Source organism: Mauremys reevesii, linkage group 7, assembly GCF_016161935.1.
Source record: "Mauremys reevesii isolate NIE-2019 linkage group 7, ASM1616193v1, whole genome shotgun sequence".
Lineage (NCBI taxonomy): Eukaryota > Metazoa > Chordata > Testudines > Geoemydidae > Mauremys > Mauremys reevesii.
In genome coordinates, this window is record NC_052629.1 from 38393000 (window position 1) to 38537178 (window position 144179).

The 144179-nt window shown below is 41.2% G+C and overlaps 2 long non-coding RNA genes across 3 annotated transcripts; one reads left to right on the forward strand and one right to left on the reverse strand.

The window, feature by feature from the left end:
- The first annotated feature begins 4660 nt into the window (after nt 1-4660).
- LOC120369391 lies at nt 4661-68992 on the forward strand. Of its 2 annotated transcripts, none has more exons than XR_005583138.1 (3): nt 4661-4876; nt 49123-49183; nt 68901-68992. It is a non-coding gene; the product is annotated as an uncharacterized LOC120369391 (long non-coding RNA). The 2 variants fall into 2 exon arrangements; XR_005583139.1 differs by lacking the exon at nt 68901-68992 and adding an exon at nt 63423-63579.
- Nucleotides 14831-16669, reverse strand: LOC120369389. The gene is made up of 3 exons (XR_005583130.1): nt 16454-16669; nt 15975-16122; nt 14831-15503 (listed from the first exon to the last, which is right to left on the reverse strand). It is a non-coding gene; the product is annotated as an uncharacterized LOC120369389 (long non-coding RNA).
- Nucleotides 68993-144179: the final 75187 nt, after the last annotated feature.

The following is a 144179-nucleotide window of genomic DNA, read 5'->3' on the forward strand; positions in this document are numbered from 1 at the left end:
GCACCTCAATACCTGGTGTGAAACACAGGAAGTCCATTATTTTATCTGAGTCAGAATAAAAATCTCTTCACTTTGTCAAGGCTAAAAAACTTGTTAAAATTTATAGAAGGTTCTTTGATTTAAAAAATATGATAGTATCCAAAAGTCAGTACTGAGTGTCCTTCCACAGTCAGCAGCAATTCAGCCTTTGGGACAAATAATGGAACACTGAAGTCAGAAAGCCTGAATAAGGATTGCAGGATTTGTCATAAGAACATAACATAAGAACGGCCGTACCGGGTCAGACCAAAGGTCCATCTAGCCCAGTATCTGTCTACTAATAGTGGCCAATGCCAGGTGTGCCCCAGAGGGAGTGAACCTAACAGGCAGCGATCAAGTGATCTCTCTCCTGCCATCCATCTCCATCCTCTGACGAACAGAGGCTAGGGACACCATTCTTACCCATCCTGGCTAATAGCCATTTATGGACTTAACCACCATGAATTTATCCAGTCCCCTTTTAAACATTGTTATAGTCCTAGCCTTCACAACCTCCTCAGGTAAGGAGTTCCACAAGTTGACTGTGCGCTGCGTGAAGAAGAACTTCCTTTTATTTGTTTTAAACCTGCTGCCTATTAATTTCATTTGGTGACCCCTAGTTCTTGTATTATGGGAATAAGTAAATAACTTTTCTTTATCCACTTTCTCAACATCGCTCATGATTTTATATACCTCTATCATATCCCCCCTTAGTCTTCTCTTTTCCAAGCTGAAGAGTCCTAGCCTCTTTAATCCTTCCTCGTATGGGACCCTCTCTAAACCCCTAATCATTTTAGTTGCCCTTTTCTGAACCTTTTCTAGTGCTAGAATATCTTTTTTGAGGTGAGGAGACCACATCTGTACACAGTATTCAAGATGTGGGCGTACCATGGATTTATATAAGGGCAATAATATATTCTCAGTCTTATTCTCTATCCCCTTTTTAATGATTCCTAACATCCTGTTTGCTTTTTTGACCGCCTCTGCACACTGCGTGGACATTTTCAGAGAACTATCCACGATGACTCCAAGATCTTTTTCCTGACTTGTTGTAGCTAAATTAGCCCCCATCATGTTGTATGTATAGTTGGGGTTATTTTTTTCCAATGTGCATTACTTTACATTTATTCACATTAAATTTCCTTTGCCATTTTGTTGCCCAATCACTTAGTTTTGTGAGATCTTTTTGAAGTTCTTCACAATCTGCTTTGGTCTTAACTATCTTGAGCAGTTTAGTATCATCTGCAAACTTTGCCACCTCACTGTTTACCCCTTTCTCCAGATCATTTATGAATAAATTGAATAGGATTGGTCCGAGGACTGACCCTTGGGGAACACCACTAGTTACCCCTCTCCATTCTGAGAATTTACCATTAATTCCTACCCCTTGTTCCCTGTCCTTTAACCAGTTCTCAATCCATGAAAGGACCTTCCCTTTTATCCCATGACAGCTTAATTTATGTAAGAGCCTTTGGTGAGGGACCTTGTCAAAGGCTTTCTGGAAATCTAAGTACACTATGTCCACCGGATCCCCCTTGTCCACATGTTTGTTGACCCCTTCAAAGAACTCTAATAGATTAGTAAGACACGATTTCCCTTTACAGAAACCATGTTGACTATTGCTCAACAGTTTATGTTTTTCTATGTGTCTGACAATTTTATTCTTAACTATTGTTTCAACTAATTTGCCTGGTACCGACGTTAGACTTACCAGTCTGTAATTGCCGGGATCACCTCTAGAGCCCTTTTTAAATATTGGCGTTACATTAGCTAACTTCCAGTCATTGGGTACCGAAGCCGATTTAAAGGACAGGTTACAAACCTTAGTTAATAGTTCCGCAACTTCACATTTGAGTTCTTTCAGAACTCTTGGGTGAATGCCATCTGGTCCTGGTGACTTGTTAATGTTGAGTTTATCAATTAATTCCAAAACCTCCTCTAGTGACACTCCTCAGATTTGTCACCTACAAAAGCCAGCTCAGGTTTGGGAATCTCCCTAACATCCTCAGCCGTGAAGACTGAAGCAAAGAATCCATTTAGTTTCTCCACAATGACTTTATCGTCTTTAAGCACTCCTTTTGTATTTTGATCGTCAAGGGGCCCCACTGGTTGTTTAGCAGGCTTCCTGCTTCTGATGTACTTAAAAAACATTTTGTTATTACCTTTGGAGTTTTTGGCTAGCCGTTCTTCAAACTCCTCTTTGGCTTTTCTTATTACACTCTTGCACTTAAGTTGGCAGTGTTTGTGCTCCTTTCTATTTGCCTCACTAGGATTTGACTTCCACTTTTTAAAGGAAGTCTTTATCTCTCACTGCTTCTTTTACATGGTTGTTAAGCCACGGTGGCTCTTTTTTAGTTCTTTTACTGTTTTTCTTAATTTGGGGTATACATTGAAGTTGGGCCTCTATTATGGTGTCTTTAAAAAAGGGCCCAAGCAACTTGCAGGGATTTCACTTTAGTCACTGTACCTTTTAACTTTTGTCTAACTAACCCCCATACAGAGTCAGCAAAGTTGACTTTTAGACTATTCATGGCAGTCGTTAGAACCCATTAATTTTAATCAGTGGGAATTTTGCCCTTGTGAGGACTAGAGGATTGACTTCACCGTCTTTGTACAATATTAACCTCCTTCCCTTTTCTCTACCCTCCCCACCACTTTCTTCTACTACATTTAATTAGGACCTCCTGACCTGGCTTTTTTTTTTTCTTACTCCCATTCAGTTCTTCTTTTAGTCTGCTTTCAAACTAGAGCGAGAGGGTCTGTCACTGCAATAGCAAACATTAATAAATTCTTCTCAAACGACTAGGTTGTCCCTATCCACTGCTCAACCACTCATGAGTGTAACCACTCCCCTATTCAGCCAAGTACAGGCTGCTCAGATCATGGAAAGAGCAGGGGCTGCTCACCTGATATTGGTCCAGTAGGAGGAGGATGCTACAAGATAGGCCCCAATGCTTTACAACATGCAAAATACAGCAAGGTTTCTTACATCAGGTTATTCACTCATTTAAGAATGGATGCTTGAAATGTCTCTAGTGTAGTCTAGGCTACATTAAGAATATTTATTCATCCTGTTTTCTATAGCACTTTATAAGTACAGGAATTTTGTCAACAAAAATATGCACAATGATATCAGATGTAACCTCTGACTAGCACATTACATGCTATGTTATGGAATGTTTAGATCCTGTAAATTAATGCACCAGTCTTTTTGCTGCCACAGCAGAGTTTTGATAAAGCACCCCCAATCACATGCCTGACAGGCTCTTTAGTTCTGCTGAATTCTGAAAGTTTTCAGGAGTTGAGAAATTACTGAACCTACTATGAGTATTTTATGTTTATCAACTGACTGCCTTCAGGAAAATGAACTTGCCATTCTGTCAGAAATGGTCTACATTGGAGGTGTGATTAAACTTTAACCATTGGTGTAGAAATGACATTCATTTTTCCAGTTCATTGCCTCCTAGGCCTAAGGTTTATTCACAGGGTATAAATTGTGCAATGCCTTAGTAACTAAATTGAGGGAGTACCCGCTATTTTAAATAAAAAAGTTATTTGGATTAATTTGGATTTGAAAACTCCACTTTTGCATGAAAATAAGTATTAAGATGAGTTCTTGTCTCAACTAAAGCCTTACGGGGAAAAGTACATTGCTGGTGGTGAGTAAATGAATTGAGTGACAATACATATTCCTACAAGGCAAAAAAATTCAGTAGAGGGCAAGTCTACATAGATACTAGAACGGCAGCAACTTTACAAATATTAGCTGTAATAACACCAGGCCAAATCAGGATGTCTTTCAGTGTTTACTTTCTGACTTACACTACATCTCCCAGCATGACAGGGCCTTCAGAATTTGGTGTTGCTAGTTTGATAGCTAACAAACATGCATAAAAATTGGAGAAGCAATTAATCAATGAGGGACTACACATCTGTGTATTAAGATTGTGCAATAAGCAATATCCTTGTGGTATATGAACAGTATTGGTGATAATTAGTTGCTATGATCCTTCTTTAGTCAACATGTATAGCATTCATTCTTGTTTACACAATACTTTGGAGCTGTCAAGTGCTATAGATGAAGATGAGCTCTAAATTTCAGATTCAGATCCAAACTTGCTCAAATTTGTGTGTTCATATTTGAGATTTTTTTTTATTGCCCTGGAGACAATTAGTTCATAAATGGACACAAATCTGACATCAGGAATCATAACATTCATTTTATCATTTATTTGTGATCTAGTGTCATGTTTAACACAGTCATTTCATATGTAATCAATGTGTGATGAAAAGATTTAAATTGTAGTATTATAGGAGCATAAGACTGAAAGTATTTCCGAGTGACTAGCATGTATTAGGTATATAAGTAAGGCAAGGCTGTAATGCAAGGCCTACAGACTAAATCCTGTAAGATTTCAGCCTAGACACACTAGGCATCAGGCTTAAGGAGTCTTGACATGAGTGGGTGACTCAGGAATGACCCTATCCCTGTAAGGTTACAAGATTACCATGAAGGACATGGCAATAGGTGATGTTCTGGGAAAAGTCACAAAGCTCACTGTAGCATAACTGAAAGTTCTGCTCTGGTTACCATGGGCACGTTTATGTAAATGTTAGTGAGATGTTAAGCAGAAGGGGAACTATGAAAAGCAAGGCACCATAGAATTTATGGGGTGGAAAAGTGCAGATAAGGCAAAAGAGGTTGGGCCTCTCAAACATAAGGTGTTAAATGTGGTCAGAACAACAAAACAAAAGGGAAGTGCCTGATATGGACCTCATTTGGAAGACCCCAGCAGGAACCACCCATTTTTCGATGACCACATGTTGAGAGATCCACTAGACTAACATCTTTGGATATGTGAGTATGAATACAGCAGTAGCTATTGCATAGGCTGTCAGGTTTCATATACTGATGTGAGACTGTAACTTTAATGATCTGCTTAGTAGAACTCATAATACAAACACAGCTACAAGTAACTGTATTTGTTCTTCATGTGCACCTAAGCGTCTCCCAATCTAAGAGAATCGTAAAGAATATTTTTCATCCTATTGATCTGAAAACTGTAACACCCCAGGATCTGGTCTCACTCCCCAGGGACACTATAGTTTAACACAGAACTAATCAAGTCAATTTAAAGAGGCTACAACTCACTATAAAGATAGCAGCAATTTGACAGATCAAGATGCAAATCCAAATTTCTCCAAAGTATGGAGGGGTTGATTCATAAACATAGAATCATAGGATTAGAAGAGATCTTGAGAGGTCTTCTAGTCCTGTCCCCTGCACTCACAGGAGGAATAAGTATTATCTAGACCATGCCTGACAGGTGTTGTCTAACCTGCTCTTAAAAATCTCCAATGATAGAGGTTCCACAATCTCCTTAAGCAATTTATTCCAGTTCTTAACCACCCTGACAGTAAGGACATATTTCCTCATGTCCAACCTAAACTGTCCTTGCTGCAATTTAAGCCCATTGCTTCTTATCCTTTCCTCAGAGGTTAAGGAGAACAAATTTTCTCTCTCCTCCTTGTAACAACCTTTTATGTACATGAAAACGTGTTATGTCTCCTGTCAGTCTCCTCTTCTCCAGACTAACAAACCCAATTATTTTAGTCTTCTCTCATAGATCATGTTTTCTAGACCTTTAATCATTTTTGTTGCTCTCCTCTGGCCTTTCTCCAGTTTGTCCACATCTTTCCTGAAATGTAGCAACCAGAACTGGACACAATACTCCAGTTGAGGCCTAATCAGCACGGAGTAGAGAGAAACAATTACTTCTCATGTCTTGCTTACAACACTTCTGCTAATGCATCCCAGAATGGTGTTTGCTTTTTTCGCAACACTGTTGACCCATATTTAGCTTGTGATCCACTATGACCACCAGATCTCTTTCTGCAGTACTTCTTCCTAGACAGTCATTTCCCATTTTGTTTGTGTGCAACTGATTATTCCTTCTTAAGTGGAGTACTTTGCATTTGTCCTTATTGAATTTCATCCCATTTACTTCAGACCATTTCTTCAGTTTGTCCAGATCATTCTGAATTATAATCCTATCCTCCAAAGCACGTGCAACACCTCTCAGCTTGGTATCATCCATTAAGATTTAGATTCATTACCAAACATGTGATGGCTCTCCTATACTGAATGGTATAACTGCCACACTTATGTAATAGTGGGAGATTTATATGGTGGTCTCAGTTATCGGTTCTGATACTAGATTAATCTAAATCACTACCAGAGCTAGGAGTTACCCTGAGACTAAGACTTTGCTTACTTTTACCCTTCCTGTTCCCTTTGCTCAGGAATTGATTACATTTTGATACTATAGAACTCTTTTAGGAATGATATCAATAAATACTAGACATTTAGCACTTTTAGATCATTCCCTAATAAATATGGTGCTTTAAACTGGTAAGAATTTCCTACTATTGGAAATTAGCATAGCTAATGGTACCTAAATACTTTCTATTCTCCAATTTGAGATTAATTTTTCTTTGAATTAAGTTACATTGCAGAACAAAACCCCAGATGAGATTATTGAAAGACATTTGTTAGTGGATGACTGTTTACTCTATTAGGCATAGAAAGAAATCTGAGGAAAGAGAAAAGTCATTATTTCCCAGAAATTCCCCCAAAGCCTTCTGGGACCTCCGCCTCCTGCTCTAGATGTATGCCGGAAGCTGAGCTTAGAGGAACAGACACAGATGTAAAAGTGAGAAAATGAGATGCCCAGAGAAGAATACCAGTCCTGGGCACTTTGAGCAAGAGCATTGCCCTGCCCGGTCTTTGTTTGATGCCCCATCTTGAGCAAGAAATGGGCCATCTCACAGCAGACAATCATGAATTTGTAAGGGATGATGTCAGTGTACAGACCACTTATGTAACAATCCAACTATACCTGCTTTTATTTGGCTTCTTTAGAACTACAGAACTGCACAATTAGGGCTGGGAGAGAGTACAGGGAGCTCCTTACTCCCCAGTACAGCTGCATTACACACAGTGTTGTGCTCCCGAAGCACAAGTGAGGCTCATCTTCTGCTCCTTGCAGAACTATATGGTCAGCAATCCAAACACACACACAACTCTCCACTCCAGGGAGTCCTGGCTTCAGAAAAACACTGGTGGAAGCTGATACCACACTTTGTCAGGAATAGCATGTACCACTTTTGAACATTAATCCTCTCTCCACTACTGTTCAGATACTACAGCCCTGACACTCACAGCCAAGCACATACACAAACAGCACTCTATTGGCTCTTTGAACCATAATTTAGCCCAATATGTAGTTGCATCTTTTTGGTCTTAAGTAGTAAATAATAAAAATATTCCCACTCAATCGTCTCTATGCTGCAAACTACAGTTATATGGATGCATTTCTAGCACTACCCTCCAGTTATAATGGTGTCCACTGTTAAATAACAAAGAAATGAGATGTTAAAAGGTTGGAGTTATGACTCTGTCACACACTGTATTGCAATTCTTGAAGATACTGTAGCATAACTCATTTCCCATCACAATAGCTAATCTTTCATAAGGCTGATATCTGAACACTAATGTTTGTTATAAAAAAAGTACCAAGCCATCTATGTGTTACATAATCTCTACCTTGGGATGAAAGCAATGTGATTGTTTTCATTAACCTTTCATTCTTATAAAAGGGCAAAATCAATAACAAATTTATTCAGGCAAGTGAAAGGCAATTTCAAGCAATTTCACATGAGATTTCATTTCCATGGCTTTTTTCCTCCCACAAATTCTAATAAAAAATAATATGATCTGTCCAAACATAAGACAAATGTAAAAACTTAGATAGTGTCAGCTTTTCAAAGACACCACAAGAAACCTTCTTTTTACAGCTGGATAACTGGCTTACTAAAACTACTGCTTTCTTTGAATCATAAGCAAGTTTGCAAGGCAGTGGTTTATTGACAACCTCTGAAGCTCTGAGTGTGTCAAGTCCAGGATGATGATCACTGAGGGCTAGTCTACACTTACCAGCCGGGTCGACGCGGTGAGTTCGACTTCTCGGAGTTCGAACTATCGCGTCTAATCTGGACGCGATAGTTCGAACTCCGGAAGCGCCACGGTCGACTCCGGTACTCCACCACTGCAAATGGCGGTGGCGGAGTCGACCTTGGAGCCGTGGACTTCGATTCCGCGGCGTCTGGACGGGTGAGTAGTTCGAACTAGGGTACTTCGAATTCAGCTACGCTATTCACATAGCTGAATTTGCGTACCCTAGTTCGACCCCGCTTCTTAGTGTGGACCAGCCCTGAGTTAAATACATCTAATAGAGGGCAGCTCATCACATGGAAGAAGTGAACCAAGCCCCTTTTAGATAAAGCAGATAAAATATATATTTATTTTGTATGACAAATTAGGCTTCTTTTCCATGCACTCTGCCCTTTAATGCTATGAACATAAACTATTTTTCCAAGGATTTTGATACACTTTTCAAACATTACTGCTGCTGTCACATATTCCATGGCACTTTGAAGCCAACGCGTTAAGACATTTTCCAAAATGTCTATCAAAACCACTGATAAAGCCTCAAAGTAATTCTGCAGCTCTGTTCTTCATAGGGGAAAAAACATTGCCCAAAAGCATAATACTAACAACCATTTAATTTCATCTAGAACTTTATTTCACTTCTTTTGAAGAGTCTTCTACATTTGTAACTATTTTCTTTGTGTTCCTAACAGAGGAGAGGTGGGTTCTTGTTTGTTTATTTTAGTTAAACAATAGTACTCTATAAAAATGTCTTTGGAACTAAAGATCGTTAACTATTTCTGCGTGTCTAAATTCTATAAGCACATGCTTATTTTCTGTCAATTTAAGTTATTATACCATGATCATCACCATGGTAGCTGAGTGCTTGGGTTTATTAATTATGATTAGTAATACAAACTTTTAGCATAATTGTCATTTTGGTATAACTTTGGGATCTCATTCTATGCTAATATTAAATGTACATCATTAGGGTTTGGAAATCAGGCTTAGACGAGTTCAAATCTCAACACAGAATTTATCCACACTATCTAAATTTCTTGAATCTGCAAACTGAAAGTTCTATTCAGCTCTGTTGGAAGTCAATGACAAAACTGCAATTGACTTCATTGGAAGTAGAATTGGATCTTTAGGATGGGGATCTTGAGAGCAAAGGGTTTCTTGTGTGAATTCTGACATTTTCAATTCCATTCCCTGATCTATAAATTCTACGATAACTATCTTTTTGAGTGTTTTGGCACTTCAGTGTCTAGTCGTGGCCAAAAATTAGACATGAGAAATCCTTTATCCAAATATTTCAGAACATGAAAAGAGATCCATTGTCTATTTTTGGAACCAAACTCCAAACATCAAGAATCCATCCAATCTTTCTATCTAGATAGTTAGTCCCCATCACCATAATATGTAAACACCTGCCAAGAATTAAAAAGAAATCAACAAATCACTTCCTCATCTTTCCCATCTTAGCAGAGTAAATAACTTCATAAGATTAACTAGTATATTTTTGCTACCACGAGAAGAGGAGGTCCAGAGCAGGAACATTTGACCTAGGCTGAGGGATGCAGAAGAGTGATACTGGCTCCCTACAAGTCTTCAGCAGTCCCTGTGGGCATCTACAATTCAGGCTGCAAGACTGAGGGGACAGCTATTCTCTGTGGTCTCATCCCCCTTGAAGCCTTTGAGGAAACCACAGAGAATAGCTTCTCCCTCAGTCTTATTGCAACCTGAACTGTAGATGCAGCAGTAATGTTACAGAAACTGGAACTAAAAATATTTAAAAAAAAAACAACTCATCATTGCTTGGATTGTTTTCCATAAAAGGAAATGAAATCATACAAAAATAAAGATGAAAAAATAATACAGGGAACAAAAAATAGCTAAGTAGGCAGATGGACCTAGGACCATTAAATGCCTCCTTCCATCTGAAAATGTGACTGTGTTATTATGTTACCATGTTATTGTGCTACTATATAATTCACCTTCACCTAAAAAAAGAAAAGGCGTGTGTCAAGGGAATGTACTGTGAAATAGCGAGGTCTGTCTCTAGTCCTACAGAATAGAGTAAGAAGGGGGTGGGGGGAGAAGTAACAGCATAAACAAAGATTTAAACGGACAAAAGAAAGATGCTCTTGTATGCCCTACCAGGTGATCCTCTGCTCAGGTTGAGAGATATGACTGTTCATGGTCATAGTAGTAACCTGACTGTCAAGCAAGTGACATGTTTCTCCTGTACTGGGATCAGGTGGGTTAGAACAAAGTGTGAAACCCCCAGATTACAGACTGCTTTATGGCCAATCTAGATGTTTGGTTTTATACTCTATACATACAGAGTTCCTTTGCTTGTACTCCAATTTTAAAACATTAATAAGTAAGTTATTGTTTAAATATGGACAGCAACTAGACCATTTTATCAACTAAACATAGGCCTGGCTTCTTTTCTGAAGACAATCAGAATTAATCAATTATGCCTCTTTTTGCATTTAAGATTAGAAATGAATTTTGTTCTTTTTAGTTTGGGGGGAAATTAAACTCTTTCAATCTCATTGTCAAACGGAGGCTTATGGCAGTTTCTAGGGTAAGGAAACTTTTATGGGCTTGCCTACACTTAAAAGGTTGCAGCAGCATAGCTGCACCAATGAAGTTGCACCGCTATGGCACTTCAGTGAAGATACTACCTATGCCAATGGAAGGGCTCCTCCCATTGGCATACGTAATCTACCTCCCTGAGAGGCAGTAGCTACATCAACAGAGAAGCCCTCCCACTGACATAGTGCTGTCTAAACCGAGAGTTAGGATGATATAACTGTCTCTCAGGGCATGGATTTTCCACACCCCATACTGACATAAGTAGCTAGTGTAGACCAAACCTATGTTTCAGTTAAATGGGGGCTGATTTTCACCTCCACCAGAGCATCACTGGGTGCAGGGCATCAGGAAGCCTTATGTTTCCCTAATATCTAGCTCTGATGCAGTGCTCCTGTCTGTGCTGAATTGTCCCAGTGATAAAAACTCTTCAACGGACCCTATACCTACAGAGGATTGGCATAGTGGAGCTCCATTTAGCAAAGCCCCCTCCCCACTCCCAAAACACTTGCTCCTGTCCCCAACAGAATCCTACACTGATGGGGAGGAGGACCAGAAGCAAAGACCCAGCCGTGGTACAGTTATGTCCAACAGAGAGTTCATTTATCCCAAGGGAAAATCTTCCCTGGTCAGTTCTGGCCGGAGTATGGCCCTTTAACACCACGTGAGTGGCACAAAGGGGTTGTGATGAACCAGAGAATCTGCCCATCAATTTCTGAAGCTATGAGTTTGTAATGAAAACTGACAAATCTAGAGCAGTTGTAGGAATTAATTATGGCTAATTAATTTTGTACTAAAGTGTTGCTTGAAAAATTAATGTATGTATTTAAAAGAATAATTATAGGAGAAAGGGTAATTTTGTTCTGCTGTAGAAAGACAGACTCAGAGTCAAAGAAAAGTAGCTTGCATTGTGTGGGAACTGTTTGAAGAGAGAAATTCTTCAAGCTCTAATGTCAAAGTGCTATTGATTGGTGCCCCATTGAAATTCATTTGAGCAAGCAATGGGGTGTCAATCATTGGTTTTCTGATACCTCAGAATCTCACCTTTGTCCACACTGCATACTAAACCAAAATGTTTTATTTGAAACATGAAAGGGTGCAATGCACTGTTGGACAGTTGTATTTGAAATAATATTCATATATATTATACACATACACTTTTATTGTTGCTTTAAGGAGATACAAGTAACAGAGGCTATATTTAACTTGCACCCACTCCATCCTACATTTTTTGCATGTCCAAAACTTCCATTGATACATAGAGGATATTTTCCCTGTCTCTTCATGATTTTGTGTGTTCAGATCATGTGTTCAAACTACATGTACACACTGACATGCACAAAATACATGTACAGATGCATTTATAATTTGCACCTAATTCATATGGATACTTGTTGCAATAGCACATGCACATGGGGCATGTGTGCACTAAAATGGCCAGTTCTACATCAACTTTTGATGTTTCCCTATGTGACACAATCCTTGCCACAAATAATGAGACCATCTTCTGGTACAAAAGGGGGAAAAAATGGGGGAGGAAGGAAAGAGGCCACACTTCTCCATAAAAGCCCTCGTTTTTTTCAGCATACTTATTCAAAACAAGTTACATAAGAGAGAATAAGTAAACAAAAGCACAAACATTTGGCAAAATTCTTCTGGGACCAGTGTAGTCTTCTCCATAGCACAGTGATCATCTTTCTCTCCATTACTATAACATCTGAGCACCTCACAATCTTTCTGACATATATACTCAGAACATTGCTGTAAGCTAGTGAAGTACTATTATCCCATTTTACATATGAAGAACAGAGGCACAAGAAGTCTATGGCAGAACTAAGAATTGAATTCAGGTCTTCCAAACCCCAGATTAACACCCTAACCACTGGACTATGCTTTATCTCAAAAAATTTTGAGAACTGAGTGCAGTTGTCTTGTCTTCTTCCCTTAAGTGCCTGAAGGAATTCCTTTGGGTCCTAGCTTCTTAATCCCCAAATAATTGTTGCCTCCCTTCATTATGGAAACTAGGACATGGGGAAATCCTAATGAAGATAGCCATGTTTGGGTTCAGAAGGTTCTATCCTGCCCACCACACTAGAACATGTTGCTGAACAGCTGTGAATGCCTTAAATATGCCATTGAGGTAAACAAAACATGACAGATATTCTAGTCAACTAGAAAGAACACATTTGCAGTGCCAGCAGCTTTATTAATCAGCAAAACCACAGGCTACAGCAAACCAGACCTGCACTGCACCCAGTTCACATAAAAAGGGAGAAAGTCGGAGATCACCTTTCACCCAGAGCAACTGATACTTCACAATGGCACTGTATTTCTGAAATGAGCAAACAATTAAACTGACAGATGCCATTGTGTGACTTGGTGCTGCTTTTAACATTGACATCTTCACTATGGCTTCCAGCCAATAAACCAAAGCTAATTCAAGTATGCTCAGGGATTTAAAAGGTACACAGCAAGACTGACGGGAACCATTCATTTTCAATGCAGAACTGAAAATAGATGCCATCTAATGTTCTCCAGTCTGTTGTGGGGAAGGGTCCTCTTGGGTTCTTTTCTAAATATCCAAAAGCCAAAAAGTAAGCTTTCTAATTTCACTTGTCAGTGTCTGCCTGATTTCATTTTCAGTGACTTTCTGGCCTTGGGGTGTCCACTAAAGTGGTAAATTGACTGGGAAATTGATTTTCCACGGAGCTATGCCTGAGGTGGCCCACAATTAACTTATCATTATTAGCTATGGTACTAAACAATGTTTTCTTTTGAATAATCCCAGGTCTAAATCAGATACTTTGAATCCAGATTGGCTTCTCATACCAAACGAGCTAACCTGATACACTATTTACTTAATGTTGTGATAGGTGGTAATATACCAATGTTAAGACCCTACTTTGATTTGGTTTTCTTATGTGGATCCATTATATAGGTCACCTAGTGATCAGGGCCGGCTCCAGGCACCAGCCAACCAAGCACGTGCTTGGGGCGGCACCTTCTAAGGGGTGGCCAATCTTGGGGTGGTGGGGCAGCGCTCCGGGTATTTTTGTTTTGTTTTGGCAGGGCGGCACTCAGGTTGTTGGTATTTTGTTTGGTTGGGTTTTGATTCAACGTGGCAGCACTCAGGGGTTTTGGTTTTTGTTTCGGTGGGGTGGCGCTTGGGGGGGTTGTTTCGGCAGGGCGGCGCTCGGGGGGGGTTGTTTTTGTTCCAGTGTGGCGGCACTTGGGGGAGGGTAGTTTGTTTTTTTTTGCTTGGGGCTGGCCCTGCTAGTGATTGTTTAATGTGTCAATTCTCATCACTCATTGCCTGACTGCACAGCGCCCATACAAGGAGTTTAGCTGTCTATGCATTTTACACATTCAGTCAAACAGGGACTTGCAGAGCACCTGTTTTTCCCACACACACACACACACCCCATCATAAAATATTACACGTTCAGTTTGTCTCCATCTGTAAGACATGTTACTGAATTATTAATATTCTTATAACTATTGGGAGGGTTGTTTGTTTTAGAAAAGAATAAGGCTGATTAAAAATCAAACCTTAGAACTTTTTTAAATCAAGTCTTGACATCTCTCTCTATAATGATACAATGTGAAAAAACTTGCTTAGGAAGACCCCAGCTTTTTTCCCTGCTATTGACTGATGATTCTACACTGCCATATGATTCTCTAATATTTTAGACTTTCCCTCTGGTAATGGCAAAAGCCACTGAAATGTATTAGAAGTACCATACATACAATGAACGTTTTCAAAAATAAAACTTTTACTATTTCCCCATTTTCTTGGATTCAAGGAGTAAGAGAGCTACTCTTATAACATGTAGGTTCAAATGCTGGATACTCATGCATGACCCCTCTTGAGTAAGTGGTAGTTGCATATGTGCATTCAATGCCACAAATTGGCCCTTAATTTAAGACCTCTGTTCTGATTACTTGGAACAGGAGGGAGATGGGTTATAAATCAAATCCAGCAGTAAAACTGAAATTCAAACTACAACACTGATGATTGAGAATAGATCATACCCAGGGCTGGCTCCAGACCCCAGCGCGCCAAGCGCGCGCTTGGGGCGGCATTTTGCCGGGAGGGCGGCAGGCGGCTCCGGCGGACCTCCTGCAGGCATGACTGCGGAGGGTCCGCTGGTCCCACAGCTCCGGTGGACCTCCCGCAGAAATGCCTGCGGAGGGTCTGCTGGTCCTGCGGCTCTGGTGGAGCATCCACAGGCATGCCTGCGGGAGGTCCACCAGAGCCGCGGGACCGGCGACCGCCAGAGCGCGCCCCGCAGTGTGCCGCCCTGCTTGGGGCGGCGGAATTCCTAGAGCCGCCCCTGATCATACCAAGCAGGATGGTCTACCAAAATGACTGCAAGAGAAGGGGGACTCATGAGTTCTAATTTCAGCTCAGCCCAGAATAGCTGCATGGCCCTTCTTGACACTTGAAAATTTGACTCTCTTGTTGAGACATCTGGGCATCTCAGATTAGGCACCCAAAAATGGAGGCATTTATCATCAGCATGCATTTCTACTAGGATTGTGTTGTAAATTCACACTAATTGGTAGGGGTTTAGTTTAAAAGAAGGCATATTTTCTCCAAAGCAGGATGCAGACTAGAGTTTGACAGTTGAAGTGATTCTATGAGTTTCTCCTCACAAAGAGCTCTTCTCCAGTGTGTTTCTCATCTGACTCATCCTAATCAAAATTGAGCCTGCTTGACTCTTCTCGCCTGGATTCTCCTGAGTTTGAACTTTCCTACTCTTGTTGCTGAAGATGAACAAAGAACATCCCAGCCTGGTAGACTCTTCACTGGATTCACTCTTGTTGCTCTGTGTCACAAAATGTTGTACCAATTAATTTCAGGAAGCCTCTACAGCAGCTTTATTCTTCATCCCTGCTGAATCCAATGAAATATTTAGTTGAAAGGAAAGATTCATCACCCCTTTGTGAATGATTCTGACTTCTAGTACTTAGTGGTGCATGACTTCAGAAGTGATACTGACATTATACAGCACATCCTGAGCTCTATCCTGCAAAGTGCTCAGCCCTGCCACAGAGTGCTGAATGCCCTCAACTCCCACTGATTGGGAGGGGGGAAATAACTTTGCTGCCTTCTGATCTGCAAGTCTGACCTTTCCCAAGTCAGATATTTCCATTTCAGGAAAACACCTCCTAGTTCTTTGAGTCCAACCCTTACTTTGAAAAGATCTTCACTGAAAGACAGATCTTTCACTGGAAGAAAAAAATAAAAGAAACAGTTTGAAGAGTCTGGTATGTGTAATGGAGCACACTCTGTCTCTGTTCTGATGTCCCAGAAGCCTCACAGACTCCAGTAAGTGGCAACTTAGGACATGTCTACACTTACCTCCAGAGTGATCGATCCAGCGAGGGTCTATTTATCCCATCTAGGGAAGACGCGATAAATCGACTGCTGAGCGCTCTCCCGTCAATGCCAGTACTCCACCAGAGCGAGAAGCATAGGCAGAGTCGACGGTTGAGCGTCAGCAGTCAACCTACCGTAGTGAAGACACCGCAGTAAGTAGATCTAAGTACATCAACTTCAGCTACGTTATTCACATAGCTGAAGTTGCATAACTTGGATCGACTCCCCACTCCCTCCCGTGTAGACCAGGCCTCAGTGTGCGTTTATTTACATTCCCATCACCCACGCAATACAGTCTCATGCAATAAATATTTAGTGTTTCTTGCCCTTTAGCCCTTTCCCACCAGGCCAGAGAAGAACGGGCTCCCTTCCTTAGGATCTCAGTACATACTGGGCTCTCAGCTAGCCCAGGTCCTCCCCGCTCACTTCCTTCCTGTGTGTTTTGTTTTTGTTTTTAATACCTGTCAACTGATGGCGCATTGGTTCGATCAGCCCTCTAAGCCTGCCCAGCATATTGGCTGCACGTCCCCACTCAGCCTTCTCCAGCAGAACTGATTGGTTGCATAAGTGATAAGAGTGTGGGATCACCTGTTAGCTTCCAGCACTCTCACAGGATGTCACTGCATGCAAACAACCATCACCTTATAGGTCTCAACTACACAAATGCAATAGATCAGGATTTCTGCCTCACTTTTATAATGATGTCATAATACAGCAGATATCTAGAGATTCCATGCAGAAGATGCTGTTGGCCCTTTAAATGTATCAGTAAAGCCAAATTTGGGAACATGCAGTGTGGACCAATATCATGGCCATGAGAGATAAAGATCTTTACATTAGTGTACACTAAATTACTATCATTACCTGAAAGAAATATTCTGTGCATCTTTAATATTCCATTTTTCTGCTATTGTACTGTTATGCACTCAAAGTACACTCAGAATATCAGATTTCAAGACAGCAAAGAGGGCGTTAACCCTTAATTGAGATTTTAAAAATCAACATCCCCTTTCAGTCAGTCCATTTTTATTTTACTTTAGCCAAAGCCACTCACTGTGTAATGACACTGAAGTGTGTAACTCATCAGAAGTATTCGTTCTAGAGTTCTCTTCACCACAGCATTGACTATAGAGGATTAAAAGTGACTCCATTGAAATAAAGCAATTCTGTGACAAGTCGTCACTTTTCTTTCCTATTTGTTATATTTCATGTTGTTTGGTGACTGTCATTAAATGCACAGTGGCAGGGATCACTGTATCCACAGTCCATGCACTGCCAGTAATGAATTAGGGCATGGTCTTGCAAACCCTGACTAAAGAGCATTACTTATATAAGTAAAAGCTTGTAAGAGCAAGCCTGTGTAAATCTGGATTGCATTCTGTTTTCTTGTTCTGTATATAATGTTAGCTTTTCATGCTTCAAAACCTGTTACATGTTCTATATTTCTGAAAATTTTAGTTAGTGCCATGGAGCTGCATAGCACTTTACAGACAGACACACAGATCCTGGGCCCAAGTGGTCCCATGTCAAACATTGAGAATTTCTATGGCTTACTGGGGCTCTTCAACTGTGGATGTTTGCACTGATCCTGAGGTCTAAGGACTGCCCCTCCCTTCTACCATTGCAGGCAGACAATCCTTTTAATTCTCTGTGTGTGGAGTTGAAGCTTCCTACTGCACTGAAACAAAATTATTTTCAGTACGATATTCACTGTCTTTGATGTATCAGGAGATTCTAAAAGCACAGGTATCTAACAGAGATTAACCTGAACCTAAGCACTGAATCATAACGCTCCCACACTTTGTGAAAGTTTGAGTCTGGAGCTGAATTGTGTGGCTAACCCCTGGCTCAGAATCAAAACCCTGGATCTGAACATCTCTGCCCTTTTGGAAAAAGATGATCTGAAACAGAACTCTGCAAATCAGGCACATCTGTAGTATCTAGAGATTTCATGTTCCCCCCTCCAACAGTAATATTTTTCTACTGTCTGTTATTAAGCACTTATTTTGAGGTTTAAAATTTTTACATGGATGGCATTCTTGCCAACACCACTGATGTTTGTCAGAACTTTAGCTGAAGTAATGCACTGAAATCTCCTGAAGCTGTGGGCCGTAAATCTCATGAGAATACGGTACTGGCCATTATTTCACTTATATAACATCCTAGATGTGCATGGCACAAACATAGAAAGGCAAAGTCCCTCACCCAAAGAATTTATCATCTAATTTAGAAAGGCACAGCACAGTGATTAAGGATCAGCTATAAGAATGGGAACAAATGGTATTTAAGCCCTTTGACCTAACTTTTCAAAAGCAACTAGCAATTTTGGAAACCCAAGGTGACACTTTAGAAGGCCCTGATTGTCAGAAAGCACTGGGCATCTCCCCTCTGAAATTCAGGCCTCTCAATCTCTGGTTGGTGCCCAAAAATAGACACACAATAGCATTAGTCACTTTTGAAAGCTTACAGCTCTCACACTTCACTTCTGGTCCAGTATGAAATCAGGAAGATGTAAAAAGAATGAAAAGTAACTTTTTTAAAAAAAAAATGCAGACCTTTTTGAAACTCAGAGAATTTAGTTCTAGACTGGTTCACATATTGGCAAAAGTTATGGTTGCTTTTTATTTCATCTATGATGGTTAGCCCCTCATTCCTTATAAAGCAAGAATTTTCAACAGCCCAGAACCTCATCTTTGAAGTTCCTGTAAAAATACTACCCCCAATGTAGACTTTTCAGCTGAATCTGAAATATATTCTCTATTGCTGCCAGATGGGTTCATGTACATATTTTTGGTTATTAGGTCATAGAATATTAAAAATAAAACCAGACAGATCATCAGCAAGGGTAATTTAGTATAGTTCCATTGAAGCCAATAGAGCTATACTGATTTACAGAAGTTGAGGATCTGGTCCAATAAATTCTAGAAGTTCCATTTGCAGGAGCAAAGCATCACCATGTTACTGGTCAGGATCCTACATAATTCTATGCTGATCTTGATTTCAAATCAAACTGACTTCATCTATCGTACAGTGCTAATTGGTAGTTTGAAAATGTAATAACCATTTTCAGATAAAGCAGATACTATTTGCAGAATACTTTCACAGCAAAAATTGTGTGCATTTTTAGTACATGCATTTAGCCTCGATGTGCAGCAGCCACAGTGACGTGCAAAGATTTTAGGATCTATGTTGTCAATCATCAGAAAAATTAAAGTGTTCCCAAGTAGGTTTTAAGACAGAAATTAGGATGATTTGAGAGAAGACTTTACAGTCAATTCTGTTAAAAATCCCTGGATAAAAGTATCACCAAGTAGACCTTGACACAATATATTATAACAGCTCAGAAGACTAGCTTTTTCCTATATGATTTATAAAACTTGACTTCAAAGCAGTGTGTTTCTAGTGCCTTGCCTGTCCTAAAAGAACCAATTACATATTTGATATTATCTAATGCACTCGATTAAGAATTTATCGTCTTACTGTGAAGATGGAAGATTAACATAGTAGTCATCCAAAATATTCTGAGTGACAATGTATGCAGTTAAATCTGTGAAGTAATCTCTAAATACAGAGTTAATTCCAGTTGTGCTAGAGGTTATTTGTTCTACCTCATTTCTGATCTGATACTCTGTCTCAGCTGTCCTGGTGTGCCAGAAACAAGGTTTTTTAGATTTATTGCTTTACTTGTAGGCTTTGGGATTTGTTTTTATTATACCATATATTTTCTTTATTAAATAAAGGGTAGTTTCGTCCTTTGGCTGCAGAATGAGAGAATTCTTATATTGGTTAATTTAGATATCAGATTCACAACTCTGGAATGAAGATTTTTATTACTGATTGATTACCATGAAATAATTTGCCTTCCTTTACAGCTTTTGTGAGTATGTCAATAACACGTCTACCTGATTTTCAGTGTTTCTGAGCTCACATACACATCCATAATACAGCAACTGGAAGTCCTTGACCCTGAACTCTGTATCCTCCCACACCTCCTGTGTCGTTAAATAGGCCTGATCACCTCAGCAACATGGCCTGTGCCTACTGTAAAGTTGGTTGTAGTACAATAGCACCATCGGGTTGAGTCCATTGACCCATGCCTTGCACAAATACATTGTGGCATAGGGACTGTGACTTTGAGTTTACAATCTATGCCCCACCCATGCTTGCAACTGAATCTGTGCAGATAGATACAGCATTCATGCAAAGCCCTTATGAAGAATGGCTAGTCCATACTGTGCTTTCAGCAACTTACACCAGTCAAGAGTGTATACTGCTTCATTTCAGAGTAGCAGCAGTGTGTCGTTCAGCACCAAGGAATCATCCCCCATCTCACAGGACAACTGTTACAATCACTGCCCCTCCTAACAAACCCTGCCTAGGGCCTGATTTGGCCCCTTATATTTTGAATGACATGGAGTAAGAAAATGCCAATCCATTATAAGAGTTAATGTTATTTCATTATTAGGGCTGTGTTGTTATACTTTTCATTATAGAAAATGACTTACTGAAGAGACACAAACATTTACAGATGATTATTATGATGCAATGTTGAATGAGATTTTAAGTCCACAAGTTTTTGAAAGTCAGAATAAAGGGTCATATAATTATTATAGCCCGTTGTTAATACATATTATATCAGATGTTTACTATGCAGCATGTTCACACAGCACTGAACAATGTGTGATGTGAGTTACAAATAAAATGTATTGGAAAGTAACTATATTTCATTCCACTCTTTCAGTAATAGAGAAAAGTGAATTTTCCTTTGCTATTTGTGCATATTGCATCTGTCTACAAATGCATCTACAGTATGTAGTATTTTGCCTTTCTGCATCTGTGATGTGTGACTATGTGAGGAAAGATCCTTATAATACATGCACATATTGGGAGAGGGTTATGGTTACTGTAGGAAACTTTACTCTGAATTTGGACCAATTAAGTTAAGAGAAACAAAATTAGATTTATATCTAGGCAGTTATTTCTTGAGAGTTAAGTTTCCAAAGAGGTTCTCTGCCTGGCCTCAGTCTGTGTCTGTGCCTAAGACACACAAGTGTACAGTTCTTAAGAACTACCACTTGAGTTCCCAAAATGAGGTTTGCACTTATCTGCTTTCTGTGATTGGCACACAAGTGATAGGGTGCAAAACTGCACACAAGACCAGAGTCTGGAAATGTATTATCATAATGAATACATGCTCTTAATATAATGCATCAATATTTAATGTTATAAGAGAGAGAATTCATATTAATGGAACAAAAGATGTCAGCTGGAATCTTATTTCATTAGATAGATGACAGCAAAATAAGTTAAACATTCTGGAATCTGACCATCTTGTTACTAACATTACCATCCAGTGATCCATGGGCATCAGGTGAAGATTCCCCTGGGGGAGGCTAGCTCCCTGTCCCACCTCTTCCACCCACGTCCCTGCCCACATTCCTCCCCTGCTCTACCCCAGGCCCAACCCCCTCCCTGGTACATCCCTCCCCCACCGCTCCCCCGCAGCCCCCACAGGAGTGTGAGGAGGGATGCAGCAAGTGGTCTGGTGAGGCAGGGGAAGTGGAGGAGGAGAGAGATGTGGCAAGCAGCGGGGGTCTCGCAGGGGGAGGAGGCTGGAGGAGAGGAAGGATGCGATGAGTGGCAGGCGAGGGGGTGAGGAGGGACATGGTGAGTGATGGGGACCTCCAGAGACAGGGGGTGGGGTGGAGAAGAGGAGGGACTCACCAGGCAGCAGTAGGGGGCCTCAGAGAAGGGGTGGAGCAGGGAGGGGAAGAAGCAGAGTGCAGGTGGGGCCACCACGGCCTAGGCATCCTAAGCCTCCTCTGGCCTATTTCTGGATTCCAAAGTCCAATTGTTCATCACTTACAACTGGCTTATAATACAGCACTTTTTTATTTAGATCCATTTATACAGAAATCCTAGCATTCTGATATATGCTGATAAATTATGGTCTTGATCTACAACTGAAACACTGCATGTTTGTCATACCATGGAAGCTGTTGTCAAAGTTTAGTATGTTTCTGCCAATTTTAACTGAAAGAATAACAGATGAAAGTGCAAAACCATAAGCCCTTAGTGTAGCTGATAAAACCACCTTCACCAAATAAACACTCCCCCAGAGGAGTAGATCACATCATGGAATGGGCCACCCAAATACCCTGAAAGAATGGAAATAAAATTCCCTGTGACTGCACAACCTAGTTGTCACCTACCACCCCATACTGGAACCACACGGAGTATCATTAAACAATTAAAATCCATGCTTAACAGGGACCACATCCTGAACAATCTTTCCTGCTCTTCTGGCCTTCAAACAAACCCGCCAGATTCTTCAAGCTCCCCACAAGCCAGGACACACCAACTCAAAGCAGTACCAAATCAACCGATGCAAGACCCGTAGACATATCTCCACTGATACAATGATCAACACTCTTTCAACAACACATCTTTCTAAAGCCATGGGTCCTACAAATGCCTATCACAACACGTTGTGTATCTCATCCATTGCACTAAAACACCTCAACAACTATGCCAGGGATTGGCAACATTTCAGAAGTGGTGTGCCGAGTCTTCATTTATTTAATCTAATTTAAGGTTTCGCATGCCAGTAATAAATTTTAATGTTTTTAGAAGCTCTCTTTCTAAAAGTCTATAATATATAACTAAACTATTGTTGTATGTAAAGTAAATAAGGTTTTTAAAATGTTTAAGAAGCTTCATTTAAAATTAAATTAAAATGCGGAGTCCCCCAGACCGGTGGCCAGGACCCAGGCAGTGTGAGTGCCACTGAAAATCAGCTTGTGTGCCGCCTTCAGCACATGTGCCATAGGTTGCCTACCCCTGAACTATGCAGTTGAAACCAGATAAGGTTCTCAAATGACCTTACACGGAAAAATGACAGACACCATATCAGTTGTGGGTGAACACTTTTCACAAAACAATCACTCCATATCTGACTTCTCAGTCCTGATTCTCAAAGGAGACCTGTACAACGCCTTCAAGAGAGGAAATGGGAGCTTAATTTCATAACTGCTAGACACTAAAAATCATGGACTGAATAGACACTTTTCAAAGTAGCAGCTGTGTTAGTCTGTATCCGCAAAAAGAACAGGAGTACTTGTGGCACCTTAGAGACCAACAAATTTATTTGAACATAAGCTTTTGTGGGCTACAGCCCACTTCATCGGACGCATGCTTATGCTCAAATAAATTTGTTAGTCTCTAAGGTGCCACAAGTACTCCTGTTCTTTCTGAACAGACACTGGATTTATGGCTAATTACAATAATCTGTAACCCAGTAACACCACTCCTCCGCCCCAGCTGCTTCTCCCCTCCCTATAACTGGAGGGGTGTTAATGGGCCACTTTACCTGGAATGGTCCCTTGAAATGTGTTAACTACTTATGCTAAACAATCTGTTCCATCTTGTATTTAGCTGTGACACTGAGTACCTTTCCCAGACCTGAAGAGCTCTGTGTAAGTTCAAAAACTTGTTTCTTACCTCACCACCTTGACTCTCTAAAATATTACTAATTAACATTCAATGACAAATCTGTAGCTTAACTTGTCAATGCTTTTAGAGATGTTTCTACTTCTCCTTCAACCCAAGGCATAAATTCTATCATCTGACCTCCTTATGGAGGATTTGTGGCATTTGGACAATAAATCAATAATTTATTGTGAAATGCTGGCTGGCTGCAAAGATCCTCTGAAATTGAACATTCAGGAATTGGGTTTGCTAGAAACATGCTCTTCATTTCCTTCTTTGGGATAAATGATATCTGACATTCAGTATCTTTCCCAGTTTAAACCAGAGTTCACAAACTCAGATTAATCAATTTCTCATTGATCAGAGAGCAGATGAATTTTTAATAATTGAGGGGTTTTTAAAAAAAACGGAGGGAGAATGTCCTTGTATTTAAGGCATTGCATTCGGACTTAGGAGATCTGGATTAATTTCCCAGCTGCTACCAAAGGTTTCCTGTGTGACCTTGAACAAATCATTTACTTTTGCTGAGCTTCAAATCCACATCTGTAAAATGGGATTCTCACCCTTTGTCCTGTCTGATTAGATTATAAACCGTTTGGGAAAGAGTCTCTTACTGAGTGTATGTGCAGGTCCTAGCTCAGTGGGGTCTGAGGTCAGTTAGTCCCTCTAGATACTATTGTCATACAAATACTAAGTAGGTCAAATCTTGCTTCGCATTCATCTCTTCACTTTAGCAGAGTTGAGGGGTGGCACCAAGGCAGTATTTGGCCCACTCTTCATAATGTACACAGAGGGGAAAAGTCACATTCAAAGCATGGGGCCATAACATATATATATAGTCTTGTCTGTATCTTGACACTAGCAGCTATAGCCTGTACTTTTTACAGAGCCCGGGTTCTCATTGACTTGAAAGGCAACTCTGAACTCCTTAGGATCAAATCCATATTGTAAATTTTTGGTATTTGCAACAGTAAATATTGCAAATAGATACTAACAGAAATATTTCTCAGGCATCTCTGTAATTCCCCAAAACAAAGAGAACCATCATTTATTCTTAAATTCCTTCTGCCAACTGTTTTTGACACCCAAACCAACTTTGACCTACCTGTTCATTGAAATAAGGTGCAATCACTTTTTCTTTCAGATGAAGGCAAAATGTCATTTACCATCTGATCGCTGTGAGGTGTCCCACATGAGATCAGTGATAATCTAGTTCCTGGATGGCCAGAAGTTCATAAGACAAAAAAAAAACAAAAAAAAAACCACTACCACAATTGGCAAACTGACACGTTTATTGATCTCCTCAGAAAATCAAAACACTGGATGAGCATGGAGATTTGGCTACTCTCTCAGTGCTAGAGGTGGTTTCTCTTGGGTAAGTTGGAAGTGTACTGGAGGTGATTAGTCCGAGGAATTAGCATTGAAGCAGATTGTGCTGCAGCTGAGTAAATAGAAGGCTGCTAGTAACTAAGCACCTGTCATAAGCACAAGAAACAGGATATTAAAAGCTGAACCATGGGTAATAATGCCACTGGGTCTCATTAAACAGGTTCAGGGTTGGGTTTACTTGTTTGTTTTTCCTGAGAGAACTTCTGTCTGAAAAGCAAATTCCATCTTTTGCATGCCATGAGTAAGTGTCTCTTTGGTCATTTAAATTAAAGAAAATCTTTACAATTATATTTTTTAATATAGAGAACTAGTGTCAACATCCTAATAGCACTTGATGTTGTGGGAGTTTACTTTCCTGGAATTTGGTTAACACAAGAACATTTTTCCAGGGCTTTGACTTTTAGGTACTGCCCATATTTTCTCACCTGAGATTCTATAGCTCATCTGTGGTCTTGGAAAATTAAACACTTTAATATATGACCAATTTCAATTGAGTGAGAGAGGGGTCTTGTGATTAAGGCCTTGGACTACAATTCAGAAGAGCTGAGGTCAGTTCCCTGCTTGAGCATAGCCTTTGTGTGTCAGCTTGGGCAAGTTGTTTTGGGGCATCTTCTGAATATTACCTTATTCTGTAAGTGGTCCCACTGAAGTTAATGGGACCACTTGTGGAGTAAGGTGCTGCTCCTTAATCTTTGTTCCAGTTCCCTATTTGTAAAAATTATCATTATAGTTCCTTTCTCCCACACTTATCTGCTCAGCTATTTAGATTGCAAGCTCTTCAGGACAGGGAAACTCACTATGTGTATGTACAGCACCTAGCACAATGGGGTCCTGGTCTCAGTGGGAGTCTCTAGGCACTACAAAGAACCACCTCATAAGCATGCGTCTAGTCAAAACACAATCATCTCCCTTACTTGTGTGCAACTTTTAGCTTTCAGGATACTAATAGAAAAACCCGAAGATGGGAGCAGTTGTTTTCTCATGTGTTTGTCTCTGAAACATTTTCCTACAATCTGATCCATCTCTTCATCACCCTTCTGCTTCTGCTCATCATCCTGTTCCTTCCCTAATCCTCTTGACCCCCACCCCTTCCATCTCAGACTTCCATCTATTTATTAACGTTATTACAGTTAGAGTGCCATACTCATCTCACTCATCTCTCTTGGCTGGAGCAGTCAGTCTGGAGATGTACATGATGAAATGTCTAACAAAACACATTATATAAAATTCTTTTAACTGCAGTTGTTTCACTTTGAATTTTTTTCTGATGTTGGTCCTCAAAGATATGAGAATTTCAAATGTATAGCAAGCATCAAAGACATCTGCAAATACTAGCTCAGTTACCACACCAGTGGTTGAGGTGTAAGAGAGATAGTAGTGAGTTCTGTGCACCGATCAGGTAACTAGAATTAAGGAATACATGTCAGATTCCTCCAACCCACTCACCCCTGGTATATACCCAGGCAAAAACCAGGGCCCAAATTCCCTAGCAGTGTAAGTGGGAGAAAGTGAACAAGAGCATACACAACCTGAACAGAATAGAGTCAATTTCAATGAATTTCTCCCATTTAAACTAGCAGAGAATTTGATCTTATTTTTACCTTTTACTTTGTTTGCCCCAGACTTCAGGAACTCATCAGCTCTTTCATGCCTCTTTTCAGTACAAGGGATGCTTGTATGTTTAAGTATAGGAGGTTCTACATGTAAATGTTACAAACTTATTTGTGGAGGCCACCAGGAAATCTGTTCCTAAAAACACATGTCTTATGTGCAGAATCTGAAAGCAACATTAATATAGTTATGTTCCACCAGTAAGTAGGACCCTTTTGTACTTGATGGAGGTGAATTATTGCTATCCCAGCCTGGGAGTGAAAAAGAATGGAACCAGAAAAGGTAAATGTGTAATGAACCATACAACAAGCAGCATGCTTGATCCCAGGGGATGCAACAGAGATATCATACTGAATGGAAAAACAGGCCTAGCCTGTGTAGTGCATATAATAAGAGAAGATTGTGCACTGTCATTTGTTATTAGAATTTGCACTTTGGTGGAAGAATAGGATCTCCAGCTGCTGCTAGTTGATCCCCCTAGAGCAGTGACCAGAACAACATTTTTCCATCTGCATTTGGTCAGAAAGAATGACTTCCTCCCACCCCCCAAATGTGACTCACATCTTTGAGAACACATGTCTGCAAAGTGCTCTCTATAGAGTTACACCTTAAATCTACTTTTTAAATGATATCAGTACAAAGGGTAGCGGCCCGTTTATTAAATGGATCTGATCCAGGACCCATTGAAGTAAGTGGGAGCCTTTCCTTTGATTTCAGTAGGCTTTCAATCAGGCCCCACAAATTTGACACCAGTGCTCCCTCTTTTGCGGAGTCTGGCTGTGGGTTTTAGGGTTGAGTTTAACGTGTTACTATTAAGCTATAAAGCTTCCAATGGCTTGGATCTGCCTCTTTGAGAAACAGCTTCCCTCCCCCGAGCTGCAGTCAGTGGATCTAACAGCATTCCCTCAAATTGCTTGGCAGGGCCTTTTCCATGAGCAGTTAACACCTCCCCATCAGAAGTAGCCCAGATTTTTGATCTTCACGGCATGATGCTTTGCCCAGAGTTTGGGTGCAGGGAGCAGAGCCCTGAGGCTGGGGTTGGTAAATGGGGATGTATTGTTGGAGTGGGGAACATTTTTCTCCCTAGAGTATGGTTCAGAAAAATCACTATTTGAACCTGTAATGGACACAAAGGCACTTTTCTATGTAACACCAACAGACTCCGCTTGTTGGGATAGAACCAGGGACCCCTGGAGCTTAGTGCATGAGCCTCTACCACATAAGCTAAAAGCCAACTGACCGTTAGCTAAGGCTGTAGAGCAGACTCATTTTTTCCTCTCTCTTTAAGTGATCTCACTGCCACTAGATGGGACAGAACACCACACCCAGAAGGTGTGTGGGTTACATCTACATGTTTTATAAGTCCAAATAACTAATCACATGTGACTAACAGCAGGATGGCATGCAAGTAAAAATTGCTTTTTAAAATGAGTGAAAAACATTTAATCCAATTAGAGACCAATTCTGCCAATTGGATGCTAACTACATGTTAATTCCCATGCATTAATGAGTGATTTTAGAAGCTCTGCATTTTTACCCAGTTATAAATGCCTATAAACAAACGTAGCATTTTAATGCGTGCATAACTTATTGATGCAGATTACACACCACTTCCAAAATGATGCATACATTTTCAATAGCAATTATCCCCTGCCCCCAATGAATTAAGATATTTAGTTATACTGTTCTGTATAAGCACTTAAAATTCATTTGGGGCCCCCCCAAACCTTCAACTCCCACTGATTTCAGAGTGTCACCTGAGAGAATCAAGCTTTTATTTACATATGAAAAATAACACAACTTAGTATGATACAAGGAGGGGTGTGTTTTCCTCTATGTATAAGTGATATGTATATAAAAAGATACCCTCAAAGTATTTACACATTTAATGCTGCTGGTCTAATATGCTTATGAAGATTATGTCTTTTCCTACCATTTGTGGGTAAAATAACTAGCACAAAATGCACCAGGCAGCAAGCCAGATGTTTGGAAGAAGAAGCCAAGACAAAAATCTGGTGTCATTCTTTGAGCTAAAAAACAGCTGAGCTACTAGAATTGAGTATATGCAAATGGGAAGCTACAAAGTGATACATGAGATAATTTTGATTGCCAAGAAATAATCCCCATATCTTCTCACTGGATCAGTCTCTCTTAGCTCATTCTCATTCATAGACTAGGCACTTAGTTCCAGCTTTTAATGGAATGCCCATTTCTAGAAGCAGGTGGTTTATATGGGATCTAGTGGACCTCTTAAGTATGTTTTCTTAGTAAAACCTAGACATGAAAACATACCAGCTAAGATTTCCTTGTAATCGCTCATTAAATACTGAAGAACTGGCACATTATAGGTCTGCCAGCTGGTAATATAGCTCACTGGCTCCCACATCCATACACATGGTGCATACCACTGCCCACACAGGTTTGGGCTCATAGCCCCTACACCAGGACAGAGGGAATCCTGGGGCCAAAACTGAGTGAGTGGCATTGTGGCCCCTATGCATGGGACCACACCACCACTCAAGTTTGGCCCTATAGCTCCTCTGTCACGACAGAGGGGACGATAGGTCCAACTTTGAGTGGGCACATTGGGCAGTGGAAGGTCAGCAGTGCTCCACCTCACTGCTGTCATGGTTTGGTTCCTATACCAGGGCTGCCCCACCCAGGCAGCCTGCCCAGCTTTTCCCTGCTTCCAGCAGCCTGTATCCCACCTCTGAGACAGGAAGCAATACTGCATCTGGGCAGGGTAGGCTGGAAAGTGAGAGGTGAGGTGCTGGGGCTGGCAGCGGCAATGGCTCCACAGGAATTGGTGGTGTGTACCATGAGAAAAATTTCTGAAGTCAACTCTGCTACACTCCATATCATTGGCTAAAAGACTGATTTATTGAACTGAAGCACAGAGTTAGTGAGCATTTTCTGTCATCTTTGAGGCAAGCAATTTTCAAATAAGTGAAAAAAATAGTGAAAGATGAACCACAAAAAGTTTAGAGTTTAGGTCCTGTCAGACTTTTATTCAAACTCTTCTTAAGTCTCCATCAAGCTCTTTGATCATATCTGCTGTCCACTGCCATAACTAGGCTTCCCTTACCTGGCTGGAGAACATAAAGCAAACACAATGGCCTGCAATATGATTCTCCTCCAGTGCCCGTCTAAGCCCAGTCAGAAAGCTGATTTTCTTTCTATTTCTGGGCCTCACCAGAGTGGCCATTCATGAAGTCTGAATCCAGACCACATCTGAGCACTCAATCATCATTCTGTTTTAGGTACACTTCTATTCTTCCTGTCAGAGCCAAAATGCTCAGCTGTATTATTCTGCTTTCCCTTTCTCTGTAAGGATTCATTTGCTGTCCATGGGAAATCTGTGTCTGTTGGAGGGGGAAGAATATCAGAGGCAAGATCCACCACACCGATCTGAAAAATTTTGCCCAATAACACAAATGGGGGGAAGAAAGGGGGAAAGAATCTGGAATTTTTGGAATCATGAAGGAAGACAAATATTTGGAAGTATCTGGTCTTCCTTTGGGATATATGGTTCAAAAATCATTTTTCCCTTCCTCCTCTCCTAGTTTACTCTCTTTAGTAAGTGTACATAATGTGACAAAGTTCCTCCTCTACCTTGGTGGGTCCTGCACTTATTGGCAGATGTGCTCGCCTCTCAGATTCACCCTGTGGGTCGGGAAACAGCCCAGAGACCTTCCCCTCTGGTAGAAGCCACAGTCCAGGTCAATTCCTCCTGTGTTTGATCAGGAGTTGGGAGGTTTGGGGGGAACCCGGGCCCACCCTCTATTCTGGGTTCCAGCCCAGGGCCCTGTGGACAGCAGCTGTCTAGAGTGCCTCCTGGTACAGTTGTGTGACAGCTACAACTCCCTGGGCTGCTTCCCCATGGCCTCCTCCCAACACCTTCTTTGTCCTCACCATCGGACCTTCCTCCTGACGTCTGATAACGCTTGTACTTCTCAGTCCTCCAGCAGTATGCCTACTCACTCTCAGCTTCTTGCATGCCTCTTGCTCCCAGTTCCTCACACACACTTCCTCTCCTCTAGCTCCCTCTGGCCTGACTGGAGTGAGCCCTTTTATAGCATCAAAGGAGCCTTAATTAGAGTCAGGTGCTTAACAGCCTCACCTGACTCTTAGCAGGTTAAGTGGAGTCAGGTGTTCTCATTAGCCTGGAGCAGCCTCTGCTCTGGTCACTCAGGGAACAGAAAACTGCTTATCCAGTAGCCAGTATATCTCCCTTCGACTACTCTGCTGTTCCCAGAGTTCCTCTGGGCGGCGTCCACTGGCTCCCTTGACGCCTTCGAGGAGCAGTGGGCGTTGTCCGGGGTTCTCTGCTCGGTGTCCCCATCTGGTTCCCTTCGTTTAGCCCTATGACCTCACTCCCGCTCCTGTTTTTTTCATTGGTTGTCCCACGTAATTAGTTAGTGTCCCGGCCCTGTGGATCCTCCCCTTAGGCTGGGGGGAGGTCCTTTAGCAGTGGGCGGGCTTTGCCCGCCCACTTCCTGGATACTAATAGGACTACTCTGCTGTTCCCTACTGGCCTGGGTCTATCACAATAGATATGACTTATTTGTAATATCCAGTATCACAATAACTTTAGTAATTTCAATTGTATATTTGTTAAGTTACATTAGATGCATTTTTTGTTGTTGCCCTGAGCAGATGCCTAATGGCCAAATTGGATCGTTTCCCTTATAACTTGGAGGGATCAAATTCATCTACATTTGTATTTTAAATTGCAGCATTTCACACTAAAGCTGTGAAAAACAAGACACTTAACTTTATATTTGATATGCGCATGTAGTATAAAGTGTTGTCATCATTTTAACCATAGTGTAATCTGTGACAGTGAAAGTTAAAGATTGCAGAGATCAGAATTCAAGGGTGTCATATCAGTTGTACACCTCTGGAAATCAATTGCCAGGAACCAGACACCAGCATAAGTAGCAGCCCTCTATATCTTAAATACCTAATCTATTACAGCAAGTTTAAAAAGTGATAGTAAAGGATTGAAATTCAGAGCTGTCACTTTTTTCCATGCACTCATGGTGGAAAGGATAGTGCTGGAACAATTCAGGCTGAGTTGGCACCACGTCTATAAACCCAGAGCAACATCGTTTAATATCTTTACTAAAGCACATACTCTATAGCAGGGGTTCTCAAACTTCACTGCACTGCAACCCCCTTCTGAGAACAAAAATTATTACACGACCCCAGGACGGGGGGACTGAAACTTGAACCTGCTGAGCCCCGCTGCCCCAGGTGGGGGGTTGGGGTTCAAAGCCCAAGCCCAAGAGCTTCAGCCCAAGACAAGGAGCCTGTAATCTGCTCCCTGGCTGCTACCAGCAATTGCTCTGTCTATGGTGCTACAACCTCTTTTACCTGCTAGAAACCCTGTCCTTACTCCTGGAGCCCCAGGCCATGATTGCCTGACTCTGGCCCCATAGCTCCTTTTATATGAGCCCTGCTGAACCCAGATTGGTTGCTCCCTGCAACCTCTCTCTTATTGGTTGCAGCCTGCACAACTGCTCTAGGCCACTCGGAGACTCACCTCCACTGCGCCTTCCTGGGATTAACCTCTTCCATGCTGGTGTGAGGTAGACACCCCATCACAAGTCCTAAAAAGCAAATTATACTAATACCTTTCAGTGCTCCTACTGCCATAGGTCAAGCTTGGGAAGGAAACAAATGGTGTCTGCATAAACCCAAATTCTTATAATTGTGGATTACCTGAACATCCTGCTTGATTTGGTTTGTAGTTTTTAAATGAACTATTTATCCCACATTAATTTGTGTTGATTTCAACAAATAAGATCTTGTATAAACACTGCAGGCATTGAAAATGTTTTTCTTCATTCACCACTGTTACGGTATTTACTCATTCAGGTTCATTTATTTGAAAGACAAAAATTAAAAATAGGCAAAAAAGCTATTTTGGGCCGAAATATTGTGTGTGTTCTGTTTGCTGCCAAGAAAGGAACTTAGGCCTCAGTCTGTGAATAGCTATTCATAGGAGCTATTTTCCTCATTGTAATATCTAAGGAAAGATTCTCTGGTGGAGAAGTGTTGGCAGGGTTTGGCTGTTATTGAATAAGCAACAATGATGGCATTTTTAACTCCTGGAGTACTTGGGGTAACTGTCTTGTTGATGTCACACAGGGGTTTTGCAAAACACTTCCAGCTGCAATAAAAAGTTATGAAGTCTGTAGAAAAGTACACTGCTCTCTGCGTATGGAGAAAATTCTTGCTACTTGTTTCAGAAAAGCCCATGAACTTACTAGATATTGCTTCATAGATCATAAACAAATCTGATGTTTCCTTCAACAAAAGAGCCCATCTATAGGAAATTTAATATTTGTAATGCTTATTATGATAATTCCTAGGAACCAACGAAGAATGGGGCCCCACTATGCCAGACACTGTATGCACAATAGTAGATAGTAAGTTTTTCAGGGCAGGGCCTATCTAAATCAGTGGTCCCCAACCTTTTCGTCTGGCGGGAGCCAGACGAAGGACTGTGGCGGTGGTGGAGCATCCGCTGAAATGCCGCAGAATTTCAGCGGCATTTCGACAGCGACGCCTCTCGATGACGTCACTTGTCGGCGGCAAGCAGCGTCATCGAGAGGCATCACCGCCGAAATGCCGCAGAAATTCAACGGCATTTCGGTGGATGCTCCACCGCCGGCCAGGACACGGGTGCATTTAGATGCCCCTGCAGGCGCCATGGCACCCACGGGCACCGCGTTGGGGACCCCTAATCTAAATGGACAAGTCAGATGCAGGATAGGGGAAAGGAATATAACACACAAGCAGAAAGAACTATTCAAAGGAATGAAGTTAAAGGGGCTCTTTAGAAACTATAAACCTATAGATTTTAAATAAAAATGTTAATCTGTCAATAGCTGCTTTTGAGCAATCCTGCAGAATTCTATAACAAATATAATTCTGAAGCAAATTCTATAGGCGGGTCTAAAAATCAACAAAGGTTAGCATTTTCCATTACAATCAATAGGACTTTTCCACGGGGCAATATTTCCAAGGATCCAGTATTATGGTGTGGCCACTTTGCAGAGCAGCCCTAAAGCCAGTGCAGAAAGGCACAGGAGGTGCATTTAAGTAGAGCGTGATTCTCAGGGAGCACAAAGTACAGGCCTAGCCTATTCTGATACATTCATGTCTGAAGGGTGATTAGAGTAAGAGGGGTGCAGATGGTGCTCCCTTCCAGCCAACTGATTCCTGGCTACTGGTTCTTTACCATGAGGCTAGTGATGGCTGGAGAGTAACTTAAAGCTCTAACTTATGCTAGGCAACTGCTCTAATGTAGGCTAAGCAACTGGTCCAGTGCCCAGGACTAGAAAAGTTCAAACCTGAGCTTTATGTCACTTTTGCATGCCCTCTCTTGAATGGCCATAGATTGGCTATAATCCACTATCTTTAGCTTTATAATATTCATTTTTTTTGCAAATGCAATGGTTATTTTATAAACTTTATTTTCAACTGAGATAAATAAATTGTAATTGAATATATTGTTGATTAAAGATGTATCACTAGTTTAAACAGGAAATATTTTGTTCATTTGAACCCTATGGCAAGCATTCATTTTGAGCCTAATTGTAATCACAGCCGATTGATCTCTGAATACATTAATTATGGGGATATAGTGAACATCATTTACTTAAGACAGTTATCCATTCTATGAAAAAGAAGTGATCTTTGCAATAGCACCCATTAATATGAAGATTAACAATTCTGGTAGAGAGATTTTGTGATTACTTGGGGATTTCTAAGGTGTACTGATTGACTGAAAAAGTGAACTGCAATTTACTCCTTGAATGGCTCAACTGAAACTGTCTTCACTATAAAATATTACCATCTGTTCATCTGTATTAAAATTCTTATGTATGCTTGGTCTCAATCACTGAGCCTATTGCAAATTTTGTATTATAAAAATGGAACAATTCAGCTTATACAATTAGTCTTAAACTATTATGTGAACTCTTAAATCCTGTGGCAATTCCCAGAATAAATATAACTTTAAAATCTCTTCACTTGTCTTCAGAAATGATTGACTCAACTACTCACTACAATCTCTCAAGTAAACAGTGAGCAGGGGCGGCTCTAGAGCCCAGTGGGGCAAGCACCCGCCTGGGGCGGCCCTTTCCCAGGGGGGCGGCAGGCTGGGCCGGTGGACCTGCCGCAGTCATGCCTGCGGGAGGTCCACCGGAGCCCCGGGACTACCGGACCTGCCGCAGTCATGCCCGTGGCAGGTCCGCTGCTCCCGCGGCTCGGGGGCGCCTCCCGGGCATGATTGCTTGGGGCGGCCAAATTTGTAGAGCCGCCCCTGACAGTGAGAGAACCAACAACAATCAGTTGCTTAATGGAAATAGTCTTCTAATAAAGGCAAAGCAGGATTGTATTCAAGTGCCTTTCGGGATACGTTGCAGTGAAAGTTAAAACAAGAAATTGCTGAATAAGGCAGATCTCTTGTACAAGTTAATAAATGAGTTGTGATATCTCTTGATACTGTTTTCCTGTAGGGAAAGGAAAGATGGAGAAGCTCCATTTGAGTAATGGCGGAATTATAGTAAAGCAATTAGTTAACCCACTTCTGCCTATCTTTATTTTTCTAGTCGATTCAGCTGAACAACATATACTATCAGTTTTGTCCAATGACACTTTGATCAGTTAATATGAACCAAAGCCCCAAAATGAAAGATCATACAAATCATAAAGTAAGACAAGAAACTTCATGATCACTAACTGGGAGTTTTGTAGAGCTGATTAAGAAAAATGTTCTGATGGAACATTTTTCCATCAGAAATGCTCTTGTCAAAATCAAAATACTTTTGCAGAAGTTTGATTCTGAAGGTTTTTTAGAAACAAATCAAAATGAACTTGCTTTCACATTCACAAGGAAACATTTCGATTTTGTTTCAAACTGGGTTTTCATTTAAAATTTTGTTAAAAGTCAAAATCAGAACAAAACATTCCAATTTCTCTAAAATGAGGTTGTTAATTTTGTTTTATAGGAAACTTCTCCATTTTGATTCAGAACAAAAACAGTTTAAAAAATTTCCCATCAAATGGAAACTCCAAGTTTTGACCACTGCTAGAGTTTTACTCAAGTAAAGATCTTATAATTTGATTCAGGCACACAACATTCAGTCATAGTAGCCTCACTATGTTCTCCACCTTCTTAATAGATCCCACTCCTTATTCTCAGGCATAACTTTCCCTGCAGTCAATGGGAGATTTGCCTGGGTAAGGACTGCAGAAACAGGCCCATACAGAGCACTGTCTGTTAGCGAGCTGTGCCACAAAGGGGGCAGCCTATGTCAGCCGTTTCAGTCACTTAAGGTGGGATTAAAAGCACTCAGCCCTGATCCTAACTATGTTCCCATTAAAGTCAATAGTAAAATTCCCATTGACCTCAATGATAATTTGGCCAATGCTGAGCATTTTTGAAAATCCTACCTTTCAAATACAGTTCTATTCTGAAAGATTATGAAAAAATGTAGACTTCAATAGATCAGTCCCCTTAACCCCCTTTAGTGACAAAAACAAGGTATTACTTTTTACTGCCACTATAATATTAGTCAACACAGACACAGGAGACAAAGCTGCATTCTATTCTCATACCTGCATTGCATTCTATTCTGGTTCTTTCATCATCAGAACTGCCAACCTATTTGGAATTCACTCCAGCAGTACATGTTCTGCCTCCATGTACACCAGTGCAATGCCACTGAAGAGAATTGCAAAGTTGTAAGTAAGGGCAGAATTTGGCCTGCTCTGATGACACAAACCAGCAAGAACAGAGTTTGATTTACAGATAACAAAATTTGCTGAGCAGGCACTTAGGAACAAATTCTTCTTGTAAAGTGAGCAAAATGTGACTGAGAAGTAACTGTGGCACAACAAATATGAAACCCCACAGTGCTGGTTTTCAGTCACTTTTCTTAGTAAATCTACATTCCAATTGCTTGTAAAACATTGTTTTAAATATCACCTAAAGGGGAAACCTAATATCTAACATTAGTATCTGCAGCCAAATCTACCTTCAAAATACTACAAGAGGATAGAACTAATGCCAAATTTCTCCTTTGAGCACACTACCCTTTAATTTCATAGTAGGGGCTGAGATGAGGGAATGCTCCAATAGACTTGCTTTTGGCTTCTTTCCCCATTTCTGTGGTGTCATTTAGAATTCGTTCCAGCGGAAAGGAAGCTTAAAATTAAGACAGCCTCATCTCTTCTGGAAATTAATAATTCCTTTTACAAGTCGTGACAGTGTGGATGGAACACATCTGATACTGCTGGGAGCCACCTTGTTCCCATCAGCATCCAAATGTTTCAATAAAACCAACTCTTCCAAGATAAACCACCTTAGACATCAACCATCAGCACTGACCTAAACCCTGCTCCCATTGAAGCCGGCTGTAAAATTCCCATTGATTTAAATGAGATCAGAGTTAGGGTAATGCTGAGCACTTTTAAAAATCCCACCCTCTCTCTTTATGCACTTTATAAACACAATATTAGCACAACAGGAACACTCTCCGCTAGACCTTTTTCTAGTCTCTCCATATGTACAATTGTACTTTTGCCTTCACTTTTACTGTTAACATCTATTACAAATGTGAATGTGCACTGTAGTCAAAAATTAGCATGCAAGATAGTATTTGTACTGCATTACCTACTACTCCACTGAGTTTTAAAGATGCAGACATTTACACTTGCACACACACATAGACTGTTTAAAAGCACTTTGCAAGTGCTAACATGGACATGTTTTCATCATGAAAGTGCATATCCACAGGCTGTGACTGTGAATGATTATAACTCACTTTTTAAAATTCCTTGATGCATAGAAAAAGCAGCAATGGATATACACCTCTAACCCAATATAACGCTGTCCTCGGGAGCCGAAAAATCTTACTGTGTTATAGGTGAAACTGTGTTATATGGAACTTGCTGTGATCCGCCAGACTGCGTAGCTCCCGCCCGGAGCACTGCTTTACCGCATTATATCCAAATTCGTGTTATATCGGGTTGCGTTATATCAGGGTAGAGGTGTATATGTTTGTAGTACTTTTATGCTTTGTTTGGCTGTAATCAGAAAAATGTAAAACACTACATGAACGTTTGGCCCAGAAAGAAAATCAATTTAGACACAACAGCAGTTTGTGCCGCTGAAAAGTTGCAATTCATTGAAATGAAATGTAACAGCAGTAATTGTGAGAGCTAACAGGCAAATGGTGCATGAATCAATAATGATGTGGCTTGTACACCATTTGTCTCTTTGCATGATCCACAGGAAATACAATTGCATAGTTATATTACTCAGTCTGTCAAGAGTGAAGAATAACTGGATTTTATTAGCATATGTACATACACTGGCTTATCTGGCATGGTGTATATACACTAAGTTGTCATGTGACTAAGTTTTCATGTAGCAACTGAGCACTAGAAATTCTGTAGTATCAATATGTTAAAGCATACAATTAAACTTTTCATGCACTGTACATTCACACCCTGCCTTGCCACGCAAAGTCCCCAGGTAGACATGCCCTATTATCATTAAGTATATTGCCATTAGAAGCTGGTACTTCTAGAAATAAAGTCAGAAATTTTTCTAAACACAGGCCCTTAACAGGTCTGTGAAAGGCTGCTGAGCAGAGGGTTGTTGATTCAGCCCTCTGTCACGCCAGCTCCCATTTAGGGGAATAAATTAAAGCTGGCTGGAGATAAACTGGCCCTAACTGGGGAAGCATTGACAGCTGCCACCTAATTAGCCTGGGGCTGTATAAGATCTTCAGAGAAAGGAAGCCAATGGAAGAGTAAAAAGAAAGGGAAAAGGCAGGGAGTGGAAGCAGGGAGGTAGCACTCTCCTCTCCCTGTGTGCAGATGGTGAAGGGCCAACTGTATATGGTGAAATGGTGGTGGGAACAAGCCTATGAATAAACTGCACCAGTGGTTACTAACCCAAGGGTCTCAGAGTGACTTTATGGACCTAGCAGAGGCAGGAGCCAAGGGGGCCCTGCCACACTCTGCTACAAAGTCTAAATTCCATATTTAGATGCTCAAACTAGACTGTGGGTGCAGAAACTATCATTTTCAAACCTAAATTCTAATATGAAATTTTAAGTTACTGACAGGCATAGTCTATCCAACATGTAGTCAATTGAGTGATTCCTGTATTAAGCGTGTGTGGATGTCCTATTTGAAAACCAGGCCAACAGTGTTTACTGATTGTGTTGCACCACTTCTAAGATTACAAGCTTAGCCCATTTAAGAAGGGGATAGTACTACTAATTTGGTGACAATATCCAAGATGGCAGCACTTACTTTATTTTTGTTTTCAAGGGGGCTATAAGCATTTCCCTTCGCCACCAAACACAGCATTTCTCTAGCACATGCTGGTGACCTCTTCTTTGGCCCTGTGACCTCTTCTTTGACCCTGTCTCTGTTTACATATTCCATGGCCCAGCCCACCAGCCAGGTCACGCTTGAGTCCTCTTCCAGGGTAATTATACAAACAAATGATCCTTCTGCCCCTCTTGCACTATGCTGAAATTTTGCTGCTCTACACCCATACTCCTGGGACCTGAAGAGTTCCTTCTGTACTCCTTCAGTTCAGCACGGCCTCCTCGATTTGCAAATCCTGTACTCTGATCATCAGAATGTTACTACAGTTCAAACCCTATGCTGTGCTATGGTACCTACTATTTTCTCTCTGTCTCATCAACCAAGAGAACTGAGTAAAAAATAAAAGTTAGAAAAATTTATCTCAGAGTTTCTTTGTCATAGAATAAAAATATTCCCAAAGAAGTTGGTTGTGCCACTCACCAATAAATGTCTCCTGCAGGCATAAACAGTTGGGCTACAAGGCTCTATCTTTATGAAATGTGGAGAAGTTTATTGCCTCATACATCCTCTTCTACCATGGGATTATCACTTAAATAGTTGACCTATTTGAAAATGATACTGCAATTTGTTATGGCTACAGGTGGTTACTTTTCTCAACAGGATGGATTGGAGTTACATGATATGAAAGTGGGATAAGAGTAAAATCTTTTGCTATGACATTAACTTGGTTTTATTACTAGCCCTGGAGGAAATATAGAAAATGAAAGATACAAATAAACAGTTACAACAGTAACAAATGTTAATGGATGGATGAAGATTTGAACAATTTAAAATCAAAAAGCAGAAAATTCATTTTTTAGGCAAACAACTCATTTGCATTTTTTTAGAATATGTCCCTATTTGACTCTAATCATTACTTTTAAGAGAGGAATTGAACTGCCTTTCTATTTCATATGTTGTAAATCAAAATTGACTCAAGATTCTGATATCTCAACCCTGAATCTGGTTTGAGGGGAAGATTCAGGGATTTTAATCTGAATTGATTTGCCAATAGTCAAATCCCTGAGAGTCATTTTCTGTCACACGGATACACTGCAAGTTAATATTTACAGTAAAAAGTCCAATTTCAATCAGAACTTGTCTATTGCTGATAAGATTGAGATATTAATATTCCAAACTCCTTTAGGGTAAGAACTTACTCTTATGAAGACAGAGCTACTGTGTATTTGCAGCAAAAGAGGTTTTCTTCATTGATAGCCAATGGTAGTGAAGTCTGGGAGGATGGAATGTAGGAAGAACTGAAATATGCTAACTCAGAAAAAAATCATGCCCCCAACTGTTATACAATATAATTCATTCAAAAATTGATTTCACAAACTAACCAGCAGTAACTACCTTTGTCCCCACCTCATCCACAGAAGGCCTTTTATATGAGCTCCATTGCAGAACGAGGGGCCCAAGTTTGCTTTCACTCCAATGTTAATTAGGAGAAGATCTACTCAAAACAGTGCATTTTCACAGGTCTCAAGCTGATATTAGATTGGAATCAATCAGTCCACAGCCTAGTAAATGTTCTCTGGAGCTTTCCATCTCCTCCCCTCGTCCCCAAAATATACATATATCTTAAAATAAATACACAGCCATAAGAACTAGTATCCCAGCATACTTTTCTCATGAAGACAGATACCCTAAACCTGAGAATGTCTATGAAGAAGAATTGTACCAAATGTAAAAGAGAAGATCTGTGCAGAAATGTCTGTCTATCTTGTGGGCATATTCATCCAATTTCCAATACATTTTAAAAATATTATTTTCTTAGGCATGTTTTATCAAAATGAAAATAAACATTTCCTCTTTCCTGACTACAGAATGTTATATAAGCTCATTCTGTAGTCAGGAGAAAGGAAATGTTTATTTTCATTTTGGTCACTGTTGGGATTTTGTGGTTCCCAATGAGTCAGATGCTGGGCAGAAATCAAGGGACTTTGATGCGATGCGATTTGATTCAATTCAATGCGATTTGATTCAATTCGATGTGATTTGATTCATTTCAACAAGGCTTTATTCAATATGTACAAACTGAGAGCCCCTGGTACAAAAATCAGGCACAGTCCCTCCAGCAAGGAGCCCCTCCCCTTGCTATTTTATAGCACATGGCACTTACATAACAAGTTACATAACAAGAACCTCTAACCAATAAGAGTTAACCTTTCCGTATATGGATTTGTTTATCACATGGTCATAGTTCTCCATTCCACATGCTGAGCTCAATCCCCTCCCCCTGGCCTTCTCTAGAATGGTTCTAGGGTGGTGAGCCACTGCATGCTTCCCTATACATAAGCACCCTGCAAACCGCATTCCATCCAAAATGAACACAAGCATACCCTTCAGCTCCCCAATTTGGTTTTGGGGCTAAGAACAATTCTTAGACCCCCACTAACACCACTTCATTGTATTTATTAGGAGCAATAATTGACTATCAACACTTAATGAACTACAATTTTCACACACACACTCTCACTCTGAGCATCGCACAAATCTTGTGTCCCCTTATGTGGATAAAGTAGGGCCTAAAGCCAGGGCCGCCCAGAGGATTCTGGGGGCCCGGGGTCTTCGGCGGCGGGAGGCCCTTCCGTTCTGGGACCCGCCGACGAAGTGCCCCGAAGACCCGCGGCGGGGGCCCCCCTCCGCCGAATTACCGCCGAAGCGGGACCCGCCGCCGAAGCGCAGCCCGGTCTTCGGTGGTAATTCTGCGGCGGGAGGGGCCCCGCCGCGGGTCTTCGGGGCACTTCGGCGGCGGGTCCCGGAAGGGAAGGGCCCCCCGCCGCCAAATTACCGCCGAAGACCGGGCTGCGCTTCGGCGGCGGGTCCGTCTTCGGCGGTAATTCGCCAGTGGGGGGTCCTTCCGCCCCAGAGCGGAAGGACCCCTCACCGGTGAAGACCGGGAGCGAAGAAGCTCCTGCACCCGGCCCCACAAGAGTTTTCCGGGGCCCCCGGAGTGAGTGAGGGACCCCGCTCCAGGGGCCCCGAAAAACTCTCATGGGGGCCCCTGTGGGGCTCGGGGCCTGGGGCAAATTGCCCCTCTTGCCCCCCCTCCCCCCTCTGGGCGGCCCTGCCTAAAGCAGCTTCAAAGTTTTTGACCTGCTGCCCAAAGGGCCAAAGCAGCACTGATACCATACAATGGAACATTCACTCTCTTGGATTCATCAAAGATGACCTGTGTGTTGAGTTCTTGTGGCTCCTGGTGGAAGGTAGAATGTGCATGGACCTTGAAATATGTGCACAAAAAATGCTTATAGGAAGGGGGTACAATAGAACCATCTACTCAACCGGAGACACATTCCCTCAGGCTTTGCTTCCAGGATCAAGACACTTTTTTAAATGGAAACTGAAGTTGAGAAATAAGTACCCACTCAGAAGAAAAAAAGAAAAGAAAAATACTAACGTTTAATCTCAATAGGAAGAAAAGTAAAAGGGTATTGATAATATCACTGCTAAATTGGCAGAATACTACTTGATAAATAAAACAATATATTTGTATTGTACTATGTTTTGCTATAGGCAGTACAATGATGATACTTGTTACATTTGCAATTCACACTCAGTACTGTTAGTTAACTGTAGCATAATGCATTGGCAGATAACCATTGCAAGGCTATAGTTCAATCATAGCTGCTTCTTGCGACATAGTAAACTGCAAGAACAAAGCTTGCTCGATTTATTCATGTTATCAGAACCCTCACTATGAAACTGCAGCCACAGATCTGGCTACTGGCCATACGTTTTCATTTATAATGTGTAGTACACTTAAAAAATTAAATTAAAACAAGATTAATTTGTGTATGTGTGTGTATAAAATAGAAAAAAATATGTATCTTATGCATGGGTTTGTAATGTGCAGTGGTAAATAATATCTTCTTGGCACTTAAAGCTGCTAAAAAGCACAGGATCCCTCACAAAGCTTAACGTTCATGTCACACAAGAACACACTATCTGGCAGCTGTCACTCTACTCATCTGTGACTGATCCTGTATGTTCAAAAGATGCAGAGCAGTAATGTATGTGCAATCTAGTCAGCATTTTAAAGAGAAAATAATGGTAACATTACCTCCATGACAGACGGTTGAAGAGGATCTTTCCTAGATTCAGCATTGGATTTGTGACTAAGATCACGGCTGAAAGAGAAAAATTATTTCAGAGGGACTCTTAGCATCTACATCCTAGTACTGCCACTTTTACATATATAACATGTTCTTTGAGTAGTATCTTGGGTGTAGAAGGATTTACTCCATCCTCAAGAGACACTGGGCCTGCATCAGCCTGTAGCAGTAACCATGGATTCCCTCAAGAGCTCTGAAGACGAATGGGGATAGGAGGTGACACAGATAGGGATCAAAGTTTGCTTTTGTCCCCACATGCCAATGAATCTGCTTACTCAAATGACCACATTCTGGCAACTCCATCAATGCACCACCACAAGCAGAAGTGGGCAAATAGCCTTTCAAAAAACAGTTGGTCAAATTAATCTGAAATTCTCCAGAATTTCTGATTAATCAATAAAGATTCCATTTCAGAGCTCTTCCACAGCAGGGATTCAAACCTCGGTCTCTCACAGCCTAGGGGCATGTCCTAACCACCAAACTAAATGTTATAAGATGGAGAGGTTTGGAGGGGGGGGGCAGTCCTGTTGCTACTTTCACACAATGGCCAGAAGAGGTAGAGTTGGCAATGCTGAAATCAGTCATCTCAAGAGCCTGGTTACCTAAACTGAGAAAAATCCAGTCAATTTCCAGTGATGGTAGTTGAACCAGTATTAGGGTGGGCATTAGGCACTCACATACAACTGTGGCTTCTAGAGGAGAATTTAATAGAAGAGTATGTAGCAAAAAAATGCTATGTAAAATCAACAGAACCAAAGTTTGAGAAACTATAAAGTGAGGAGACTCAAATAAAATGTTTGTCTGAGGTTTTCCTATATCCATGGTCATTCTTTGAATATTTCAGCACCTTGCAAGGAAGGATTTTGCTTCATACACACGGCTCTGTCACTAAGATATGCAATAATCAGCAGGCAGATACCTTCACCCACGCTGACTTATATGTGAGGTGTTTTCCCTGCTAACCTCTAATTCAAATCAACTCATTGTTGAAGTTACAGTAATTTTGCTCATGCACTGAATACCACCAGCTGCATTGCTTTGCCACTTATATTCATTTTTCTGATCGGTATACACCACCTGTTTGTCATCACTGATTTTGGCCCAGAGCCTTCCATGAGAATTATATCCCCCGGATTGGATTTGGACCATTTTGAGGAAGGAAAGGGCCTATCAATTAACAGAAGCCTGGTGTAAATAGTTACATGGGCTGAAAAACTAATCAATAGATGGGCTCATTCATTACTGTTATAAAGATTGGTGGTAATTACAATGTGGTAACCACCACAATCAAATGTGATACCTGATGTAGCAAGACAAGTAATAATTCTCTAGTGTCAAAATCCTAATATTACATTTTGGATTCAAGCATATTGCACTGCAGACAGGGCATGGGCAATAGTACTGTGTACTGTTCTCAGTCTGAGAAATTTTGCATCAAAACATGAGATTTCCAAATGCTTTTGCCAAGATGTGTAAGGGATATGAAAAGCTTGAAAAGGCTTCTAACAGAATAAGATGAAGATTTAGTTTTTGTAGTTATAATCAAATGGTGACTTTCAAACAACACAGAAAGCTTATTTTGTCTGTGAGGGGTATTAGATCAAGCTGACTATCAACTATGTATTGTGCACTGGACCACCATAGGAAATAAATTAAGGATTATCTTTAGCTATCTGTGGAGGTAAAAGGTGAGGAAGTGTGTGTTAACTGTTTACATCCCTGTAGATAATTAATAGTAAAAATGTGCCTTTTAACACCAACAGATAATTTGCCATGAGTATTGTGGAAAGCATAAAGCATGAACAGAGAGGTAGCTACTTGGAAAAACACAGCCTGATCGTGTGTATTAGTTTTCTCTCTTCATCATATTTATTTCTGCTTTTGTTCACTAAGCAGTGAATTTGTATTCTAAATAGAAATGTATGGGCAACACAGTGTCGGGTACTACTGCAAGCAACAAGACTTTTTTATTCTTTTTTTTTCTGATTTTAATTTTTTTAAGCAGCATAGAACAGGAAAAGTAGTTTGTGTGGGAGTTATGAATGGGCCTGAGCTACCATATCCAGATTTCAAATTCCTTTAAAACTCTGGCATATTAAAATCCAAAATTTAGGTTCAACCCATCAGACAGAAGGGTCAGCTGTTATACTCACAGCTGGTTCCAGAGTCAGATTCCAAAACCAACTATCCCAAAGTCAGGGATGTTCAAATCTAGTGTCTGGCTTGGGCTCAACTCTACCCACAGTATCTTTGTAGCATACCCATAAATGCCTCCAATTTTCTGTACTATTTGGCAATATTTCAATTCAATAAAATGCCACATTCTAAAACATTTGTTATTTATTTCAAATGTTTTTAATCTAATATACATGTATTGTTTGTTTCTTTCTAATATCTTAGGTTTTTTTAAACTATCCTGGATTTTGATCTTTTTATAAAGATTTTAATGAGCTTTGTCTCCACTGTCATGCATGGCGTGCGCTCGGGGAGATCACTTTTATTAGTGTATTATAAACAAAATACAGATGGAGCTTCACTGAAAGATATCCAAAGCAGGCAGGCAGCAAATTGCAGTTATTTAGCAATAATTGTCTTATGTTGTTGTTGTTGGTTTTGTTACTTAAAGTAAACAGGAACAAACCAAGCAGACACAATGTAAACAGGCAAACTGCAAAAGAAGGATGTAGATCACTATTTTTATTCTCATTTTCGCTTCTTATGTCAAAAAAGTATTAGAGATTAGCACAAAAAGGGCTTGGATTTATTTTGACTACCACCTATAAAGTGCAGTTATCATCAGAAATCATTTACTTTCAAGAGATGTTCTTATGATTAATTCCAGGACACATCTGTTTATTTTCATAATTTTTAACTTCTGTTAGCCCTACAAACCAATGCAGCTATGGGAGTGTAGAGGTGCTGGCCAGGGCTCGACCCTCTCCAGGGCAGCAGGGAGCCACACCGGCTCACTGCCCGCAGCTGAGGTTTGGGGAACTAGTCCGGCCGCAGGAGTCTTCCCTGGCGGCCCTTGTGGAGGCAGAAATAAGTACAGTTATGCCGAGGCCCTAGGTCAGGGCGGGGCAACAATGACTCAGACCCTCAGGCTGGGGTTGAGCAATAACACTATTGCAGTAGCAATATATACAGTAGTAAACCCCAGCCCTAGGTCAGTGAAGGGCAATAATAAGTCAGGAGCTCAGGCCCTCAGGCAGGGACTGAGCGGTAACAGTATAAACAGTGGTAAGCCCAGGCCCTAGGTCAGGGCAGGCAACAATGACTCAGGCCCGCAGGCAGGGCTGAGCAGTACCAGTACAAAGCGCAGTGAGCCCAGGCCCTAGGTCAGGGCAGGGCAATAATGAGTCAGGAGCTCAGGCCCTCAGGCAGGGCTGAGCAACAACAGTAGGCCCAAGCCTCCAAAGGCCTGGGAGAGGGGGAGACTGACACCCACCAGTTGGGTGGCAGGGGGGACGCAGGCCCTCGCGTCCCAGCTCAGGGCCCTAGCAGCAGCAGATCCTGGCCGCAACACACTGACATGGGCTCTGGCAGTGCTGCAGCCAGACTAGGTGTTTTCTTGTTGCCTTCTTCTCAGCTGCCCCCAGGCTACTTCCTGACTCCCCCTCTTGTGGTACCTGACTCACGGTGGTGTCCTCCAGGGTGTCCAGCACCATGGGTTCCTCGGGGTAGCGGTCAAGCGGCAGGCCCGGCAGCTCCTCCAGGTAGTGAGTGCAGGGCAGGCCCGGCAGCTCCTCCGGGTAGCGGGCGCAGGGCAAGTCAGGCCAGTCCCAGCAGGCACCTTCTACTGAGCTCTGAGGACGAGCCTTTATACTTCTGGATCGCCGCCTGACCCTCTGAGGGGCGGGCTCAGAGCTCCCTAGCTCCGCCCACCCCAGCATCCAGATGGGCTCGTCCCTGTCCAGGGAGGCGGGGAGCCACACTGCCTCACTAGAATGAGCTAGAGTCTATTCCGGCTCATGTATCATCAATACAATTATTAACTAACACCCAACTGCAGCATTTCTTACTAGTAATGATGCACAAGAAGAAAACACAGATTGGGATCTAGTATCAGAGGGGTAGCCGTGTTAGTCTGGTTCTGTAGAAGCAGCAAAGAATCCTGTGGCACCTTATAGACTAACAGATGTTTTGCAGCATGAGCTTTCGTGGGTGAATACCCACTTCTTCGGATGCAAGCAGTGGAAATTTCCAGGGGCAGGTGTGTATATATAAGCCAGCAAGAAGCAGGCTAGAGATAACGAGGTTAGATCAATCAGGGAGGATTGCATCCGAAGAAGTGGGTATTCACCCACGAAAGCTCATGCTGCAAAACATCTGTTAGTCTATAAGGTGCCACAGGATTCTTTGCTGCTTCTAGATTGGGATCTGAAAGTCAGATTCAGTTTGTAGAACACCCATAAAGGAGATAACCTAGATTAGCTAAAGAGGCCACTTGGTATCATTCTTGCTACAGAGAATACAGCTGCAAAAGCATTTTTGGCAGTAACTAAGCATGTCTTTAAAGATATAACTTCACAAACATCCATACAGATGGAACTCTGCTACATATGGTATGGGTTGAGTTAAACCTCTTTGAAACTGGAATGTGTCACCACTGCCCTTGTAAGAAACCATTATGTTTCTTTATGGAAGCAGGTAGTTGAAACAACAGCAGCCTCACTGTCCAAAACAAAGGCACATGCGGGTGGGGGGATTTCTCTGGCTACTGTTTGTGTGTCTAGAGATACAGCAGAAAGACCAAAGAAGCTGAGAGAGAAGAAGGCAACAAGGAAACACCAGACAGCCATTGACGCACTAGTGCAGTGGCCTGGAGAAAAGCCTAGAGAGCATGCTTCTAAGGCCAAGTGCTGGCTGACAGGGGCTTGCAGCTCTGAACAAAGAAACTACTTCCTGTTTGATTCTTCCTGTGTTCAGAGAAACAGGACTTTGTACATTCTTTGTAAATGAACAGGATTTTATTAAAGATACCTGATTGCACTGCCAATTTCTCCTTCTAATGGAAACTCCCTAACCACTGGAATCAAAAGAGATAACAAGATATATTTTGCAGCAATATACATTGACGGACAAAACAGAGAGAGCATAGAGTATCAATTGATGTAAACAGGACTGATTTATTAAGGTGCTACATGCAATGTTATGTTATTGCACAACCTTCTATTACATCTCAAAGATACAGATTACAGTTTCATTGTGAGACTGAGTCTGACATATGTGAAATGTTCTCTCAGGTACAGTTATTCAGATTAATCAAAACATCTTTTGTAAACAGCAGCACTGTAAGTCATATTTTCAGAACTGCCAATATTGATAACCTTACCAGCAAATAGATCTCTGTGCAGGTCAGCTTTAGATATTATCTGCAGGAAAAGATATCGGTTTTGTACCTGTACCCCTCTCAGGAACGCCCAGGAAGCTTGATAACAGCAAAGGCAAGGTTTATTCCACTTTTTCCTCCTCCCCTGGTGCACCATGGGAATTGTAGTTCCTGGACTCAAGCTACAGGCACCACCTAGGAACAAAAACTTACAAACACAAACTGTGGTAGATAGCTGCACCTGCTTAGATACAACAATCAGCATAGAAAAGTGGCCAGAAAAATTATATAAAAATACCTGATCAAGCAACAAATCACCAAGAGAATTTAAAAATGCTAGATATGAGAGTCTTTCCATATCCATCCTTACTATATTGAGTTCCCTAAACGGAGTTCAGACTGTTGGGCACAACATACAGTTTGTGCCCCTTCCCTCCTGACTCCCTGTGAAAGGCTGAAGATGATATATAATTAAAGACAGACACTGAAACTGTCCTTTGGTTTGGAATACACACAGGATAAATGTCTCTGAAATCCACAGGCATCATCCTTTCAAGAAACCTGATACTGAAATTGAAATCCAACTGATTAAAATAATTTAGACGCATAGCAAATAACAAAAGCTGGCTTAACATGACTATTATTTTGACAAACTGCCTACCAGCCTGGACAATCATTGCATACAATGTGGAACATAAATTAATATCAATTAAATAACTGACTGAAATTCATCCGCTCAGTTGACTTTTAAAGCTGTTGCTGACAATCTCTGACCTCTTTCTTTAAGGAACGTGGATTTTTTTTTCCTTCAACAAATGGAGTGCAGAGGAGGATGTTGAGAGTAAAAGGTATGGTGACATTCGTCTTTGCTATGACAATCCTCCACTGCTACATGGTCAGTTAAAGGACTCTGGCAGTGGCACAAGTTAGAGTTACGGGAAGAGTTGAACTCTCTTCAGCATTCAGGCTGGTCCTGAGTATTAGGGAACTGAACTGTATCAGTCCTTCACCCCCTGCACAGAACTAGAATCGAGCCCACTATATTGTAATTTCCTGAGTGTGGTGTAGGATATTTCCCAAAGAGAAAACAGGACACTGCCAGCCACTTGCCCGAGGGACGCCCCCTCCCAATGCTGTTGCCCATCACCGGAACTCTGCAGGGCCCACGGCCCCCAGCATGCTGGAATGCTGCCTCCCACACCCAACCCTGCCTCCTCCCTTACAAAGGGTTGACATTTCAGCTCACGGTCCCGCTCTCCCCGCACATTCCTCTGAACCCCAATTTTTTGACAAAAGTGGGCATTTGTTCTGTTTGCTCTTGCAAACTGATCAAGTTGACAAGAAGGTATGGCGACGTAATGGGACAAATGCCTCCTTTTGAAAAAAAAGTTGTAACACCCAGGACAGGACTTAAAAAGGGACTGTCCGAGCCAAAACTGGAGGTATGGTCATCTTAGTGTGGTGGAACATGTAGATCTTCAGTGCATTAAAGCTTTGAGCTTGAAGATTCAAATTCTGGTTAGATCATAGCAGAAATAAGTTTGTTGACCCCCTCTTAGAGCCAAGTAGAATTCTATCTACATCACAAAAACTCTGCATTATTCAGAGATATTTCCAGGCTCAGACTGAGGCAATTCTGAGGATGTAGACAGAAGCGAAAGAGAAAACTTGCCCAGTCAATTATATTATACCTGCTGCTTCCTCACTTTCAGAGAGTGCCAAGATAAAAGATTAATATAATTTTATGCAGCAAATTGAAAATGCACATAAAGAAAATAAAAATCCAAATACTGGTTCTTCCACTAAGTGAAATATTTTGTAATATCAGTTAGATCAACAATAGAAAATATTAAATTGCTATTGCTGCATCCAGTGCCATTAATGGTTCCTCATACTTTCAAACCGTAATCAATGCAAATAAGCAAGACAGGGGGAAAACTCAGGCTTTTCAATAAAAATATAAACTGCTCAACTTCAGAACCAAAAGCAATGCACAATATAACCAACCGGAGTCCAGTTATGTAAGCAGAAAGAATTTATGGCAAACACCTCTCCTAAATCCTTTTCCATAGCTCATGCTTCTTCAAACAGCTGTGTGCATGTAAATTAAGGATAAAAATAAAAGTTTGTTTCCAATTTTCATTGCATCTTCCCAATTCATTTCCTGGCAGCTCTGACAAGACTTTTCTTTTCCATCAATACAGTAATCTGAGTAATTCCATTTTTTCCATTTACTTTACAGAATAAATAAAGCCTTTGCATTATATATTTTAGGTAGATTATGTAGATATATTATGAGTGGGCATAGGACGATTCATTCAAATAAAATAAAAGCAAACTTTCATGCAACAACTGAACAGACTTTTTTATAAAGCTTTTGTGAAATCATTGTAACTTGAATTTAGTACTCGTCAAACATGTTGGACCGACACATCAGGTACGCAACAGCAGCAGCTGCTTGCTCTTCCCTGCACTATCCCACCAATAGAGAACCACTACTGAAGGTGAGAAATTAGCTCAGCTTCCTTGCCCTTTCAGTGCTTGGCTTGAGATGACCAAACAGAATACCAATTAATACTAATTATGGATTGATTTTTGTGAGCTAGATCCCTGGCAACAATAAACTAGCTAAAACCGCAAACTCTTTTTCACATAGGCTACCAAACAGCCACCAGTGTGTTGAAAAAGTTAAGAAAACCGTATTGATGGATCAAAGGGTACCATACATGTGCTTCCTGGGGCTGATCACTGAACAGAGCCGCCTAACCATGGGATAATGAAAATAATGGCTTACATTATTCATTTAGGCTGTGCAGAAAGTAATTATACTGAAGACAAAAGTATAAGGATCTACTTCAGTAGAAGGAGCCCTCTTGGAGCTCTAACATCAACTCCACCAAGATTTAACAACAGAACACAACTTGGACAACCAAAGATTGATGGTTGAATAAATTGCAGCCAATAGAATATTTCTGAAGAAAGTGAAAAAATACAGTGCATAAAAAATGTAAATTGGCAATTGCTGGAAGGAGCACAGAGTGGAGGTCAACAAGAATATTGATTGTTGGTAGGTGGAAGAATAAAACTATGAATTCTTATCATCTGATTTAATTCCAGACAGTTACATTGCATATAATAATTCAATCTACTGCTGTAGTTTAAATGAATCATGCACTAAAAAAACTGGCTTACTCTAATAAATTGGAACATGAATAGATTTTTTTTTTAATCAGGTAACCTTCAACAACCTTGAAATGTTTTGTATGGTCTGTATGTATTTCACTACTGGCACATCCTGTACTCCCACAGCAGTGTCTGTATATCTAGACTTGAAACCTATGAAACCTCCATTACTTCTCATATCAGTGTTTTCACAGACACAGACTTCCCTGTAAACAGTAACATTTTAATGTATCAGATGCCAGATGCTTCAAAAATATCAAAGCTAATTTTTTCCAGTACTTTTTCATGTGTCTGTGTGGTATTATCTAAGGTAACTGATCATTTCAAATTTAATAAAACATGAATTTATATTCACCCTTAGAACTACACATTTCTATTTTTTCCAATTTCATCAGATTTCAAGGTGAATAAAAAATAGCAGCAGTTATCCACACATGGCATTTTATTAATGGCTTCTCCAAGGATAACACATTGGTTTCTTCAGTACAGAAAGTCAGCAATAAACCTCTGTTGCTGTTATGTCTTCAAATGCTGTTTTATGCCAGTTAGATCAGGTCCTTATCTTACAAAAACACAGGCAATCAGGCCAAACAGAGTTGAATTAAACAACTTAAAATGCTTAATATTCTTTGTCAAACAGCTTCTAATGACCTATGGGCTTTAGAGAAACTCATTTAGTGTTATTGGCATATTAATTTTGAAGAGGCAGTAAAAATTCTGAGAGACTTGTCTGTAGGAATCATTTCAAAAGCTTGTTCCAGATTAAGCTCAAAAGGGATTTTTTTAACAAACAACTTTACTGTTTAATAACAACGAAAGAATGATATTCAGACCTGCCATTGTCTGCTTACTTTGTGTTCACTTGATTTCTCTATGGTATACAATACCATTTTTTAAAAAAGAATTGTAGCAAATTATAGGAAGTCACACACATTGTGCCTAAGCCTGCTCTCATCCCAGACTTTCATAAATTACTCTATACTTATACTAGGGTAAATGGAAATAGAATTTACCCTATATCTTTCAAATGGATTGAATCCAATTGTATCTGGGTGGAGATGTATATTGCATGATACTTTGTTACTTTTCTTTAGAACAGAGGAATACACCCTTTACAACAAACAAGGTTAGGACTGTGATGATAATGCACATGACTCCCTTTCCATGTAATCAAAGATATTATCAGCCCAAGTACAATTGAACAGGTTTTGTGACAATCAAAAAGAACAGGTATATTGCCCTCCTTCTAGCTATAGTACCTGCTGGGTAAACATTCATTAAAATGCACAGCAAATACTTCCTCCCTCTCTCCTCCTGAAGGATCTGAGAACACTTGGTATCAGTATTCACACCAAATTAGGGATGCTCTAATGAGACCATTTTTATGCAGATTTTGTTAACTCTAGGGGACATTTAAAATTCTATTGTGTTCTCAGTATTTTCATGTAACTCCATTACTTATTCACTGCTGTTGAATTTTCTGAATTAATGAACAGATTCCCACCAAAATGTAAATTACAACTTAATCCAAAAATGAACCCAGCAGAAAACAGGCCAGTGATATTAGAGAAAGAGAGGCTTGTGGTCAAATAGTTTGAAATGATAAAACACCTAGTCTTGATAATATTTCATAAGAAATGCTAAAGAGTGGAAGCCTGGATTTAATTCACTGGCTTCATAGATTTGTCTTAAAAGTTTAAGAAATTGATCACATTTCAGAATCTGGGTAAAAGGGCTGCATCATCCATTTTTTCAAAAAAAGGAAAGTGATTAGCTTTTACTCAAATTATAGGGGAATTTGCACTACTGTCAGTCCCAAGGAGGATTTTTACAATCATACTACCAATGGAGATACTGGCCAACCCAAAAAGATACAACCATTGTGGTTTCCATACAGGTCAATCTAAAAACCATGCTATATACATTCTGCTGAATGTTAATGAAAAATGACTAGAGCACTTGTTTATAGGCTTTGCAGCCACTTGTGTGAGGGTCAGTGGTCATATTACAGACTGCTTTTCAGTGGAATCAGGAGTATGCCAGGGATGCATTCGCTCACCTGTGTTATTTAATGTTCTAGCAGAAAGAACAGGAGTACTTGTGGCACCTTAGAGACTAACACATTTATTTCAGCATGAGCTTTCGTGAGCTACAGCTAGCTCATCTCAATTGATTAGAGTCTTCCTGTTGGTATGCATACTTACACCTTTTCATGTTCTCTGTCTGTATAAATATCTCCTGTCTGAGTGTTCCATTCTATGCATCCGAAGAAGTGAGCTGTAGCTCATGAAAGCTCATGCTGAAATAAATTTGTTAGTCTCTAAGGTGCCACAAGTACTCCTGTTCTTTTTGCAGATACAGACTAACACGGCTGCTACTCTTAAACCTGTTCTAGTAGACTATCTGATGACACAGCTGACTGTAGGAGGTTTGAAATTTAAAGATTCATCTTTAGAGAATCTCGAGTATTGTGAATGATATTGCCTTACCTGGAGAGACTACTGACCAACTACAGCTAATGCTGGAAGAGATGTAGAAAACTGAAGAATCTATGGGACTTAAAATCGATGTTCATGAAACCAAAGCTATGCATGCCTCCTATAAAATGGAAATGAGGACCTGCCAAGTCTGCACATAGATGGCAATGACATTGAATGGAGAAATAGTTTTATCTATCTGGGTAGCCGTTTGACAGCAAGAGTTTCTATATCCGACGTCGCACATTGGATTAGTCTTGCATCATTGACATTTTGGCATCTTCAAAGGCCTCTGTTTGGGCACTGGGATGTCTGAATGACAATTGAATACAGTAGTGATGACAACTCTTATGTGGAGCAGAAATAAGATCATTAGAATCAGCTGGGATGGGGAAAATAAACAGTTTCCAATGTCACAAGTTAAGGCATATTCTTAATATCTGTTGGGGGGGTTGGTCATAAATAAGATTCTTAGAGGGTCTGACACACTGTAGTCTTGCACCAGTTGAGAACAAGAGTACCACATGGTGGGATCATGTCCAACATGCAAAAGAAGGTATACTTTTCCAGAAGGTTTATAGAGCTGAAGTAGAAGGAAGCAGACCACAAGGCCAACCACAAATGAGTTTGGAAGATGCAATTTTGCAGGATTTAAGAAGCCTAAATCCTCCCATACTGACTCTTCATACTGAAGGATGAAGACTTGTAAGGGACCATAAAGATGGAAGTCCATTCTATGCACAACCACAGGGAACTGATGGCAGGATCCCCTGGGAGAATAACATGAGGGGGAAAGGAGTCCAGGAGAGCTGTCTGTAATTTAAAGAATCGTTATTGAGGTTGCAGGAACAAACCATCACAATGTGTAGAAGAAATAGTAAATATGTCAGGCGACCAGCTTGGCTTAACAGTGAAATCCTTGCTGTTCTTAAACACACAAAAAAAAGCTTACAAGAAGTGGAAGATTGGACAAATGACCAGGGAGGAGTATAAAAATATTGCTCAGGCATGCAGGAATGAAATCAGGAAGGCCAAATCACATTTGGAGTTGCAGCTAGCAAGGGATGTTAAGAGTAACAAGAAGAATTCTACAGGTATGTTAGCAACAAGAAGAAGGTCAAGCAAAGTGTGGGCCCCTTACTGAATGTGGGAGGCAACCTAGTGACAGAGGATTTGGAAAAAGCTAATGTACTCAATGCTTTTTTTGCCTCTGTCTTCATGACAAGGTCAGTTCCCAGACTACTGCACTGGGCAGCACAGTATGGGGAGGAGGTGACCAGCCCTCTGTGGAGAAAGAAGAGGTTCAGGACTATTTAGAAAAGCTGGACGAGCACAAGTCCATGGGGCTGGATGCTCTGCATCTGAGGGTGCTAAAGGAGTTTGTGGATGTGATTGCAGAGCCATTGGCCATTATCTTTGAAAATTCATGGTGATAAGGGGAGGTCCCAGATGACTGAAAAAAAGGCTAATGTAGGGAAGAAGGAGTATCTGAGGAACTACAGGCCAGTCAGCCTCACCTCGGTCCCTGGAAAAATCATGGAGCAGGTCCTCAAGGAATCAATTTTGAAGCACTTAGAGGAGAGGAAAGTGATCAGGAACAGTCAGCATGGATTCACCAAGGGCAAGTCATGCCTGACTAACCTAATTGCCTTCTATGAGGAGATAACTGGCTCTGTGGATGAGGGGAATGCAGTGGACATGTTATTCCTTGACTTTAGCAAAGCTTTTGATACTGTCTCCCACAGTATTCTTGCCAGCAAGTTAAAGCAGTATGGGCTGTATGAATGGACTATAAGATGGATAGAAAGCTGGCTAGATCACCTGGATCAATGGGTAGTGATCAATGGCACCATGTCTAGCTGGCAGCCAGTATCAAACAGAATGCCCCAAGGTCGGTTCTAGGATGGTTTTCAAGATGACACTAAACTGAGAGGAGTGGTAAATACGCTGGAAGGTAGGAACAGGATACAGAGGCAAATTAGAGGATTGGGCCAAAAGAACTCTGATGAGGTTCAACAAGGACAAGTGCAAAGTCCTGCACTTAGGCCGGAAGAATCCCATGCACTGCTACAGACCAGGGACCAAGTGGCTAGGCAGAAGTTCTGCAGAAAAGGATCTACGGGTTACAGTGGATGAGAAGCTGGATATGAGTCAACGGTGTGCCCTTGTTACCAAGAAGGCTAATGGCATTTTGGGCTGTATAAGTAGGAGCATTGCCAGCAAATCGAGGGACATGATCATTCACCTCTATTCAACATTGGTGAGGCCTCATCTAGAGCACTGTGTCCAGTTTTGGGCCCAAAACTACAAGAAGGATGTAGAAAAATTGCAAAGAGTCCAGCGGAGGGCAACAAAAATTATTAGGGGACTGGAGCACATGACTTATGAGGAAAGGCTAAGGGAACTGGGATTATTTAGTCTGCAGAAGAGAAGAATGAGGGGGGATATGATAGCTGCTTTCAACTACCTGAAAGAGGGTTCCAAAGAGATCTAGACTGTTCTCAGTGGGAGCAGATGACAGAACAAGGAGTAATGGTTGCAGTGGGGGAGGTTTAGGTTGGATATTAGGAATAACTTTTTCACTAGGAGGGTGGTGAAGTACTGGAATGGGTTACCTAGGGAGATAGTGGAATCTCCTTCCTTAGAGGTTTTTAAGGTCAAGCTTGACAAAGCCCTGGCTGGGATGATTTAGTTGGAGATTGGTCCTGCTTTGAGCAGGGGGTTGGACTAGATGACCTCTTGCGATCCCTTCCAACCCTGATAGTCTATGATTCTATACATCATAGCCATGTGAATCTGCTGTTGCTACTGCAGTTCTTTGATGGTTCTGAAACAGTATTTCTGATATTTTTATTTGTATGATTCGTAAGGCTTCAGGGCATTTTTATTTGTACAATTTAACTAAGGTATGTTCCCCAGTCTGCTAATCCAAATATTTACTGCTGATTTATTAATCTCTGACACTGGTACATTCAAAGCATCCTACCTTTGGTCAAGATCATACTTTTCTGAACAGTTATAGGCTGTAATTTGTTATTATGTTCTGGGCCCAGACCAGGGACCAAGTGGCTAGGCAGAAGTTCTGCAGAAAAGGATCTACGGGTTACAGTGGATGAGAAGCTGGATATGAGTCCAGGGAGCTGGACTTGCTCCCACCAAAGTCAATGGGAGCAGACCAACCCTTGTTTGTGGATTTTATTAACTTTCCAAGTTAATTATGAAGGGAACTATGGCCCAGATCCTCAAATGTATTTAGGTGCATATACCCCAGATTTAGGCACCTAAATCCCATTTTAAACTCCATAATTAAAAAATTACTGGAGCAAGAGGAATGGACTCCAGGGTTGCCTACCTCCTAGGTGGGTGCCATAACCAGCAGCCTATAGTCTTTCTCACTATTTCTTGCTCTAGTCCAGTGACTATTTATACACAGTGGAACAGCTTCAACAGCAGAGACTGAGGGAGCCCCACATCAGAATATCTGATAGCTCAGTGGCTAGAGCATTCTCCGGAGAGGTGGGAGAATTCTGTTCAAAACCTTTCTCCCGTCAGGCAGAGGAGGGAATTAAATCTGGGTCTCCCACATCCCAGGTGAGTGCTCTAACCACTGAGATAAATGTTATAATGTGGACTCTATCACTACCACCTCCTCCCAACATGGGCAGCAGGTAGGGGAGGCTGGGGGAGGCTGTGCCTCCCCAAACAGCCAGGCATGGCCCTACCCACACGCCACCCCCAAGGCCCCAATTCAGTGGTGCCGCTGGGCTCTGGGCTTGGGCCACGCCACCCGCCTCCCCGAGGCTGCGGGGGGGCTGCAGCAACACCATACACTCTCCCCTCCCAGCGCTCTGGGCCACCGTGTGCTCTCCCTCCTGGCGTTCTGGGGCTGGGGGGGGCTGCAAGCACTAGCTAGCCTGGGGTGGGGGCTGGCAGCTGTAGTATGGGGCTCTGGGTTCTGGGTGTGTGGAAGGGGCAGGGCCTTGAGTGGAAGGGGCAGGGCTGGGGCTAACCTCCCCCAGCCAGCGGTTCACATGCTGCCCATGCCTCCCAATTACGTTGTCAATGTGAGAGTTTACATTGATTTCAAAGGCCTTTGGAACAGGCCTCTGTACAATAAGATTTCTTTTGTGGAAGAATGTAGTAAACTAGAAAATAAACTGCCATAGCTACAACATAAGTTTAAAGATACTTATTGGTATAATTATAAAAGATAATAAATTGCTCTCCTGGAAATAAAATAAGATTATGGCTTGGAATTTTAAGGCTTAGAATTTTCTATGGTTAACTGAAAATTCTGTAACTTATTCTCATAATTTTGTCTTCATTCATGCTGAAATGTATGAACTATGATTATTTCTGAAGTACTCAAAATTTGATTCAGAATTCTGCTCACATCTTATAATCTACTACTGAAACTGAAGTTGTACTGAAGACAATGGCATCTGCTTGACAAGAAGTCAAGAATAATTCCTGACAGGTGAAGATTTCTTGGTAGTCTATGACCAATTGAAAGTTCTGAAGGGTTTCAGGGAAATTAAGGACCCTTAACCCAAATTATAACTAACAAACATTTCCTAGTGTAACTGGAGATCAATACTGTTATTATTAATCAATGTACAAACAGAAGGGGAAAAAACCAACTATTTTTTCATGTACTGAAAAGGGGCAAAAGGTGAATTGCTTACATATAGTTATGTTGTATATAGTAAAAATATTTTCCAGCTGTTAAAGACCACTATGCTAATAATTAACAGAGGAATCATTCTCAGCACTAAATAGGATTATTATGCATGATTAATTTAATCCTATATTTCAATGATTGATAAATGTATTATAAAAAGTAACATTAGTTTAATTAAAGACGGGTCATAGCTATGAAAACAGGAAATGCATCCATTCTGTATCAAGGGCAATAGACATTGGTAACACTGATTCTCACAGGGCAAAACAAAAGATGTATTAATTTTTAATAGGTATCTGAGTACTTAAATACCAAAGATGCTGGCCGTTTATTAGCACTTATGCTGTGTATTGCACAGAAAGTACTTAAAATGAGACCCAGAAGATCATTGTAGATTGTTTTCATTCTACTCAGCCTGTGTTGATCACACATGTTGAAGACACGATAGTGGCAGAATTTCAGTGTCAAAACTGCCATATTCACATCATTGCAAAGATCCAGAGATCTGTCTCAGACACTTTACTATAGTCAAGAGATCACTGAACTGGAAAAGGGGCTCACAATCTAAACGAAGGAAAAACATTCACGTTACAGCAAAGGTCATGCCTGCTGAAGAGGTGAAATGTATTTACTGCTTCAATGAGCTGAGTAAAATTTACTGGAGTTGACTGAGTACATGGTTTCTGAAAAATGTATGTTTGAACAAACTGTTTACCCTTGCACATTGCCTCTTCTATTTTCTCTGACTATAAAATTCAAAGATACAAAGTTCAGCAGAACCAAACAATTTTAGAATTCTGACTTTATGAAACTAAGATACCATTTTCTAGGGCCAGAGCTTATGTCAGAATCTACAACACTATCTGCACTGATATAGAGTTGGTGCAATTTGTGTCTGCACTTCCACTTCTAATTGTCTATTTTCAGAATATAAAAACATTAACTATAAAATTTCTCTGGCTCCAGCTTTCCCAGGCTAACAGATCCACCAAGTTTCCCATGGTAACATTTGTGTAATTAAAGATAGATCATAACTAAGGAAACCAAAAATTTACCCATTCCTAAAAGGCCAGTGAGGACTGGGAACTGTGCATATTGACTTCTGCATGATATCGCTTGAAGTTTCTAGATTTATTTAAACCCCAAAATGCCGAGCAAATGCTATGGTGTACAATTCCCTAATGCACATGAATCCCTGCAAATTAAAATGCTGAGATTCCCACAACATTAGTAAATAGAGGGTTTAAATAAAGAGAATCATGAAGGAGACTCAGAGATCCATAAAACACATGAAGGACACATGCAGGAAATTCACTATGGGTCACACACGACATGTAAAATCACAGCCCAGTAATTACTAATGCTCTTAGAAGCAAATCCCACACCCTTGTATTATCATGCCATGAGTAAACATAGGATCACATAGTAGGTTATGCAGGGATAGAAGGGGACAGAATCCTCCTCTTTACACCATAGAGCAGCAAAGTCATATGTCTGCAGTTGCTACTGCAGCGTCAAGCTGAAAGTAGCATCTGCAGCCAATGCACTCACTTCCCCCATTACTCAGGGTGTTGGCTGATTGATTCACATAGGCTATGCCTTCACTGAAAATAAGGAGGTGTTTTTACCTCTATAAACATAGTGGAGACAAGGCACTTCAGTTTTACGGTGAGATAAAACAGGCGCGGTCAACCATAAGAGGGGGTATAGTGCTGACCACCTACTTACCTCATGGTTCAGCGAAGACACAGCCTGTGCCAGTGCAGACCTAGTTATAGTCAAGGGATTGCTCACATGGAAAATGGAAGGGAGACAACAAGACTACAGAGTAATTAAGAAATCATAAGGATAGCAAAAAAGTACAATGAATAGGGAACAAGAAGAGTTTTTATAAATACATCAAAGGAAAAAAGAAGCAGTAAGAAAAAGTATGTTGGGTAGTAAATGAGAGGAATGAAATCAATCATGACTTTAAAATGACTAAGATACTGAGTTCCTTTTACAAATCCATCTCCACATCTCCAGAAAACAGACTATAGAGAAGAAGCTTGAACAATAAGGAAGAAGCAGTCTGTAAAATTAATTTTAATAAAAAGAAAGGAAGGGAATACTTGTAAAATTGGCACATATACAAATCAGCCAATTCAACTGTATCAATGACAAGGACAAATGAAAAGGAACCAAAGAAGGGAAGAAAATCAAATGTAGTACCAAAGGCTCATGGCATTTACAAGTCTTACTCTCATCCTTAGTAAAAATGGAACAAATATGAAAGAGAAAAAAAAGTCAGCCATCTGGAGCGTAATGAACAATGAGCAATAAGCTGCATGACTTCATAAAGAATAAATCTTACCAGACAAATTTTATATTTAATAGAAGAACAAAGCTAATGGCTGAAGCAAATGCAGTGGAAATCTTACATTTGAATTTTGGCTACATTGGGTACATCATTTCATGATATCATGTTTGAAAAGTGACTGTGTTCTGTGCAAATTGTCTAAAAGCTGGATAAAAGTCCAGAAATAATGGCTTACAATACATGTGATTACAGACTGTAGTGGGGCGGACTGCCCCACTCCCTGTGAGAGTGGGCTGCAGCAGGCCAGGGCACCTGCACAGACAGGGAGCCAATCAGAAAAGGGCTTATGGGGAGCCAATCAGGGCCAGGCTCAGACGTATATAAAGGCTGCCCAGAGCAGGCCCAGTCAGTCTGTCCCAGGTCTTTGAGAGGGGAAGGTCAGTCTCCAAGGATGGAGACTAGTACCATGGACAGCGCAGTGCTGGCCAGGCTTGGGGAGGCTAGAGAGCTTGAGCCCATAGCTGCCAGGCTGAAGGCCCTGAAGGAAAGGGCCTAGCGGGTGCAAGGGGCCATAGGGGAAGTGGCCCAGGGAAGCAGACAGACAAGGGGAAAGAAGGAGGACAGCGAGGCTGCCGCCAGAGGGTCCCTGGGCCGGGACCCAGAGTAGAGGGCAGGCCTGGGTCCCTGCCTTCACTCCTTGCAGTACACCCAGCCAATGGCCGTAGGGAGCAGCCATTATACTACGCCAGATCCCTGACAAGAGGGATTGGACTCAGAGGGCGGTTGGACATAGTGGCTGGGGTGTGGGACTGCTGATCACCGACCCCCAGAAGGGGATGCAGATGGACTGAGGGGCACTGCCGGAGGGCAGTGGCCTCGAAGAGGACGCCGCCGAGCAGGCAGCAACGCGGGTCCAGAGACAGCAACAGAGAGCAGAATGACGGATGGGACACCACCAGGAGGAGGTGCTCCACTGGACAGAGCTAATTCCTGGAGTCACCAGCAGGAGGCGCCAGGTGGTGAGTCCCACCCCGTTACACAGACACACACACACATTCCATTAACATACAGTTTACCCCCTCCCAGATAATTAATGATCTGGGAGAGGGGTAAACTGTATGTTAATGGAATTTGTAGATGATACTAAATTGGGAGCAGAGATGATCACTAAGACAAAAGAGAGCCAGAAATGGATCTGGAGAGATTAAGTACATGGGCAGAAAATAAAATGAAAAAAATTAGTTAATACACCTTTGAGTGGAGGAATGGAATAAACTGGTCTGTATCATCAATACCGTTCGTGAAACCTTGGCCCCACTGAAATCAATGCAAATTTTGCCATTGACTTCATGGGGCCAGCATTACACTCCGTACAGTTAGTTAGAAAAAGAAATCTGGGAAGCAGTAATATTGAGAGAGTCCTAGCACAAAATAAACTGGCAATGACTGCAATATTACTCTCACATACAAATACAGTTTTGGGCTGCATATAGAAAGATCTCAAAAAGCAGCCGTATAAGAAGTAATAAACTCTCTTACACTCTCTGGTACAGCCAGACCTCGAATATCTCATGAATCCTAGGCACCATAATATCAGGAGAATAGTGATAATGTGCAGAGAGGTCAGAGAACATCAATGAAGGTGATTTGGGGACTGGAATACTTCATGTAAGGAATACTGTAGAGAGCTCACTTTGTATGCTGTTCTAGAAAGCAATGACTAAAAAGGGGACTACTGGGGTCTACAAACCCCACACTGAGCATAGGCAGGACAGACTCCTCTTGATTCTTTCTCTAAGAATTTATGATGTCCTCAGCAGGCAAGCAGCTCAACCACACCCACACAGAGCTGCCAGACGTGGAGGCAGGCACTCACAGCTGCACCCAATCAAGGAAACAAGGCCTATTATAAAGGAGAGAGTGCAGAGGCATGGGAAGCAGAAAGGCAATACCCTTGCTCCAGGTAGCCTCCTTGACCACAGCTAAGAGACTGTGGCATGCTTCTAGACTCAGTAAAAATTCAAAGAAGATCAAAGAACTGCCCTGACCAGCGACAAACCTAGGGGGGTCCCAGCAAGGACAGCAGTGACCCTCCAAAGGACCACACCAGAAACAAGTGACAGGGACATGGTAACAGTTTACAAATATTTAAAGGCCACATACAGTCAAGATGCAGGGAAATTATTTATGGTGATATCATTAGAAGCAATGAGACGAAGTAAATAAAGGATAACTTTATACCAGTCGTGAGAGACTCTTCCTGACAGTGTAATCTATTAGAATGTGGAATAATCTCCCAAGTTTCACCACTTGTGACATTTAAAAATAGACTGGACAAAGCAGCAAAAAATGTACAAAAGGGAAATGTACTGTAGTGGGAGCGAGATGGGTCTAATGATCTACCATGTCTTCTCCATATTTATCTTTTATGATTCTGTTAACATCAGGAAGAAGCACGGTGAGAGGGAATGAATAGAAGAGCCATGTGGTATATGATGGAGCCATGAGCTTTAGGATGGAATCAAACAACCAGGAAGCAGAAAGAATGGCATAAAAGAAGGGGAAAGAGAAGAGAGAGCTAAATAACTGCCAAAAAAAAATCTACCTGAAGGACTATTTTATACTTGATCTCCTTCTATCCTGTACCATAACATTGTCATTTATTATACAACTGAATTATATGGTGCTTGGTGCTTAAAATTTAAGACCTTTTATGTATAAACAACCATGTTTTGAAATATTTGAGTCTCTCTCTAAGAATTTATGATGTCCTCAGCAGTCTGTCTGAATGTCAGTGATAAAAGCTTGGGGACAGAAAGAGGAGTAAACTATCATCAATGCCATGGGGAAATCTACTTTTCTAGTGTGCAGAAGTAAACAATCAGTGCCTCTAATTTATAGTACAATGTCGGAGTTTTGCACTTACAAATAAGTCCTCAAAGAAACAAATACAGGAGGTTTGGTCTGCTGCATTTTTCATAGTTTAAATAAATTTGTCCACTATTTTATGTACATTAGAATAAAATAGTGTATATACCATATAAATTGATTGTCACCATTTCGGTCACTGGAAATTATGAAACTGAATTTTAATGGGAACTGATGCAGCTAGAAGTCCTAAAGGGCATTTCAGTAAGTTGCCATTCTGCAGAACTTAAAGGGGGTGTCCACAAGAGGGAGCCCCTTCTCCTGCACATTTTCAGAGCTTCCACAGCTGTGGGGTCTTAAAGTAGATTGGAGTGGAGCTCTCTTCTGTACTCCTCAAAAAGTACAGCAAACAGATGTTCTTTTGTAGACATCTTAGAAGCACGTTAGAAGTTCCACAGTTGGGGGAGGCACTGGAGTCGTAGAATATAGATACTTCACACCCTACATGCTGTCCCCCCAGTGTGGACTCCTGCAGTGCCCAGGATCAGAACCAAGGACTACTATCAACATAAGAACATAAGAAAGGCTGTACCGGGTCAGACCAACTCTGCAAACTTTACTACACCTTTTCTTGTTTTCTCCAGATTCCAGATGAATGAAAAAGAATATAGGTAGGACTGACCCTGGGACTGACCGGAGTTACCACTCTTATACCTCTCTGATCATTTACCCATAAATCCATTCCCTTTACTCCCTGTCCCTTAACCTTTTCAGTTCTCATGAAAGGAAAGGACCTTTCCTTTATGACACATGATTTTAAATTTATGTAAGAGCTTTGGGAGAGACCTTGTCAAAGGCTTTCTGAAAATCTGCTGTCTACTGGATCTCCCCCCCTTGTCCACATGTTTGTTGACCTCTTCAAAGAATTCTAATAGATTAGTAAGACCCGATTTCCCTTTACAGAAACCATGTTGACTATTGCTCAACAGTTTATGTTTTTCTATGTGTCTGACAATTTTATTCTTTTGTTCAACCTTACAAGTTGTTCCATGGCTGAGTCAACAGTCCTGCTGACCTTGCAAGGAGTGCAAGAGAAATGCAATATATATCATGATGGCTAGTGTGGCCCTTACCTAAAAGAATTTTAAGGTGGTTCCTAACTTGCCTGCCAATGAATTCCTAGCCAGCCTTCCTCAACAAAATTCTGTTGCCCCGAATGACTATGCCTCTAAGCACATTACTAACTCTGAAAGAGCTCTTCCTCAAGTAGTTCACACCGACCTGTGTGCACAAAAGCCCAACCTCAAGTGTCCTTACCACTTTATTAAAATATATTTGACTTTCACTATCTAGCTATGTTCACTCTGCAGTCATGCAGAGCACATCTTTCCTTAGGGGAGCACTTTACAAGCTTACCTAAATTATATACACTGCATGTTCTGTACACTGGCTCATAACCCAGTCAAATCAAGTTCTTCCAAGGCCATGCACTGATATGCAACATATGTCGAAGTGCAACCCAAGTTTAGATCCAGATCTGAGTTTTTTCCAAAGATCAAGGATGGTTCAGATCTGAGCTTCTTACATGGACCCATATCTGTTTTTAACTTTGTATGGGTTACATTAATATATATACTTTGCTCAAATGTCTATAGCTAAACAGTAATTAACATTTTAATACTATGCAGCAGCAAATTATTCCACATTTAGCATACAAACGCAGTTGCAAAACAACATTATTGTTAACATACTGACCCAAATTGGGATATGGCCAGGACAACAAAGTATACTAAGGGTTGCCCAAGTCTTACAAATGGCATGACATGGGTTCACTCTACAAGTGATTGGGAATTTGGTTTTATGTCTCAACCAACAGAAGGCACAATATCCAAGATTAAACCAAGGCATAAATCTTCAGAGCAATAGGAACTGCGTTTAAAAATAAAAAGTTTAAAGCTAAGGTGAAGGGGCTGGGAAACCAGTGCCAAATGAAATACATTTAGGAAATTAGTAATCACTTTACTGTAAATATGGTATGCTTTTTCAGTGCCAGTGAAAACTGCATACACAGATCAAGGGTTGTATATGCATGAAAGAAGGGTCAAATCTGCAATAATAAAAAATCTAAATGTTTTATTTGTATATAAATGTGTAAACAGCAGCATCATTAGTGTTTAGATTCTTGTGTTTTTTCATTTAATGCTGTTTCCAGCAGCTTACCCTGCTGAAGTCTGCAGTACAGAGTATATCCAAACTTCTATGGTAGAAGAAATACAAATAAACCCAGTTCAGCAAGGAATTTAAGCATGGGCTAAACTTCAAGCTTATGAATAGTCCCTTTGCCTTCAGTGGGACTAATGAGCTAGTCATGTGCTTAAAGTTAGGCACATGCTTATGTTTCTTGCTGGATCAGGGCCATACACCAGTTCTGAACATTCCTGGCTTCCAAGAACTATAAGGACAAACAACATTTCACAAGAGGACCTGTGTATTTGAGCCACGGGATAGTCTTGCATAGAAGAGGCCAACATTCACATTCTAACTTCTGTAAGTTGGATATACAGTAAACACACATAAAAATTAAATTCTTCTAGGGTGAACTCATACCATCCATTTCTTGGCCAAAAATATACAGCACCGAGTTGTAGTTGAAGTCTACCTCACTAGCTGCTTGGGAATTATATGCAGATCTATGAGCTGAGGAAGAAGCTCAAGAGTTGGATCCAAGGAGAAAACCAAAGGGTGGTGGACTGACACCCCTACACACACACATAGGTCTACACACACACACACATAGGTGTCAAGCCTCTAAGTCAGCACTATGCCCTTAAGAAATTTGGTGACGTGAGATGAATGTCCAGACATATATATACCTGGAATGACAGATCATCTCCCTCATAAGGCATGAGACACTAGTGGCAGGAGATGTAAATCCACACATAGCTAGAAGTTTTCCAGCCCTGGTCAATGAGATGTGTGTGGCTCACCAGATCAGGCTTTATGCAGATTGCTAACAAACTGGAATATTTGTACTTACTTAATATTTAATTTAATTTAATTCACATTTGAATATGAAAGATTCTGGGGGGAACCATACAATATTTCAGGGCACAAAACTTTTGACCTTTATATTCTGACCCAAATATAAAGTATAGCTCCAGCATTGCAAAAAAGAAAGCATCAGGACCCTGACTGAGCATTTTGTGAAAATCCCATTGCTGCTGCACTTGTACATAATCCAGAAGCCTATTGGTGTATTCTTATCACTGGGACCAAGTTGTTTCTCTCTAATGTGTAGCATTAACAGGAGTAGAAAGCTAATGAAGTACTGGAAAAAGGAAAAAAATACAAAGATGTAGTAGAGATACAAGAATGCAGTGGTGAGGCAAAAAGGTAATACAATATATACACAAAAACAGGAGTCCGGTAGCACCTTGAAGACTAACAAACTTATTTGGGCATAAGCTTTCATGGGTAAAAACCCCACCTCTTCAGATGCATGGAGTGAAAATTACAGATGCAGGCATTATTATACTGACACATGAAGAGAAGGGAGTTACCTTACCACCGGACTCCTCGTTGTTTTTGTGGATACAGACTAACACAGCTACCCCTCTGATACGAATATATATACACACACCAAGGTAAGAGAAATAGGTAAAGGGAGGTAATATAGTAGGAAGAAGAATCTATGAAAAATAAGGAAATTTTAAAAGAAATTATGGAATTTAAGAAAAGATATTGCCATTTAAACCAACAGAATTATAGCTGATACAGAAGGATTGTGGGGGAGGGTTGTACTATTTAGGATGTCACTGACAAGTGAAAAAATCAGAAGTGACTCCAATGAAGTTGATGGTGTAGAGCAAATAAGATGAGAATCAGGCCCATAGTTAATAATATGTATAGTGCTTGCTTTCAGTATCACTCAGCACTATTGACACAATTTGATGAATGTAGCTTCCAGTATGTAGAGATAAAAAAGAAATAAATCCAATTGCTTGAGTTTAAATTTATCTGCTTCTAAAATACTATGAAATGCTATGAGTCACCATGGAAATAGCAGATTGGTAGGCCTCCCTCGCTGCTGGAATTAGAGATAGATTTGATTAAAATAATGAGCATTGTTTCTGGCTGCCACCAAGATTGACAGATTATTTGTTGGGTTGTTAAACTGAAAAAAAAATAGTACAGTGGGGAATACAGTGCTTATAACTAGCTCCTGTATTATAGGTACTGTGAAAGACTAAAGAAAGGCCTTGTTCACTGATGTGTCCCATTATGCTAATTAGAAAACACAATAAAAATTAGATTGCTTGTACTTATACTCCCTCATGTGAGGTATGGGAAGAGGTTGATGTTTCATTTAGAAAAAAAAGATAACTAGTATGTTTAAAAGTAAGGTACAGATTTTTTTTCTCTTTTTTACTTTCCTTTATGCTAAATTGTTACAGAAGTATAAATTAACCATTTATTTAATTAAACTGGGGCTCCCAATTTCTATTCATAGTGTGCCCTCACCCTGTTGCTAGGAATGGGTTCAGATTATTGATTTATTTTATTATGCTTTAAAATATATTATTGACATTTCAGGAGTTTAATCGATTTTTAAAAGAGAGAAATCTGATAGATTGTACATCAGGATAAGAAATGTTCTGAATCTCTGCCGAGCTGTGCATGAAGCAACACTAAATCAGAGTGAGTTTGTTAATCAAGAATCTGAGGCACCAGCACGTAATGATTTGGGTCCCAATCCTGTAATGGCACCACATAGATGCATCCCGGCACTCACATTAAGCTCATGCCAGGCTTTATTTTGCATATATATATTAAAAACTGGCACACATAAATTTATAATACTGGTAATATTTCTAAAGATTTTTGAATAAGAGCATTAATTAACTTTGAACAGAAATTTTTCATGGAAATTTAAAAATTACTTATTTGGTTATATTTAATGTAAACAAAATGCTGAGATAATTCAATGAAGGCTGGCATCCTGCAAAGACTTGAGCATGTGCTTGACACATTCTGAATAGTTCCATTGACTTTTACAGGGTAACCGGTTTGGTGGATAGGGTGAATGCAGTGGACATAATGTACCTGGACTTCAGCAATGCTTTTGATACAGTCCCACATGACATTCTGATAGGTAAGCTGGAGAAATGTGAGCGTGGCAAAACTACCATTAAGTGGATACATAATTGTTTAAACAACCGCAAACAAAGCAGAATGATGTCAGATTGGAGGGAGGTCTCAAGTGGGGTTCCACAGGATCTGTCCTGGGTCCGGCTTGTTTAACATCTTTATTCATGACCTGGACATGGAACTGGAGAGCATATTGATCAAATTTGCAGATGACACAAAGATTGGGGGGGGGTTGCCAACACTTTGGGGGGTAGAGCTAAAATTCAGAGGGATCTAGATAAATTGGAGAACTGGGCTATAGACAACAAAATGAAATTCAACAAAGACAAATGTAATGTGCTACACTAAGGGAAGAACATATGCACAAATACAAAATGAGGGATAACTGGCTTGGCAGCAGCACTGCTGAGCAGAATCTGGGAGTTGTGGTAGATCATAACCTCAACATGAGTCATCAGTGTGAGGTGGTTGCAAAAAAAGCAAATGCAATTTTAGGTTGCATTAACAGAGGGTACATCTAGACTACCCACCATATCGGTGGGTAGCGATCGATTTCTCGGGGATTGATATATCATGTCTCATCTAGACGCGATATATCGATCCCCAAATGCGCTCCCGTCGACTCTGGAACTCCACCAGTGCGAACAGCGGTAGCGGAGTCAACAGGGGGAGCCGCAGACGTCAATCCCGCGCTGTGAGGATGAGAGGTAAATCAATCTAAAATACTTTGACTTCAGCTATGCTAGTCATGTAGCTGAAGTTGCATATCTTAGATCGATTCCCCACCCCCCGCCCCAGTGTAGACCAGCCGAGAGGCACAGCATGCAGGTCATGGGAGGTGAGAGTACTGCTCTACTTGGTGCTGGTTAGGCCTGAGCATTGGTCACCAATGTATAGAAAGAATGTAGAGAAACTGAAAAGGATCCAGAGGTGAGCCACAAAGATGATCAAAGGGATCGAATGCAAGACAGATTAGCAAAGTCTGAAGGAACTGGATATGTTCAGTTTGGAAAAGGGTGGGGGAGGGGGAAAGGACATGATAGCAATCTTCAACTACTTGAAAGGCTGCCATAAAAAAGATGGGAAAAAGTTCTCTCTTGTCACAAAGGGCAGGAAAAGAAGCAATGGGTTCAAACAATAGCATAGCAGATTTAGATTACATCTCAGGAAAAACTTCCTAACTATAAGAACAGTAGGACAATGGAACAAACTGCCTAGGGAGGGTGTGGAAGCTTCTTCATTGGAGGTTTTCAAAAGGAGGCTGGATAGCAATCTGTCTTGGATGGTTTAGACACGACAAATCCTGCATCTTGGAAGGAGGTTAAACTAGATGATCCTTGAGTTCTCTTCTACCCTATGATTCTATGACTTCAATAGGGCTTCTTAATGCACATGCTATATTTATATATAAATATTTACAGGCTTGAGTCCTAGATTTGGTATTAGGCCAATTTTTTCCTTACTATTTGGTTGAGCACAGATTTGAAGGGATGCATACAGAGTAGAAGGAAGTTCTAAGCCCTTATTTCTCCTATCTAAACTAGATTAAAAATATCTCTGAGTCTGTGTGGGGATAGGGGTTGGGAATGGAGGAGAGAGGAGAATTTTTTTATATTGTTTCTGTTTTCATAAAAATATTTCTGGGGCCAGAAACAAACATACCATGTGAGAAGAGGAAGGGGAGTTGTCCTCATAATATTCCAAATTGGTAAAATCTAAAAAATACTAGAAATCTTATGAAAATGTCTATCTTCATGATATTTCTAACCCAGTTTCCTTATTAAATTGGTTGGGGAAAGTTTGGGATAACGCTGAACATTCTCATGGTAAATAAGAGGTTCAGATAAGCTTCCATGAAAGATTTTTTATTAATTTGAAAAGAAATCAGAAATAAAACACAATTTTTCATCTTAGAATGATATTGTGACATTTTTGTCTCAACAGAATAAATTCAGGGTAGAGTATTAAGCCTAACTAAGGTCCCTATCCTGCACATATCTACATGTGTGTAACTTCAGTACCATGTTTAGAGCCCATTGAAATCAACAATAGTAAAGTTAAGCACATGCATAAGTATTTGCAGAACCAGGGCCTAAGTTTCCCCAACTTGCCTGAGCCAGAAAAGTAACATTTGGGGGCTATCCTTGTTCTGCATATGAAAACCCCAGGGATATCAGCTCATGCCGTTAGGTTTTCTAGATATTTAGCTGCCTGTAATAGCTCACCAAGATTCCTAGGGCAGTTGGCAGGCTTTATGCATTCACTACCTTTGCTACCTCAACGTGTGGCATTAATGCTACAAACCAGCTGAGTATTTCCTGAAAGGTAGCCATTTTCATGTAGGCCCTGTTTTTTACTAGGATAATGAAGAATCAGAGGTCAGTGGTTTAAGCGCTGATGCGTTGAATGATTTTTGAGAGCTCTTTTTGTATTCTTATGCAGCTTTGTTTATTAAATCAGTCTGAGCACTAGAACTGGCCTCTTTTACAGTTGGACAGGGGCCTGGATTAGCGTTCATGTCTCGCTCCCTGTCAGTACCCGACCCAGGCCGGGGAAGCTAATGATCCAACCCACAGACCAAAGTAGGTGATGAATCCTGGTCACATGCCACCCTAGTCACGTTGCGCATATGCTAAGAAGTAGGTGACTCTCCTGTACATCTCACAGGTACTGTACTTGTCAAGCTGTTTCCTTTTGCCTTGTGAAAGCAATCTGTGCCTATTATTCAGGAATGGAAGACATCTGTCTTGTTCTGTTTCACTTATAGACTAAGAGGATGGCTTTAGGTTGTTGCTCAAGTTGTGAAGAGCATTTTGATCATTTTACAGCAATTAAAACTGGTAATTGCTCCAGACCTGTTTGTCTCTGCCCTACAATCACCATCCAAGGTCGTCTATCATAGCAAAACTTTCCAAAATATCTTTGCTGCTGCATCTTTATTGTGCTAGGTCAGTTTTCTTTTTTCAATTCATACTGAAGTTCATCTACTCTAATACTTTCTTGGGGTTAAATCTGTTGACCAAATAAATGGAAATGACTTCTTGGCTGGAACACAGAACTGTTTCACCAAATGCTCACATGCTGCAGTCATGGTATTGGGGCAAATATTTTTACCCCCCAATACAGACCTGCCTTGACATTTGCTGTCCTAACACTGGTTGAATTGGAATATTCCATCTCCTATAGAGAATTACCACCTTGTAGCGTTGGTGAAGTAGGCTGATGGTTTCAATCTATTCCACAGAAACCAGATGTCCACAATACAAAAATCAATATCACCACAATTGGCTGCCTGGTTGATAGTGACAGCAGACAAGGCAAGGTCTAATGGCTAAGGAGACAAAATTATCTTCTCATCCCTTCCTTCTCTGGGTTGAAATATTTTGGAAGAATGGTATACGAAATCTGATGTCCTTTCTGTACCTGGTTTGTATATAAATATAATGAATAATACTTAGTTCTTGTATAGCACATTGTACCTTTTAAATCTCAAAGCACTTTGCAAAGGAGGTCAGTATCATTATCCACATTTTATGTATGGGGAAAGTAAGGCATAGCATACATAGGTCGCCAATCTGGCATCTTTTAGGAGCTCTCAAAATTTACTAATTAAAAAAATCAGATGAAAATACTTTACTGAAAAGTTAGCCACATTGTTTAAATATAGGCCATATATTTATGAACACAACTATAGAGAAGCAGCTCATAAAGCATAGCCACATAGACTTAAATACTAGTCTAAAAGTTTCCATAACAAGATAACTTTTAAAATACTGCATTAAAATGCACCTGATCCATTTAAAAAAAAGCACAAGGGCCTTTTTCTTTTTTCTAATTTTTAAAAATTATTATTTATTAGTCAGTTCTCCAGGGCATCACAAAAATCTGGATTTTTTTCCTACAGCAGTCTTGAAAAATTTAATAAGCCCTGAGATCTCTTCAGGCTCATCAAATATTTCCATTCACTTGCCAAGCCTGAGGCAAGAGCTCAGATGCATCCAGGTTTGCCCATCTCTATTGTGTTCCCAAAGGCGCCAATTAAAGGGCACACATTTTTAGACTATCAAACAGTCCTGTACAGTCTGTTTCAGAGTCTCTTTTTCAAAAAGGCATGCACCTTTTTTCCCCTCATGCAATAAAGTGTTTCGAACAACAAGTTAATGCTTGACAAAATAACAGTTTCACGTTATTTCATATGCTAGCCAAAAAGAAAGTGTAATATCTTATGCAACACTAGAAATGAAAATCATACCTCTAAGCAATGGTTAGATAGTGTGACACAAGCCACAAAATTAGACAGGCACAAACATCCTCAATTCATTGAAGGAGGGAAAATACTCATGCAATTACGGGTGTTTGGGTGGGGCTGCTGGTTGGGTATTTAGTTGTTGCTTTTTTGTTTGTTTTTAAAAGTTGTGTATAAGCTGTATTTCAAACATTGGGCCAAATTAATCCTTGTTATAACTCTACTGCAAGCCACAAAATTATACCAGAGAGATATAACCAAGCAGTTTAAGAAAAGTAAAATAAATATCCCCCAGAGTTTGACTTCAGATTAAAATTGCCCCCTACTGAAAAGTGTCAATTGTCATCATCATTGTCCATTATAATGAATGTTTGAACTTGTTCCAAAACCATCACCACTCAATCTTCAATATACAAGGCAGGAATCTGATCTTAGTTACACCAGTGTAGAGGACCCACTCCATAAATGTCAATGCAGTTCGTTAGAGTTATTCCAAATGTACACAAAAGTGTAATGGAGATCATAAACTAGCTTGTTATAATATACAAATGTACACATGGGCTGTGGGTGGAGCCCCCCTTCGGGGAGGCTAGCCCCCAGCTCTTCCCCTTCAGCCCGCGCTGCCCCACGGCTGGAGCAATGAGTCCCCCCTGCCTGGAGGAGCCCCAAGTGTCCAACCCCCTGGGCTGGAGGAGCCCCCTGGGCTGGCCGAAGCTCTTACCCCTTCCCCCCCATACACACCCCTTCCCAGAGGAGCCCCGAGCACCCACACACACACACACGTACCTGTCTGGAGGTGCCCCAGGCCAGCCACAGCCACACCTCCCCTCCCACCCCAAACCCCAAGCTGCCTGGGAAAAGCCTTCCCAAAGACAAACCGGAGCTTTTAATATGCCCCCATACAGGTTCCAGGGCAGCTAATGAGGCGGTATCTGATACTCAGCTTCCTGGGTTCATCAGCAATTTCTCTGAAGTCCAGAGAGATAACTGATGAACCCAGGAAGCTGAATAGCACCTACCACCTTCGCAGCCACCCTGGAACCTGCATGGGGCATAATAAAGCAAAAGCTTCCCCTGCCAAACCCACAACCGGGTGTCTGGTGGCAGTGGCAGCACCAGCAGAGGCCCACCACCAATGTACACACTCAAATCTGCACACAAATAGAGTATATAGTTAGAACAAATGTACCGACTCATGCCTTTCTACCCCACTATCACGTTCATGCGTAAGCAATATTGCTACAGTTATTTTGCTGTAAAGCCAACATAATCTGATCCCTCCACCAATAATGTGAATTATCTTTTTGGTTTGCCTGGCTATGATGCCTGAGGATAGGTATCTTCTCCATTCCCTCCCAAATTATCAGTACTCTTTAGAGCTGATACGTGTTGTCCCTCTTTTATTTAGTCTACTATTCTTAGCCTGACCTGACAGAGGTCTAACCTTCTCCCTAACATGGGAGTTCTGCACTGATTACTTGGCTAACAATTAGCTACAGACCAAGAGGAGGAACATGTTCAATTTCAGTCCCTCCATCCCATCTCTGCAGCAGTACTTGCACCAATTATGTCAGGTAGCATTTTTGTGAAAAATTCTCATTAATTATGGTAAAATTGTCAAAAAGTAATCAGCTGAAAAGGGAATTTCATGAGAACACCTGGTAATGAAAACTTTGCAGAGATTAATGTTGGAAGTTTTGCTTTTGAGGAGAAATGCTTTGCACAGCTCTTTTGCTAATGAGTCAGTCATTAATCACTTGCTTCTCTTTTCTATTCAGAAAAGTTGTACTTGTCTATTAGACATTTTCCTTGTCAAGAACCATGCTCTTCTTTTGTTGCATAACTTCCTGTATATAATTTGGCCAGACTCTTAACATCTACCAGATGAATTGCATTTGAACATATCCTTTACAGAGTTGTCACTTTTCAAGTGGCTTTGTAAAGGCCATTCTTTTCCTCCACTGAGCGTTAGCAATTTATTTCTAATTCCTATCATATTTCTGTTATTTCAATTAATCTTATTTCTCATTTTACCTTTTGTCAGTTTCCTTTAGATTAATTAGTAGCATCTGCTACACATTTTGACCATACCTTAGGGTGACAATGAGAACACTATTAAAATTCTAGTGCGCTATTTAAACTGAAATGATCAAACAAGAAAGAATGAGAATGTAGGTTGATTTCATTATTTCTTAAAATAAGCCATGGTAAGGATTAATAAATTATTAATAATTAAAGAAATTATTTTTTGAAAAAAAGACTATGATGTATGTACCCTCAAGTCATGTTAAGTAATATTTATGACTCCGGTAGTTAGGGACATGTGCATGTAACAGGCCTTGGGACACACAAGCACACCTCAGTGTGCCTCTTATGCCCATCAGTAGTTTAAAACAGGGAGCTCTAGTTACAGGACAATGGATTAGCATGCAGGTGACCAACAGGAAGCCAGATATAAGGCTTCCTGTCTCTTAGGCAGGGACCACAGGAGAAGGCCTAGGGCAGAGAAGCCCTATTATGGGTCTCTGCACAGTAGCCAGCAGGAGGTACCCAGGTGAAAGGATGTGTCATCATAGAATATTAGGTGTGGAAGAGACCTCATCTAGTCCAACCCCCTTCTCAAAGCAGGACCAACACCAACTAAATCATCCCAGCCAGGCTTTTGTTGTACCTTATATTATTTAATAAACTGCCCCAATGAAAGATGTGGAACTGAGGTTGAGCATTGGGCTTTGGTTATACTTCTCTAGGCTGGTTAGTCTGAGCTTAAACAAAATCCTATTCCCTGTTTCAATGCATTTCTCTTGCATGTTGTGGCAAAGATATGTAACTAATACATTTGTAAACAGTAAGTGCTTTGCGGCCTGGTGATGCCTTCTCTCACAGGAGAAGTTAGACCCACTGCAGGCCCATGCAATGCACTGACAAGCTAGGCTAATAGATAAATACTCAAAGGAAATTGAGAGGAATTTAAACAATAAGTACTCTTAGACCAGTGATTCCCAAATGGTGCTCCATGGAGCACTTGCTGGTTGTCTCCAAAAAGCTTTCTGGTCAGTTGATGAACATAAGAAAGACCGTACCGGGTCAGACCAAAGGTCCATCTAGCCCAGTATCTGTCTACCGACAGTGGCCAATGCCAGGTGCCCCTGAGGGAGTGAACCTAACAGGCAATGATCAAGTGATCTCTCTCCTGCCATCCATCTCCATCCTCTGACAAACAGAGGCTAGGGACACCATTCTTACCCATCCTGGCTAATAGCCATTTATGGACTTAGCCACCATGAATTTATCCAGTCCCCTTTTAAACATTGTTATAGTCCTAGCCTTCACAACCTCCTCAGGTAAGGAGTTCCACAAGTTGACTGTGCGCTGCGTGAAGAAGAACTTCCTTTTATTTGTTTTAAACCTGCTGCCTATTAATTTCATTTGGTGACCCCTAGTTCTTGTATTAAAGAATACAAGATGCTAGCTCACCTTATTTACACCTGCTGTATTGCTTTGAAGACAGCTAAAAATGCATTACTTTTCACATAGAAAATTTCTGTAGTTCCCACAGAGATGTTATGGTATGGTGGAGCATCACCCTTCACAAGGAAATTGCTATCAAGATGAAAACCATGTTATGAAGAAGCCTGAGAATCCCTGGTTTAGACACAATTCAATTTAGCAAATCTAGCCTGCTGTTGTTTCTGTCTAAGCATCTATATTGTGTTTGTGATGGCAGCTGAGAAATCTAGGGTTAATCACAACCAACTAACATCTTTCCATGTCCTTATACACAATAATGATGTGTTTCACATCGTGTTAATTAAAACACTTTAACACATTTATTAACATGATGCATTATGTAGACAAGCACAAGTGGAAAGGACATTAATTCCTTTGGCTGAGCCTCTACATGCATTGTTGTACTTTGTTGTTTAGCTGTTGGTTGTGTTTTCACATTGTTTCTTTGCCTATCAAAAATAAATTGAACAAATACTTTTAAAATTACATTCTTAAAGTTATGACAAAAACCTCATGGACCACTGGGGAATGAAGAGTTATTCCCCACCACACCATGATGAAAATCTTCCTTTTTCCTGGGAAGGGTGGGGAATGGAGGCAAAAGTGATAAGATTGCATAATACAAAGTTGTTACTTCATCTGTCTGATTATTCATGCAGAAGTCCCATAGAAACCAACTAAGAAGCTGAGCAAGGACTGTTCAAACGGTTTTTTTTCCCAGAAAGAAAAGCTCATGGAGCAATTTTTCTGCTCAGTATGGTCAAAATCTCACAAACTATAATGGCATTGAGGTCATAAGAGTCACACCAGCATCAACAGGGATCACACAGTAGTTGGTCAGGTCCAAAATACTGTTTCTTCAATTAATTGTGTCTCCGGTCACTTTTTCTCCCTTTCAGTAGATATTATTTAATCCAAACCTCACAAATAGAACACCAAGCTTTAGAAAATGTTATATTATCTTATTGGCCCAGGAGTCAACAAGCAAATAAGTTGGTACAAAGATGTACTGCTCTTTGCAAAAACCACTTATACACACTGCAAAGAGCCCATCTTAATACTGTAGAATAAAGTCAAGTTTATTATCTCAGTAGCTTTTACCTTGAATACCAAAACTGTCCACTGACAAACCTGTATCTTCAAAATAATGTTTTATTGCAGCAGGAGACATTATTACTACACATTATCCCGATCACTGTTATAAATGGTGAATGTCTCATTATTTTTGAAAGTTAACCTTTAGAAGCACATTTTTATGCAGTTTATGAGTGGTCTGAAAATGAAGTCATTGATGATGATGATGGTTTAGAAAATGGGGCAAAAAAAAGTCTGTATTCACTTTAAATGTGAATAATTTGGATAAAGCCATTTTGTGAAGCTGCATAAGAGTAGCCAGTTTAGGATGGCAAAATTAGTGAAATATTGTGTCACACAAAAATATCAAAGTCAGCACATCAATTTAAGAATGAATTACCCTCATTTGACTTCATGTTACCTTATTACAATTAAGAATGATGGAAGCATCAGCAATAAATTGTCTTCAGCATCTAAAACCTCTGTAGTCTAATGTTTTGCCTTCTCTTTAGTGGTGTGCAGCTGACTTTCCATTTCAGTTTACAAAGTTATGAAGTATTTGGATTTAATATAAGAACATAATATAAATTCATATTAGTAACTCTCATCCACGGGATGAGGAGGAGGAGCAGACAGAGGAGAGGAAACCTTTCCCAGGGCCCCAGGAGAAGCAGTGTTCCTAGATGTAGCCACAATAGTTGGGGGGCCCCAGCTATGCAGCCACTTGTAAAATGACAGAGTTGGCCTCTGGGGCCCCTTATCTTCCCTTTCAGCCACCTGAAGAGAGGTAGAGCCAGCAGTCAGTGGCCCACCCTTTTCAACCGTGGAACAGGGACCTACTGCTGGCTTTGACTAACACAGTGGTCTGACTGATCAGGCATCCCAAGGCACTTACCCCATCTTAGGAAGGGCCTTGAAAACCCTGAAGGACTGGATGGTTGTAGCAACAGCTGGGTGTGGGAGGGCAGGCTCCCTCCTGCTCCTCTCTTGTTCTGCTGCAGGTCTTCCCCTTGTGGAGAAAGGGAACAGATGGCCTCACGCAGACAGTGCATGGCAATGTTGCATTGACATCACATTGTTACAGGATAACCTAGCTCAAGGCCCTAGGCATAGGTCTATTGTGCTTATTGATCACACAAGCCTTGCTAGTAAGACTGGAGGTTTGTTCTAAAAAAACAAAAGTAATCCCAGCTATCAACAAGAAATATATTCACCAACAGTAAGCGACTAGAGAAGTGGCAATTGCAAAGTATGTTAATTTCAAGATAACAACATCACAAGTTGCTTGTGAGGTGCTTATGCCTGGAAATTGTTATTTCATTTTCTTTAACAGATGTGCTAATAGCCTTTTTTGCATGGCTCCAGCAGGTATATCCTTTTCTGTTACTAAAGAAGCAACAGCAACTTCATTTGTGATTGTCAGAGCCAGAGAATCATCTCTTTAAACACTCTTTTCAATTTGACTTTTCTGGAGAAATTTTTTTTCTTGTTGCTACTCAACAAAAATGGACCCAACCCAAAATCCTAAATCAAATAATCTTAAACTATGTATTGTGATTCAAACTTTGTGGCAGGATCCTATCCCTATAATGGCCCAAATCATGACCCCAAATCTTAGAGGAAGGTTAGGTTTGCTTTATAGTTCTAACACCCAGGAGTTTGTTTTGTTTTTAAACCACCACAATCTAGTATCCCTGGTAAAGGCAGGTTATGGTAGGCTCAGCAGAAGCCCTTTACATTGTTCACAGTTTCCTAACACTGAATCAGAATTAGAATTTTGATGGCTATGAGCAGTAAATCATGGAGAAAGAGGAATTCTGTATGATTATATTAAGGCATTGAACTGAATTGAAATGGAAGGTCAGCTGAAAACACAAAATATCCAAAATTATAATAGCTTTAGAAAGACAAAAATATTAAGATTACATTGAGTGTAGAAGTTAGAGAATTGTATTTAGAGGCATTTGGTGAGATAATTTACATTAGAACAGAGATTACTAATGTTGATCTGTATGGAGATCAAATGACCTCTTTGTAATTCCTTTCAAAGACCATAAAGAGGGTAATGGTTAAATGCACAGAAGCATGTGGTAACACTAGTGCATTAAAACAGACATTTCCAGCCAGATTATTTTAATTTTTCTGTGACAAGTCACTGGAGAATCAAGCAAGTTATTGAATTGTTATACAAAAAGACAACTGCAGTTCTGATATGTTGTCTGAACTCAGAATATAGCCCTGGCTCTTTGTTTGAGGCTTTAAAGTTTGGTCCCTAAAGACTCTTTGAAAAGCTGAAAATATCAAACACTGCAAAAGTCGCTGATGTAGTATATACGAGCCATATGGCTAACCAATTACCAGTATGCACAGGTAGTCTCTGATCATGAATTTTGAGTTAAAGGTTTCCATGAAAGAATGATGCAGTATATTCTGTCTACAGAAGTTCAGATAATCATGTTCTGAACATGATGTGCATGCACATAAAAGGCAAAACACAAATATTGCAGTGAAATACCTGCTGCAAGCAGAAAAGACAAAATACATCTACTGCCTTAAAGTTAGGTCTTGATAGGGTAATTTATAAAATGGACATTTAAAAAAATTACACCCAACACATGAAGTGTTAAAGTATAGTTTAACTAAAATGTATTTTTTCTTTAGTTATTCATGTCTCTTTACATTTCCAGACATGTTAGTTCAGTGCAATGTCATACACTGTATCTACATAACTGGGCATTGTGCCATTCCTGTTCTGAACACCACCAATTTATCATCATCTTCTGTTGGTTCTCAGAGGCAAACAATCCTAAAGGGCAATAAAAATGGATGTATTCAATATGAAACAATTTTGTGAACATTTCCTTTGGAAAAAAAATTGTCACTTTGAATCCATCTTGAGAAGCAGGAAATAAAACCATTCAAACTATAACCAGGTATTATACAGCAGTATTACCACTATACAGTTCAGGTCTCCATATTTATATGCTCCTAGTATTGATCCCACACTGGTCTGGCTGGCACAGGAGAGGGGATCATAAAAGGTTTGCACACTACTGTGTAGTCTCAGAGGGACATTGCAGGTACAGGACTATAGATGTGCATGCCACCCAGATTATCTCTATTCATCTGCATCCTCACTACTACCTACAGATTCCAAGTCTATGACATAGTGCATAATGGGGAAAGAAAGGTTCACTCATTTGGGAAAGGAGTGAATATGGCCAGGGTGGAGCTCCTTATTGCCATCTAGGACCCCAAACACATGTATAAAGCAAGAGTATTTTAGATCAATACCTGAGGAAGACAGTGTTAAGTAGTATGGGCTAAAGAACCTACTATTTGCTCTAATACATATTTTCCCCCAGATTTTGTACATACATCACCCTACAATTTTGTGCAGCACCTGACCCTGTTTAACTCCCTTTTCCTCCCCACCCCAGGAATCACTGGTCTGAATTCTGGTAACACAATCACTGCAACTTCAGTAACTTCCAAGGGTTTTTCCAATGGGCCATTTATTTGGCAGGGAAAACATGAAGTCATTTTTCTTTTGCCTCAGTGCTGTATAACAAATGTGAGAAGCAACCCCAAATTCATTTTGTACTATAGATAGGTTTTGGTGGAGTATTAAGAAGGAATAATTTGTTTGGTCTTTCCCGAATACCTGAACCTATTAAATAGGCACAATTTTATTTTCATGGAAGTGCATACCTGCTCTTCTCTATTATAGGAAACAGAAGACAACATTAGGCTACCATTTATTTTCACAGGAATTATGATTGATATGAAGTGATGCTTGTGCAGAAAATGAAATCACTGTCCCCTGCTACTGTTACTGATATAACTCAACATTGTGGTTTAATAAAAGTAGTGTCAGAGATATCTCCTTAGCAAGGATGAGAAAATTTCAGCAGCCTCTCAGAAGTGGTGATGTTGGAACATTTTTCTGTCTAACAAATCATTTACAGATACAAACAAACCTCCAACTGCTAAATGCAATAGAGATGATTACACTTTGATTCCCATGCTACAGAAAAGTAAAAACCTGGGATTTTGATTTAAGTCATAATATGAAACATCACTGTCAAATGTAAAATCAAATCCAAAAAGTGTATTTCTTGGTCAGAGTTGTCTAATACAAGCCAGAGAATATTGGCTAGCCTTTATGCAGCCAGTAATGACGCACTTAGAAAAATGTTCTCTTTGCCAGTATAATCCAAAGGTAAATAGATCTGATATCAACCTAATGCTTGACTATTCCTACAGCAAGGGTTTGACTATTATCAATATTTGGTATGAAATTATTGCACTAAAAAGTCAAAAGGATGCAATAAGAATGGCCTCAATATTTTTCTTCCTGGAGGCTGTCCATGCAGCAAGGCAATCAATGGCTGTCACCCATGTATCAGGCACAAGTGGTATCCTGCCACAACAAAGGAGGATTGCTCTCCTGTCATGCAATCCTCTTAAAGTCTTCTGAGCAGGAGTCATTTGCACTGATGCTGGCTAGCTATAGTGCATAGCTTGAAACCTTAAAGGTTCCCCAAACTCTTTTATTAATATATCTTAATTGTATCATTCTGTAATCCAAGTACAGTACAGTTAGAATCCTTAAACTTATAAAATAGATTCAAAGAAATCAGACATCATGATGTAAAGTTAATGAGTGAAGCATGACACCAGATGAGTAGCATATGAAGGGACACAGATGCCCTTTACCTTCATGAATCTAAATTTCAGAAGGCAGAAAAACAAAAGAGTGTTATGGGTTCTAATTTAACTAATACCTGTATCACTCATATCCAAACATTGGTCACAACAGAAGGGGGAAGATGCCCAAACATGCTCAAGAGAATGTGGAGTAAGGAAATCTGAGGGGGCCGGGGGAATGGGTGATAAATGGCTGGTGTGTTAGAATCACTGTCTCAGTTAATAGCACTTGTGCAATGCTTGGAGGCCCCAAATGTTGTAGTTTTTTTTTTTTTTGCAGAAACTCTTATGCTGTGTATGTGCTGCAACAGCTAAAGGTAAGTCAGGTCTTGCAGTCCCAGAATGCTCCCCACTGAGGGTGCTGTAGAAGAGGAGCAGAGATCAGTTCCCAGTGAGTGAGAGTAGTCTGAATGAAGAGTTCTTGAGTTGTAAGGAACTCCTTAGTGTCCACCTCACCAGAAAAATAGCAGAGCTGAAGTTTGAGCACAATACAAATTAAGAGATGATAAAGCAATGTACTGAGTTCAAAAACATTTAAGATTATAAAGGCAATTCCATAGAGCTGGAGAACAATGCTCAGGCTTGACCACATTTCCAACAGCAAGTCTGCATGACTGATGCATCAGAGATTCATAGAGTGGAAGGCCAGAAGGGCTCATTAGATCATCACAGGCCCTTAAATTTCACCCAGTTGCCCTTGTATTGAATCCAATTATTGGTGACTGGCTAAAGCACATCTTCCAGAAAGGCATCCACTCGAATTGAAGACACCAAGGAATCGTGAGTACATCACTTTTCTAGTTAGCTTGTTCCAGTGGTTAATCACCCTCACTGCTAAACATTTGTGACTAATTTCTAATTTGAATTTCTCTGGCTTCACCTTCTAGTCATTGGTTCTTGTTATGTTTCTCTCCTTATAAAGGTTCTTATAGATCGTAATCAAGTCACCTCTCAATTATCTGTCTGATAAACTACACGGATTGAGCTCTTTAAATCATTTTAAAGGTATTTTCTCCAGGCCTTAAATCATTTTTGTGGCTTTTTTCAGTACTCTACCCAATTTTTCCAGCATAGTTTTTAAGATGTGAACATCAGAACTGTATGCAGTACACAAGTATCGATCTCATCGATGCCATATAGAGAGGTAAAATTACCTCATGATTCCTCCTCGCTATTTTCCTGTTATGCATCCAAGAATCCTATTAGACAAAGGACAAAGCAGCATTGAGGGCATGGGTTGGGGGTGTCAGTAATCCCTCACAATCTCCATCTCTGCCCCATCCCCATTACCTCTCCCCTGCTCCCTACATAGCTCATTATCCCTGCCAAATTGCTGCAGGCACCCCCACACTGGCTGCTGCCTACACTTATTTCAGGCAGGGTCAAGACTAGGATGTGGGTGGTCTTGTCTTGTGGTTAGAGCAAGAGTCAGTAGCCAGGAATATGAGCCCAGGGTCAGAGCTGGTGTCAGAGGCCAGATGCAAGAGCCAAGGGTCAGAACTGGAGTCAGAAGTCAGGAATTGGAGCTGACTGTCAGAGCCAGGTTACTTGGAGAGAGCCAAGGCAGGAGCAGGGGTAGTTCCGAGGCAGGAACAGGGCTGAAGCAGGCACAGGAGTTACCACAGCCCGGGGAAGAGGTTTTGAGCAGCGAGCATCTTGCTGCTGCTGGTAGCAACATTAAAAGCATGTTCACTGATCCCCTCAGGCAATTGAGTGGTTTGGCCAATCAGGGCAGCCCAGCAGGGCTCGTTAGACTACCTGGGAGTTAATCTAGCAGGTAAATCTTACCCTGACAGGCAGCAGCTTCATATGATGCTCTCTCTCCTTGGGTGTATATCTTGGCCTACATAAGCAGTGAAGACTGCCACCTTGCAGTTTAAAGTTCTTTTAAAATAAATGTTACAAGTAGGGCTGTCAAGTGATTAAAAAATTAACTGTGATTAAATGAGCAATTTAAAAAATTAATCGTGATTAATTGCACTGTTAAACAATAATAGAATACCATTTACTTAAATATTTTTGGATATTTTCTACATTTTCAAATATATTGATTTCAATTACAACACAGAATACAAAAAGTGTACAGTGCTCACTTTATATTTATTTTTATTACAAGTATTTGCACTGTAAAAAAAACAAAAGAAATAGTATTTTTCAATTCACCTAATACAAGTACTGCAGTGCAGTCTCTATAATGAAAGTTGAATTTACAAATGTGAATTATATACAAAAAAAACTGCATTCAAAAATAAAACAATGTAAAATTCTAGAGCCTGCAAGTCCACTCAGTCCTACTTCTTGTTCAGCCAATCGCTCAGACAAACAAGTTTGTTTATATTTGCAGGATATAATGCTGCCTGCTTCTTGTTTGCAAAGTCACCTAAAAGTGAGAACAGGCATTCCCATGGCACTGTTGTAAATATCTTGCGACACCAGCTACATACCAGATGCACTAAAGATTCACATGTCCCTTCATGCTTCAACCACCATTCCAGGGGACAAGCATCCATGCTGATGACTGGTTCTGCTTGATAACAATCCAAAGCAGTGCAGACCGATGCATGTTCATTTTCATTATCTGAGTCAGATGCCACCAGCAGAAGGTTGATTTTCTTTTTTGGTGGTTCGGGTTCTGTAGTTTTCGCATCTGAGTGTTGCTCTTTTAAGACTTCTGAAAGCATGCTCCACACCTCGTTCCTCTCAGATTTTGAAAGGCACTTCAGATTCTTAAACCTTGGGTCAAGTGCTGTAGCTATCTTTAGAAATCTCACATTGGTACCTTCTTTGTGTTTTGTGAAATCTGCAGTGAAAATGTTTTTAAAATGAACAACACGTGCTGGGTCATCACCCAAGACTACTATAACATGAAATATAGGGCAGAATGCAGGTAAAACAGAGCAGGAGACATACAATTCTCCCCAAGGAGTTCAGTCACAAATTTAATTAACACATTATTTTTTTAACAAGCATCATCAGCATGAAAGCATGTCCTCTGAAATAGCGGCCAAACCATGAAGGGGCATAAGAGTGTTTAGCATATCTGGCACATAAATACCTTGCAAAGCCAGCTACAAAAGTGCCATGCAAATACCTGTTCTCACTTCCTGGTGACATTGTAAATAAGAAAAGGGCAACATTATCTCCTGTGAATGTAAACAAACTTGTTCAGCCAATTGCTAAAACAATTACAAGAGATAGGGCTGAGTGGACTTGTAGGCTCTAAAGTTTTACTTTGTTTTGTTTTTGAGTGCAGTTATGTAACAAAAAAAATCTACATTTGTAAATTGCACTTTCACGACAAAGATTGCACTATGGTATTTGTATGAGGTGAATTGAAAAATACTATTTATTTTATCATTTTTACAGTCCAAATATTTGTACTAAAAATAATATGCACTTTGATTTCAATTACAAGACAATATTATATATATGAAAATGTAGACAAACATCCAAAATAATTAATAAATTTCAATTGGTATTCTATTTTTTAACAGTGCGATTAAAACTGTGATTAATCACGATTAATTTTTTTGAGTTAATCACATGAGTTAATGGAGATTAATCAACAGCCCTAATTACAAGATTTTTCTGCTGACCAGCTGTGTTCATAAGGGTCTTTTGGGTGGGCCCAAGAGCAACACCATAAAACTTGCACAATCCCATCCATTCTGCCTTTTGCTCTGTGCAAACACCTGCCTGCTACCACTTCAGTTTCAGCTTTGTTCCTGCTGTTACTGGTAAACACTCTCTAGCAAGGTCTAGGACAGGCATCTCAAACTCAAATCACCACGAGGGCCACATGAGGACTAGTACATTGGCCCGAGGGCCGCATCACTGAAACCTTTTCATACAATGATACAAAAGTATAGTAAAAAATGAAGAGTAATGTAATATGCTATTAAAAGTCAATGTATTAACTTTTTTAAAACTGTAATGCAAAAAGTCAGTGCTAATTTTGACAGTCATTTCATTTTTGGCCACTTAGCTGGCAGCGTTTTGCATCAACCAGAGCATCAATATTAGGTTTGATATGAAATGATGAAATGCTAAGGGAAATTAGAGAGGCTATCAAAATTAAGAACCCAATAATAGTGGGGGATTTCAATTATCCCCATATTGACTGGGAACATTTCACTTCAGGACGAAATGCAGAGATAAAATTTCTCGATACTTTAAATGACTGCTTCATGGAGCAGCTGGTACGGGAACCCACAAGGGGAGAGGCGACTCTAGATTTAATCCTGAGTGGAGCGCAGGAGCTGGTCCAAGAGGTAACTATAGCAGGACCGCTTGGAAATAGTGACCATAATACAATAGCATTCAACATCCCTGTGGTGGGAAGAACATCTCAACTGCCCAACACTGTGGCCTTTAATTTCAAAAGGGGGAACTATACAAAAATGAGGGGGTTAGTTAGACAAAAGTTAAAAGGTACAGTGACTGAAGTGAAATCCCTGCAAGTTGCATGGGCCCTTTTTAAAGACACCATAATAGAGGCCCAACTTCAATGTATACCCCAAATTAAGAAAAACAGTAAAAGAACTAAAAAAGAGCCACCGTGGCTTAACAACCATGTAAAAGAAGCAGTGAGAGATAAAAAGACTTCCTTTAAAAAGTGGAAGTCAAATCCCAGTGAGGCAAATAGAAAGGAGCACAAACACTGCCAACTTAAGTGCAAGAGTGTAATAAGAAAAGCCAAAGAGGAGTTTGAAGAACGGCTAGCCAAAAACTCCAAAGGTAATAACAAAATGTTTTTTAAGTACATCAGAAGCAGGAAGCCTGCTAAACAACCAGTGGGGCCCCTTGACGATGAAAATACAAAAGGAGCGCTTAAAGATGATAAAGTCATTGCGGAGAAACTAAATGGATTCTTTGCTTCAGTCTTCACGGCTGAGGATGTTAGGGAGATTCCCAAACCTGAGCTGGCTTTTGTAGGTGACAAATCTGAGGAACTGTCACAGATTGAAGTGTCACTAGAGGAGGTTTTGGAATTAATTGATAAACTCAACATTAACAAGTCACCGGGACCAGATGGCATTCACCCAAGAGTTCTGAAAGAACTCAAATGTGAAGTTGCGGAACTATTAACTAAGGTTTGTAACCTGTCCTTTAAATCGGCTTCGGTACCCAATGACTGGAAGTTAGCTAATGTAACGCCAATATTTAAAAAGGGCTCTAGGGGTGATCCTGGCAATTACAGACCGGTAAGTCTAACGTCGGTACCGGGCAAATTAGTTGAAACAATAGTAAAGAATAAAATTGTCAGACACATAGAAAAACAAACTCTTGAGCAATAGTCAACATGGTTTCTGTAAAGGGAAATCGTGTCTTACTAATCTATTAGAGTTCTTTGAAGGGGTCAACAAACATGTGGACAAGGGGGATCCGGTAGACATAGTGTACTTAGATTTCCAGAAAGCCTTTGACAAGGTCCCTCACCAAAGGCTCTTACGTAAATTAAGCTGTCATGGGATAAAAGGGAAGGTCCTTTCATGGATTGAGAACTGGTTAAAGGACAGGGAACAAAGGGTAGGAATTAATGGTAAATTCTCAGAATGGAGAGGGGTAACTAGTGGTGTTCCCCAAGGGTCAGTCCTAGGACCAATCCTATTCAATTTATTCATAAATGATCTGGAGAAAGGGGTAAACAGTGAGGTGGCAAAGTTTGCAGATGACACTAAACTACTCAAGATAGTTAAGACCAAAGCAGATTGTGAAGAACTTCAAAAAGATCTCACAAAACTAAGTGATTGGGCAACAAAATGGCAAATGAAATTTAATGTGGATAAATGTAAAGTAATGCACATTGGAAAAAATAACCCCAACTATACATACAACATGATGGGGGCTAATTTAGCTACAACGAGTCAGGAAAAAGATCTTGGAGTTATCGTGGATAGTTCTCTGAAGATGTCCACGCAGTGTGCAGAGGCGGTCAAAAAGCAAACAGGATGTTAGGAATAATTAAAAGCGGATAGAGAATAAGACTGAGAATATATTATTGCCCTTATATAAATCCATGGTACGCCCACATCTCAAATACTGTGTACAGATGTGGTCTCCTCACCTCCAAAAAGTTATTCTAGCACTAGAAAAGGTTCAGAAAAGAGCAACTAAAATGATTAGGGGTTTAGAGAGGGTCCCATATGAGGAAAGATTAAAGAGGCTAGGACTCTTCAGTTTGGAAAAGAGGAGACTAAGGGGGGACATGATAGAGGTATATAAAATCATGAGTGATGTTGAGAAAGTGGATAAGGAAAAGTTATTTACTTATTCCCATAATACAAGAACTAGGGGTCACCAAATGAAATTAATAGGCAGCAGGTTTAAAACAAATAAAAGGAAGTTCTTCTTCACGCAGCGCACAGTCAACTTGTGGAACTCCTTACCTGAGGAGGTTGTGAAGGCTAGGACTATAACAATGTTTAAAAGGGGACTGGATAAATTCATGGTGGCTAAGTCCATAAATGGCTATTAGCCAGGATGGGTAAGAATGGTGTCCCTAGCCTCTGTTCGTCAGAGGATGGAGATGGATGGCAGGAGAGAGATCACTTGATCATTGCCTGTTAGGTTCACTCCCTCAGGGGCACCTGGCATTGGCCACTGTCGGTAGACAGATACTGGGCTAGATGGACCTTTGGTCTGACCCGGTACGGCCTTTCTTATGTTCTTATGTTCTTATATCCTGAGACAAAACCAATCTCATTGTTGCTTGCAAATGTTCCTCAGTGAGCCTTGACCTTAACACAGATATGTTAATCTTCATGGAGGAGAAAAACTGTTCATATATATATATATATATATATATATATATGTACGTCCAAACATTACCATTACCCTTGTGGAAGCAGAGAATAACATGGGAAATCTTTCTTGTGAAAGAAACCAGTAGAATTCTGGAATTTCAACATCTGTATACTTCTGCTTCAAAATGGTATCACACTGAAGCTCCACTAACTCCATCTGCATTTCCTCTACAACATTGTCAATTTCCACAGCAAATGGTGGGGGGAAAAAGTTGAAAATGTGGTTCTTTAAACTGCACATAAAACTGTTTGTGTAAGTTAGAAATAATACCTGCATATTCTTTCAAGGATTTGGGTTCAACTTTTCCTAAGGAATTCAGAGTCGAGAAATGGACCACATTGCCAGAAATCAGCTGTTTCCCCCACAAAGTAAGCTTTTCTTTGAATGACTTAACACTGTCATACATCTGTGTTATCACCTGTTTTCTACCCTGAAGCTTCAAGTTCAGTGCATTCAGGTGATCAGTTACATCTGTTAGAAAAGCAAGGTTGCAGATAAAAGTGGAATCAGCAAGCTATGGAACCTCCTTGTTTTTCATTTTCATGAAGGAATCAATCTCCTCTCTAAGTGCAAAAAAACACTTCAAAACATTTCCATGACTCATCCATCTCACCTGAGTGTGATATAGAAGTTCCCCATATTCGCTGTCCATACTGGCTAGAAAAGAAGTGAACTGTCTGTGATTCAGCCCTCGTGCACGTATAAAATCAACGGTTTTAACAACTACATCCATAACTTCCTTTATTGTAGACTTTTACTACATAGGGCTCCTTGGTGCAAAATGAAATGTATACTGGTGAAGCTAATCCCTGGTATATTGAAGCTGTTCAGTTTGGTCTTCAATAATCCAACCACACCAACGTTTTCAGAGCACATTGATGGCACACCGTCCGTCGCCAAAGATACGAGTTTGTTCCATGGCAGCGCAGCTTTTTCAATGCACTCTTCCAGTCCTTGAAATATGTCACGTCCTGTTGTGGTCCCTTCAGTGGCATTAAGTCTAGCAATTCTTCAGTTATATTCAAATTACAATCCACACCCCTAAAGAACACTGCACATCTGATACATCTGTACTCTCATCAAGAGCAATTGAAAATGCTTCAAAGTCTTTTGCCATTTGAATCAATTGTTTTTGCACATTATCTGCTAAAGCCATTATCCTGCAGGCAATTGTTTTGGCAGACAAGCTTATGCCTTCAAAAACTTCCTATCAGGACATAAAATTTCGCAGGCCTTCACAAGACACTCTTTTATGAACAGGCCTTCTGTAAAAGGTTGTGATGATTTAGCTATCATTTCACTTATCACAAAACTTGCTCTTACTGAATCTTCCCTAGACTTGTTAATCTCCAAAAAGAAATTTCTTTGCTTGGCAAATGCTGCTTTAAGTTGCCGAACTTTTTCCTCTATGATTTTTCCAGTAAATGCATCCTATTTTTCATGGTGCCTTGTGTCGTAGTGCTGATGCACGTTATACTCCTTGGGAACAGCAATCGTTTGTTGATAAATAAGGCATCTTTTACCTCTGTGAAAAAATATAAATTCTCCCATTTGTCTTGGAAAACTCTTTTCTTCCATGAGTGTTCTTTTTTTTTTTTACACCGAAGTCATTTCCGAGGCGTTTTAATAAAATATAAACACTCAGTAATGTACCTCACTCAAACGACAAAACACGCACTTACTTTTAGAATTACTTCCGTTCAAGACCCCCACACTGCTCCCGGCCCCGGCCCCACTCCCATCCCTTCCATGAGGCCCCACCCTTGTCCCACCTCTTCCCATCCCTTCCCTGCCACCATTCCAACCCCTTCCCCAAATTCCCGCCCCAGCCCCCCTGTTCTCCACCTCCTCCCATGAGCATGCCACGTCCCTGCTCCTCCCCACTCCCTCCTGGAAAATCCTAAGCGCCGCCAAACAACTGTTTGGCAGCGGGAAGTGCTGGGAGGTAGGCAGAGGAGCGGTAACACAGAGTGCTTGGGGGGGAGAAGGGTGGCAGGGGGGAGGGGAGCTTGGCTGCCAGTGGGTGCAGAGCACCCACTAATTTTTCCCTGTAGGTGCTCCAGCCCCGGAGCACCCATGGAGTTGGCGTCTGTGGTGGGCCACAAGAAATAACTCCGCGGGCCTGCGTGTTTGAGACTCCTGTTCTAATGGATACATCTAGTAACTTGTCTGATATTTTTATTCCTGAATGTATTTTAGGCAAAGAATGCATGGCTGTTGCTCCATCTAAATTATTCATATTGAATAGGATAATGTGTTAAATTCATTGTAATAAAAATGTAAAACAGACCTCCTTACATTTGTTATCCTTGTAAATTTAAAATAATGTTAAAAAATAACCATCCTTTTTGTCTCTTTAATGTTCAACAGAGAGTCATTTTAACTATAACCTTGTTGCATTTTTTCTTAGAAATCTCACTCATGTACATTTGTTTTATAGAATAAAACTGAACTCAACAGAAATAAAGGACATTTTTCACACTTGGAAGCAAGCACAGAAGAAGACGTTATCTTCTATCAATGAATGTTATTAAACTTATTATCTAACATTGGATTTGGAGAAAGTCACACTGCTTTTAAGGATAAAAATCTTCAAACATTTCTGTTCCTTCTGTAATTTCAAGATTCATATTTAGAAGTACTGAAGCAGACTATGTAATTTAACTTGAATAACTTCAAGAACATAATGAAAGATAATCTGTACTGCATGAAGCAGAAGTACTATCTATTCTATTCATACTGACTTCAAACTCCCATCTAAAAAGCTGAGAGTGACAGAGATAACTGGCAACTAATATGGTGGTGAGGAGGAACCTAAAGTGATCGGGGAAAACTAGCAATGGGTGAACCAGTTAGAACAACTCAGGCTCCAATCTTGCAAACATATATTCAAGTACTAAATTTCACATAGGTAAGTGGTCCCATTAATTTCAGTGGGACTACTCATGAACATAAAGTGAAGCACCTTCTTATGTGTCTGCAGGATCAGGGCCTACAAATTACATTGAACTTTCGCTCAGAACTCATACTATATCTTTTAGATGTGAAAAAAATAAGGTTGGTTGGGGGCAATTGCCCTAATGCTTTTGCAGGACTGCACTTCCTGGTTCCACAAGAAAGAGAATACTACGTGGCCCCAGCCTGATAGGGGATTGTAACTAGATTTCTACCTTTATTTGGAGACCCAAGGAGTTCAAATAGGCTTCTGAATATTTGGCAGCTCATCTGAACCAAACCCAAAGGCCAAACCATTTGAAGTTCACCTCTCACAACTAAACACCTGTTAGCAAATTGCAACCAAAACTTCTTGAAGCGATATTACTTTGGTAGACCTTTCATTTTGATATACATTGTTTATGTTGCTATTTAATTCATTATTAATTATGAAGTATCAACAGTATGGAAGACTCAGTCCTTAGATGATGAGGAGTTCCCTTCTCTGAGGCATACATAAAGAGATTGATATACATGAGACACAAAAGTTCCCCAAGACCCCTAGAAGTTGGTGCTACATTAGACTGGGTGAGGAGAGATTGCTTTTAAATAATTTGCATGCACAAATCAAGTAATTGTTCATCAACCCATTTGCACACATAAGTATCCAATTTGTCAATCCACATGCTCATTAGTGCACATGCAGGATGTCATAGGATATACCATACTCAATGTGCAAACAGCTGAAACTTTGATCCAAATGGGTAAGTGTCATAACTGTTCTTTATGATAAAATTTAATTCCAAAATTCACTTTCCTCTGCATTTCTTTGAAGCGTGGTAGTGATCTAAGAATACTTCTCCTGCTATCACTTTCTGTTCTGAAATAAATATTTTAAACTTATTTTTAACGGTATCCCTGGATCACTTAATGCTTCCCTGTTATATTTATCTCTATCCATGGTACCATTTACATATTTATTTCTTTTTATACAGGCTATCATTGTAGTTGCAAAGGTCAGTATTTTGTCTGGTAATAGATTCATTCGTAGATTCCAAGGCCAGAAGGGACCACTGTGATCATCTAGTCTGATCTCCTGTATAACATGGGCCACAGAATTTCACCAAAATAATTCCTAGAGCATAACTTTTAGAAAAACATCCTATCTTGATTTAAAAATGGTCAGTGGGGGAGAATCCACCATGAGTTTTGGTAAACTGTTCCAATGGTTAATCACTCTCACAGTTAAGGCATACATTTTTATTTCCAGTCTGAATTTGTCTAGCTTCAACTTCCAACCATTAGATCATGTTATACCTTTCTTTGCTAGATTGAAGAGCTCATTGTTAAATATTTATTCCCCATGTAGAATTTAATCAAATCACCTCTTAACCTTCTCTTTGTTAAGCTAAATAGACTGAGCATCTTGAGTCTATCACTATCATTCTCATGGTTTTTCTCTGACCCCTCTCCACTTTCTCAACAGACTTCTTGAACTGTGGGCACCAGAACTGGACACACTATTCCAGCAGCAGTCATGCTGATGCCAAATACAGAGGTAAAATATCCTTTCTTCTTCTATTCAAGATTCCCCTGTTTATGCATCACAAGATCGCATTAGCTCTTTTGACCACAGTGTCACACTGGGAGTTCATATTCAGCTGATTATTTACTTCCACTCCCAAATCTTTTTCAGAGTCACTGCTTCCCAGGAAAGAGTCCCCCATCTTGTAAGTATAGCCTACATTCTTTATTACTTGATGTATACATTTAGCCATATTAAAATGCATATTGTTTGTTTCTGCCCAGTTTACCAAACAATCCAAATTGCTCTGAATCAGTGGCCTGTTCTCTTCATTATTTACCACTTACCCAATTTTAGTGTCAACTGCAAACTTTATCAGTGATGATTTTATGTTTTCTTAGAGGTCATTTTTATCAATGTTAACTAGCGTAAGGCCAATAACCGATCACTGTGGGATCTCACTGGGAACAGACCCACTCGATAACAATTCCCTGTTTACAGTTACATTTTGACACCTATCTGTTAGCCAGTTGTTAATCCACTTGATGTGCATCATATTAATTTAATTTTGTTCTAGTTTTTTAACCAAAATGTCCTGCAGTACGAAGTCAAATGCCTCACAGAGGTCTAAGTATATTATATCAATACTGTTACCTTTATCAGCCAAACTTGTGATCTCATTCTGGAACACTCTCTGCCATCAGTTCTATCCAGCAGCTCTGCCATCAGCTTCCTCCTTCCTTGCAGTAGGTTGGTCTGTACTCCCAGATTCCTTGTGTCATGTGTTTGCTCTGTGGAGATGGAAGGGCCTTGAAAGGAGAGAGACGGAGCACGTCACTCTCTGAGCAAGATAAATAATTACAAGTCCTACTCTATGAAGGGGGTTGCTTTAGTTCAAGGTCAAAAGATTATACTATTTATTAATGGTCTGTGTACTATTTTACCAAAAAGAAAACCCACCATACACTTCAGATATCCTAGGAGCAGCACTGGAAACCATGAAACATCATGGTAAGACGTTCACACAAAATTAAAATAAAATTATTACAATATCCTCTTCATCTTCTCTAAGGGTTCAGGTGAACCCTCATAACAAGTGGGCTTGTTACTAGCAATGATTTTTCGATCTTCTCTGGAAGGACAAGCTCTGAAAAGCATTGATATTCTGGAGATCCTTCACTGGAAGCATGAATTCCTGTTCCAGGCCAGCAGAGGACAGTCATTCATATATGCTAAAAAGGTGTTTAGAAGTCTAGACCAACCAGCATATCTCAGAATGGAGGGGGCTCACGATTTACAGAAGTGGCACTAATAAAAATGCCCTTTCCTGACCGTCAGACCGTCTGGAGTTCCTACTCTGTGAGATGTTCACTTTCATCATCAGCCAGCAATGGGTGAAAATTTGTGAAAAAATCAAGATGATGTTAATTTAGAATGGAGATGCAGTACAGCCTCCTTACAAGCACCAAGTTGCTGCCCAGCATTGGGAGTCCTAACACAGTCAGACAGCCACCTTCCACTGCAATTTGGATTCATGTATTATAGCCAGCACTGGACCAAATCCACACTCCGGTTTTGTTTGCACTCATAACTGTGAGGATTTTGGGGTCTCACAGGCATGCTGGGACAGTGCAGGTGTGCCCAGTTTATAAGATGTGCTGTATTTGATGAGAGGGGTATGTGAGGCTATTAATTATGGACCCCCCAACCCATATTATCACCAACCAGGGAGTAACTAGAAACGGTTTCATGATAACGGCTTTTTTAACCTTTTCCCAATTTTTGCAATGTCCATTTTGAATCCCAACTGGTATCGGCAGGACAATGGAGGACTAGGGAAATGGCCCAGGTTCCACCTTGAACAGAAACACACCACCAACCTCAGATTCCGTTAGTAACTTAATAGGCCCGTAAGCTGGAAATCCTTCCCCTCCGTATATTAACGAAAAATAACATGGTGACAAAAAACTTACCAGGCTCTGGCTAAGGCCTCCTATGTGTTCTGATGCCAGTTTTGAAGGGGGCTGCTCCCCAAGGCCATTTATGCTTCCCAAATAGCTCTTCTGAGTACAGACCCAGAAGGTGCTGTAGCTGCTCTGGCAGCATAGCCTCTTCTATTACTGACCTCATCTCCAGGGTCACTTCTCACCTTCCATCCACCAGCTGGCTCTCCACCGACAGAGCTTGTGATGGCTGCATTTGAACCAGGAGGTCACTGCTGTTTCCTGGGAAGTGAATGGCAAGATTTGGGATTGAAGGGCTGGGAAGCACAACCCCGGGGGATTGTGGGATAGTTTGGGCAGACTCCACACTCAATCTGATGACCTGGACTTGAACTTAAATGGTTGTGTGTCCATATTTTTATGCTTTTTGCAACTATGTAAGAAACCTAAATCTTAACTTGATGTACATACAGCACGTTTTCTGAAGAACAGATGGTCCTGTACAAACTAGCAGCAAGTGGCCTTTTTTCTGCATCCTGCTCCCCATCTGTCTCTTTCCAATCTGCCCTGTTAAAATTAAATAAATAAAATTTGTAGGCGCGTTTTGTGTTCACAATAAATTAGCTTTGATATCTTCACACTTCTCCCTTAATCACAAGGTGTTAGGAGCTCAATGCTCCAAGCTCAATACAATATGCTTCCTAGTTGCCTCCGGCAGCACCCAAAACACTTCCAGTCAGCTCCTGCGGGACAGACAGATGTTCTCCCACAACCCACTGTGAAACAAGCCCAGAATGGCTTCAGCGGATGAGGGTGCGAAGAACCCTGGGAAATTATAGTATACACTTGCAGAAGTTCTGATTTGGGTCTGCATAGTGCAGTATGGTTGTTACATTGCAGTGCGGATGCTCAAGCGAGGGCTTGGAAACACCAAGTCTGCAGGTGCGGGTCACAGAAATCTGGGTTTATTGTGCTGTGTAGACATACCCTTAGGCTGTGGAAATTTCCTGTGGAAAGGGAGGGAAGTTATATTGCTTGATACATTCAAAACTAGACTGGGCAGAGCATTTAAAACCAGCTGTGCAAAGGGGCTGTGGTCACAATGCTTCACTAAATTAGTTACTAATAATCTTTGTGTAAATGTTTGTCCTCTTTGGAGTCCACAAGGGAGATCTCTTCACTAGCCTTGTACTTCAAGAGAGTTATTTTGTATTACACTGATCATTATTTCTACCACCTCTGGACTGCAGAAGGTATTTGCTATTTGTCACACAGAGAAAGAACCCTGAAAGGATTGTCTATGAAACAATTACTAAAACAAGCAGTGTAATGAATCATTAGCAGCTCAGATAACAGCATCAGCGACACTTTCTTCAATATTTATATAACAAAATTAACTTTACATTTAAGAGCAGAAGTAATGGAATAAATGACTATACATTAATGTTATAAGATTTTAATGGCTGGTACACACTTATTAGAAAATGCTTGTTTTACCAACTGCAGTCCAAAAACAACAGGATATTGAATAAGGCCAATAAGAATAAACATGTTATCCAAAGTTTGGAATCTAGATTTTTTTTATCTTTGAACTGACAATTTACTGAGTTTGCTCAATAAATTAAATATTAGCAATAGTTTTACAATTCCCTTGCTATACATACATAATCACTGTAGGTCAGCTAATTAACATCCAAGTATAAAATAGGCCACATGGTAGCTGAGGAACCACTCATGGAAATAGCAGGTTCTTGACTTTGTAGGACAAATAATACATACTATTGTGTACGGCAAATGGCTGTGGCCAGCTGCTCTTCACATCAGCGCTTCACACTCCACATTATGGATCAACAATTTGCTTGCTAAAAACACAAACAAGGCTAAACTATTTTTAAGTCCTATATGTGATAAAAACAGGTGTGTCCTGCTTATGGATGCTTTCCATAGCTGTATGAAATTAAACAGCAGAGATATAAGGTTTACAGAGAAACTACTCAGCAAGCTCAGGAACTACTTACCATAAAGCTTCTTATTACAGATACTGTTAATCTACAATATGCAAATTCATTGCATAGCTCTACAATAACAAATACCATTGCTAACAGGTGTTCTGAGCCTACACTATGACAGTCCTAAAGAGCCATTATAATTTAACCCATGTGTATACAGAAGGGAACAGAATTTAATTTTATTTGGGCTCTTTAACAACAAAAGTACTTTACAAAAGTAATGGGTTGAATACTGGAACTGTAGTTATTGTGCAAGTAAAGGGGACCATCATTAGGACCTCAGTTCAGCAAGCTGCTTAATCATTGTGCCTAAGTTTCCACTGGAGAGAGTTCAACAGAAGTGACTTTGATTTAATGTCTCATCTGAAGGATGGTGTTAGTGGTTAAAGAACACGTGCATGCACTCTACAACAGCTTCACCTATTACCATATCTGTATGCATATTTTATAGCTACACACACATATGGGGGGAATGTATATACAATGAGACAGAAAAATCTCAAGTAATTTCATGATTTATCTATGCAAACTAGAGATGTCATAATGCATCAGGTTTTGTTCCTTGCCTCCTTTTTGGACAAATTTTAACTTCTGAAGGGCATATTAAAAATATTTTACACCAAGCATGGCTAAGCACTTCCTCTGTACAGGATTTGTTAAGCATATTGGTAACACTTCAGCCAGTGCTCTAACAGGTGGTCTGAAAAAACACAGACTCCATCACATGCAACAGCACTGTACCCTCTCTTTTAAATACTAACGTAAAAATATAGGAAATTAAAGTGGTCTGATTCTCACACTGTGCTCTCCTTACACCATTCTGGTGGTGTAATGGGGCTGTAAAATATACATCCATTACATCTAACCTCAAACTGGTGTAAAGGAACATTGGTGTAAGTGAGAATAAGGTCCTTAATGTCTATGCTTAAATACAAAGTTCAGTGTTAAAACTGATATTATTACTTTTACCACTCTGTACGGGTCTCCACAGCTGTAGTGATCATCCCTAACACATGCACTTCAATCTTAGGGATGTTACGGGAGTGCCTAACAATGGACAAGCAGAAGTCCACTGGGGACTTTGCTGTCACTGTTCATTTTACCTGGAAAGCACTCTGCTATTACTGCAAAGGGCAGCTGTCTAAAATTCTAGGCTAGCTAGGGAGATAGCATACAAAGGATGGACTTTCTGACTTTATTGCCAGGTTTAAACATCTAAGAACTGTTCTCACTTAGTCTTTATGATTTACAAATTGTGCAACATTTAACAACAATCAACAAAACGTGCATGTCTTTGCAGTATCACTAATGACCTTTAATTCTGTGCACATTAAATCAGTGAAATGAAATAGGATCATCCAGCCATTTGTGATTTTGATTGCACATGACACATACTATTTGAGGCTCCTGACTTATTGAAGTGAATAGTTATCAATGACCCTCTTCTTTCGACTTTCACTATGTACCGCTAGTATTCTGAGCCATGGATAATTTCCTCTAAAGGTAGTTACTTGGTTGAGAAAAAGTTAGCTGGTTGTTGCATCCCTACTGATAAGTCCTTCCCAACAAACATCCTTTCTGAAATGTGGCCAGCCTGCAGCCTCACCCATGCTGTGCTTCACTGAGATTGCTGCTTAACAGCTGAGATAATTTAAGGAACTGCCTCCATGTTTGTCTCTCATGCCCAAAGCTATTAATCATAGAAAGGGAGGGAAATTTTGTATTAAAGGGAACAAGTCTACAATAGTAATCTCCTCCTTGCCATGGTGGAGTACATAATATGCTTTTGGGCAATCTTTTGAGCAGAACCCTTCAAAGCCATTTGGATGCCAGTGTTGTCAATGCAGTCCACATTATTGTGTCCTGTTGTGGTCTGCACAATGTCTGTGAGGAGAAGAGGGAACTGTTTCACCAGGCGTGGATTCAAGACACTGCTGGCTATCTGAACAGGCACACAGACAGACAGTGCACTTGTCATGACTGGTGTGGGATCCACATGCACAACAGAAATCAGGGATGCTTTGTGCACCCACATAATGGGTTTGCATGGTCCCATGTCTGAGAGCAAATGAAATGACATTTTAGGCTGTGCATGGGTATGGGGCAGCTGTGGGGGAAATTTTTGTAAATGTGTTGGTATTGTGTATTATGAATTTACACTTTCATTAAATATATGGAGCTGTGTTACACATTTTATCAATACTGTCCATGTACTGTAATTCAGGTTATGGATTACTGCGAAGACAGTTTGCAAATTTTTATTTTGAAAGTTAAAGATTAATGAATATCATCACATGCCCCATGTTTGTGCCACTTTTACTATCACAAATAATAAAACTTGTTATTGCAGCCTTATGCACAAATTCAACATTTTATTTTACATGTGTATTTACATGTTGTAATAACCAGAAATGCAGACTAGCTGCCATCATAGTGTGCAGCACAATAAACAAACTTTGTGCCAAAAAAACAGTCAAAGGTCCATGTGCCCAAATGACATGTCCAACTATTCCTGGGTGTACCCTGTCCCTCTGTTCCCCTTGGTCTTTCTGGTATGTTTCACACCTGTGGGCTGTGACAGGAGTGGGTGAATGTACAGGATACATTTTTCTGTTCCATGTGCTGTGTTCATTGCTGTGATGTGGTCCAGCCACTGCTTGAATTGTCCAAAGGTCGCATTCTCTGCAGGGCGCAATTGCATGGAGAGGACTCAGGCAGTGGGGCAGGAGCTGAATGGGGTACTGGAACAAGCAATCTGGTAGCCATGAGTGCAAATAATTGCTCAAATAGCTCCTTCCTCTGTGCTCCATCTTCCTCCCTCAACCTGCTGTCATGCTCCATTAATCTGTCCACCAATTTCTCCTTACGCTGTGCACTCTGTCTCTCTTTCCCCTCTGTGCATCCTTACCCTTCTGATACTTCATTTGCTCATTCTGGACCTCTGTCTGCCAATCAGTTTTATCCAGCAGCTCCCCCAGCAGCTCATCTCCAACTCTTTCACTTTCCTAGCAGGTTCCTTGTGGCACGTGTTCACTCTGTGGAGGTGGAAGGACCTTAAAAGGAGAAGGTTATTGTCTGAGCAGAATAAAAAATTACATTACATTTCCAACTCCATGAAAAGGGCTGTGTTAATTCAAGGTCAAACTATTATACTTTTTATTAATGGGCTGTATTCTATTTCACACACACACACAAACACACCATACACTTCAGACAGTCTTTGGAGCAGCACTGAAAACTATCATGGTAAGGCACTCATACAAAATTCAACTGAAATTATCTCAGTCTCTCCTCATCTTTTCTGGGGTGTTGGGGAAAGGGAACAAACAAGTGGCCTAGTTACTAGCTATGTTTTTTCAATCCTGTCTGTCAGGGCAAGCTCTGAAAAACAGATATTCTGGAGGTCCCTCAGTGGAAGCATGAACTTCCGATTCAGGCCAGCAGAGGACAGACATCCATGTATGCTAAAGAGATATTTAGGCATCTAGTGACCATCTCAGACTGAAGGGGACTCATGAATTATGGACAGGTATGCCTTGTCCTGGAACCTAACAGACTGTCTGGAGTTCCTACTCCATGATACATTCATTTTCATCACCAGCCAATAATGGATGAAAATTTGTTATAAAATTAACAAGATATTGATTTAGCCTGGAGATGCAGTACAGCTTCCTCACTAGCATCCTGCATCCATGCACACACCTAACTCTCTGCCAGCCATTAGGAGCCCTAACACAGGCAGACAGCCAACCTCCACTGCCATTTGAATTCATGTATCGTAGCCAGCACTGGACCAAATGCACACTCCAGTTTTGTTTGCACTCATAACAGCCATGTTTTTGGGAATTCAGTTCACATGCCGCCTCGGACAATGCAGGCATAGCTGATTGGTCAGGTCTCCTGTATTAGATAGGAGGGGTACTTAAGACTATTAATTCTGGAGCCCCAACCCATATTTTTACCAACTAGGGAGTAATTAGGAAAAGTTTCATAATATCTGCTTGTTCAACCTTTTCCCTCTTTTCATGGTGTCCATTCTGAATCCCAAGTGGCGTCAGCAGGAAGACGGGGACTAGGAGAATGGGCCAGGTTCCACCTTGAACAGAAACATAACAAAACCACAGGTTGCATTAGTAACTTAATAGACCCATAAGATGGAAATCCCTCCCATCCATACATTAATGAAAAACAATATGGTGGCAGAAGCTACCAGGCTCCAGCTCTTGCTCCCATGCTTATTCTGATGCCAGTTCTGCAAAGAGCTGCTCCCCAAGGCCATCCCCAAATAGCTCCTTTGGGTAACTGGCCTCATCTCCAGGGTCACTTCTTACCCTTCATTCACCAGATGGTTCTCCTCTGGCAGTGCCTGTGATGGCTGCATTTTAACCAGGAGGCCACTTCTGGTTCCTGAAAAGCAAGTGGCAACCCTTTCTATGTAAACAGAAGAAGGGCGTGGGCTCAAACCTGAGGTGGAGGCCTGTCTTAGTATACTGTGTAGACCAGGGATCGGCAACCTTTCAGAAGTGGTGTGCGGTGCTGAGTCTTCATTTATTCACTCGAATTTAAGGTTTTGCATGCCAGCAATACATTTTAATGTTTTTAGAAGGTCTCTCTATATAAGTCTATGTTATATAACTAAACTATTGTTGTATGTAAAGTAAACAAGGTTTTTTAAATGTTTCAGAAGCTTCATTTAAAATTAAATTAAAATGCAGATCTTATCAGTTTAGTGCACTGGTTCTTAACCTGGGGGTGCGAGATGCCCTTTCTTGGGGTGTGAGACATGCAAGATTTTTTTAGAAGGTAAATCATCAAAAACACAAATTAAGCACAGGAATGTATGTACAACTATTTTGTTTCATCAAACCTATATATTTATTAACATTATACATGTTTTAACTATTACTGTAATATACAAACAAAGTTTTTAAGTTTTCAAGTTTTTAAGCTAATTGTAGTGATAAGGGCTGCAGAGTGCTGGGACAAGGCCAGGAGCAGAGCCTCTGGTACCAGAGGCTGGCAGCAGGGCTGAGCAGGGCTGGAGGCCCAGACCCCAGCTGGCAGGGGGCCGGGTGGCTGGAACCTCAGACCAGCCGTGAGGTGAACAGGGCCAGCGGCTGGTATCCCAGGCCAGCAACAGGCTGAGCGGAGCCAATGGCCGGGACCGCAGCTGGCAGGAGCCGGTGGACGGAACTCCAGACCGTCAGCAGGCTGAGCTGGGCCGGCAGACAGAACCCCAGACCGGCAGTGGGCTGGCCTCACTCAACCCGCTGCCACTCTGGGGTTCCGTCCACTGGCTCCTGCCAGCCGGGGTCCTGGCTGCTGGCCCCATGCAGCCTGCTGCCGGCCAGGGGTTCCATTTGCCCAGGCTGGCAGCGGGCTGAGCGGGGCCGGTGGTCGGGACCCCGGCTGGCTGAATGCGTTGAGTCGAGTTGTTTTTTCTTGTATATTGTGTTGGGTATGTGATAGGAGAGTGACATCATCTGTGAAGTCCAGGTCATCAAGGGATGAAGAGAGTGTCAATTTAATGCCTCTTGACATGTCTTCTGTTGCACGCTGCATTACCCAGTCGATGGCAATGTTGAAGAGGATTGCAGATATGACACACCCCTGATGTACTCCTCTTTTGACTTCAAAACAGAGCTCACTGTGATCAACGCTGCATGGAAAGTTGAAATAGAAGCTTTTGATGACAATTATACAGAAAGGAATTCCATATGCCCACAGAATGTGCCATAGGCTGGTCCTGTGAATGCTATCAAAAGTCTTCTCAAAGTCTATGAAATTTATGTAGAGCTGCCGTTTCCATTCTAAGCACTGTTCTATTATGTTTCGTAGAGCGAAGATCTGGTCTGTGCATCCACGGCCTTTCCAAAAACCAGCTTGCTCTTTTCTGAAAACTGCCCCAATACATGCTGGACTATGATCTTACACAGTACTTTGCTTGGCACAGATAAAAGTGTGATATTACAGTTATTACAATCACAGAGTTCATTTCTTTGGTATCTTCACTATAATCCCATTGGTCCACTCATCTGGCACTTTTTCCCTTTCCCAGACTGATGTAAATAGAGGGGCCAGGATAGATACTGCTAATTTAGGATTTACCTTGAACAATTCTGCATTCAAGTTATCCTTACCAGAAGCTTTCCCATTTTTTAAGGATTTGATGGCTTGAATGATCTCTTCCTTAGCTGGGGTGTCTGTGTTGATATCAAGATCTTCTTCTGCCTCCTGGATGTTTGCTTCCTCTTTAGGTGGCTCCCTGGTCAGCAATTCTTTGAAATGCTCTGTCCAGTGCATTTCTTGTTCTTTTTCAGTTGTTAGTAAGTGTCCTTGTTTGTTCCTGATGAGAGTGTTTGTTGGTGTCTGCCATTTACCACCAATAAGTCGCATCATTTTGTAGATGGTTCCTTGTTAACCACAAGCAGCTGCATCTTTGAATTTCCTGTTTTCTGCCATTGCTGATTAATTTTCATTCCTATGAGATGCACACTCTTGAAACTAGCACCAAAAATAATATTGAAGAAAAATTTGATGTTTCAGACAAGAAACTGGACCTTAATTATTCATTAAATAAGAAATCTCTTATCTATTCTGCAGATGTAACATCAAAGTTACCCACTAAAATGGTTTCTTATTATCAGTTAAGTAAAATTTTTATCTTGTGTTATCACAGTCAGAGACTGAAACCAAAGGAATTTAACAAGCACCTAGTCAGTGCAGGTCAGGCTTCTAACAGAGTCCTTAATTGGAATGTAGTACATCTTACAGATGAAAAGGCTATATGCTGAGAGAGTAAGCTTTTTGCCACTTCTTTCTTGTGAGACGTAAGCAGCATTAAACAATTTATCATTGAATTTCAACTTTGATTTGTTTCTGAACATCTAAGGAGGTTTTTTTTAAAAAGCACAAATGCTTCCAACTCACCCTTCAGCATCTTTCATGCAAGTTTAAAACCAATCCAAACGTAATTAAATGGAGCAATCCAAACCATCTAGGCATGGCTTGTGTGGTCCTCACAGTGGTGACTACAGTAAGTGCCAGTATGTGTACTGTAGTGAGTTGTTGGACACTGAACATCTGCTTTATCCCTGGTTATGTAAAGTGGCCCATGTTTAAAGTTACTTAACTTTTCTGAGGACTCTATTTATGATACAGGGGGGCAAATTCTCCCTTGGCCTACGCCCAGGCCTCTCAGAAGCAGGAGGGATTTTCCAAGCAACAACTTAGAGCAGCAGCAGCAGCAGCAGGGTACAGAAAGACCATTCTGAGGGTCCCTCTATCACACACCCCTGGATGCCAGCAGATGGCTTTTACCATTCAAACTCTGAATATTATTTTGACTGTGAATTGACTGCTGGCCCAAACTTCCATATGCCCTTTTTGATCAGTCCCCACAAACCAAACAGTAATGGTTACACCAACAACAAACAGGATGCAGAGATCACAGCTATTAATATTTGTATTATTATAGTGATTAGGAGCCCTAGTTTTGGACCAGAACCCGGAGCTGATCAGAAATAGGTCTCTTCCCAACCACCATAGAAAATGTTGACTTTTTGTCAAAAAGTTGAAAACCTGGGGGGAGAAAAAACAATTTTTGGAGAGAGGGGTTAGTTTGGCAACCAAACACCAACATATTTTCTGCTGAAATCCAAAAGATTTTCAGTTTTGGGCAAAAAGGTTTTGAACTTCAGACCCAAAAAAGACATCATAATTTTGAGAAAAGCCGGCACTTCCTGCAAAAAATGTTATCTTTGAAATCCCAATTTTCTGTTGAAAAAAGTTTCAAAGCCAAATTTTCAACCAACGCCAGCATCAGAATGTCCATCAAGGGAGAGTTCACAGAAGCACATGATAGCCACAAGCGCCCGACACCAGAGAAAGTACAAAAGGTCAGCAGCACTGGCTGGGGAAAAGGTGGAGCCAGATATCTCGGGATGTGTTAATTCAATGCATCCTTTGAAGTTGTCTTCCTCCAATGTAACACTTGAAGGCCCCCAAATGGCATTTCCACTGCCTCCTCTCCCCAAAGACACTACACCAGACAGGCTGAATGTGGCTCAGTATCTATAAGAAAACCTTGACAAAATAAAATTTTATTCCAAGGTTTATTGGCAATTAATGGCCAAACCCTGCTCCCTTTACTCTTTAATAGGAATTTTGCTTAAAGCAAGCAGGATTGGGCTCAAAAAGGTTCCTTTTTCAAGAACTGCAAATGGCTGATGACTATCAAAGCTTCCTTCCTCACAGGCCGTTTTCTTCTCCATATAGCAAAATAATAGATTCTTAAGGGCTAGATTGTCTTCGTCCATTCCAGGGGCATGCAAGGAGAGAGGGTTGAAACCCTCTCCCTACCCTCCCAATCAGGAATATTCACAGTCCCTGTGCTTCCTGCACCAATGTCTTTTGACTGTACCACCTCACTATATTAACCTCCCATATAAGTAACCTTTTCATTCTTATCTTTTAAACCACATCCATCCCTAATTTGCCACTGTCAACATCATTAATAGCAAATTTGCTAGTATATTCTCTCTAGATCACCTTGCAAGAGAGGTACATAGGAAATTAACTGGATTCAGTTCATGGGCTTAATCCTATATCAGTATTATCTGGGCTTTACACACCTGACACTTCTCACCTCACTTGGAATATGCACAAACTTTGCAGCAGGTTTTTCAGGAACTGGCTTGCTGACTTATTTCCATGGTATTTAGCCTGAGTTTATGATTTACTTGTTTAAATCTGAAAGCATGCAACATCTATTAGTTTGCTCTTTGCCAGTGTAGTGTAATTCCATCAACTAATCTGCCTTTTGTCTGATATTTAGCAATGCTTCAGTTTTTAATCCTTTTTTCGGTCACATCAAGCACTGTAAACGTTAGTATGGGGTTCACACAAGCATAGCAGTACAAACGGAACCTGCTGTGACACAGCTTCTGAGCCAACTTCATTTCCTTTTTGTATTTAACTCTGTTTTTTCTATTTATATCAGGTAGTAGTTTCTAAGGCATTACCTTTGGAACCAGGATTAGCTATTCATTCATGGCTTGGACTTTGCCATGTTAAGTGCCAAGGAGTCCTTTTTATTTCATATTCATAACTGAAAAGAATTAACAGGCCCTATCGCCATGCATTTCAATGGCTCTTTGAAATGACACCACCTAACCATTACGGTCACAAATCATTAATGTGCTACAAGAAATGAAGAGTATTGGACCTTATTATACTGAACTAGAGAATACTGCACAGGTAACAGATTTGTATTGAGACACACACGATATTTTCAAATATATTTTTTTTAAAAAATAAACTAGATTATAAGCTTTGTCGAAGAAAAGTAGCTTTATGGACAGCCATGCTATGACGGAATATGTAGAAACAGGCTGGATTTTGCACGTGCACTATAGATACTGGAGGTTTTCAGTCCCGAGAACTTTCCAGTGGTGATTATACTGAGTTTGGTGCAATACCTCCCAATGAAAAAATAATATTGATTTGCTAGAAACATACTGATAATGTGCTAATCTGCCAAACTCAAGAGTCTGACAAAATTTGGAAAAAATGAGAGACAGAAGAAAAATATGCAGGAAGCTTAAAGTCATCTAGTTAATTTCTCTAGTTTATGTCTTCCATAAACTACTTTCCTGATTCAGTATTTCCAGTGTTAATAACTAAGGCTATGGCTACACTACAAGGCTTTTAGCGACACGGTTGTGCCGCTCCAGCCATGCCGCTAAAAGGCACGCAGTGTAGCTGCAATTTGTCAGCAGGAGAGAGTTCTCCTGCCAACAAAAAAACTTCCACCACCAAAGAGCGCTCCTGCCAACAAAGTGTTGTTCACACCGGCGCTTTTCGTCAGTAAAACTTTTGTCGTCTGGGGGGGTTGGTTTTTTTAACACCCCTGAACGATAAAAGTTTTGCCGACTAAATGCCAGTGTAGACAAACCCTAAGAGTGAGGGAGATTCCACTGGACTTGTGTGGAACAAAGGGAATTTTGAGTCTAAAATGAGGGATGACCCTTTGCAATGAGGAATAGCTGAGAGATTGGCATATAAAACAGACTTTGGGAATCTGGGCTCACATTTCAAGAACAGCGTTTTGTTTGCTTTGTCACCTCACCATCATAAACATTGTGGTCCTGCCAGTTTTGTGCTTTCCTCTGTCATCATTCCAACCTTTTCTGGTTATGTGCCCATCTGGGGAAACTTCTCAAAAGAAGCAGTCTTACACAACACACTTTATCCATGTAACTCTTCCTGCATTCTTACAAGAAGTTACCTCTAACCTAGAAGTGGCACCTAAGGTCACATAGCCAGTCCCACCAGTGTTTCATTAATATACATTCATATTGCCACAACATACCCAACTGATCCTGGAAAGCACTTACTGACTTCAATGGGATTTCAGCACATACTTAAAGTTAAGGATGAATAAGGAGGCTTTCCTGAATCAGGGCCCACCTTTCCATTTTATAGAAAATAGGAACTCACATCCTTGCCAAAGGCTTTTACCATCCCAGCATTTTCCCCTGCATTCATTCTTTCTCAATATTGTGACCAAATTGCTGCCACTATCTTGTGTTTTAATGTGCATTGTCTGAACATTTTTAATCCCAAAACTCATTGCCTTATTTGTGTCAAAGTTCAAAACCTTAAGCTGTTTGTCCACTGATTCATCTGCTTTTTGCATCTTTCCCCACATCCCCTCAGTTTAGAGTCTCCTTAGAGTACGGCCTTTTATTCTAGAATGTAAGCTTCTATTTTGGTTAATATTAAAAGTTGTGAGGTCTCATCTACACTAGAAATGATTTGCCTGTCAGTATTGCTATATTGGCAAACCCTCCTGGTGGAGACAGCTTATACTGGCAAAAAAGTTCTTATAAGAAGCCAATACCGCCTATATCAGTTCCCCAAACAAAATAAATTAAACCAGCAAGAGCATTTTTTTGCTAGTATAACTATGTCTAATATGAGGGTTTTGCCAACATAGCTACGTGTGATTTTTTTTTCTAACAAACATAGCTATGCATAGGAGTGAAAGTAACTTAAAGAATTTACCAGTATGCTGGAGTCCTGAGCAGGGGGGGGCGAGGCCTTGACCGGAAGAGGCAGGGCCTTTAAATCCCAGTGCTCTGGCTGCGGTAGCAGTGGCTGGGAGCCCCGGGCCCTTTAAATGACCGCCAGAGCCCCATGGTAGTGATAACTGCGGAGGTGGCCACTACCTCGGCAGCGGGGCTTTGGTGACGATTTAAAGGGCCCGGGGCTCTGGCCACTGTGGGGAGCCCAGGGCCCTTTAAATTGCCAGTTTGGGGAAGTTGCCTCCTGCCAGTACAGTAGGCAGTGTACCGGCTCTTGCCGGTATGCCGGACCAGACCAGACTGGCTTACTTTCACCTCTGGCTATGCAAACAAAACTACAATTCTGCATAGAAGAAAACTTAAGTGTAAACCAGACCCAACTCTTTTTATAAGTGGTGATACATTCTTTTAGCCAACAGCTAGTGAGCCACCGAGGTGTGAACTTCCTCTATCAAGTTTAATTTGGTGTTAACTAAAGAGATAGTTTTGATCCTTTGAATTTTAACACTATTAATCAACAGTCCCAATCAGATGGGTTTAGATTGGGAGGACCCAGGCAAAAGAATACAAAGAGAGAGAGAGAGAGAGAGGAAAAAATGTAGCCAAGGGACAAGCAAAAATATTACATATTTTAATTGCTACTTCTAATTTTTTAATCTGGATTTAATTGGGATGTTATTTATGTTGATGGATGGTTTAATAGTCAGTTTAATAATTGGATGCCAATTTACTATTTTGCAGGGAGCTGAATTATTGTAAACACACCCCACTTTAATTGAACATTCACTCCTTTGTCCATAATTTTAAATTGCCCAATACCAGACTTGTTCTGGTGGGATAGACTGATTAATGTCCTGGGGTTTTCACTATCTTTCCTGGAAATACGATTTCCATTTCTGATATCCAAGCTCTGCTTTTTCTCAAAGCAAATAAATACAAAGAAAAAGAGGTTGTTTAAATTTTCAGTTATATTCCATCCCCATGTTATTAACTTGCTTCTACTATTCTTTAGTGATGCAATGGCTTCCCTCATCAATTTCTTCCCCCTATGTATTTTAAATAATTTCTTAATGTTTTATTCAAATCCTGGGAAATCCTACTCTTACTGTCAACCTTCTTTATTAATCAGGGTTTTGAGTGATTAGGGTTGGGCTTTTTTTAAAAAATACATTTGCTCTATAATTCTCTTTATGAAAAATCCTCCCATCTCTTGATTCCAAAAATAGAGGCCTACAGCAGTGGGGGGAAAGCCTTTTCCAAAGTGATCCAAGTAACTGAGACTGCCTCACAGAAAAGGAAATCAATGACTCTGCAGTGAACGGAAACACTGTGGTAGTTATAGGTGCCCCCCTGCTAAGCAGCTACTGCTCCATTCACTTTGTTTAGACCTTTTGAATATAGTACCCACACTTGGGGGTGGTAGTGGAATACATTATTGGTGGTTATAAGGAGGTAGGTATTTGGGAAAAGCCACAGACCATTTGTTTGTTTGAGAGATCCAGTGCACAGTAGCAGTATTGCCAACCTCAAGCATTCAAAAATGATGAGTCAGGCCCCAGAAATCATTAGATTGAATTAAATATCATGGGCATATTAAAAATGGTAAGTTTGTAGTTCTTTTCATTTGCCTTCCAGTTTGAGCCTTTAGAGTTCACACTTCCAAGACTTCCTCTACAAGCACAAGTGCAAGGAACTTTTTTTTTTTTAAATAGAAATTCTCATGTAGTCACAAGACTCCAGAAACTGTGGCTTTAAAAAAAACCCAGCAAGTATCACAAGATGTGCAATAAAATTACAGGAGTTGGCAACACTGCAATAGTGGTGTTAGGGTACAAGTGGCCCTTATAAGTGGTAGCGGTTAAGGCCTCAAAAACTCCAAAATGCAAGATCTGTTTTTCACCTCTATATTATTATTTGTACTTTGTTAGCACCCAAAGGCTTTAATCAGAATCAGGGTCTCATTGTGTTAGGCATTGTACAGACACACACAGAAAGGAAATCCCATCCCTGTCCCAAAGACTGTATAATCTATATTGAAATAATATAATAAGAGAGTAACAACAGGAGAGAAGAGGAGTCAGGAGGACAAAATTAACAAGTAGTTAGATCTCATGGTTATATACACTACCCATGCTCATGGCTTGATAGTTCCGTATTATTTGAAAAGTTGCATGTGTATCCCCAACTGCTGTTCAACCTCATATGAAATGACAAGGGCCTTTGCAATGTAGACAAAAAGAAAATGGTCAGAATTTTAGAAATGTTGAAGAAGGGCAGGGTCGGGAGGCAAATGTTGGTCAAGGGAAGGAGACAAAAATGATCCACAGGTTGCAGACCAGAGTGACTGGGAATCATAGAATCATTGAACTGGAAGGGACCTTGAGAGGTCATCTAGTCCAGGCCCCTGCACTTGTGGCAGGACTAAGTATTATCTAGACTATTCCTGACAGGTGTTTGTCTAAACTGCTCTTAAAAATTTCCAGTGATGGAGATTCCACAACCTCCCTAGGCAATTTATTCCAGTGCTTAACCACTCTGACAGTTAGGAAGTTTTTCCTAATGTCCAACCTAAACCTCCCTTGCTTCAATTTAAGCCCATTGCTTCTTGTCCTATCCTCAGAGGTTAAGAAAAACATTTTTTCTTCCTCCACCTTGTAACAACCTTTTATGTACAGTACTTGAAAACTGTTATCATGTGCCCTCCAGTCTTCTCTTTTCCAGATTAAACAAACCCAATTTTTTCAGTCTTCCCTCATAGGCCATGTTTTCTAGACCTTTAATCATTTTTGTCGCTCTTCTCTGGACTCTCTCCAATTTGTCCACATCCTTCCTGAAATGTGGCACCCAGAGCTGGACACAATACTCCATATGAGGCCTAATCATTGTGGAGTAGAGCGGAAGAATTACTTCTCATGTCTTGCTTATAACACTCCTTCTAATACATCCCAGAACGATGTTTGCTTTTTTTGCAACAGCGTTACACTGTTGACTCATATTTAGCTTGTGGCCCACTATGACCCCCAGGTCCCTTTCCACAGTACTCCTTCCTAGGCAGTCATTTCCCATTTTGTATGTGTGCAACTGATTGTTCCTTCCTAAATGGAGTACTTTGCATTTGTCCTTATTGACTTTCATCCTATTTATTTCAGATCATTTCTTCAGTTTGTCCAGATCATTTTGAATTTTAATCCTATCCTCCAAAGCACTTCCAACCCCTCCAAGCTTGGTATCATCCGAAAACTTTATAAGTGTACCTTCTATGCCATTATCCAAATAATTGATGAAGATATTGAACAGAACTAGAATCAGAACTGATCCCCACAGGACCCCTCTCGTTATGCCCTTCCAGCATGATTGTGAACCACTAATACCTACTCTCTGGGAATGGTTTTCCAACCAGTTTTGCACCCACCTTATGGTAGCTCCATCAAGGTTGCATTTCCCTAGTTTGTTTATGAGAGGTCATGCAAGACAGTATCAAAAGCTTTACTAAGTCAAGATATACCATGTCTACTGCTTCCCCCTCATCCACAAGGCTTGTTATCCCATCAAAGAAAGCTATCAGGTTGGTTTAACACTATTTGTTTTTGACAAATCCATGCTGGTGTTACTTATCACCTTATTATCTTCTAGATGCTTGCAAATTGATTGCTTAATTATTTGCTCCATTATCTTTCCAGATACAGGCGTTAAGTGACTGGTCTGTAATACCCTGGGTTGTTCTTATTTCCCTTTTTATAGCTTGGCACTATATTTGCCCTTTTCCAGTCTTCTGGAATCTCTCCCATCTTCCATGACTTTTCAAAGATATTGCTAATGGTTCAGATATCTCTTCAGTCAGCTCCTTGAGTATTCTAGGAGGCATTTCATTAGGCCCTGGTGACTTGAAGACATCTAATTTGTCCAAGTAATTTTTAAACTAGTTCTTTCCCTCTTTTAGCCTATTCTGCTTCTACTTCAATTTTCACTGGCATTCACTACGTTAGAGGTCCAATTACCGCCAATCTTCTTGGTGAAAACTGAAACAAAGAAGTCATTAAGCACCTATGCCATTTCCACATTTTTTGTTATTTCCCCTCCCCCCTCATTAAGTAACGGGCCTACCCTGTCCTTGGTCTTCCTCTTTCTTCTAATGTATTTGTAGACTGTTTTCTTGTTACCCTTTATGTCTCTAGCTAGTTTGAATGGAAGGACTAGGAATGGAAGTTAAAGAGTTTAGTTTTATCCATATTAAGTTTAAGCTGACAGACACCTCTAAGCGGAGATGTCAGAGACACGGGCTGAGATGCAAGATTGGAGGGAGGGAGACAAGTGAGGAAGAGAGAAGTAGATTGGCAAGTCATCATTGTGAAGATAGTAGCTGAAGCTCTATGGGTAAAAGAGATTATCCCTATAAATGATGTAGAGCAAGACATGGAGGGGACCAAGGATGGTACCCCAAGCAGACAGCTAAAATGAACAGAGTTAGAAGGATAATAAGTACAGTCTCTCTCATATACACAGTGTGTGCTGTGTATACAGTGGAATTCTCACACACACATTAGTACTAAGACAGGCCTTAAAAGGGGCACCTAGACTAGCGAACAGGGGCATTTTATGATGTTTAAAAGAATCTCAGAGAGTAGAAGTATGGCATTGAGGAAGGATGATCCAGTAATTAGGACATTGGAGACCCCGGTTTAATTTCTTACTCTGCCGTGGACTCCATGGGCAACTTTGGACAAGTCATTTAGCTTTTCTGTGCCTCAGATCCCAATCTGTAAAATTGGGGTAACACTTTCCTACCTCATATTGATGAGGTGAGGATGACTAGATTAAAGATGAAAAATGCTATATAAAGAGCTAAGTACACCATTATTTCAACTGCATTTTGACCTTTAGGGACCCATTGAAACTAGCCAGAATTTGCCCTCAGGTGCTCTGAGATGCTTTTAGAGAACATCAATACTGTTACTTTTTTTTACCTGAGCGGTTAGCCAAAGTTCAAGGTCCTGGAAGTTGTTTCCATTAGGAGGAGGAAACACTGATGATGGAGTCGGGTATTTTTGATGCAATCCTTTTTATTTACAAAGAACGTACAAAGTTTTGTTTCCCTGAACAGAGCCAGAATCAAGCATCTCTCATCTCCAATGTGCTTTCAGTCAGCACTCAGCCCAAAAGCTCTCACTCAGCGCTATGCAACTAGTAGCTCTGTCTCTGCCTGGTGTTTCCATTCTGCCTTCTCTCTCAGCTTCTCTGGTCTGTCCGCTGTTTCTCCCTTAGGGTATGTCTACACTACCAGAGTAGTTCGATTCTACTTAAATCGAATTTGTGGAACCAATATTACAAAGTCGAATGTGTGTATCCACACTAAGGACAGTAATTCGACTTTGTGAGTCCACACTAACGGGGCAAGCGTTGACACTGGAAGCGGTGCACTGTGGGCAGCTATCCCACAGTTCTCACAGTCCCCGATGCCCATTGGAATTCTGGGTCGAGCCCCCAATGCCTGCTGGGGGAAAAAAATGTGTCGAGGGTGGTTTTGGGTTAGGGTTAGGGTTACCACGGCAGCGCGGTGAGGACATGAAGTCTGAGAGTGGCACAGACCTCTCACAAAGCACGGGACCCCGCGCCGTGGACATCATGGTGGCAATGGGTCATGTTCATGCTGTGGAATGGCGATTCTGGGCCCGGGAAACAAGCACGGACTGGTGGGACCGCATAGTGCTGCAGGTCTGGGATGAATCACAGTGGCTGCAAAACTTTAGGATGCGTAAGGGAACTTTCCTTGAACTGTGTGAGTTGCTGTCCCCTGCCCTGACGCGCAAGGACACCCGGATGCGAGCAGCCCTGACTGTGCAGAAGCGAGTGGCCATAGCCCTCTGGAAACTTGCAACGCCAGACAGCTACTGGTCAGTAGCGAACCACTTTGGCGTGGGCAAATCTACCATGGGGGTTGCTGTGATGCAAGTAGCCAACGCAATCGTTGAGCTACTGCTCTCAAAGGTAGTGACCCTGGGAAACGTCCAGGTCATCATAGATGGCTTCGCCGCAATGGGATTCCCAAACTGCGGTGGGGCTATAGATGGAACTCACATCCCTATCCTGGGACCGGACCACCAGGCCAGCCAGTATATTAACCGAAAGAGCTACTTTTTAAATGGTGCTGCAAGCACTGGTGGACCATAGGGGACGTTTTACCAACATCAACGTCGGCTGGCCGGGCAAGGTTCATGACGCGCGTGTTTTCAGGAACTCTGGTCTGTTTAGACACCTGCAGGAAGGTATTTTCTTTCCGGACCACAAAATAACTGTTGGGGATGTGGAGATGCCTATAGTGATCCTTGGGGACCCAGCCTACCCGCTAATGCCCTGGCTCATGAAGCCCTATACAGGCACCATGGACAGTGACAAAGAACTCTTCAACTACCGGCTGAGCAAGTGCAGAATGGTGGTGGAGTGTGCTTTTGGACGTCTCAAGGGGAGATGGAGAAGCTTACTGACTCGCTCAGATCTCAGCAAAACCAATATCCCCATTGTTATTGCAGCTTGCTGTGTGCTCCACAATCTCTGTGAGAGCAAGAGGGAGACATTTATGGTGGGATGGGAGGTTGAGGCAAATAGCCTGGCTGCTGATTACGCCCAGCCAGACAGCCATGTGATTAGAAGAGCCCAGCGGGAAGCGATGTGCATCCGGGAGGCTTTGAAAGCTAGGTTCCTCAGTGAGCAGGGTAACCTGTGACTATTAAGCTTGTTTACAGAGAAGTGAATCTGCCCCCGTTTCTTTACCCAGTTAATGTTGACTATCCTCTGCAGTTACATACCTCATTCACCCCGTTCCTCCCCTTCCAACACACGTTTAAAAATAAAATACATGGAACTTTGTTAATTAATACCGTTTTCTTTATTACTGATTTCGCGGTAAAGGGTTGAAACTGGGACGCAGACTGTGGTGGGTAGGGTGTGTAGTGATGTAAAGACTGCTTCTAAACTCAAGGAATGACAGGCTCCTGCTCCTAGAGCGGTCCGCAGTGGCGGACTGGTTGTTTCAACGGAGCCTGCCACCCCTCCTTTTCGGGACTCTGTGTGTGGGGGCTATGTGACTTTGTGGCGGGGGAGGACGGTTACAGATCCCCTGCTGCGTGGCTCTGTGATCCAGGATAAGGACCGCTGCATAAGATCTCTAACCACCCTCCCCCGCCACAAAGTCACATAGCGCCCCCCCCCGAACATGAAAACCACCTCCCAGACTGACCAGGGTGCCTAGTGACTGCACTGTGTGTGTGACCTGCTGCTGAACCTGCCCCCGTGTCTGTACCCTGGTAAAGGTGACTGTCCTGTCCAATTACCAACCCCCTTCCCCCCCTTCAAACACAGTCTCCTCTAAAAGAACATGACGGAAACAGTAATTAACAGAAAAGTATTTTTTATTATCAACTAGACAGTTAGGGGATGAAACTGGGATGGGGGCTTGGGTGAGGCGGGAAGGAAAGGACTTATCAAAATTTTGGGAATGAGAGCCTTCTTGTACTTGAGCACTCTGCAGGGGTGGAGTGACAGTTTTCACGGCCCCTGCCGCCCCTCCTTCTTGGTACTTTGGGTGAGGGGGGCATGAGACTTTGTGGCAGGGGAGGGCAGTTAGAGATAGACTGCAGTGGGGCTCTGTCCTCCTGCCTCCGGTCCTGCAGAACATCCACAAGGCGCCGGAGCGTGTCCGTTTGCTCCCTCATTAGTCCAAGCAGCGTTTGAGTCGCCTGCTGGTCCTCTTGACGCCACCTGTCCTCCCGTTCGCTGTGTGAGAGCTGGTACTGCGACATGTTCTCCCTCCACTGGGTCTGCTGGACCGCCTCGGCTCGGGAGCAGCCCACAAGTTCTGAGAACATCTCGTCCCATGTCCTTTTCTTTCGCCGCCTAATCTGCGCCAGCCTCTGTGAGGGGGATGCCGGGGTAGGTCGGGAGACAGTCGCAGCTGTGTGATGGGAAAAAGGGAGTGAATTCCTTACAAAGATACATTTTTGCGAACAATGAACATAGTCTAGTCTGTCTCTGTGAACAAGACCATGCACAGCACCTATCTCATGCGCACTCAGGACAAGGTCAAATTTTCGGCCTTCGCATTCAGTGCCTGGGGTCTTGCAGTGGAGATCAGACAAGCGGGGCAGAACAGCAGAATTCATGTAGCAGGCAGACATGGTAAGCCATAGACTTTTGGCTGCTTAAAACTTAATTTATAGCAGTGCCCTCCTTTCACGGTCAAAGCAATGCTCCTAGCGTTGGCCAGTTCCTGCTGCCAGCAATCCGGAAAGCATGAACTCTGCCCCTGTCCCACCCCCTCACAGCTGTCCCCGGGAAAGATCCCTGTATGCTGCCCCTGTCCCGCCTCCACCGCGTGGCTGTAAACCACCGGTTACAGTTATGTAAAGGAACAGGCAAGCAGTCCCAATACTAACATTCTCCTAATTCAAAGCAGGTCACCATGAGCGACATCACCCTGATGAGGATCAGTGACACAGATAAAGACCGCATGCTGCGTGAAAGCCAGCAAAAACCAGGGCCCTATGCCACCATGCTCTGCGAGGCCATGATACCCGAGTACCTGATGATAGCCTGGCGCGGAAAAGTGTGCTATCACGGAGGACGCAATAAGGCCGCTCTCCCCAGGAACCTCATGCAGAGGCTTTTCGATTACCTCCAGGAGAGCTTCGTGGAGATCTCCCATGAGGATTTCTGTTCTATCCCCATACATATTGACCTTCTTTTCCCATTGTTAATATTACTGTTCTGTTAAAAATAAATGTTTACATGTTTAAAGCACTTACCGACTGATCTTTCCCCTGATTCAGGGTCCGGGTTAACGGCTGGGGAGGGTTGGTAGGGGATCTCCGTGAGGGTGATGAAGAGATCCTGGCTGTCGGGGAAATCAGCGTTGTAAGCGCTGTCGACTGCCTCGTTCTCCTCATCTCCTTCCTCATCTTCCCCGTCCGCGAACATCTCCGAGGAACCGGCCGTCGACACTATCCCATCCTCAGAGTCCACGGTCAGTGGTGGGGTAGTGGTGGCGGCTGCACCTAGAATGGAATGCAGTGCCTCGTAGAAACGGCATGTCTGGGGCTGGGATCCGGAGCATCCGTTTGCCGCTTTGGTCTTCTGGTAACCTTGTCTCAGGTCCTTGATTTTCACGCAGCACTGCGTTGCATCCCGGCTGTATCGTCTCTCTATCATGGCTTTGGAGATCTTCTCGTAGATCTTCGCATTCCGTTTTTTGGAGTGCAGCTCCGAAAGCACAGACTCATCGCCCCACACAGCGATCAGATCCAAGACTTCCCGATCAGTCCATGCTGGGGCCCTCTTTCTATTCTGAGATTGCATGGACACCTCTGCTGGAGAGCTCTGCATCGTTGCCAGTGCTGCTGAGCTCGCCACGATGTCCAAACAGGAAATGAGATTCAAACTGGCCAGATAGGAAAAGGAATTCAAATTTTCACGGGGCTTTTCCTGTGTGGCTGGTCAGAGCATCCGAGCTCGGACTGCTGTCCAGAGCGTCAACAGAGTGGTGCACTGTGGGATAGCTCCCGGAGCTATTAGTGTCGAATTCCATCCACACCTACCCTAATTCGACATGGCCATGTCGAATTTAGCGCTACTCCCCTCGTCAGGGAGGAGTACAGAAATCGAACTAAAGAGACCTGTATGTCGAACTAAATAGCTTCGTTGTGTGGACGGGTGCAGGGTTAATTCAATGTAACGCTGCTAAATTCGACATAACCTCCTAGTGTAGACCAGGCCTTAGACACACAACCCTTCACAAAACAATAGCCAGCAAAAAACCATGCACCTACATGTGCCTTCCCTTGTTTTGGGGGTGACATATGTCTGTGTTTGGGGCAGAGACCCATACTGGTTCAGTATCTACTTCCATAAAGAAGCCTAGTGACTTCTTACAACTAACTTGAATGAAGGGCAGTGGTTTCAGTTTCAAAGAGGTTTAACTAATCCCATAACAATACTATATTGTGTTGCTAGATATAGCAGGGCTAAGGTAGCTACAGTGATGTGTTAGCATGCAATCCTGAATTTCCTTTATCACATGAGTTTGAATATTAACCTCAATATTATTTTAGGATAGTTTTTCAGTTTAATTTCTCTTTTTAAATGATGGCATAATCTGCATTGTTATTACTTCATATCACTAGATATCTACAGATTTGCACTGAAATTGTTGTCCCATAACATTAATTTCACATTGTAATTGCATCATTAGCTCAAGCTCCAACGAACTGTTCTGAAATATTTTGCCAGTGTAATTTCACATTGTAACAGCATTGTAAGGGCATTGTAATAGGTTGCCCATACATTTGGATCAAAATTAGCTTGGTAGAATACTCACAATTCATTAAGGCATTGACACTGGGTCTCCATAGACTTGCTCTGAAACATTTTGCCATTGAAATTAAGTATGTGGCTTTATAATACCATTGCTTCATTATGGGGGTCCCTTTTATATTTAAATTGTTTTCCCATAATAATCTTGCATGGAAATCTACCTGAGGGCATTAGGGGGAGGCATATGTCTCCAATTCAAGAGACTAGGGAATTAGGATAATAAAATTATACAAAGTCACTATCACTTTACACCCATTCATTATAATTTCATCTTTGAAATCTCAGACTCAGCAAAATTGGATTCCTTTTCAGTCCCACCTTTTTCCTTCAAGACACTAAGTACTAGACTACATTACAAGATTTTCTTTGTTTTTGGGATTTTTTTGTGAAGAGCTTGGCAAAAACTAACTTGAAACTGGATAAACAATATATGCAACTTAACATGTATTGTTCATTTAGATAGCTTTTGCCAATGCAAGAGAAAACAAAACCACATGGACCCCCTAGTTAACAGATTCCAAGGCACTGTAGTTCAAAGCAGCCAAGGCACACAGCCCCAAATACTACATGTTGTAATAGACATTTATAGACTGCACAACAGCATCTGTAAGAGCACCAAAAATGACACTAGCAGATGGGAATGTCTAGAGGACAATAATTCAAACAAACTCAAGCAATCCAAGTATCCCCCAAATTGTCAAAAAGTTACTTCTGAAAATTAAGCTTATTTGCTTCATGAAATAAAACCTCCTTTAAAGGTACAGTAAGTCCTTTCACCCTGATCTGAAGCTAATGGGCTGCAGAAGTAATTACATCATCTTCAATTTGGACATTGCAGTAGTGGGTCTTATAGGAACCCTCACTCCTCACCCAAACTGCTTACAAATGTAATAACCATTTCATGAGATACACCTCGAGGGCAGTAGCAGATTTTGCTCTGGATCTAGATGACTTTCTAGCCACCCGCATAGGTGAAGCTATTCAAAAACATTCCCGTATTCAATAGGTCAGAGAATGTTATTCAGCTGACATTGTACATTTGTATTTGAAAGTACAGTGAGTCAACATTAATACACATAATTTATGCAGAATACAGACTGCTAAATCTGTTTTACTTTTTTGTATTCTGCAGAAATTATACATTGTTCCCAATTTAGTCACATTTACCCCAGTGATACTAAAAGCATATGGTGGGGAAGAGACTCTCACTATGTATGATGCTAGATTGCAAGGGATACATTTCCCATTACCTTCTTGGGTATTTAGCTATGTGATGCCTATTCACATGCACACCTTTGAAACTGTAACCACAAGTGCAAGTAAAGGTGCTGGTTGCCATAACACTGCATCATGGTGGCAAGGGCTAGGTTTTTGTTTTAATAAATACATATAGTGCTTCAGAAGGGAACCATGTATGCTGAACTAGAGATTTAAGTTCTCTCTCTATTTAGCCACAAAATAGCTACAAAATGACCAAAAGCAATACAATGTGCCCTTAATAACATTGCATAGCCATGGCAGATGGGGATGTAGACGTGTGTGCGCTAGAAATGGGACTGAGCTCAGCAATTCATTTCATATATATGATGGAAAGGCCATCAGCTGGTAACTAGAATCACCTCACTGCGGAGCTCAATTTGTGATGGTGTTTGCAAACTGAATCCTTCATCTTGGTTCACAAACAGCTAGCCGCAAGCCAGCACTTTCGCATTCACCTGGACCATAGACTTCAGTTAACTCAAATCCACCCCATGGTAGGGTATCCCAACTGTCCTCCCAGCTGTCCCTATCTCCCACTATGTCCTGGGAAACCTCTCACTATTTACTGCATTGACAATGGCATCCTTACTCTCCGTCCTGCTTCCTGGCTGGCTGCCTCCTGAGGGGACAGTTGGTTGTTGTACCTTCATAGGCCACCAGAAATTGGCACTACCCACCCCCCACACATCCAAAGAGTCTTCTAGCGGCTAGCGCACAGCCTGGAAATTCTCCTTTTCTATTGCAGTCAGCTCTGCATTAAACCCAATACTTAATTTAGCTAGATGACCCACAGGTGTCTCCTAGCAACCAGATACGGGGAAATGAAGTCCCATTATTATCCATATCAAATGTTTCCGGCCCCTAGGCTTAATGCCAAGGTGGCTGAAGGAAGAGGAGAGGGTTTTGCTCTCTTGGGGGAAGGGAAGGGTTCATGTTTCTTTTTGTCTGACCCACTAAAGGCTTTTGGGGCTGGGAACAGGAAAGTGGCCTGGGCTGGAGGCTCCTCAAGGAAAGAAGTTGGGAGGAACAGCCTTCTGAAGATCCTGGAGAGGGAACAATCCAGGTGGCAGCAGGATGGTGGAAAAGGCAACTATACTGAAGGCCTCGGTGCTAACTGGGGTTATCCAAGTCTTGAGTAGGTGAGGAGAGCAGCTGTTGATTGGGAGGGAGGCCAGCTAGCTGGGCAGATGAGGAGGGAGTATGGGGATTTCTCCCTGTGAGTACCATGCACCGAACTGCAAACCCGCAGTCTGTTTAAGCAGGATGAAGTACTATTGTTTCACAGAACTCTGCTAATGACAACTATTGAGCTGAGAGCCTCAACAGTTATTAACAATCCCTTCCATACTAAAAATATATCTCATTGGCATAATCAGATTCAGTCTAGTTATTTGATCATTTATAGTACATAGGGTATACTTTTTTCTTAAACATGATGTTTAGCCTCACAATAGCCTTTGCAATTTTATTTTTAAGTACAGTGCTTAAATCAGGTGTTGTCTAAGTAGAGTTTGAACAGAGGACTGTGATCCAGGACTCCTGGGTTCTATTCCTAGTTCTTCCACTGACTCAGTGAGTGAATTTAGGCAATCACAGAACCTCACTGTGCCTTAATCCAATCATCTGTAAAATGGATATACTGCTTAGCTACCTCACAGGGGCATAGTGAGGCTTAGCTAATTAATTCTCATAAAGTACTTTGAGATTCTCTGAATATCATACGTTTACGGTGTTCTTAGTATTTAAAATGGAGTTTTGCCAATGCTATTTTGTAACATGATGTAAACCACATCTTACCTGATTATGAGTTTAAACATGAAAAAGATTCAAAGCCTTCGCATGTTGACACAGGAATTGGCACCAGTGATTCAGCACTGGCAACCCAAAAACCCCATGTAGGTAAGGAGCACCACCTAGTGTTACAAAGAAATTCTACAGTTTCATGTTCATTTGCATTTCAGCTTATTATAATTTATTTATATTGTGCTACCATCTAGTAGTTCGATTAAGGTCCCCATTGTACAAACATAACAAGCCATCTTTTTAAAAATTACTTTTCATTATATAAAACCTTATGTAACGAAAAGGCTGTTTTCTTCAGAGGCCTGTGGAATTGGCTAACCCACGAATGTGTTGTGAAGTTCGTTTTCAAAAAGCTGGAGTAAGACATATGCCTTTTCAGGTGATTCCAAACAGAGATGAGTCACAAGATCGGGGGGGGAGGGGTAGAGGGTTTTTAATTACACACATACACACACACACACACACACACACATACACACACACACTGTTTAAGAAGGAAAATAAGAAACTGCTGAAAGTGAAAATTACTAACTAACAGGGAGAAGCTTTAGCCCTTCCCAATGGATCATGCTTGTGTGTTGGAATGTGTAGACTATTTATAAAAGTGAGAATCCTAATCTAGAAATGAACGAGACCTGCACATTGGAGGTTCTTAGCCAATAAAGCTCTAAAGACGACACTAAGGGCACTCTACTGGTAGGCCACTAATGAGCAGCATGCACTGTTCACAAGTGGAAAATGTATGCCAAGGGCCTGTTGTGAAGAGGTGATGAGCATCCACAGCTTCCACAATTCCAGTGGGAGTTGTGAGTTCTCAGCATCACCCAGGCCCAGATGCAAAGTCTGCAGCTTAGATAGTGAATTGAGCTTACCTAACCTGCTCTGCAGGCAGCAAGCACAAAGTTCAGACAGGATTTTGCCTACTCACTGGTAAGCTAAAGGTGGGGACATGATGGGCTCAAAGATAGGTGTCAAGTGAAGGTTCCAAGATCTGTGGTATTGGCACAGCGTAGCATGTCTCAAGGAGGCCTGGGGCAAACACATCACAGATGTCCCTCCCTCCACATCACATGTTGCTGACCACAGTATAGGGTGTGTGACCATACCCCATTTGTACTGAGATGTGCCAGTTATTGCATTGGCAAAGTCCTTCTCAATTCCTAACATTCAAGAGAATGCCAGAAAAGTATCCTGCCCTGCTTCCAGCAGATCTATTGGGAAAGTAAGGGACAGGAGAGACTCCCTTCACTTTCCTCTGTTTGTCTTGGATAATTTACATAAGTACAGCCATATTGGGTCAGACCAAAGGTCCATCTAGCCCAGTAGCCTGTCTTCTGACAGTGGCCAATGCCAGGTGCCCCAGAGGGAATGAACAGAACAGATAATCATTGAGTGATCCATTCCTGTCGCCCATTCCCAGCTTCTGGCAAACAGAGGCTAGGGACATCATCCCTAATTTGAAAAGTATCATAATAATATAGTGCAGCAGTATTTGCACCAGGTGTTTTGGTGCCTTCTAGTGGTTGTTCCAATTAGAGCACTTCATACTCCTCTGGAAATACCCTGGGGTACATTCTAGTATACTTCTCAGGGATTAAATGGAGCCTTCTATTCCGTTTCGAGTTAGAGATTTTAAAACTTCTCTGCTTTTTCTCATGGAGTTTCATTCAAACTAACCCAAACACACAAAGCAAAACTCCATTGAAACTGCCCAGTTTCACCTGGTTTGAGTTCAAAGCCATCTATTATTCCATAGTCACTTAATGTTCATGAAATTCACTGGAACTTCTCACAAAACTTGGTCTGAATTTCAAGTTTTAACAGAACCCTAAATCCAATGAGTTTCATTTGATTTATGGTTTCACTGCACATTTGTTTACAGATTTGCTATGGAGCTCTATCTTCCATGAGCACCATAAGGCGCATGCTTGGCCAAAAAAAAACGCGTTCCTCCAATGTGATCATACTGTTTTTTAAAAAGTTATTTGCACAAGGATTCACTCTGAAAGCCCTGAGAATGGGCTAAGAACAGACTGCATAATACAGGTCTTCTTACTTACCATGTGGGCTATTACTGTGGGTCCTGTTCTTGATACACTAAGGCAGATTGCTGTTCCTGAACCTTGTAGTCTGTTTGATGCCAGTCATACCACTGAAACCAAGTTGTTCATTTTACACATTTGAAATGCTGGCAGTGGCTGTCCCTGTCTATAATCTCTTAGTCTCAGAAGCCGGTCACTGAAATCAGGACATATGGCTGGTTGCTCTGCAGCGCTCACAGATTCCCAAGAGACACCGCGCACTGAGTACATAGTCATAGATCTGGTATTAGCAATACAATCAGTGAGAGCTCCATCTACACATTCTATTTTACAGGGGCACAATACAGATAAAGAGCACGCTGCAAATGAAATAAAACACTGTTTCAGCGACATTGATCACAAGTTATGCGATCTCAACAGAATTACATTAATTTGTGCTAACCCCTTTATATTTGAATTGTTTTCTAAATGTCTCCAGGAAGCATTTCTAGGGCTGCACATGTCAAGCAAAGCATATGGTGCAGCTTGGAAAAGTACATATGGTTCACAGTATTAGTTGTGGGCACCACTGTGAACTCTACTGTGCACTCACACAAGGATGTAGAGGCAATGCAAGGTGGAACCTAATGTCCCTGCGCAGGCTACCATCACCACTAGAGGCCACACCAGGGGGAGAGTAGCCACTACCAGGCTGCTAGCCCACTTGAGCACAGGTGGGAGAGAAGTGAACAGGGAGTGGTGGGGAGTGGGCAGACCCTTGGCTCCCTGCCCCACAGTGTGCCAGTGAATGCAAAAGCAAAAGTGTTAGCGCAGATCACTTCCCCTCAGAACAAGAGGGAAGCAGGGTCAGAAATGGAACCCTTAGGGCAGTGGTTCTCAAACTTTTGTACTGGTGACCCCTTTCACACAGCAAGCCTCTGAGTGTGACCCCCCCCCCAATAAATTAAAAATACATTTTTATATATTTAACACCATTATAAATGCTGGTGGCAAAGCACGGATTGGGGTGGAGGCTGACAGCTCGTGACCCCCCCATGTAATAACCTCACGACCCCCACCTTAGGGCTTATCTACACTTAAAACGCTGAAGTGATGCAACTGCACCGCTGTAGTGCTTCAGTGTAGACCACAGGTGGGCAAACTACGGCCCGCGAGCCACATCCAGCCCGCCAGCTGACTTAATCCGGTCATTGAGCTCCCACTGGTGAGCGGGGTCTGGGGCTTGCCCCACTCCCATGCTCCAGCCTGAAGCACCCTCCTAAACCCCAAATCCCTCATCCTCAGCCCCACCCCAGAGCCGGCACCCCCAGCCAGAGCCCTCACCCCCTCCTCACCCCAACCCAATTTCGTGAGCATTCATGGCCTGCCATACAATTTCCATACCCAGATGTGGCCCTCGGGCCAAAAAGTTTGACCACCCCTGATGTAGACACTGCCTACACCAACAAGAGGGCTTCTCTCGTGGGCATAGGTAATCCGCCTCCCTGAGAGGTCAGAAGAATTCTTCCATCAACCTAGCACTGGTCTACTCTGGGAGTTAGGTCAGTATTGCTGTATCTCTCAGGGGTAGATTTTTCACACCCAAAAGATGTAGCTATACTGAAGCAAATTCCTAGAGTAGACCAGGCCTTAGAGTCACAATCTGGTTCCTGTACTACTCCTTCCTCAGTCTGGATTGCAGAGTTAGAATTCAGCCCATAAATTGTCTCTTTTCTCTTTCACAATACCTTTCTGCTCAGTTGATCATAATACTGTGATGAATGTAAACTCAAGAGACCTTAGGGGATACGATACTGTATTTTAACTAAACCTGTTAATATTTTGATTGACACATCAATGTGGTTCACACTGGAATAAGCTACAGGCTTTTATTTACTGAGTCATTTTATTAGTACTCTGGCTACTGCCTGAGTTGTTCCAGGTTTCATATACTTGCTGTGCTGGTAAATATACCAGGTCTGTCCCAGCCTCATTTATTTCATTGGCATGTTAATGGACAATGGAAGTAGCAATTGAGATTAAGGGCCAGCAGAGGAAAAAGTTAGAGATCACAGTGAGATATTCTCCCCTCCACTAATGGTAGTGGAGGGGAAATAAAGGTGGTGGAAAGCAGATGGAGGTGAGATAGAAGAGGGGAGCAGTGGCTCAATAGCACACATCTCCTTATGCCTCCTCTCTGCACAAATTAAATAGGGCAGGTCTCCCTACTTGTGGAAAGAGCAAGCCAGAGACAGAAGGGGAGGATGGCTACTCTCCACAACACACCATAAACCCAGCCAACCTCATCTCTTGCATGCTCCTCCTCTCTGCTATGAAAAGTCCCTTCCCAAGAGGGGAGTTCCTGAGCAGAACTCCAGCAGGGAAGTCAAGGTACTGTTTGCTTCAGAGGACTAGGAAGCAATGCACAGTCCCTGGTCCTCTGTATAAACAGCCTCCACCTTCTCTGGGATTTTTACACATGCACATGGTGAGGATGTGCACAGCACAGAGTGGATGTGGAGGAAGGAATGTAAAAAGACACTACAGTGATGAGCATCACAGAAATGTCAAAAAATAAGGATAAATATAATGAGTAGATGTGCAAACGCTACTGCTCTTCATACCAAATTGATCACTTTATGAGCTTACCTCCTTCTCCCATCCCATTTATTTTTTTCTACTTGTTGTCTTGTTATATTTAGCTTTTAGGCTCTTTGGAGCAGGGACTTCTTATGTGTGCATGCACAGTATCTAGCAGAATGGGCCCCTAATAATAAATAGAGATATACCAATCTCCTAGAACTGGAAGGGACCTTGAAAGGTCATTGAGTCCAGCCCCCTGCCTTCACTAGCAGGACCAATTTTTGCCCCAGATCCCTAAGTGGCCCCCTCAAGGATTGAACTCACAATCCTGGGTTTAGCAGGCCAATGCTCAAACCACTGAGCTATCCATCCCCCGACTGGGGCCTCTAAGCCTTACATTAATACAAAAAATAATAATAAATCCTGTCTCCTCTCTGATGCAACAACAGAATAGCAAGTCCATAAGGTAAAACACAGAGTTTTCTAATCATTACAGGAGCATATGACATGTACGAAAGCTTTTTTCTTAACGTGTGCGCTATCTCAGTATCATGCAAATATTTGATCCTCGGTATTAGCAAATATCAAGAAGTGAGAAAATCAGTGATTTCCAATCCTGTCTCTATAACATTCAGCTTTCTTAGATCTTTTTCTGCCTAGCAGATGAATTATTGAATTTATGAGGGTTAAGCTAAGCCAAAGCTACTGATCAGTGAAATTGGGTGCAGCTGGGTGTACGCACTGCACTGTAGAGAAGTATAGCAAATGGCAACAGTGCTCAAAGCCTGCAAGATTCTTCTGTGAAAACATTGCCAAATGACGTGCACTTGGACGCATAAAGCTCAAGGGTAGAATCTATTTTAGGAACACTGAGATTTCTGTACAATATTGAGCAACGTGACAAATGAGTGTAAAAATATAGGTTTAGGCTTATCTATGAAATCGCCTCTTTTTAAAGATTTCCTGTCCTCAAAAGACAGACTTTTTTTCAGTATTATTTTTATGTAATAAAATTTCAAGGATGTCTCAATAATATTGTTCACTCCTTTAATATTTGCAACACTTCATATTATTTACACACACAAACTGTATAGGAGAACAGCACAAAAGAATTTCTTCCTGCATAAATTTGAATTGAATTTGACTGACTCGCAAATCAGAGAGACATTTGCAGGTTCTCTCATTTTAGTTTGCTAGATTTTTTTATTTATTTTTTTAATATCGGATTCCAGGATCTAGAATTTTTAAAGGTTCCACAATTATGCAGTATGTGTTCAGTGGAAAGTACAGTAAGAGTTGAATACACCATGTACATTTATGTCATGGCTCCTGCGTTAGTATGAAAACAATGCATAATTGCAGTTAGATAATGTGTTTTCCAGGGGCACGTCAAAAATATGCAAGCATGATAATACTGTATTCAGTGGAACTGAAGGGAGATGCTCCATTAAGTGCTTACACCACATCATGGGAATAGAAGGCACGTATTCTTAAGTGGGAAGGAAAAGAAAAGGACAAAGCACACTTTAGGGAGCAGGACAAGCATAAGTGTCTACTTAAAAATACAGAAGTCCTGATTGTCAGCAGGGCTTTATATCATCTTCCATTTTTGCACTCATATTTTTATGCCCACAAATAACTGTAGCCCTATTTTCTAGTGCTTATTCATCTAGCTCTTTGAGTGCAAACTTTACACCCTGTAGGAGAGTCCACAAAAATCAATACTAGCCTGGTAGCTTCTCACCTTACATCAGATTCATTGAATCTGTAGCCAATTAGTTCATTTTATCATCCATTTATCATTGTGTTATTTGGTGTTATGGTCAATTCATATGCTATTTCATATATCATAAATGTATGCTAAATACATTTAATTTGTAGGATTACAGAAGTATAAGATTGACAAGCATTTACGAGTGATGACTGTGTATTAGGTACATAGTTAAAGCATGGCTGGAATGCAAGACCTACAGACTGAGGCCTGTAAGATTTTAGTTTAGCCCAAGTAGGCCATAGCTTAAGAATGTTTGACATGAGTGGATGATCTAGGACCTTATGCCAGTAAGGTCACAAGATTACTGTAAAAGATGTGCCAATAAATAATGTTACAGAAAACCAGATTGCAGTAAACCACCATGTATTGTCCAAGATCACAAAACACCTAATTGTAATATCATGGAATGACCTGACTGCAGAGTACATGTTGTGCATAGATGCTAATGATAATCAGAACTAAGAAACAACCTATGAAAAATGGGGCAATACTCATGCGGTAGTGGAAGTACAGATAAGGAAATGAGGGTTGAAACCCTCATGCATATGCATAAGGTGTTAGGTGTGGTCAGAACAACAATATAAAAGAACTTATCTGATTGGGTCAAAGTGGGAAAACCCAATGAGACACCCCCAAGGGAAGACACTACAGGAAACGTCAGCAGGAACCATCCCTCTATTGATGATAGTCTGTTCAGAGGTCCATCAGACCCTAGAATATTTTTGAGGATATGAGTATGACTAAAATCTTAGTCATTGCATTGGGTTTTTTTTAGAATTTCTATATGCATGGATAATTGTAACTTTACTTATTGCTTTAATAAAACTTGTAGTATAGATTAAACTTTGTACTTATGATTGTGTCTGTGGTTATTGGACTTCATGTGTTCCTGGAGTCTCCAAATTTGAGAAAAGCACCAGAGGTGATTTTCACTCTGTTGAGCTTGAAACTGTGGCAACTGAAGCTGAATCCATGGTATTTTTATAAAAAATTATTAAATTCAATTTAAATTTTAAAAAGTTACAAATCTTTCTACTGTATCTTTTAAGTGATTTGGTCTAATTTTAACTAAGTTTCAGACCCCAGTAGGTGCTTAAATAATTCACAAACATGTGTGTTCTATTTTCCCATTTTAAATGGAGACACAAAGCAATGGAAAGAATAAATAATGAAGCACATGTAAATATTTTAGATAATGAGAAATTTATTTATGGAATCTCTCAACCTCCCATAACATGTCCTATGCTGCAGTTCAGTGACCAGCCTATGACAGGTAAAAAATGAGAAATTTTGAGAGTTGTTGAACTCCCTGCAAATGTTCAAAGTGGGAATGTTCAAAGAGGATCAACACAAAGCATAGTCCAAGTATTTGTGTAACTGTGATGTATTAGGAAAATTCTGTGTTCAATGACCCTCAAACATACACCTTTACTTGTATGGTAAAGACTATAATATAACACATGGAGGAACACAATCTGGCTCACAGCCTTCAAAGAGGATTTTTATTACACTTAAAACATGACTCCCTAGCACTATATTTTTCCTATACGAATTTACAGCACATTTAAAATGACCAGTTTGATTCATGCTACCATAATATAAAGACCATGTAAAAACTGGGGAATAAAACCTTATGTATAGGGACAAAATTAAAATTAAAATTTGGCCCACAATGGCAAATGCCAACAAATGTACCACATGGGTAGATGAAAAGGTGATTGTGAAGACGAAGTAAAAAGCCTATCTCCATAACATATTAATGCTAGGTTCTTTATACAATTAAGGGTGTTTTGTTTTGTTTTTTGATGGGGCAGGGTATTTAACACCAATAATTTTAAGGAAATATTTAAGGCTTTTAGGCCCAGAATTAATGTACAGCTAAATGTCATTTTGTCTTAATAGCTAGGACTTTTTCCAGAATAGTCTCTTTCTTCCTTCACAGCTATTTAACCCCCATTTATCCTCATTACTTTTTAACCATTTCCAAAACTCATTATGTTAATAACTCTTGAGAATAAATGTATTACAAACAATGCCAGGATTTATTGGTGGTCTACATCCTGCTACAGATGGTCTCAGAATGGACCCAATCCTTTATTCCTTGCTTACTCAAAACACACGTTCACTTCAGTGAACAATTAAGGAATGCAGGATTAGGCCAAATGGTAGTATCCACATGTAATAAAACCATGGCAATATATATATAGAAAGCATAGTCATCAGTGTGGATAGAACCCATTAAAAGCTTCTACCATCTGAGTTAAGCTAGTTGCTACTTATCCTCAGTGCAGTTCAATCACCAAAAGGAGGCATGATCACATAAATTAGCCAATGAATTATGGGCATGCAGTGCTACTTATTGTGTATCAACTTTCCTGCTCTGTACTTTTTCCTCATTTTATTACGTTTTCAAAATTTATGTTTTTTATCATGTTACCTGTGAACATACACCAGTAAGTATAAAAGAAACCAACCACTTACAAGGGTGACTAGAAACAATAGAGAATAAAAAGCACTAATTTTTAGAATTCTGTAAAAGACCATGATACTGTCCTTTCAAAGACAAGCCTTAATTTAAAAAAAAAAAAAAAAAAAAAAACCCACACACACCCTTGCTAGATCTACACTTGGGGTGGGGGTGTCAACCTAAGATACGCCGACTTCAACTACACTAGTCGCATAGCTGAAGTTGCGTATCTTAGGTCGATTTACCTGGCCGTGAGGATGGCGGCGAGTCGACTGCTGCCACTCCCCTGTCAACTCCGCTTCCGCCTCTCGCTGCAGTGGAGTTCCAGAGTCGATGTCAAAGCAATCGGGGATTGATTTTACCGCATCTACACTAGACGCGATAAATTGATCCCCAATATATCAATCACTACCCGCCGATCCGGGTAGTACCCTTAGTATTGGCATTGTTTACGACATACTCGGGAGTTAGGTTTGTTCAGAGAAAGCACAGCACTTTTAACTACTAGTGCACTTTGCTCAGGATTATAGTAACATCTAGTCCAGATTAGCTGGGTGCGGGGCCAGCTCCAGGGGTTTTGCCGCCCCAAGCAGCCAAAAAAAAAAAAAAGCCGCCATCGTGATCTGTGGCAATTCAGCAAGAGGTCCTTCACTCAGACCGAGAGCGAGGGACCCTCCGCCGAATACCTGGACCTGCCGCCCCTCTCTGAAGTGGCCGCCCCAAGCACCTGCTTGCTAAGCTGGTGCCTGGAGCCAGCCCTGGCTGGGTGCAAAAGTTAAACACGGGAATTAGCCTAGTCATTCATATGCCATTACAGCACCTTATTGACACAGTCAGTCTCAAGCTACTAATGTAATACCAGTCCTTATAATTATTGTTCCAAAACACTCATGACACTATGCTTAAATTGCAAAGTTGGGGACTTTTATTATTTATAGAATACTCTATAATATTTTACAAGGGTTGTTTATATGCTTAAAATACTACAGACAAAGGGAAATTAACCAAGACCCATGAGTTGATCCAGGGGTGTGGATGGTGAGGCATGCTCAACACAACTAAAAGTGAGAATTATGTTCTAGGGCAGCCTAAGTGCAGCGCTCCAGCACTTCTAAAGTTATTTGCCAGAATTTCAGGACTATGGTTGTATCAAATGGGAAAAGCCGAGTTCTTAAAAGTTAGCAAAAATATATTTTTCCTTACCGCACATTTTTCATGAAGATGAAAGCCTTTCTAGTTGATAGGAAGCTGCTGTTTTGTCAGGCAAAGGGGTGGTGGATAGACCTCAGTATTGATGCAGAAATAATAACAACCACCACCTTATAACTTTTTAGGTCATTATAAACTTCTTTGCTCTTTTACCAAATGTTAAGATGTAGCTACAAGTATGTTATAGCCAGGATGCTTGAAAAAACAATATATGTCTTTAGCTTGTTATGTTATATAATGTTAACACTAATCAAAGAAACTCCAGAAGGTTTCTATTTCTATCTCCCAAGGACAAGCAAATGTCAAAAAGAGAACAGCCTTAGCCACAAAACAGTGTAGGCAACCTATGGCACGGGTGCCGAAGGCGGCACGCGAGCTGATTTTCAGTGGCACTTACACTGTCTGGGTCCTGGCCACCAGTCCGGAGGGCTCTACATTTTAATTTAATTTTAAATGAAGCTTCTTAAGCTTCTTAAGCATTTTAAAAACCCTATTTACTTTACATACAACAATAGTTTAGTTCTATATTATAGACTTATAGAAAGAGACCTTCTAAAAACGTTAAAATGTATTACTGGCACGCGAAACCTTAAATTAGAGCCCCTTTCATTTTAAGGAAAACCTCTGCTTGTATTTTTAAAGCTTTAGAGAAAAATGTGTAGTTGGAAATGTTTTAAACTTTTGTTTATTTCTTAAATATTGAAATGGCAAAAACACTTTTGTTAAATGCATACTTGCATATACATTAGCTACATGCAAAGCTCCTATCATCATGGCTATGTAAATGGCAAAATGCTTTATATACTGACATGGAATCTCATGTCCCTTTCTAAATTAATTACTAATGTAAGACGCCATTTAAGTATAGAATATTTATATTAATGGGAATTACTTACAGTGCTGCAGTAACTCACCCTCCATGCAAAAAGACAAGAAAAATCATCTTAACAAAATTGTCATGTAGAATCAACTTAAGTGAAAGACTTTTTAAGAGTTGTTTAATATAAGGAATAGGCAAGTTTGGACTTTTTAAAAACAATTTCATTTCCTGTTGAACTCTTATAAAATTAAAGGAAATTCTCATTAAATCTCTCAGAAAAATTTACCTTTTAAAATTAGAGTTTATCTGGGATTTTCTGTCCACTAGAAAAACAAAGGCAATTAAAAAATGTTACATCTTTATTGCACAGACAGTATATTCAGGAGCTAAATTGTCACCGAAGTCAGTCCCGAAGGCACAGAACCGATGAAAAAGAATGACAGTAAAAATGTTTGAATCTAAAGAAGCCTGAACAAAGTGTGTTTTCCTATAATTTTTTGAAAACAGAAAAGGTATAAAAAAAATACTCTGAAGTGAGCCCCCTCACACACACACACTCTCTGCTACCCTGCTTAAACAATAAAGCAATTCACAACTCAGCCCACCCATCTCTAAAAGCAAGCTGCTGCAGACAGCTAAGAAAAACAAAGATTCAAGGGGAAATCAACCCAATTGCTGAGATAAATTTAACTGACACAGCCAATGGATTAGATTTAAAAGAAAAAACCTCTTGTAATGGTTTTATTGGAATATTGAAATGCAATTGTAACTTAATATACTAACAGTTTCTCCTGTTGCTAGACCATATTTTCATGGAGAGGAGACAGAGGATAAATATTGGTAAACAAAGAAACAGTGGGATTTAATTGGATTTCAGATTATTATTCATTATTAATCTCTTTTAAGAAAGCTTCTTAAAAGGCTTTTCACAGTAACTGATTTAAATATATGCTTTGATACAAGATTTAAGATTGCTTACTTTGCACAAGTATGAACTGTGGAGGTTATTGATAATAATAATAAAAAGCAGGCCCTTCAACAAAGTAGTTTGCCCAAACATAACTGGTTTTCGGTATTTAATACGGAACTAAGCCTGGGTTCACAAATATTTTGGGAAACAATAAACTTTGGTCTCAACCTTCTGAATGAAAGTGCCCCACAAGAGGTGGTTCACTCTCTGCTTTATGTCTCTTGCAGAGCTTTCAAAGCAAATTGTAATGGAAATATCCAGTTTATCATTTGTGTTGTTATATTCAATGTTTTCTTTTCTTCTCTCTAATAATCAAATAGCCATGGTTAATAACTGTGATTACTTCACTTGGTCTTAATCATGGCATCCCCAATATATGTAAAAGTACTCATGTGACTAAAACAGTGGAGTAGCATCCCTGAGTTGGTAGTAAAAGAAATAGTAAGAGCTAACCAACCATTTCATGTCTCTAAACTAAATATTTGTAGTAATTTTTAAAATAAAATTACTTGGCATCCAATATTTTAAAATTACCCCTTTCTACCCCACAAAGGTGAACTTTCCCTGTTAGCAAGTTTATTCTTAAAATACCAGTTTTGCTCAGAAATTTGTCATTTCTGCGGTGGAAATACTCAGACCCCCGGGAGAGATTCTTAATTTTCTCACTGGATCCAGTTAATCTATAGCCACAAAAATACATATTTTTATGCCCAAATACCCATTAAGTAAAAAAAATATGAGTTAAGCTCCGCTGCATTCAGCAAAGTCATTGAAATTAACAAACATCCAGCCCTCTTCAGAGCAAAGAGCCACAGTGTAATGATAGGACTTGAAAACCACAAGAGCAAATGAGACCACAGATTTCATGAACAGAGACAGACCCAGGACAAAGCAGAAATAATAAAGTGCTTTATCCCAAAAGGAGTGCATTAAATGCACGCACTGTAATGAGTGAACAAAGAGACAGCAGCCTGAAAGATATTTTGTATGAATTCAGCCTTGTTTGAAGTATTTTGGACACACTGATATTCAGTGGCCCATGAGTAAATACTGGCTTTTGTCTCTGTCTTATGTGGCTCAAAATACTATGGACTGTTTTGGAAATGTAACACCAGTAATGGTTTTTTTCCCCAATTAGATGTATGTACAGGATATATTTGCTGACATGTGAGCTTCACAGACTTAAGGCCTCCGCTGTCCTGGGCAGTTCGTGTGGTATCAGTTCTGTGACTCCACCAGATACAAAGGACAGCCCTGAACAGGAGGCTCCTGTTTTGAAGAACAGGAACATAGCTCCTAATCTCAATTTTTTTTTTTAAATGAAAGGCAATTCCTAGGAGATGGAGCAGGGAGGGTATTTTGGCTGCCAGATTTGGGATTGTGTGTGGTTCTTTTGTAAATATGTCCTGTGTTATAGTGAGCTACAAACACAGGTTAATATGAATCATTCCTTTTCACTTCATATTTCCATGTAACTGCTCAACAAAACACACTAAGATCACATAGTCAAGGCGCAGTTTGAACAAAGCTGTTTGGGTTGAATTTATTTTGTCTGTTTGTTAGGATTTTACAGCAAGATAACAATGTACAATAGCTATTTAAAAAAACAAAATGGTGACAAGACGTGTAGTTAGGGTTGCCAACCCTCCAGGATTATCATGGAGTCTCCACGAATTAAAGATTAATCTTTAATTAAAGATTGTCATGTGATGAAATCTCAGGGATTTCTTCCAATCAAAGTTGGCAACCCTATGTGTAGCGTTTACATGAAGTAGCTAGGTGAGGTCAGTACTATACCCCTAGTTGACCTTACAGTAAAACTAGAATGTTGTATGTTTTACAGCAGGATAGTTAACACGCATTAGTTATCCCACGGTTAAAATGCACCTTTTTTTGCCAGTAAAAACAGTTTTATCTTTAGTTTAAATCAATTCTAGAGTCTTTGTAATGGATCTGGGTGGATGGCCATTTATATCAATATATTGTAATATGGACCAGCTTCGTGGAAACAAAGCAGCTAAAGACACGGTACTGCCTTTATTTCACAAAAGACCTTTCACATTTTCCGAGCATCATGATTTTTGGTGCTGTAAGTGAGCCAATACCTGACTTAAACTAGATTTCATCTATACAAATTCTTTAGAGTTTTCCCACATCCTATACAGAACCACATGCTTCTCTAACAGAATATAAAAATGGTTTCTTTCTGACAGCAAAAGATAAAGATACAACTTACAAACTATTGTTTTATACAGCAGAATATATTTCCCTCTCCATCTCCAAGGAATTCTAGGAGACTCTTAAATAATGAAACAGTAATACAAAAAGAAAGTGCTCAAATATAGCCACATAGTATGAGTAAAATACACTGAACATCTGGACAAAAGAAGAGATTGATGCACAATCCATATGGAACTGCATTAGTTATTCCAGCTGTCCAAAGATGTACTAACATGTACTTTCAGAAGTATATTATTCTTGTTCTGTCACATTTACTCTTATGGCTCTTTACAAACTCAAGAACATCCATATATTTTTCCCCCCTATTACTGGAGGATTCAGATTTAAGAATATTTTCAAGTTTATAGCATTACTTTCCTTATACTCTAATTAATTATGCTGAGAGTCTCTAGCCAAATACTTAAATAGTTCCCATCTCCAGATGCCTCAGAATAACCCTGCAAATGGAAGAAGCAGCTCAATATCTCTGCCATAATTTGCTTTTGATTAGATAGTGGACAGTCGGCAGGACTAATGCTTCAGGGTCAACAAGTATCCTGAAATATAAGCTGTAGTACTGGATATTTCTGGAATAAATATGCAGCAAAAAGCAGCCATAATACTTGGCCACATTATAAGGAATAATATGGTAATTTATCAAAATACAAGTTAATCATGGTAAGAGGACTCGCGGGGCACAAAGGAAATACTACAAGGATACCCTGAAAGTATATCTTAAGAAGGGAGGCATTGACCCCCACAAACTGGGAAGAGCTGGCTGGCAATAGCCTGCAATGGTGTTGCATCATATATCAAGCCTCAGCCCATTTTGAAGAGAATCGCCTCTCTCAGAAGGCTGAGAATGACGGAGGAGGAAGGAAAGGGTACAGCATCCCGGCCAGCAGCTGTGCTCTCTCCAAGCAACCACCTGTCACATATGGGGAAAAACCTGTAGAGCACAAATTGGACTCCTCAGCCATCTTAAGTCTCAATGACTTTTCCTCTTGGCAGACATCGTCCTTGTATCAAGGGATAGCTGACAATCAACGTACTGCAGGGTAATTCCTGTTTCTTGCTCCTTCAATAAGCAATTTTGTAACATGTAAACTAATGTCACTATTACAGCCATGTTGGTAAAAGCATTGCTCACTATCATCAGCCAGGTCTGCTTTAAAACACGTGGTGTTACATCACATCTCTGACTTGGTGATCCATGCCAGAGAAGGTGAATGCCCTGCTACAAAACCAACAGATCCCTAGAGGTCCTCCTAGTTCTTTGGGTCTACAGCATCCAGGGCCAACAGCTCACAGGGTTTGGGCCTCCATTGGCTCCTGCTCCCAGTAACCCTCTCCCCCCCGGCCCAATTAGCAGCACTGCTCTGGGGCTGCAGAGCACAGAGCGGGAAACTGAGTATGTTACCACTCACAGGGTCATGGTTAATTTACTTGTAGGAATCCCATGTGATCAGAGATATATGATGCTGCAGAGAGTAGCGATCCTCCAGGCTCTGTTCCTCCTAACTTCCTACCTACTATGGAGACAATCCCTGCAAAGGGCTTCTTCTGGATCACTGTATCTAGGAAAAAGATGCCACAGAGCAGCACTAACCCTTCTTTATTCATGCAAGCCTAAACCAGATCTGCTGGATGTTCATCCTTTTAACCCACAGAGGGAGAGGAAGTGGCATGGCCCAAAGATTATAGGAAATGAGGTTTGTGAATTTGGGTTCCAAAGGAATCTAGATACCAGTACTGGTGTTTGCTGTTCACTGGAGTGTTTTCATCTCAGGTAGCTTTCTATGGAATAGATATAAACAAATCTTATATTCTCATAGTATTTACACCCTCTGGGAACTGAAATATTGTAAGAACACCAGATCTGGTCTGATTTCAGCCCCTAAAAAGCTCCCTCAGGCAGTAAAAATGTTTGTGAAACCAACACAAATGACCACTGTGGCGAGGCAACAACTTACTGGTGCGGCGCCTCCTGCTGGCCGTCTCAGGAATTAGCTCTTTCCAGCTCAGAGCGCCCTCCGCAGGCCGGTGGCTCGCTTGCCGCTGGCCCCGTGTCTCTCCCAGACCCCGGTGCCCTTCGCCCAGGGGTTCTGCCCAACACAGTACCCCCTCGCTCTGGGTCTCCCCTCCCAGGGGAACCGCCAACCCTCTAAACCCACCTTGCCTCAGTGGCTACTGCCAGTTATCATCTAGCCCCCACTCCCTGGGGCCAACTCCAGTCTGTAAACCACTCATCACCGGCAAGGGGGTTAGGACCTGCTGCCTTTGCCTATCTCTGGGCTGCCTCTCTGCAGCCCCAGTACCTATTTGTAGCCCTTTAACTAGGCCTGCAGCCTGGGGTTTTGCTAGGCTGGAGCTCCCCAGCTCCCTCTGCCCTTCCCTAGCACTGCTCTACCCTAGGTACCCTTCCCAGCTCCGAGGCAGCCAGGTCCTTCTCTCTCAGAAAGCTAGAGAGAGAATGCCTCCCACTAGCTGTGGCTGCTTCCTATTCAAATAGGTTTTCGTTCTAGCAATAGAAAAGTACAAAGAACCCAAACACAGGGCCGGCTCCAGACCCCAGCGCGCAAGCAGGCGCGTGGGGCAGCATTGTCCTGGCAGGGCGGCATTTGGCTCCGGCGGACCTTCCGCAGTCATGCCTGCGGGAGGTCCACCGGAGCCCCGGGACGAGCGGACCTGCCGCAGGCATGACTGCGGAGGGTCCCCTCTTCCCACGGCTCTGCTTGAGCTCCCGCAGGCATGACTGCAGCGGGTGCGCTGGTCCCGCGGCTCAGACGGAGCTCCCGCAGGCATGCCTGCGGATGCTCCACCGGAGCCGCGGGACCACGGGACCGTCCGCAGCCACTTCTGCCCCGGCCGCGGGATCGGGGAAGTGCGGCGCGGCGCAGAATTTCTAGAGCCGCCCCTGCCCAAACATTACAAGTTAATATATTGATTTCAGTAGAAGCAGCAAAGAATCCTGTGGCACCTTATAGACTAACAGACGTTTTGCAGCATGAGCTTTTGTGGGTGAATACCCACTTCGTCGGATGCAAGTTGTGAAAATTTCCAGGGGCAGGTATATATAAGCAAGCAAGAAGCAAGCTAGAGATAACGAGGTTAGATCAATCAGGGAGGATGAGGCCCTATTCTAGCAGTTGAGGTGTGAAAACCAAAGGAGGAGAAACTGGTTCTGTAATTGGCAAGCCATTCACAGTCTTTGTTTAATCCTGAGCTGATGGTGTCAAATTTGCAGATGAACTGGAGCTCAGCAGTTTCTCTTTGAAGTCTGGTCCTAAAGTTTTTTTGCTGCAGGATGGCCACCTTAAGATCTGCTATTGTGTGGCCAGGGAGGTTGAAGTGTTCTCCTACAGGTTTTTGTATATTGCCATTCCTAATATCTGATTTGTGTCCATTTATCCTTTTCCTTAGAGACTGTCAGCAATGCCCCTCTGCTATGTACATCAGCCAAACTGGACAGTCTCTAAGGAAAAGGATAAATGGACACAAATCAGACATTAGGAATGGCAATATACAAAAACCTGTAGGAGAACACCATCAGCTCAGGATTAAACAAAGACTGTGAATGGCTTGCCAATTACAGAACCAGTTTCTCCTCCCTTGGTTTTCACACCTCAACCTCCCTGATTGATCTAACCTCGTTATCTCTAGCTTGCTTCTTGCTTGCTTATGTATACCTGCCCCTGGAAATTTCCACTACTTGCATCCGAAGAAATGGGTATTCACCCACAAAAGCTTATGCTGCAAAACGTTTGTTAGTCTATAAGGTGCCACAGGATTCTTTGCTGCTTCTACAGAACCAGACTAACACGGCTACCCCTCTGATATTGATTTCAGTGATTCTCTTAATCTAAGGGGAAGAAAGTATCTATCCAACAGAATGACAGGTTGGATAATTTTACTGAAATATGGTAGAGTTTTCTTCTTGTATGACTAAGTGATGGTATAACAAGTATATTCAACAATGAGACATACACTGACTCTTATTTCATTTTTATTCAGCTATAGATAACTCAAAGTGAAATCGTGAATACAAGACACAGTTGGTGTAAAGGTTACCATTTGTGAGTAGTGTGGTCATCCCAAACTCATACTGATAAAATCTTTATACCCCTCCACCATTTTGTATTCAATATTTGCCATTTGTTTTAGCAAAAGACACAGTGTTTTTAAAGGTTTAATTGGGACTATTTTTCATTTCCCTCTCTCTGAAAAGCCAGGCTTCCTTAGAATATGAATACAGAAGGGTAGAGCTTGAAGTTCAGAAGTTTTACCTTGATGCAGTAGGCCATACAGTGGGGGGATTTAAGATTATATTGATAGAATTAAGATGATCTTAGCAGCTACATTTTGAATGGACTGGAGGGAGTGCTATATATGGTAGAAAGACCATAGAGAAGGAAGCTGAAGTGATTAAGACAGGAAACAACGATGGGCATGGAAGAGGATTTTAGTTGTATGGATAGAACAGGTCAGATCTTAGAAACTTTATGGAGGAGGAAGCAGCTAAATTTGAACACAGCCAAGGAAGAGCAAGACATATATACATATGCATAGTTCCTCCTTCCAGCCTCCTTTGTTCTAGCTATATGACTCCCAATCATTTTCGAATCTCTTTTAAAGAAAAATGTGATTCGATTAATATAAGTCGAATTTGTGCTCGCTTGGAAGGTGCACTGTGGGGAAAAACTATCCCAGTTCTTCCCGCTCCCCGCTGCCCCAATTTGTGGGATTTCCCCAATGAAAGGGGCGAGGAGGGGCCGCGCACGGTGAGGAGTGGTGGCAGACTCTCACAAAGCAGGGTACGCCGGGCAGAGTGTGTGCATATAGCTCTCTGAAACTTGCCACACACAGACACCGGTCAGCAGTAGACACCACTTGGTGGTGGGCAATCTACCGGGGGATTGCTGTCATTCAAGTAGCCCACGCAATCGTTGCCAGTATTTAACCGAAGGGCTACTTTTCAATGGTGCTGCAAGCTGGTGGGGACCAGGGGACGTTTTACCAACATCAACCCGGGTGGGCGGGCAAGGTTCATGACGCGCGTGTGGAGCTTGGACGCCCCAAGGGAGATGGATGGGACTTACTGACTCGCTCGGACATCACTCTGAGGAGAGCAAGGGGAGACCTTTGGGCGCTTGGGAGGTTGAGCAAATCGCTTTGCAGGAAGGGGTGCCGTCCTTGGATAGGGAGTTACATGACGGCTGTGGGTTTTGGGGGCGTTGAAGGGTGAGGGTGGGGAAGGGTGAGTATCTGCCCTGGATGAAATTTACGACGCGACAGTTGTCTCTAACACATGTGTGGTGGGGTGCAGGACAGTTCTCACACCCCCCTACCCCCTCCGCCTTGTCACTTCATCTACAAGGCGCCCGAGCTCCTCCGCTTACTCTCATTAGACCGCAGCGCGCTGAGTCGCCTGCCTCTCCTCCTGCCGCCACCTATCCTCCCTCCAGGTGTGTGTGCGCTGCTGACACAGGCTCTCCTCGACTTCAAGGCCGGCTAGAGCCCAGCTCTGCGAGGGGGGGGGCGGGCAGTCCGGAAAGGAGAGAGCTGTGTGATGTGAAAAAGTGCAGAAAAGATGAGCGCGCGGCATCTCCCCGCCAGTGAACGGGAAAGACCCTGTCGAGAGCGATATCCCCCCTGTACCTGAGGATGGCATGGCGGAAGAGTGGTGTTCAACGGAGCACCCAATAAAGCACCTCTCCCAAGAAACTAAATGTTTCTGTTTGTAGCACTTACCGCCTGATCCTTCCCCTGATTCTTGAGTCGGGTTAACGGGGGGACGGTTGGTAGGGGATCCTCTGTCAGGAAAGCAGGAGTGTTCGATGTCGCGCGCGCCTGCGCCTCAAACCCTTCTTCTCTTCCCATCGGCAACAGGAGGGAGGGAGAACTGTCTCGTACACTATTCCGTCCTCGAGTCCACACACTCACTGCTGGGGCCTGGTGGCAGACACTAGAATGGCATGCAGCAGTGCCGTAGAAGCGGCATGTCTGGGGCTTTTGTGTCTTAGTCTTAGGTCCTTCACACGCGGCACTGCATCATCCCTGGCTATCCTTTCTCTTTTCTTTTAGAGACCTCCTTCGGGTCTCGAAGGTCTGCTCGCTGTTGGAGCGCCCGAAAAGCACAGACTCGCCCCACACAGCAATATGCTGGGGACTCTATTCTGGATTGCCCGGACTCTGCTGGCTGGAGAGTTTGCATCGTTGCAGGTGCTGGAGCCTTCGCCCGATGTGCAACCAGAACGTCAGATTCAAACCGCCCAGACAGGAAATCATTTCCTGTGGCTGGCCAGAGATCAAGCTCGAGCGCTGTCTCCAGCCAGAGTGGTGTGGTGCACTGTGGGATAGCTAGCTGAGCTGCTAAGTTCGATTAGCATCCACACCAAGCCGAGCTAGCAAGCAAAGTTTAGCTTTACTCCACCTGCCGGGGTGGGTACCAACAACAACAAAGAGAGCCCAGTTCTAGTCGAATTAAATTCCCTGGTGTGGACGGTTGGTTGTTAGTCGAATTTAACGCTGATAAATTCGAATTAAATGTGTCCTCACAACAGCCCTATGTAGTTTCATGGAAATGCTGGGAGGGTGGGGGGAGAAGGAGAAGTGAACAATCAAATTATGCCCAAGAAGTTTCATTTGATTTGGCCTGTAGTGGAAGCTATTTTTCCAGCAAAATCAATTTGTGAGCAGTAAAATCAAAGTGTGCACATCACTCATGATGGGGCTGAGGTGTGCTGCAAGGGGCACTGAAGGTCCAAAAGGTGAATCTGGTTTCTGCAACATAATTAACACCCTTCATTTTTTGTTTTTACTGGTTTTTAACTGAAAAATTCCCAGATTTTAAAAATAAAAGCTATTGTTCAGTTTTTTTACAGGTTTTTACCCAAATTTTGGATCACTCAAATACATGAAAATACTGATATTAGAAAATCCAAAACATTACAATATGCAGATGTGTTTATGTTGATAATAAATTAGTTTAAGTATAAATGCAAAGCTGTCTGTTAAAGTAAGCAATATAATGAAAGATTCACACCAGATGTTCTGATTTTATAGGGACAGTCCCGATATTTGGGGCTTTGCCTTATATAGGCGCCTATTACCTCCCACTCCCCCATCCCAATTTTTCACACTTGCTGTCTGGTCACCCTAATGCAAGCACATGCATATGTGTATGTACTGTTAATGCACAGTTCATGAAATCAACCACAGCATTAAACTGCTTTCTCTTTCAATACTCCTGCTTCTCTTTATTTGTTGCTTTTTTCTGTCCTCATGTTCCCCCAATACTAACCCTAATATTTACCCAGAAAACACTACAGTTAATTTTTGCACTGATTTTTATGTGTTTTTTAGTTTTTGTAATAAACAAACCAATAAATTCCCAGGAAATTTTAAACAAAATGAAAACCACAAACAAAGGGCCTTAAACACAATGTAATGAACTTGGTGTTTGCCTTGCAGCATGCCATTGTGGCCTAGTGTGGCTCTGCAGCATCTTTCTACTTTTCTTTCAGAGAAGTACCCAGACCAGATTCGTTCAAACTAATCCCCTTTGTGGGGATCTGGTTTATTAACTCATTCTACGTAAAATAACTCACTTCTTTAGCCACTCAAGTTCAGGCCTCCTCTGGGTCCATGTCCTGGTCGGTTTCCTTCCCCTGTTTAGGAGACCCCAGCCCTCTTCTTGGAGTTGAACTGTAATTCAGACAGTCCTTCTTAAGACTGGAGCCTTCAACTCTCCTTCTTAGAGGTGGAGTTGTAATTTGGACCAGCTGTAGAGCCTTAGCCCGCTTCTCCAACCAATCCTTTCATCCTTGGGCTCGGAGCGTTCAGCAGGCAGAC